The sequence below is a fragment of the Oenanthe melanoleuca genome, chromosome 20, assembly GCF_029582105.1.
Source record: "Oenanthe melanoleuca isolate GR-GAL-2019-014 chromosome 20, OMel1.0, whole genome shotgun sequence".
NCBI classification, from domain to species: Eukaryota; Metazoa; Chordata; class Aves; order Passeriformes; family Muscicapidae; genus Oenanthe; species Oenanthe melanoleuca.
The window spans coordinates 1,088,505-1,231,891 of NC_079353.1; the positions used below are offsets into that span (position 1 = coordinate 1,088,505).

At 47.9% G+C, this 143,387-nt stretch overlaps 2 protein-coding genes across 7 annotated transcripts in view; both read right to left on the reverse strand.

The window, feature by feature from the left end:
• Positions 1-312: 312 nt before the first annotated feature.
• On the reverse strand, positions 313-78,694 carry NFATC2 (nuclear factor of activated T cells 2). 2 transcript variants are annotated; one of them, XM_056507516.1, is made up of 11 exons: positions 78,317-78,694; positions 69,881-70,892; positions 68,467-68,635; positions 56,344-56,546; positions 54,052-54,224; positions 42,847-42,987; positions 32,877-32,932; positions 32,243-32,369; positions 30,106-30,756; positions 10,067-10,154; positions 313-6,086 (listed from the first exon to the last, which is right to left on the reverse strand). In XM_056507516.1, the coding sequence occupies exons 1-10, from the start codon at positions 78,465-78,467 to the stop codon at positions 10,111-10,113; spliced, it is 2,727 nt and encodes a 908-aa protein (XP_056363491.1). In that variant the 5' UTR covers positions 78,468-78,694; the 3' UTR covers positions 313-6,086; positions 10,067-10,110. The 2 variants fall into 2 exon arrangements, with proteins under 2 accessions (XP_056363491.1, XP_056363490.1); XM_056507515.1 differs by lacking the exon at positions 10,067-10,154.
• A 15,923-nt stretch (positions 78,695-94,617) lies between these two features.
• Positions 94,618-143,387, reverse strand: part of ATP9A (ATPase phospholipid transporting 9A (putative)) — a 54,806-nt gene continuing 6,036 nt past the window's right edge. For 2 of the 5 annotated variants that reach the window (XM_056507375.1, XM_056507378.1), the window contains exons 2-28: positions 143,188-143,332; positions 142,731-142,844; positions 140,879-140,987; positions 134,768-134,826; positions 133,841-133,892; positions 133,222-133,316; positions 132,862-132,942; positions 132,599-132,674; positions 130,506-130,582; positions 129,774-129,934; positions 128,963-129,105; positions 128,149-128,261; positions 123,969-124,181; positions 117,985-118,146; positions 114,289-114,381; positions 113,428-113,511; positions 111,202-111,372; positions 108,966-109,064; positions 108,632-108,736; positions 107,110-107,254; positions 105,510-105,574; positions 104,614-104,769; positions 104,222-104,286; positions 103,379-103,487; positions 102,057-102,114; positions 100,043-100,246; positions 94,618-99,017 (exon numbers count right to left, since the gene is read on the reverse strand). In XM_056507375.1, coding sequence (XP_056363350.1) covers positions 98,881-99,017; positions 100,043-100,246; positions 102,057-102,114; positions 103,379-103,487; positions 104,222-104,286; positions 104,614-104,769; positions 105,510-105,574; positions 107,110-107,254; positions 108,632-108,736; positions 108,966-109,064; positions 111,202-111,372; positions 113,428-113,511; positions 114,289-114,381; positions 117,985-118,146; positions 123,969-124,181; positions 128,149-128,261; positions 128,963-129,105; positions 129,774-129,934; positions 130,506-130,582; positions 132,599-132,674; positions 132,862-132,942; positions 133,222-133,316; positions 133,841-133,892; positions 134,768-134,826; positions 140,879-140,987; positions 142,731-142,844; positions 143,188-143,332 — 3,091 coding nt within the window. In that variant the 3' untranslated portion in view covers positions 94,618-98,880. The remainder of the gene's footprint in view (positions 99,018-100,042; positions 100,247-102,056; positions 102,115-103,378; positions 103,488-104,221; positions 104,287-104,613; positions 104,770-105,509; positions 105,575-107,109; positions 107,255-108,631; positions 108,737-108,965; positions 109,065-111,201; positions 111,373-113,427; positions 113,512-114,288; positions 114,382-117,984; positions 118,147-123,968; positions 124,182-128,148; positions 128,262-128,962; positions 129,106-129,773; positions 129,935-130,505; positions 130,583-132,598; positions 132,675-132,861; positions 132,943-133,221; positions 133,317-133,840; positions 133,893-134,767; positions 134,827-140,878; positions 140,988-142,730; positions 142,845-143,187; positions 143,333-143,387) is intronic. The other 3 variants (XR_008841966.1, XM_056507377.1, XM_056507376.1) reach the window with 3 other exon arrangements.

Sequence of the window (143,387 nt, forward strand, 5' to 3'; positions counted from 1 at the left end):
CTGGTGTGGGTTGGTTTGGGTTTTTATTGGGGTGGTGGAACAGAAAATGAAAAGAGGGAAGAGAGGGAAATGAAGGAGTCTCAGTGTGACTCAGTGTCTCCACAGGAGCTGGGTGGGATCCTGACCCAAAGGGGAGCTGGGGAGCTCATTAGTGATGACTGCAGCTCCAAACTCTGCAGCCCTTCTGCACAACCCACTGCTGAGTATTTAGGAGGGTGACAAGGACAAGAAGACAAGTGGGTGACCCAGCCCCCTGATATTCATTTATCAAAGGTAGTAAAGGAATTCAAGAACACACCAAACACTCTTGCAGCAGATGATGCCCTTTCATTTATTGCTAATCTACCATAGTACAGGCAATATATAAAAATACTTTACAGATAGCAAAAAATCATTACATTGGAGGTTAACAACGTTGTTGTAGGAATGTGAATGACATAAATCCCTTTTCAATTGTGAGAGTTGCAATTTGATTCAAAAGACATCTGTTAGGATGATGTGAGTGACACGTGCTCACACGTGGCTTTACCTGAACATCCAGGGCAGGGAGGGCTGGACTTTGGGGGGAATCCCTTCATAATGACTCACTCAGACACAAATGTGAGGCCAGGCAGGCAGCACTGGCCAGGTCTCTGTGCCCAGGTGCCAGCACCACAGCAGAGCAGTCCCTGCTCAGAGCAGGGCCCATCCTGCAGTTCCAGCACTCCTGGGCTCTACAAACATCCTTCACTTCTGACACTCTGCCCTTCTGGAGCTTTCTACCCAATGTTGCTATTTTAGGAGTTATAGGAGGAAACTCAACCCCCCCCAGGTAACTCTTTGCAGTTGAGATCACCTTTTACAGCATCAGCACCTTCAGGAGGAGTTTATTGCAATGTGCATATTTTAATTTCTATTTCTGTGCCCCTGAAACAATGAAAATGGCCAAACAAACCTTAAACAGACCAGAGTGGGCTGACCCTGGCTGGCAGAGAAGCTGCTATCAGCTGTGACCCTGCAGTTCTAACTCAGCAGACATTAAAGACACAGAGGCCAATCTGATGTCAAACGTTCCAAAAGGTGAATGATTCCTTCTGAACTGAGATGAATAAAGAATCACAACCTTCCACATGTGATGGCAGAGTGCTGCCTCACAGGTAAGAAACCACTGCAATGTCAATGATGAGGAAAGGAGTTGATTTCTGGAGAATTTTACAATCCACCCCATCGAGACCAGCAGTGGCATCTCTTCCTATTGCACAGGAATATGGAACATAAATTACAAACACTCAGAATTGAGCTAAGCTGGAACATCAGATGATTGTAAGTGGTGCAAAAATGATGAGGATCTGAATCAGTTTAAGATTTGAAATTAAGACAGTCATTTTCTTGAGTCCCATCTGGCAGATCATTGTTCCCTATTAAGTAGCAATTTGGAAAGAAATGCAGGGGGAAAAGTCAGATTGAAATATTTAGAAATATATTTCTTAAGTGTTTAAAGCTGTCTTTGAAGTCTTTGGGAAATTCATAAAATACATCTTTTTTTAGGACAACAACAATTCAACAACAATTGCATAGGAAAGTAAGGCATTCAGAAAATGAAAACTGATCCTTCATAAATACAAACCTTAATCCAAAAGTTGTTGCATATTTGGTCAGACAAAAAGCACAGCCACTTTGGTTGTAAAGATATGGATTACAAAATACACTTTAGAAAACATGCTAGCTACTTTGAGAACTGGTTTAGATATGTTATGAAGCAGCAGATTTTATACACTAGGGGATAACATAGTGCTGGTCTGGAAATGCTCTGTTCCTACAGGGAGAATGGAGGGATATTTACAGGAATACAAATAAAGCAAGTGCAAAACCCATGACTCTTCTACATTCTTTCTCCCAATAAAAACAACATACATGAGACACTTTCACTCCACTGCTGTTGCTCAGATCTTACATTTTGCTCATTCTCATGGAGAAAAACAAAACCAGGAATTTGGTTGCAAGTATCTTCACAAGCAATTCCTCTCCTGGCAAAATCCACTTCCAACACTCATAACTGACAAAAAAAAAAAGTCTTCCTGATATCTGCCCACTTCCATTCCACTCTCAGACTGTTTACATATCATGAATGATGATTTTTATTCTATGTATATTTGATGCAGGAGTTTATAGAAGCTCATCCTGTATTCGCAGCCAAAGCTCGGATGGAAAAATGGAAGTTAAAAAAAATTACACAGACACACACACACAAGACAAACAAAAAAGAGATGAACTTTTGAGTTCCAACATGCCCCATGAACTTCACATGGTGCAACTTTGATGGAAAATGCATTAGAGTTGTTCACCCTGCAGACAAGATATTTGTAGGCCTTTGGTACAATGGCAGGAAGGCACTGTGGTGAAACATTCAGATAACTGAGGAAAGACAGAATTTCCTCATGTGCAAATATGGCTATCTTCCAGATAAAGTGAGAACAAATTGCTCACAAAATGCTATTAACTCTTCCAAGGTTAAGCTCGTGCTTCTACAGAGAGAAAGTTGTATTAACAGAAATACTAATACTGGAAAAACTCTGCTCAGCAAGAACAGGAAATAATTTAGTACTGTAAATATTGAAATTCTTCAGCCTAGCTATATCATTTTAACATACCAGTTTCCCTTTTAAAGAGACAACAATGCACAACACTATGTCTGAGGATGCTCCTTTTCTCCAGAAATAAATACAAAGTTGGTTGAAGCTGAATTATTTAACTAAAAGCAGATGGGGCAGCACAGCCTGAACCCCTAAAATACAGAATACACGGGGTGGAGCCTCCACACTGAGCTGCTGCAGGGCTGGTGTTCCTGTCTAACCATGGATAAAATAACCCACAGAGAGCAGGGCATGGGCAGGGCTGGGACCCAAACACCACCCTGGGCACTGCCCACTGCTCTGGGAACTCATCCCCACCCTCCCAGCGAGGATTTTTATCCTAATTTCTGATTTTTATCCTAATTTCTCTGTCAGTTTGAAGCCATTCCCCCTTGTGCTGTCACCACCAGCCCTTGGACAGCCCCTCTCTGTGTGGGTGTATTAAAAAAATGACATTGTACAATATGTACACAGATCAATTATTACCTATGCATTAAAGATGAGAAGGAATACAGTCAATGCAAGCCTGGCTAGAGCACCTGTAGCACATTAAAAAAACCCTTCTGCCCCAAAAAAAACCCAAACAAAAAAATCAGCCCCAAAAAAAACCAAAACAAAAAACCCTAAAAACATCCCAACAGAACAAAACAAAATAACCCCCAAAAATAAATCCAGCAAATCAAAACCCAAGCCTCTCTCCCCCTGCAGAGCAAAGTGCCTGAAGAAGAGATGGGCACAGTGGGATCTGGAGTGTTCTGGTGGCAGAGGTGTCCTGGTGTCCCTGCAGGGCTCCTCTGGTCCCTGAGCTCCAGACCCAAACCCAAATTTCAGCTGCTCCTTCCTTTTGGGGTTAATTTATTATTTCAGCATCAATCCAGAAGGCAGAATTTAAACACTGACTTTTTTTTTTTCTTTGCTCAGATCCAGCACTAGTTTTTCCTTTCCTCCCCTCCTTTTTTAAATTGATATTATCTAAAAATAAATATGCAAAAAATTATTCTCCTAAATTGATGAGTAGTTGCTGCAACCAGGGCAGCAGCAGCAGCACATCACAGGTCTGAAAAGACCTTCCTGGGCTTCTTTGAGCTTCAACTTAAAATCCAGCAAGAGAGAAAGTTCTACCAGGAATATGAGGATTTTTTTTTTTCTGTGGATGGTTTTTTGGTCTGTTTTTTAAACTTCTCTTCTGCTTTGCAGGTTGGATCATGGAAAATGTTTGATATATCCAAATGTGAAATTGGGAGATGCATTTGGTCTGTTCTTTTACTCAGCTACCACAAAGAACTTCTGACAGGCAACTTCTGGCCTTTAGAATATGTCAGAATTGTCTGATTCATCAGACTGCACTAAAAACCCTTCACATATGTCAGAGTCTGGCCCACTGACAGTTTATAACAATCCAAAATAGCTTCTTGAGCCAGTCTGAGTCCTGCTGAGTGCTAACAGGAATTCCCCTCTTCAGCAAGGCTGGGCCTCACTTTGCTTCTGTGAAAGTCAGCAATTAAAAACTAAATTAAATTTAATTTTAAAAAGGCCATTTTCACCTCTGCAGGTCCAGGCTGAGGCTTGGCCATGGCACCTGCAGGGCAGAGCTCACAAGGAGAGCACCAGAGGGAGGAATTTTGGGATGCAGGGAACTCATTTTGGGGTTTAAGGTTTGGATCTCCCAAAGCAGAAATAAAGCCAGGCTGTGCCATTAATGCCAGGGGGGATGTGCAGGGCTCTGCTCTGGCTCTGGATCTGAGCTGGGCTGAGTCTGGAGTTCAGAGCTGCTCTTGAGAAATTCAGATTTCTCTTCAGATTTTAGCTGAGCCCAGGTTGGGTGCTCTGAAGAACCCAATGCTTGTTTCCCACTCCAAACCCCAACACCTTGCAGAGTTTAAGTTTTTAGTGGCAGGAAATAAATTCTTCCTGACAGTCCTGAAGAGATTTTTGTTGGACCAAGCACACACTCTGCAGGGACTGTGCAAAATCTTTCTTGAGACATTGGGGAACCAGTTCTGAGGCTGCTCTGCTGCATTCCCATCCCCTAATTCCTGCTGTGAGCAGTGGGCACGCTGGAATCCTGCAAATTTTACTGAGACACAACTGAAAACTGGAATATTTCACTGTGCTTCCTAGAGCAGAGCTCAGGCTCTGCTTTCCTGAAAATATCAGCATTCCTTATTTATAAAACCAGGAAAGATTATGATGTAATTCCTAAAATATTCTGGTTATCTTTTACTGTACACTGACCACCCACTCAGGAAGCCTTTTTATCCCACTGAGGAGGCCCTGACTCCCCTAAATATTCTAAATTGTAGCTCTAAACTGCAGGTGGCAGTGGTTACCTGGAATGTGCAAAGCAGGAGTCAGGACAGGATATTCTAACACACGAAGCAAAACATAACAAAATGCTAACTCCCATGGAAATGTATCCTTTCCAGGAATTGCTGGTAGCTCTGCAAAGCTAAAGAGGCCAGGTGGATATAAATAAATGTATATTTTCTCTGGAATGTATGGCTTCTGTAAAATGTAATTATTTTCCTCTGCAGCTTGGGTGAGTAAATGTTCCAGCTGCTAAATGAGAGAAGTTATGAGCCAAGAGCAGGTTCTACATGAAAAGAAACAGCAACAATTTGTTAGAGAGAAAATATCTAAGATGTGTTCATACACTGCCTAAATACTAATAAGGATCAATCATAAAATCTTTGGATTTACTGTGACTCCTATATATTAATCTCTGTTTTACCTGGGTTTATTTTACCTTGGGACAGGCATTGCAACTGCTGAATTGCTCTTTTCACTGGTTGGTTATGAGAATCCCTCTCCTTCAAACTCCCATCCAGTCTGAGGAGAAAAATGCAGAAAACCCCTGGGTGCAGCTGCCATCTCCTGTTTGAAATGGCAGTGCCAGAGCTCAGGGCAAACTGGCTTTGATGCCAGACTGGGTGAAGGCTGAGCGAGCTGGGGCTGCCTCAGTTTCCTGCAATAAGAATTTCTCAGGAGGGCAAATCCCTGTTGGTGACCTGAGGTGGGTGCTGCTCTCCCATGGAATATATTACTCTTTGTTCCCTCTCCCCACCCCCAGTGCCACCCCCAGCTCTGAGCCCTGCCTCCCATGGATGGATGGATGGATGGATGGATGGATGGATGGATGGATGGACACACAGATGGTTTGCAGCAGGCTTGAAGTGTTTCCTCAGACAGATGCTCTGTTCCAGGAGAACAATGTGGTCTCTGGATGGAAGGAAGGGTGTCCTTCGTGCTGTTTACACACAGAGGTGTCAGCCAAGGCTGCCACTTGCTGCCAATTCATTGTTCCTTGCACTGAGCCTCTGCCTGGAGATGAACTGCAAAGGAAGCCAGAGGTTGCAGGGGCACTGGAGAGGTCACTTGTGGAAGGATTTGGGAAAAGTTGTCTCACAAATCTCTTCTTCTATGTCTGACTTCTGGCAGGGAGTCCAGAAAATTCCTTCCTGATAATTTCGTTAACTGGGAAATAAAAGAAAGAGGAGGAAACATTAAAGCACTTCCAACATCACCACAAGGAAAAAGTAAAAGCAGTCCTTGGGAGTCAAGCTGAAAACATCCTCTCTGCATTCAGAACTTAATTCTATTAAAATCTGAATGGTCCTGCTTGCCCAGATAACACATTTTTGGGAGGTAAAGGGGAAGGAGTGGAGAGAGGAGGATTCATGTATTCCTAACACAGAGAGAGAGGCTGCAGCAGTGCCCAGGACCTGCCACATCCCTCACACATCCTCTGCCACAGACACTGCCCTGACCCAGGGAGAACGAGGAAAAAACATCTCTAGGTATCTAAGCATTTGAGCATTTTCACTAGGCTGAAAGAAAAATATTCTAAAGAGAAAAAGGTCAGGTTTGGAGGAAATTTAGTGGACAGTGATGAAAACACAGAGGCAAACACAATTCAGGTGAAAAAGTCTGCATTTGGGTGGTTTATGTTTGGTATTTTTTAATCCCACTCTAGACTCCACCTGCTTTACATCTTTATTACCATTTATTTGCAGACTGTGGCACAAACACCTTGCATGCAGCACCAGGGTACTGTGAGAGGCTGGGACAGGCTTGTTAATAAAAAGAAAGCTCAAGAGAAGACACTGAGGAACTTTGCTGTCTGTTTAAAACTCAGAACAAGATCACTTTCTTTACAACAGCCAATGTCTCCTGGTGACTTTCCACACTCACTTGCCTAGAGCACCCTTTGGCACCTCCTGAAATTCTCTCTCCAGAATTTAGGTGCTCCCTAGAATTCAAGTGCAGAAATCCCTGCACTTTGATCAGGAGACCTAAACCACGAGCATTTTGATGCAGAACTCCAGAACTGCCTTTTTGGGCTCCTTGGTGCTGAATTCATCATGATGTGGAAACTCTTTAGTCACTCTGACAAATCTGCCTTAAAACCAGAAAACAGAACTTTCTAGGTCTCAGACCCCAGATCTAAATAACTTCTCCCTGTTGATATTTAAGGGCTGAAAAAGGGACTAACTCAAACCAAAGCATCACCCAACACTGATTAATCCTCAGGTTTGCAGCTCTAAGACTCCTCTGCATTCTATCCAATTTCTAATAAATGTTTATGAGAAACATTATGAACATAGCATTAATTAACATAGCATTAATTAACATAGCATTAATTAACATAGTATTAATTACCATAGAATTAATAAACACAGTATTAATTAATAGTATTTCACTACTTGTCCCTATCTATAAAACCTGGTGCCCAGTCTCTGGCAAGTCTCTGCCAAGGGGAACACATGAATTAATTTTTAATGGTTATGATTCATGGTTTGGAATCTCCTTGCTCTCTGCGTGCTGGGATTTGTCTCTGAGAAAGTAGAATCTGTATTTTTTCAAAGCTCCATGTTGCTACTGGATATGGGGGGCTGTACTCCAGGAACTCCACTCTCAAAAAAATCCCACCAGGAACAGCCCATGGCTCAGCCCTTCCTGATTCCAGCTGGGAAATGCCTGGTTTGAACCAGCCTGGGGATGATTTGGGCAAGAAAAGCAGAATTCCTGTCCTCTCCTGCTGCCCAGCATCCTACCTGCCGCTGCCAGCTGCTGAATTTGGGGTGAATTGTGGAAATAAAGAACATCTGGGTGCTGAGTGAGTGCTGCTGTGCAGTGCAGGGCAGCAGCCAGAGGGAGGGGAGGTTGGTCCATGCAGGGCAGAACCTCCTGCTCACTCTCAGCTTCCTGCCTGCTCTGCCCAGGAAATGACAGGAGCAGCTCTTCAATGGAAATTGTTCACAGCCCCAGCTAAAAATAGCAGTGAGGTAAAAGAAGTGGGCACCCACTCTGAGAGGGTCATTTCCTCTCCAGAAACAAGTGGGCAATTTATTTATCAACACTTTTGTTCGGGCTACCAAAAATCCAGAGATGAGTTTTATCTATTCCCTTATCTGATACAATCATGGAAACACCAGAGCCAACAGGAAGGGTGAAATATGAAGTGAAACACGAGCAGATAATGAACTGGAGCTCACTGGAGAGGTCTGAGGGGCCCAGATGTGGCTGCTGCCTGCCTGGGCTGGCTCTGGGCAGGTTGGATGCTGTGGGAAGTGCTGACTCAGCCTGCAAACTTCACTTTCCCTCCCCTGAGGTCAGCAGTGGCTTCTGTGGGCTGAGGTTACAGGGGGCTGCAGCCTGAACAGGGTTCAAAAGCTGCAGGGGACAGTCTGAAGCATTACCCCACAGACAGCACACCCAGGACTGCTCCCTGCCACTGGAAAATTGGGTTTTTGTAAGGACCTGGATGATGAACTAATGTCCCACAGCCACCCTGAATCTCACCCAAATCCCAGTGGTGAGGGCAGTGCTGGTGCAGGTTCAGCTGAGCATCACTGATGTGTGCCAGTGCTCGTCCAGCCCTGAAATCCACAACAGTGCCCCTAAAGCCAATCAGGATGGAAATAACCAGCAGTGGCTCCAAGGCATGGATTGCTCTCCAAGCCTGAAATCACCTCCAAGCCTGGTGAAACCACACATCTGTGGGGATCCAGAACACGTGCACCCAGATCCAGGTGCAATCCAAGGGTCTGGGTTTCAATGTGAAGCTGAACAAGAGCAGCAAACTGAGCCCAGCCTAAAGCTCAGACTATGTGCTGACCCTGCTCTGCTGAACTCCCTGCTATCTCTTTTTGGTGCTGTGGTTAAAATGTATCTCTATATCAGTTCTCGTTGTGTGCTCGTTTCTAGCTGAGAGGAGCTGCAGATGATGTGATTAAGAAATAAAACATTGTTATTTGAGGTGCCTGGCCCTGGTTGCTCCGGAGCACAGAGCTATTGATCCGTTAATGGGAGAGAACTGATTAAATGAGGCCACCAGAACACATGAACAGATAATGAAAAATTAAATCCTAAAATAAAATATGGAAATTACAGCTGCCATCAGCCACCCAGGGCAGGGAAATGCCTGGCTGGGCACCCTGCAGAGTGTCCCCTGTAACATGCTGCTGGGATGTGTCCTGACCCCTGGGGACAGTCCCACAGATCCCATGGATAACAGGGATGAGATCCCATGGGGACAGTCCCACAGATCCCATGGATAACAGGGATGAGATCCCATGGGGACAATCCCACAAATCCCATGGATAACAGGGATGAGATCCCATGGGGACAATCCCACAGATCCCATGGATAACAGGGATGAGATCCCATGGGGACAATCCCACAGATCCCATGGATAACAGGGATGAGATCCCATGGGGAGAATCCCACAAATCCCATGGATAACAGGGATGAGATCCCATGGGGACCATCCCACAGATCCCATGGATAACAGGGATGTGACCCCTAGGGATCATCCCACAGATCCCATGGATAACAGGGATGTATCTCCATGGTTACAATCCCACAGATCCCATGGATAACAGGGATGTGACCCCTGGGGACAGTCCCACAGATCCCATGGATAACAGGGATGAGATCCCATGGGGACAATCCCACAGATCCCATGGATAACAGGGATGAGATCCCATGGGGACAATCCCACAGATCCCATGGATAACAGGGATGAGATCCCATGGGAAGAATCCCACAAATCCCATGGATAACAGGGATGAGATCCCATGGGGACCATCCCACAGATCCCATGGATAACAGGGATGTATCTCCATGGTTACAATCCCACAGATCCCATGGATAACAGGGATGTGACCCCTGGGGACAATCCCACAGATCCCATGGATAACAGGGATGAGACCCCATGGTTACAATCCCACAGATCCCATGGATAACAGGGATGTGACCTCATGGGGACAATCCCACAGGACAGCTCTGTGCTACACAAGAAAAAGAATGAAAAAAAAAAATTAAATAAAATTAAATATTTTAAACCCTCTACGCCAAATAAAAAGGGGCATGACTTTTAAATTGAAAAATATAAATAAATAAAGGTTAAGAGAAACACACAGCTGGAGAAAAGGCAGAAAAATACCAATTACCTTTCTTTTTGATTGCTTGGATCAAAGATCACAGTCATTCTTTTTCATATAATGTTTTGTATCCAGCTAAGGTGTGTATCTATCAGCTCTGAAAAAGATTTGCAAAACCATTTTTGAGAAAAAAAGGTAACCTTTGACCTATGTTGCACGGCCAAGTGTTACAGCTTTCAGCTACTCTTTCATTTTGTTGGTAAAATTTAATAAAAGGACATTTCAGCATATACAACACATAAGGCAGAACTTAACCACTGACCTTTCTGTTTGCTCAGATCCAACACTGGATTTTACTTTTTTCCCCCACTTTTTCTCAACTGATATTATCTAAAAATGAATATTCAAGAAGTGACACTCCAGGTGAGAAGCTGCTAATTTGATCTGAGGCTCCAGAGGCACAGGGGTCTCTGAGATTTATGAGTCAGGTTTTGCCTTTTGCAAAATTCTCTTCTACCTCACCTCAGTGCCCAAGGAAGATCCAACACATTTCTGGCAGATCCTTTTAATTGATTTAATTTAATTTCAATTCCAACCATGGTAGCTGTGAAAATCAGACTTTGTCCCTTAATTGTATATAGCAGGAAAGATCTGGACAAAGAAATTATGAAAGTTACAGTGTTTGCTTCAAACACAAATAAGGTGAATTATTTTCCTCAGGAAAGGGCAGTATTTAAAATTTTCTGCCTTTTTTTTTTTTTTAATTTCTTAATATTTTTAGATTTCTTTTGAATTCACCGTGAAAGCATTTGGCACTCCTGCAAAACCATGTGGAAATAAAATAAAATAAAGAATTGCAATATTAAGGAGCAAAAAGTACTTCTTCAAAAGTAAGTTTGAGTGCAAGACTGAGAAGTGTTTTTTCTGCTACATTTCAGGTGACTATATATAGAAAAGGAGTATTTTACTTGGCTCCCAAGGATGGGGCAGCCACGTATCCTAGCCTGGAACCTCCCTCTCAGTACACAGCCTATTTTATATTCTGCATCCTGGAAAATCAGCTTTTGCACACCAGAGCACAGCAGCTCCTTGACTGGGAAATCCCAGTTTGGGTGCATCAGGCACAGGGAGCCCAAGCCCAGCAAACTGTGCTGGGGAAAAGTCCTGGGGTTGGTTTAGAAATCAAAGCAATTAAGGCTTTTTTTTTTTTTTTTTTTTTTCTGGGAAATGGGGACAAACAATCACTGAGATGTAAAGGTTTAATTACACATCCAAACCAGGGTTATCTCCTCACTGAAATAATTCCAAGAGATGCACTCTGCAGCTTTTCTGTCTTGTCCTGCTTGTGCCCCTGGAGTCTGTGTGAGCTGTGAACCTTTCACACCCTCCAGCCCAGCTGCAATCAGGTCATTCCTTAATTAACAAACCCTTGGAAGAGGCTGCTGACCTCAAACTAAGTGGCAGCTCCAGTCCCAGGATGCATTTTTGCTGTAAGAGAACAGACTCCAAACCCATTGGCACCTTTCCATGAATTTAGCAACATAATGCAGATTTCTGATGGAAAACAGAATCTAAATAAAATGCACATTTTTGGCTAAAGCCCATCCCAACTGAAATCAATATCTGAGCTGCTCTGGATTTACAGGATCTGCATTGCACTCATGGCATTTAAATACCCTTCCCTTATATTTCAGCACAGTGCCAGAGTGAGGTGCAAAAATCAAACAATCTTTGGTACTGTCCTACCCAAAACGTGTAACAGGAAGCTGGGTGTGGCTGCAAGAAAAGAGCAAAAAAATAAAGATAGCACTTCTGCTAAAAAAGATACAATGCCCTGAATGCACTGCAGATCAAAACCAGCAGGAAGGAAGTACTCAAAACTCAAAATCTGTCTGTGCCACCACCTCAGAAACACTGAGGAGTCTCTCAGCACTGTCATTATTGTCACTGCACTTCCAGAAAAAGTCAACAGCCACAACAGCACAGCCTCAGAGCTGGCAGGAAAACGTGACCTGGAGGGGAATGGGGGGACTCCAGGGCTGTGTCACCATCCTGCCACAGGGCCAGGCATCCCTGCAGGACCTGACCTGCTCCAGACCTGCTTGGGCTGTGAGGTCACACTCGTGGAACTCCAAAAATCCGTGCTTGGCTAAGAGAAAACAGCCTGAGAGGATGATGGGCTCCACAGGATGAGCTACACCCTCCAGCAAATCCTCTCTGCTGCTGTGGGTGCACTGAGCATCCCCAAGAGCCCTACAGGCATTTTTAAAGTCATTTTGTGGGATTTTAGATCCTTTTTAGATCCTGAGTGCTGAGCCCACTCAGGCAGGAGGAGAATTGCAGCACAAATGCCAAGTTCTGCAGAAGCAGCTGCAAACTGAGCCCTAAGGCTGATGGGGCCATTTGTGGTGCTCCCAGATATTGAATCCCTTTGACTCCTGTTTGAATCTACAGGCAATCAGTGAGTTCAGTTTTCAAGGCACTTTCCCGTGCCCCGGGAAATGGGCTTTGTGTGACATTTGCACACACATGAGCTGGGTTTCTATCCTGGGCTCTTGGCTGCAACAGCAACACAAAAAGCAGTTTTTGCTCCAGAGTGTGATTTCCTGTTTGCTGATGGATTTCAGTGTTTAGTCATCACTTTTTTCATCAGACAATTCTGAGACAGGTGCAAGGCCACATGGACTGGAGGAAGAAAGGGGCACCTTCAGGAACAATTTCATGTCCTTTTCCTCCTGCCCTCCAGCTGCAGAACTGGGCAGCCCTGGGGCTCTTGTGCAGGCTCAGCCTCCTGAGCTGAGTTTAGAGTTGTGTCAGACACTTGGAGCAGAGCTGGGAGAGGCACCCAGCAAACTGGGCTCTTTCTGTTTCTTTAGATGCCTCTGCAGCCCTTTTGTGCCAGTAGAGCACTGCAGTCACTGAAACCAAACCCAAGGATGGTGCTCAGGGTGGCACCAGGCCAGGCCCTTCCCTTACTGACCAGGGACTGGCTCTGGGTCACTGCCACAGCTACATGAGCATGAAACAAAAGCTCTTGTATTACTGTGTGCTGGGATGGTGATAAATATCCTGAGCTTCATCAGGGTCTGCCCAGCCACCTCTCAGGGGGCTGAGCTGGCTGGGAGCAGCTCCTGCAGCAGCTGCTTTGGGAAGAGCACCTTGAAAGTGGAAAACTAGATCAGCCTGGGTGTGATGAGGAGCTCCAGGCCACCGTGGATTTGGTTTGTAGTAGCTTTCCATAACAAAGTCTTTTTTTAACTGACTTTCTTTCTGCTCACATATATTTAGATATGACTTTCATTCTGCAGCACTCTGATGCCAGAGAGTTTTGGCTGCAGCTGCAAGGGAAGGGACACGTGTTTGAGTCATGGAGTTGGCTCTCTCTGGTTGATAGTTAGTGAGTTACTGAGAAAAGATGAAGTTTGTATTTAGTTTTAGTTTACATGCAACGAGACCAAGTAAAATATTCCAAGTAGAATGAGCACATAATAAATAAATACACAAAAACTTCTACCAGAAGGGGATGGAGTTCATTTTATAAACCACATTACTTGGCTAAACCCATACAGAAATATCAGGCTGATGGACTGAAGCTTAAGGAACACAAGGCAAGAGTAATTTTGTCACTGCTTACTCTTGATTTGACTCTTTGCACAGCACAAGGGTGAAGGGTGCTCGTGCCTGGTTTACTGTGCACACTCTGGACCTGGTGGGTTTGATCAGAACTGCTGAGATAAGCAGTGCCACTGGGTATTAAGATGAATTTGTTTTAGATCAAAACCAGCACAACCAAAGGAGGCTGGTGATGGCTTTTCCCTCCAGCAGCACCTCATGGTTTAAAACTGATGAAATTGGTATTGGATGCCACACCACCTCTAAAACAGCAACTGCAGGGAAAGCACACGAGCAACAACTCCTTATCCACATGTCACTGTGCAGTTTCATCATTCTCCCAGAGTTAACCTATTTACTGGGGCAGGATGAGTCATTCTGCAAAGTGATTCAAAAACAGAGAAAAGAGAATGGATGCGAAAAAGCAATTTTTTACAGGAAATAACTGGGGGGAAGGACAGAGGAACAGTTACAGCACGTTCAGGATTAGCTGAAAGTACAAGACAGGCAATGCTGCTGCTTTTTTTTATTTCTGTCACAAAGGAACAACCAGAGAAATATTTAATTGAGGGGAAACAAACCATTTAACAAATATTTAATTGAGGGAAAACAAGCCATATTAGCCTTCCCTTCAGGCAGTTTTGCAGGGGATGAAGAGTCAATAATGGAATCTGTTTCCCTCCCTGGAGCTCGAGTGCTTATGTCTATTAATCCACAAAACTATTCACTGGCTCTGATTCTCTGGCTTCTCATCTTGTGCTGTGTCTTCAGCCTGCAAGGCCCCCTTGGAAGGGCCTGAGGACTCCCCAGCCTCTCCACACACCAGCTTTCCCTCCTGGCATGTCTGACCTGAATCCTGAGCCTGGTTCTCGGGGGAAAGCAGCAGCAAATCCCTGTAAGGTAACAGGGAAGATGCACAAGTGGCTGTGAGCAATTCTGCCAAGCAAGCCCAGCTCCCCTCTGGCCAGACATGCAAATCTGCCTCTGCCTGAATTCCAGTTTACAAACAGCCCAGCCCAGCCCAGCCTGCACAAGGCATTTGTTCCCATCTGCTGCATTTCCAGAGGACTGTGGGCAGCAAGCACCACAGTGGGCAGGGGAACACACAAAATCACTTTAACACTCTGCTTATTTGTCCATTATCTCCATGTCCTTCCACAAATCAGTATTTGGGGGAAGGTTCTTCCCCTCTTTGGGAACTGCCTCCAAATCCAGGGGCAGAGATGGGAGCAGCTCTGCAGGTCCTGGCAGAGGAGCCCAGCACTTGGGGGCTGCAGGGACTGCTCCCAAGGCAGCTGGAAAGCATCCAGACCATGAAATATTTAACTGGTTACTGACAGAGTGCTACAATTCACATCTCATAATGTCAAGGAGGTGCCACATACAAGATCCTGTGTGTCTGCCCACATCCAGCTGCTTGCTCTTATTTTGCACTTTGACTGGAACTCCTTTGAGGGAGGAGCTGCAATTTTTTTTTTAAACTTTGGAGTCAAAGCAGCATCTGCCACAACAGAGTGCTGGGGTTTCCACCATAAAATAATGTACTAATAAAAATACTATATAATACTGTGGGGCATGTGTATAAATCAGAGACCACAAGACAGACCCAATTATAAGAGACACGAATAACTGGAAAAAGGAGTGCAAAACACCACGGGGAGCAGATCCTGTAACTGCTTCTACATCTTGCCTCAAGAAGTTCAGGAACATCTGACAGCAAACAGCTTGAGAGAACGAGAAAAATGCAATATCTGCATCGTCCAAAGCCTTCAAACTTTCAGTCTGAATCAATGGCATGAACGAGAAAACTTTGATTCTCAATATGAAGATGAAAGAAAAGAAAAGGGATGAAGGGAAAGAGACAAGAAAAGAAGGACTATCAATTCCCAGAAATAGAATCAGCTCCTCCATGTCCTGTGGAGGTTCACCTTTAGCTGAAGTGCAGCCCATACTGCTGAGGTTGGGCAATTCCCAACCTCACCACAACAGCAATAACCTCCATTTGTTCAGAAATTAGCCCTCAATTATTTCCAGATCTCCCTCAATTATTTCAGATATCCCAATTCCAGATCAAGATGCAGGAACCACCACCCAAAGAGACTGCCCCAGGGAATCCTTCCCAGGATTTAATGCTGAGCCATCCCCACTTTTCCAGCTGTGAGGTCTGTGTGCATCCCCACGCAGCCCAGGCAGGAGGTAAATGCTGTGCTAGGCAGTGTCCCAGGGGCACACTGCAGCTCTGGGTTACCTGGCAGGCCCATCTGATCTCTCCCAGGCTCTCACAGCTGTGTAACCACGTTCTTTAAACACAAGCTGCACAGCCAGCTCAGGGCTCCGTGGCTGTGCCTCATATTGAACCCATTACTTTGCATTTAACCATGCACTGCTACACTTCCTGGGAGAATTCCAACCTAGCAGCAGCAGCTTTGGAAGCACAGCATGATAAAACACCCTCCTGCCTCAAATACAGATAAAACTTGCTTAGGTTTGACATGATCTCATCGGAGCACAGCACACACTGAGTGTGTGGGGAGCATGGACTCAATGCGATCCCTGTGGGGAGCCAGCCACAAACGGCAGGGTCACACCTGCAGAAGGGTGAGGGCAGATCCCCACAGAGCTCCTGAGCAGGGCTGGCAGGAGGGTGGCAGCCAGCAGGACAGAACTGCCCTGGCTCACACAGCACACCCTGCACTGCAGCAGGGCCACCATCCCAAAGGGGCTGTGGGGGCTCAGCCCAGCTGAGTCACTGAGACTTTGGGATGGCCTAAGAGAATGACCTTTGGGATGGCCTAAGAGAATGACCTTTGGGATGGCCCAGGGGAATGGAATGGCCTTTGGGATGGCCCAGGGGAATGGAATGACCTTTGGGATGGCCCAGGGGAATGTCCCTTGGGGTGGCCTAAGGGACCAGCCCTTGCTGCAGTTGAGGTGGGTGGTTAAGCCTTGGTAACCTCAGAACAAGTTCATGCTACGGTGGGTGCTGGGAGAGGGCAGGAGGAGCATCTCAGAATGGAAAACTTCCCATTTGGAAGTGACAGCAAGCAGAGGCCTTGGCAGAGCCCCTCAAGCAGGGCTGGCTGTGTCTCATGGCCAACACCCTGCTGCTGGGCTGGTTGCTGTGCCCTGGCTGGGTCACACAGGGCTCTCCTTGGGGCCCCCTCACAGCACTGTAAGCAACCCCTCAGTGTGACTAATCCACACTGAAAATAATCACCCAGTTTATCTTTGGGCTGGAAAGCCCCACGGTGAGTGGAGAGGGTGAGCAGTCTCCGGAGGGTTTGGTCACTGCTGAGCCTGGCTGAGGCTGGGATGACCCCCAGAGAGGCAGGGCTGCAGCTTCTGGCCACAAGGAGAGGCAATTCCTGGGGCTCAGGAGTGACTGTCCCCACTCCCCCTCCTCATTCTAAGTGCCCAGAAACACCCCAGCTCTTTCCTTTTTCTCCCAGTGGTATGAGGTGCCCACTCTGCCCAGCATGGGAAGGAGCCAGAGAGCAACTGCTTTGGGCTTTTCTTTTTCTTAATTCAAGAATGTCATCTGCATCCAGCTGTCAGCCTTTTGGAAATCTGCTGGCTTTTGTTTGCCTCGTGTGGCTGATGCTGCAGCTGCAAACCCCTGGAAGCCAGAGAGGAGGAGCCAGACATGAAATCCTGTCCTGAGAGCACCTGGGGCTCCCCCTGGGCAGCCCCCTCCTCACCTGGTGGGAATGGGTCACACCAGGGAACTGCACAACTCTGTGCTCATCAATAAAACTGCAAACTATCACAGCATTGCTATCCCCTCTCTGGTTTTCTGGGTTTTTTTTGCAGTTGTTTTTTTTTAAATCCCACCTTGTGATGGGAAAAATCAGTGCTGTCTATGATTTAGGAAGAGGACAGGCTGGATCAGAGTGCCCTGAAAGGGCAGGGAAAACTGCAGTGTTACAAGGATTTGGGGGGCTGCTGAGACTTATTTCCAAGGAACACATTTTTAATGGGGTGTGGGTTATATATGTGAAAACTTGGCCATTAGGTAAAGTTAAGCTTTACTACCTGAACAAACCTTCCATTTGACAGCTGAATAACAAATCCCCCATTTTTATCCACAACAACTCCAAGTCCATGCTCAGTTACTCAGGGACATGGATAAAATCATCCACCACTGAACAGCCAGGTAAATACAAACCACCACTAAGTGCAGCCTGATCACAAAATTTGCCTTCACATCTTTCCACCCCTGAGCAACCACGGGAACATTGTGGGGTGATTAATAACCCCTCATCACTGTATTTACTGAGTAAGCTGTGAAAGAAAGTCTGAGTGATAGGAAAGTGTGTTTGGAGCAGTGCTGTGCTGGGGGTGCCTCCCTGGCAGGGGCAGGATGGCCCTGGGGGGAAAAAGGGAGGCAAAATCCTCCCTAGAGAATCCCCAACTCCTTACATGGTACTCAAAATAAAAGCAGAAAAGAAAATACATAGTGTGGGCTGCTTGTAAGGCCACTAAACCAGGGAAAAGGGACTGCTTTAGTTTCCCTTTTACCTGGAAAGAAAAATAAACTGGAGGAAAAAAAAAATAAAAACAACAAAATAACCCCACCACCTCTTCTAAGGGTTGGAAAAAAGCTGTGTGAGAGGGAGATAGCTGCTTTCCATCCCCCACAGGAGGCTCTGCTGGGCTCCCAGCTGGGCTGGACACAGGCAGAGGGCTGGGCAAGGAGCAGCAGGACTGAAGTTGGCTGTGCTGTCCAGAGGATGAAAACACTAGTGCTGTTTATAGAGGGAAACCCAATTCGTCAGCCCAAATGAATTCCTGTGCTAATCCATGCAGGCTTCATGTTTTCCACCAGCCCCAGCCACTGCAGACTATCTTTAGGAGGCACAGTGTGTTTGGAAAGGAGCAGCTGGAAAGAGGGGACGCTCATGCCAGCTTGGAAGCCTTTCTGCTATGGAAAAACAGGAATGCTCTCTTGGGTCTCCCCACAAAATTCAGGCATCTTCATCCAGAGCACAGCAGTGCCAAGCACAACAAACAAAAGAGGCTTTCCCCAACTCTCCTGGGCAGCCCCTCAGGCTCACAATGGTTTCCATAGAACTTGTTTTGCTATCACAACAAATTCCATCCCTCCAGCCCCGATGGCCGCGCTCTTTTCGAAACACAAGGAAATGAATTTCCTCACTGGCTGCTCTGCCAGAGCATTTCTGCCTCTGTGCCACGGCCAGGGGCTCCCCAGGAGTGTCTGGGAGCTGTGGGGTGGTGGGGACAGAGATCCTGAGTGCAGCCAGGGCTGGGGAGCTGCCCCTTGCCAGCCCTTCATCCCTCAGGTCACATCCTGCCAGGCTCAGCCTGGGCACTGCATCCCCGTGGGCAACAAACCCAGCCAGCACCAGGAGCTTCACTCAGGGAAGGGAAGGGCTCCTTCTATTCACACAGACTGCAGGAACCCAGGAATCACTGCCATTAAGGGCTGGGTATAGCAATGTCCCCCTGGCAGAGGCTCCTGCCAGATGTGTTTCTGCATGGCAGACTGGAGGAACATTTAGTGCTGCATCTAAACCAACACTGTTATCTGAACAGCCTGAAATTCTCTGAAGTCATAATCTTGCTCTAAAATTTGCATTGGTTTTGAAGAGCTATGAAGTGTAACCAAGTACAGAACAAAGGGGCCAGGGATACTCATTTCTAAAACAGACATAGCACTAGTTTTGTGTTTTAATAATAGCCTATAAAAATTGTCCTGATGAAAAAATTGTACAGAAATCAATGGCATTTTTTAAAAAAAATGAAACATAACACCACTAAGTTATTTGAGGGTCTGAAGCTGCAGGATGACCTCAGAGGACCCTACCCAGCTGAAAATTTGGGTCTGCATGCTGGAGTCTTAGATGCTGCAATTTTGGACTCCTTTCCAAGGAAGGAGACAGCACCTCACTCAAGCAAATGAACAAGGGTGCAGAAGAAATCAGATAAGAGTAAAAGTAATGCAATTTTAAGGAAGATACACCACCCAAACTACAATTAAAAATGCAGCTGCTGGAAGCTCCCCTCAGTCCTGATTTAAGCCTGGCTCTGCCCAGTGCCTGGTATGTCCAGACTATTCCCAGCCCTTGCAACCACCAGTTTGTGCAGGGTTATAATGACCTCATCTGCAGGGGCTGCACTGGGGCACTTCCCTGGGTTCCTATGCTGGTGGCCAGGGACACCTCAGCAGAACAGCCCTGCAGCCTCCTGGGCTGGGCTGGAGCCCACAAGGGCTGATGCAGACCCAGCCCTGGGAGGTTTCTGGCCACAGAGGGAATGCAGTGGCTGCTCCATCCCCCAGGCTGTGGCTGTGGAGTCTCCTGGAAGGCAACTCATGCCAAAGAACTGACCCTGCATTGCTCATAATGACAGAGCCCAGCGAGCTTTAACTGGCACCACACTTTCACCATTGACCCCCCACACTTATGAAGTGGTTCCCCCTTCTTTTAGTCATTCTCACTCTTTCCAAAGAAACTTAGAAACCACCTAAATAAACCAGCACCCATCGAGACAGTGCAAATGCCACAGGAGTCATTCATGAGTCTCACTGTCCTGCATTTCACTCGGTTCATTCATGGCTGATGAAGTCATTCATCATTAAGAAACCAAATCACCCAAACCACACCACACCACAATTTGGGAATCTCTGACTAGACTTCCCTGGCAGAGCTGATCAGAGGGAATGATTGCAAACTCACACTTTGCTAATTTACTGCTGCCTGTGCTGTGGTGGTCAGCCCTGAGGGAGGAGCTGCTGCTGGCACTGTGCAGGGACATCACCCACAGTCTGTGCAGGGTCTCAGTTCCTGTGGGCATGCAGAGCTCAGTGTTTGTGCACAACTAGCCCTTCCCAATGCCCACAGCCCCTCTGACCTTTCCTTCCACACCTGACCATTATCCAGGTGGAAAAATTCCCCCTCAGGTGGAAGCCTAGCACTCCAGCATCAGAAGTCAATAATCCTTTTCTCACTACATCTAGTCATAATTGCAATCTCACCCTGAAGAAGTGTTGGTTCAGCTGAAGGCAGAGCTTAGTTTATATTTTGGAATGCAAAGTTTCTAAATTGAGGATCCACAAAAGGACATGGGAACTGTGTGGATTAGGAGAACCTGTAAGAAGATGGGGAGTGTCAGCCTTGCTTGTCACTGGGGCAGTAAGAGCTGCTCATGGTGAAGCCCTTTGGTCCTCAGTGGTTTGACTCCAGCTCACAGTAGCTGAAGGTTTAACTCTTTTATACCCAACACTGGTTAAATCCAACTCAAGACCAAGTTTTCAGTCATTTGCAGACCATTAGTCATGCAAATTTCTAGAGATCAGCATTTTAATTCCAAACAGACTGCAGCATCCCCTGGAGATGTGCACACAAACTGGAGGACATGAATGCTTGCAAAACTGGGAATACTTGGATTTCAGGTTTTTGTGCAGACCCCTCTTAGAGCGAGGAGTCATCTGTGAAATTCCCAGCTGGATGCATGCCCAGATTTCTGAGCTTGCAAAACTGAACCAAGGGGACTCGAGTGATGATTCAGACACAACTGCATTGTTTATACACTTTAGGTTTCTTAAACCCAGAAGAAGTTGTACTCCAGAGTGAGAGTGTGAAAGCCCAGACTAGGAGCTAAGCTGCTGAAGGGGTTTTGTGGTCCCCAAGCATTTGCTCTTCCCCATCCCTGACTCTCTGTGCTGCTTGCTGTTCACATCAGAGAAGCTGCAGGGACCTGTTGGGTCACACCTCTCACAGCCGTCCCTGGACTGTCTTCTCCATTTGCTTTAGAAATCCTTCTAAGCACTCACTGCTCCCAAATGTGAGCACAGGAGTCTCCTGGAAGTGGTGAGGAAACAGCAATGCAATGGTTGGGCAGTGCAAGGCCACACCAGCTTCTGCTGGGCAGGAAAGCAGCTCTCACTGCTCCGAGTTCTCAAAAAAAACTAACTCAGATGGGAAATTCTGATAATTCATCCTCATTTTCTTAATTTAAAAATGGCCAGAGATTTATCAATGAATACTGATTATAAATTATTGTTATAATTCTGTAAGTATAGTTAATGATAAATAAATAATTGCATTATTATTTACAACAAACTATGAAAAACAGGTGGAAAAAAATTATTTTGAGCTAATTAATTCTAGGTTTTCATTCTTGTGAGACAAAAAGTCCTCCACCAACCATCCCTGCTCCCTGGCAGGACGTGACCTGAGCTGAGAAAGTTCTTTTTGTGCAAGTAACGCTGAGAATCCAGGCATTTTTCTACAGGAGAAGACTTTATAACTGCCTTTCAGTTTGCACCATAAAAAGATTGTAGATCTTTAAGATGGTTACTCTTGCCAGGCACTTTATTTCACAACAGTTAAAAAAATGTGCAGATGTTTTCCAAGCTTTTCCAAGCAGCAAGGCTCTGTGCAGCTGCTCCCAGCATTTCAAAGTGCAGCTCAAACAGGACTCAAATTGCCTTTTCAATTGCAGGAGGAGCTGAATCCTCCCAATTATTACATTGGGCTTTAAGGGGAGAAAAGACCTTTTCCCCACCTCTGCACATTGCTAACATTAACCCAATTTGCACCCAAGGAAACTGGGGGGAGCAGCAGTGCCAAAGGCAGCACTCAGGCTCATGAGTCAGGCCTCCAGCAATCATGAGACTGGTTTTTAAATCATGCAATCAACCTCCCGCCCCAAAGTTGCATCATTTTTGTCTGCCTGAATTTTGAAAGCCCAAAACATCCAGGTTTGTGGTTTTTTTAACATTTTGGTGGTTTTTTTTAGATTGGACCTGAAAAGAGCAGTAAGAAAAGTCACCTGCACAGGGACTTTTAAATTGCAGTGAAATTGCAAAGAATTAGCAAAAGCCTCGAGCTGCCATGTGGAAGTGAGCTAGTTCACTGATCAGTGTTCAATCCCATCATTCTGAAGGAGAGCTAGAAGGATTTTATCCCCCTCCCTATTTGTGAGGCCAAATTCTCACCTTGCTGCAGGTACAACACCCCTCAGCCTGGTATGGAAATGGATCCAGCTCAGGGCTCAGCTTTGCTGGGAATTACTGGGACTCATTCTGAGGTGCTCAACAGACCTGAGCAATTACTGTCACATACACATCCCTTCTATTTCTCCCTATGCTCATGTCCATATTTATTCTCTCAGCTCCCCCAGCTGAGCAGGACAAACCCCAGCCCGTGCAGCCAGCCCAGAACAAACCCCTGCAGTGACAGAGCTGCTGCTGCTGCCCTGAGCTCTGCTGATTCCAGGGTTTTGCACCACCAGAACTCTCTACAAGGGTTTTGACCATAATGGCTGTGTTAGCAAAATAAAATTTAAAAACCCAACCACCTCAACCAGCAGAGCTCTGTGGTGAGCTGCTGGAGTGTGAAACAAGCCCTGCTCGAGGTTTCCAGAGACACTCCTCTGGTTCAACACAAAATGGAGAATTTAGCACTAGAATTAGTCAATCCCCTTTCCTGCTTTGCATGCTTTTGTTATAAACCATTTCTAGCTGCACATCTCTCATCACCAAAGTCCCATTTTTAAAAACTGTTGCCAAAGCTGTTCTGATTTTGACTGCACTGGAAGGATTTCTTTGTGAGTCACTCCCAGCTTGCAGGAAGATCCCTTTTCCTCACACAACACCTTTGCTCTGTCTCCAGACTCATCCCAAGAAATGGGAATGTTTCTGGCAGGCCTGACCCCAGTGACAGTGACCTGCCAGCCACCAATGTCCACTGCTGGGAAGCACCTACAATTCTTTGATAGATACAGCAGGAAAGGAGTGAGCCTGTGGAAAGGAGAGAAAGGAGAGAGGAGCTGTGCCAGTGCCTCCCTGCAGTGCAGCATGTTTTAACCACCTGCACACCTGGGGGACCTGGGAGTCTGGGATTCCCCAGGAATGTCACATTGACATTTTGCCTCAGCTGGAGCCAAGTCCCTCAAAAGCTGATCCCACTTCACCCATCTGGGAGAGCTGGGGACAAGCCTGTCTGCCTCCTCCTGCAGTGGAATGATTTTAATTCATTGCCATCTCTCTGCACTGGAGTGAAAAATGTTATTGTTATTATCCCTTTAAATTGAAAGTGGATTGAAGGAATAAAAGTAGATGTATGGTCTGTTTTGGCAGATGCCTCCCAACAGATGGGTGTCTATGGTCTCCTTTGTAAGAGCTGTCTGCTGCCTGTGATTCAGACTGTCTAAGGAATGCCATGAGCTTGGAGTAAATGGACAGCAAGTCTGGGAAAGGACTTTATTGTGGTTTAGAAGCTTTCAATTCCCAACTGCACGAACAAGTTCTTTTTTTTTTTTTTTTTTTTTTTTTTCAAGTAACTCTTTGCCAGTATTCCAAAACTCCCATTGAAAAGTGCCTGATGCTTCCCAAAACCTGATAACTGATAACAGCCAGCCCCCAAAGGGGGACCTGCCTTCCACCCCAGATCCCTGGAATTGAGGTTTCTTGGTCCTGCCCCGGAGGAGGCAGCAGTGCCCTGGTGCAGCTCTGGGCTCTAATGGGCTCTGCATGTCCCTGCACAGGAAACTCTTTGTGACACAACTGCCTGTGGGCACTTACTGCACCAATTAAAGATTCCTGAGCTCCAGAACAAAGAGGTGCCAGTGGAACGATGGTTTTAATCACTCAATTCATTCTCTTCCTTCCTCTACTGCTGATTTGGGATGTATGGGTTTTTCTTCTTCTGGCTTTGTTTTGGTTTGCATGCTTGGAGGCTGCTGGGGAAAGGGCAGCCCTCGATGGGGCTGGGTTCCTCTGAACTTTTTAACAGGGAATCGTTTCTAGAGGTGAAGAAGAAGATCAGCTGGAGCCTGCTATAACAACACAAATCCTTAATTCTCATTCACTGTAAGGTTTTTTCTGAGAATCCACGTGTATGTTACTAACACAAATGAATTAATGCTTAACTGTACAAGAGGGAAGGATAAGGTACTTTTAAATAGTGGTAAACTGAAGTACAGGGAAGTTAAATTCTTTGCTGAAAGACTAAGCTCAGGCTCAACCCAGACCTTCCTCCTACTAGACTGATCTCTCCACTTCCTGCCAACAGACTCCAGGGTTCTGGGAGCAGAACCACGTTTTTGTTCTCTTTTTATATTGCCTCCAGAAAAGCAAGACATAGGACAGGGGCATGGAGATCCTAACACAACAAACCCACAAGAGCAGTGATCCAAAAATAAAGCTGCAGAGTACCAAGGGAGAGCTGCAAGGTCCCAGCAGAGAACAGAAAATCTGTAATAATGTGAGTCAGAGCTTCAGGAATGAGCCTGATGAATACATAGACTTGCTAGAGTGTTTGAGCAAAATGTTTTGGAGAACATACAGGCTTCACTCTTAGTCAAACCCTGCCTGAGCAGAAGTGACCACACCTTCTATGAAAAGTAGCTCTAATTAAAAACAGAGCGTGGCTTTTTTTAGATGCAAATTGTTGCTGGAAACTGACCCCCAGCCCATTTGCAGGGTTCAAATTCACCCCTATCTAAAATGCCAGGAAACAAGAACATTTCCCCTCTGCCCTGTCCTGCCACTGAACTCTGTGCATGGACACAAGATGAAAACTACAAACCAGCCTAGAGCCACCATGCCCTGTGCTGTCAGTGCATGGGCTCAGGGCAGTGCTTAGAGAGAAAAGCACTTCTCTCCAGCCAGCAGGACCCTGCCAGTGCAGCCCCAGTGCCCCGAGGGTTTCCCAGAGGAAGCTCAGCCAGCAGGAGCTGCCAGAGCTGGCTCTGCCGCCCCTCCATCCACAGCAGGGCCAGCAGGATGCTCAGGATGGACTCCCCAGCAGCACTGATCTCACTCCTGACAGCCCCAGGAGAGCCAGGGCTTCCTGGAGGAGCTCCCTGCCCAAGGAGAACCGAGCTGGAGATAAAACAAAGCTTTCCCCTGAAGGAAAGAAGGGATCTGAATTTCATTTCATGGTACTGTGGGGACAGGCTGAGGGCTTTCTTGTTGGAGGAAAGAACACAGGAAGGAAATGCAGGGATGTAACACACACACATTCTGAGCAAAGCTGCACAAGTGAGCACACAGGGAGCTGATCTGCAGTCTGGGTGCTGTGCAAGGACCACACTCACATCCTTTCTAAAGAAACTTCTGACGTGGCTGAAGTTTTCTGCGAATTACCTGAGCTCCCATAAAACATCTCTGCTGATCAGCAGCCTGATAAACCACTCCACAGCATCTGCCTCACTCCCCTCCTCCCCAGAGGAGATTACTGGGCACCAAAAATAACCTCGAGCTGCTGGATCCAGCCCAGAGGACCCCTCAGTGTCAGATGTGGTTAGACAGTTACTATTTGAATAATGACAGTCATTTTTCTTTGCAAAGTTCTGCAAAGTGACACAGTGCTGCCAAGAACTACATTTTGAGCTGGGTTTGTGCTTTAAAGAGTTAATCTCAGTGCTCTGAGGGTGCTGGAGGAACTACATTCTATTTGTCAACATATTTATGTGGTTGTTTGGGTAACTTTTACCATCGTGGGCGGTTTGGTAATGATATTCAGATAGGCTGAAATGAGACTATGACTGTCACCCCGTGGCTTTCACTTGCATTTGAGGCTGATCTCTGCTGGCCACACCAGCCTGGACACCTGGTGCATCCTCAGGGGTCTCCTGACACTCAGGGTATGGTCATTCCCAAAGCCATTCCAACAGTAATGCATCTCTGAGCAGAGATTTGTGTGCAACAGAGGTTTCCCTGGCAATTTTTCATGAGCAGTCCCTTCCTCTGGGGATCCTTACAGTGTTTGATAGCAGAGAGTTACAGACAGATCTATTGACAGTGAAATATGCAGGAGTGTGTGCATGGAGGCTGCCATGTGTGGCAATGCTGAACTTGCATCAGCCCCCGGTGGGTGCATATCCAAATCCACCCTCCCTGGCTAGTGGAGCCTCCCTTCCTGGAACCCTGTTTTGTAATTCTGCCTGGGGGGAAGGCTGGGGAGCTGCAGGAGGGCACCACAGGCTCCTCTCTGAGGAGAAAAGGGGCCAAGTCTCCTTGAAGAAAGCAAGTGGCAGCTCTGTCCATCTGCAGCAGGGTCAGAAAGCAGCTACAGATCTGCTGGAATTCTCACCAAGGGGCTGGGGAGGCACAAACCCATGTGAGATGGTGAATCCTTGCCATCAGCTGCCTTGGGGCTGGTTTGGCTGCACTCAGCCTCGAGAGCCACAGAGCTGGAATCCTCCTGCAGAGGGGATCAGCTCTTGTCCCCTCAAGGCAGGGGTGGACAGGGCACCTGTGCTGAGTTCCCAGTACTTTGTGCCCTGTGGAGCACTGCAGGCTCTGAGCAAAACCAAGCCATGCTCTCAGGAAGGACAAATATGAAATTTTTACAGCAGGGAAGAGAAGAAGGCAATGAGGGGCCCTGGCAGCAGTGACATCAGGAGGCTGAGAGGGACAAAGAGGAATAACCACGGTGCCAGCTGGGGGATGCTGGGCTCTGGGCACTCCCAGCACAGCCTGAGCACTCCCAGTGTGCCCAAGCTGAGGGACACCAGCCCCAGCAATGAGGAACCACCAGCCTGGGGCACGAGCAGGTCACTGCAAAGCCCAGAATAGAAACCAAGCCCAGAACAGCCAGGCTGGGTGAGTTAACCATGAAGTGGGCAAGAGCTGATGAGAGGAGGCCACAGCAGCAAAGCTGGAGTGTCAGCAGAGCTCTGGAGAAAGGAGAAGAGGGGGAGGAGGAAGATGGGGGAGGGAGGAAGAGCAGAGGGAAGTGAGAGACACAGCAGTGATTGCCCAAGAGCAGCTCCTGGCTCCAGCCAAGCCTGCCTGGGGAAGCACCAGCTCCCTGTCTGCCCCTGAACATCACTGCAAGACCTCACAGCTCACTTTATCTCACAAGAGCTCTCTGGATAAAAGGGATTTCAGGGCAAAGCCTTCATAATCCTTTGGGTTTGCTTTCTTTTAATACTATAAAGCACAAACCCAAACTTTCTAGTCAGGAAAAACATGGCTTTTGTTATGTTCTGAGTCACTTTTCCCCAGCAGCAAACAATGTGGCTTTTCAATTCCAGTCCTGAACATTTCAGAATGAAATGCTTTGCAAAGCCCTAAAGTAAATCACAATTCTCCAAGTCACACTTCCAGCTGATGTAAACTCACTGAGGTCAGTGAACAGACTGCATGTGCCCCATCCTGCCTGGCCTGATTTGGGTGGCATGACTGATAAACCAATCTCTGGCTGAAATCAGTTCAAGATGATCCAGGCAGCCAAGGAGAAGCCTGGGATTTCATGAGGAGTTGCTGCTGTTGTGCCCAAAGGCTCCCTTAGCAGGGAGCTGAGTGCATTCTTGTGAGCTGTGCTGCAGCTGGGTGTCACTGGCCTGATTCAAAACTCAGGAAAATTCACTTTGCACTCCATCTTGGGAGTTCTTGTAAGTGGACTATAGCTTGACTCTAAAATTACCTTTTACTTCAAGACTATTTCTTTTTTCTTTCTTTTACAAGGTGTGTACCAAATACTTTTAGAAATGTGGAAGAATCTCTCAGCTTCTCATATTGAAATTAACATAAATAACAGTGTTTAGTTATCTTGTCAAAAAGATTTTCTTGCTTTGTTATCATGCCCAAATCCCTGAAAGGAAAGCCAATCTCCCAAGTTAGATTTAGGACTCGTAAATCTCCTGCTTAGAGAAGAGAACCAGTAAAAACTCTCCAGATTTTACTGCCATGGCACCAAAGCTGTATCAACCACTCTGCAAACACAGCTGAGAGAGGAAACCACCCAAACTCTGCCCACAGACCCAGCAGGGAAGGCTGCACACCATGCACCACTCAGGACCCAAGCTGCAGAAAGCAAAACTTTCACAACTCCAGGTAAGTGCAGTAAAATCCCAAACTAGAGCACATCCAGGAGACCAAGCCTGGAGCTGCCTGCACTGAGAGGAGAGCAGAGTCTCCATTTGTGACAATCAGGTCTGGATTTCCTGCACAAGAACATCCTGCATTTGCAGCAATCATTCCAACTCTGCTCCCACTGCAATCAGTGCTGGGTTTGCTGCTCTCTGTGATTGCAGTGTCCAGCTGCACTATTAATTCTGCATTGATTTCCTGATGCCAGGAACATGCTTTAATAAAAGAACCAATCAACCAGACTGCCAATAGCTGCCTACCTAGGAATAAGCAGGATATGTTCAAAGAAAGCTTTACTCAAACTTATGTTCATTCCTAAAAGCTAAATCAGCTGGCTCAAACAAAGGAACAGCATTGTTTTACTTATCAATGTCCCACTGTTCATCTAGAACATCTGCAATGGTTTTGCCTGCAGCACTACCCCATTCATTACAGGCCTTAATACATTGCTCAATGGGCTTTTTTTTTTTGGTGTACAAAATGTACAAGAGCATTTCACAGAGTGGACTTTGCCCTGATATGAAAAAATATAATACAAGAATGAAGATGTGCGTTTCATTTCAGATCTGCCATTTTCAAACTGGCAATGGAGCCTTTGGCAAAGGGAAACAAAATGGGACCAGCTCAGAGGAGCAAGCAGAGGGTTCCTGTGGGCCAGTGGCCAAAGTGCTTTGGCATCTACCAAAAATGCACCTAATGAAAGACCCAAACCCATCCTGAGCACACAGCAAATGCCACACCCCTCCAAGGGGCCACACAGTTTATTATTTATTATATATATAATGCATATACCACCTCAGTGGAGGTGAATTAGCTAGTTACAAGGTCTCTTAAAGCTAAGCAGTCCAATAGAAAAATAACAACAATATTATTTATATTTTTAACCAAACTCCTGTGACCCATAGTGCAGCACTAACTGTCCAACTAGAAACTACTGCCTGAAATCATGAACAAGAAGGAAGAGACAAGAACCTCCATATTTATAGTCTATTACTATATTCTAAAAACCCCAAATTCCAAATTCTTCACCATGTCACACTACACTCTTCCATTCAACTGCACACCAGAGATTTTAACTCTACCACTCTACCAGACTTCTGTAACTCACAGTGCAGCACTAACTGTCCAACCAGAAACTACTGCCTGAAATCATGAACAAGAAGGAAGAGACAATGCCCAAGAACATCCATCTTGTCCCTGTCTATATTATATTATTATATTCTAAAAGCCCCTAATTCCAAACCCTTCACCATGTGACACCACACACTTCTATTCAACTGCACACCAGTGATTTTAACTCTACCACTCTACCAAACTCCTGTAACTCACAGTGCAGCACTAACTGTCCAACCAGAAACTACTGCCTGAAATCATGAAGAAGGAGACAATGCCCAAGAACTTCCATATCTATAGTCTATTACTATATTCTAAAAACCCCAAATTCCAAACCCTTCACCATGTCACACCACACACTTCCATTTAACTGCACACCAGCGATTTTGAATTTTGCAATTTTGCAGCCTCCTCCCAGGCCCCAAATCAATCATTTTGGGGGCCAGGAGTTACATTAGGAGTTACTCAGGGCACTGAGAGCTCAAACCTCACCCCTCCCTCCAACAAAGCAGCAAAAGGAGAGGGGCACAGCACTCACCATCGTCCAGGTAGGCCTGGTCCAGGTTCTGCTCCTGCTTGATGGTGACTCCCGCTGGCAGCACGTCCTTGTGCTCGGCTGGGCCGTTCTTGGCCGCCCGCTGCTGCTGGATGACCGTGGGGTAGGAGCTGGGGCTGAGCCTCTGGGGCTGGCCGCACCTCGAGGCGCCTGGGGGGAAGTTCTCACAGCACATGATGTGCTGGAACTCCTGGTGGCCGCCACACCTCAGCTGCTGGCCCGTTGGGGAGTAGTGGATGACGGGAGAGGGCTGCTGCGGGCCTGGGGAGTGCTGCAGCGCCGGGGCCTGGCCCGGCGAGCCGGCGTGCACCAGCACGGACCTGTGGCCGTCTGCAGGGGCAGCTGGCGTGGCCAGCAGGCCGGGCTGCTGGTAGCCCAGCTGGCTGGGGCTCAGGCTCTTGCTCCGCTGGTAAATGACAGCCGGGCTCTGCTGGTAGCGCGAGTCGGGAGGGGACAGGCCCGAGCGCAGCTGCTGGCACGGAGCCATGGTGGCCACCAGGCACGAGGGCGACTCGGTGGCCAGCGCGTGCTGTGAATAGTAAGGCTGTGTTACTGTCCCCAGGGCACCGTGCACTGGACTGCAGATTAGGGCTGGATCATAGTCATCAATGGGCTCTGTTTTGATGGATGGTACTAGAACAAAGCATGCAAAGGAGGTTATTGGCAGCGAGCTGAGGAGAAACAGAGAGCTTTTCCTTGAATTAATATCAGATTTAAACCTTTTATGAGATTTGTGTGTGTGAATTCATATGTCACAAGCATTGAGTTTAATAAATCACCCACATGCAACCACAGCAAAAATGTTTAAAGCACTCTGTGCTAAGAGGTTCTTGAAAAATCTTTAACATACTAACAAACCACAAATTGCTAAAATTGAAAAATTCAACACTTCAGCTCCTGTTTGAACTCATTCAAGGGCCATTTTGGAACACAGACAAAATAAGAATCATAGATAGGTGCTTGATGCAGTACTTCCATCTCAAAGAGACTGAATCAATAGAAATCCCAGAAAATAAACAACTCCCCATCTTTCTGACAGACATTTAACAAGAGACCAAAGGCAGAACTGAGCCAGTTTAGAGTTTTGTCTCTGCTGCACAAAGTTTCCTCAGTGCTGAGAGCTGGACTTGTCCGACACCCTCATTTAAAAGACCATGATTTAGTAAGAGTTGTGTGAATCCTGGTGGGGTAAATGATGGTCCTCTACATTTCCAATTATGTTTTTGTCAAATCTTCCCCAAAACTCACTACAGAAACACCATACAATGGAAACCATGCAAAATTCCTTTTTGGAAGTAGAGATTCCTTCTCCTACGTGGTCTATTTTAGATTGTTTTGAGATAGAAGTGTGCTTCTCAATACTATTCCACAACAGAACAATTTAGCAACTGTGTAAACCCTTGGTGATACCCTATAGAGTTCATAAATTCAGGGAGAGGAGCAGAAATTTTCAGGCTGGAGGAGACCAAAATAAGAGTCTGAATTAATGTTTGCTCCTCCTTAGAGACAAGTCAAATTAAGACATCATTTGAAGCTTTCATAAAATCTGGTGCTGTTATTTTATGCTTTCTGCTTTCCACAAACACAATACTCTGATTTTCTCACAACATTTTTCCCCCAGCCAAAGCTGAGAAATTCTGGGAATCTCATTAGTAATCCTGTTGCATTTATTGTGACATGGCTCACCAATCCCCCAGGGGAAGAACATCAGAAAAGCATTCAGATTTTTCTCAACTAGCCTCATTCTGAAGAATATATATTGGTTGCCTTCCTCCATCCCAAGATCTGATGTTTTATTAGTGCTGGACACGTCAGAGAAGGCAACACTCATGGTTTTCAGAGGGTCACATCATGTCCCACTCTGAGCCTCTTGGCAAACTTCCACCAAGTGAACAGGGCAGCATTGCCACGGTAACAGATAACTGACACCTCAAACTGATGGAAATTCCTGATCACAGATCACACAGAAACAGGCATCTTTTAAAGCAAGCAGCTGTTCAGTGCTGAGCTGAATTAAATCACATTTAGACCCTCAAAGAACAGCAAGAAAACAACAGAGCAGAAAATCAAATCTTGCTCATGGAATTAGGCAACAAGTGGCTCTGTCCCTGAGAGTTACCTGGGTGGTAGGTGAAGTGCTGGGGTTGGCTCCTTTTTCTCTTGCCGTTGATGACATAGAAATTCACCTTGACGGCTGTGCGGATGTGCTTGTTCCTGTACTCGGGAATTTCCACAAAAAGCATGTTCTGCAATGACACAGCACAGCCAGCATCAGCACCTGGGGCTCAGCAGGGCTGCTGTGTGCAGCTCCCCTTGCCACACCTCCAGGATTCCAAGAGGAATCTCGTGCTCATCCCCATAGAGAAGGGTATGAGGAAAATGGGGCAGATGGAGAAAAAGCAGATTTTTGGTATTGGCATGTTGGTGTCTATGGACTGTATCCCTCCTGAACTTGGAGGGAGAATTCTCAGCTACAAATAAAACACAGGAAATTGTGAGAAATGCAGAAGCTGCTAATCCCACAGTGCTTGATAAAGGATGGGCACTGCAGAATTCCCTTTTCATCAGAATACCTCAGTTATTCCAGAGGCTTTGGATTCACCCACAGGCAGAGCCTGCAGGAATCCATTCCTGCTGCAGCACATGCACTGCTGTATTTGATATCTGCTGCTCTGTCTGTTTCTGAGCTGCCCTTTGGAGCTCCCCCTTGAACACACAGCTGCAGGAGAGGACACCCAGAGTTTCATACTTACAGGCTGGCTCTTGTCTTTGTCCACTGTTGCCTCCATTTCCCAGATCTGCTGCCCATCTAGAGGAATATCACAACATTAACCTCACTGTGGGGTGTTTTTTTAATCATAGAACTTATTTTAAAAATAAAAAAAATATGCAAATCAAGAGCATTAAGTTAGCAAAGCTCTCAAAATGGATTTAATTTCAAGCACCTTCCCAGTCCTGACCAAAAGCAACAGCATTTCATTTAAACACATCACTGAGCACTTCTCTGGCCAGGAAAGAGCTTACATCCATGTTAAAATTAAATGTTTATGTAGAAATTAGCCAAAATGAGGAATGAAATATTTAGCACAGGTGCAACATCTGCTTTTTACCAGGCCTGAGTCCAGCCAGCCTGACTGCTGGAGGGCATCAGAAGGTCACACAACTTGTTCATGGTCACACAACTTGTTCATGGTCACACTGGGTCAGCAGCTCAGCAAACTTTCTGCTGCTTTAAGCCAAGACCACTTGGATTCCCAGAGAATGCCACTGGCAGCCCTAAAGCTGTGCTAAAGCACCAAATATTCACTGTACTCATGCAAAAACATTTCACTGCATGTGGGACAGCTCTACCCTGAACCACTGCAAGCTCTGCTGCCCTTCATTATTACATCCATGCAGCTCATGTCCATCCTGAGTTACACAAAATTCTATTTAGACAGGAAAACAAAATGTGATTCCCCTGCATGGAGCACCACCACAGTAAACCCTGTGTGGGGTATCAGTAGTGACAGAACATTCATTTACAGATTGGCTGCTTCCTCTGCTTACAAACACTCCTTAAATAGAGAAACTTTTTTTTTTTTTTTTGCAGTGCTTTCTTTTCTTCTTCTTCTGTTTTTTTTTTTAAGATTTCCATCTTTACGCCTTTGATTTTCATATTCCATTAAGCCTTTTATCCAAGCAATTTGCAGAAGAAAAGTACTGATGGGAAAAAAAAGATGCCTCACATCTTTGTGAAAACTTGCTTTTAAACTGGCCAGGGGACAGGTATCCCAAGGAGCTGATGGGCTGGGAATGTCTGCTTTGGGGGCTCCCCAGAATGAGAGGGGAAATCTCCTAAACCCAGTTCTTCTCACAGGGCTTTTTATTTTTCCCAACTCTTGGAAGTTCTGCAAGAGCTGCTTTTGTCCTCTGTTATTTAAGCACTTCTGCTTCTGGCAAAAAGGGAAATGAAAGAGTATTTTTAAATGCATTTTGCATTTTTTCTCTGGTTGTACTCTTTGTTCTGTGCTGGGCCCAGACAATGAGCTGACAGATGTGCTGGGCAGGCTCTTCCCCAGCTGGGCTCAGTGGCCAGGACACAGCCCTGGGGTCCCTGTGTGCCCCAGCTCCATGGGACAGAGCCTCACCTGCCCAGCACTGCACACCTGGGACCCCTCTGGGCACACCCTGGGACAGGCTCACAGCCCTCCCTCCCTTGGGATGGGCAATGGAGAACATGGAAATGGAAATTCCAGCCAGGGAATAGCTGGAAGTGTGGCTCCATCAGGAGATCCAGCTGCTCCTGCTGCAAGGAGGGAACACTGAACAACTCTGGGGTTTCTCTCTGTTTTTTAGAGTGTAAAGTTCCCCCTGTGAGTGAGTTGCCTCTCCTGCCATGGGGAAAGCAAAGCTGTGCCACTGAGCAGCACATCCCAAGGGACTGCTGCAAAGGCATGGGAAACATCCCATTATTTAATGCCATTAACATAAGCATCCAGTGCTATAATCAATCTGCACCCCTGTCACTGCAGCCAGCTCCTTGCTGCTGTGGAGACAGAAACAGGGAAGGGGGAAACTAAAACCCTGGGGGGTTAATGCAGCAAATCCTCATCTGATTACAAGGCAGTAAATGCTCAATGGGGAGATTCCACTTTTGAGAAAAGAAACCATCACAGTGTGTTAAGGAAGCTCCCCACACTCCTAAACACCCCAAAGGTTAATTTTTACAGTTCTCAGAGGAAAAGAAACATGGAAATACATCATGAAGTAAGAGCTGTGACAGAGACATCAGAGCTGTCTCAGCAATGCCACATGAAGATGTTCTGACAACAAGGACAGCCAAGCAGCAATATTTGACACTGGTTTTGCTCCAGGCAGAATGTTTTCATCTTCACTTCTGTACTGCTAAATTCAAACAGTCTGTGTAGATACAACAGCACTAACTTCACAAAGAAGGTGAAATCAAAAGGATTTGTTGGTCCAAAATGCATAAACTAAAGTAGAAAGGGGCCTCCAAGTCATGTGCCACGTGTGAGAAGCCTGTGGAGCACATGCAACCACAACCACAGGGGCTTTGATTTAGTAACTGAGCCACTGAAATTGCTCTAAAAGCTAATGAAGCCAACCATAAAAACCAAATGATGCTCAGGCTGAGTCCAAAGTCTGTGTGGGTCAAAAGGAAGAATGAGAAAAGGCAAACAAGGAAGAATTGTATTTGGGGTTATCATTCCAACAATGATAGATGCTTCTGTTTGGATACATTCCATATTTGTGGCAGCTAAACAGGTTTCTAACAAACCTGTCAGCAGCAGCAATCCCTGTTCTTTGAGCACTGAAGCCCTGGTGCATTCAGCACTCTGCAGTTCCCTCCCTGACCTTTATGCTTAAACATGATGATGTGGCTCCATCTGTCTCCCTGCTCCACTTTAGCCCGAGACAATCAATATTTGCTTTTCCTCTAACTGCTCTGGATATGCACATTATGGGGAGCTTTTGGCAGAAGGATGAGGGAGGCTGTGAGGAAAATGAAAATACAACTGCATTCACAAGTGTCTCTCTCTACTCTAAACTATTCTTTTTCCTGGTAATGAAAACTTTTGATTATGCACACTCTGGGAGCTAATGGAGAGCAGGAGGAATAAACTGAGAAATCTCAGCTCATTTCAGGAAATTCTGAATAGAGAAAACCTGCACCAAACTGTCAACACATTTATCACCTTTAGAAGGCACAGAAATGCAGATTTTTTTTTAAGGAGGAAATTAAATTGGATGTTTGGAGAAAGTCCTGAACAAAAATGGGATTCTTATTGTAAGGATGTACTAAATATCCTGAGGCTGATGTGGGAGTGGAGCACAGCCCCCAGTACAAACCTGCCTGGGCACCACAGATGTGCTCAGCCTTGAGCAGGAGGTTGTGCTGGACCCTGAGATCCCTTCTGGCCTTAATTACCCCGTAACTGCCATGCCACAAACAGGACAAACAGCTCCTGCTTGGAAACTGAGAGGGCTAATCCCCAGCTTGATTAAAAATTTAATCTAAAGTCTACAAGTGCAGATAGCTGCTTATTGCCTAGAATTCAACCTGCCTCAACGATGGAGAGCACAGAAAGCTGCAGAAGATCCCTCAGTGCCAGGTCCACGTGTGTGGTGCCTTTCCTCCAGCACAGGGGATTCAAGCCCTGCCCCTGCAAAGGGCAGCACTTGCACTCAGGATGATAAAATATTCTTGGATTGAGACCCTGAGGTCTTACCAGCCATGGCTGCCTCATGCAGTATTTTTGCTGTTGTGGTTCCCTGCTCATTTAATGGTTTGTCTTAGTTGGCAAGTCTTTAACACCACAGGTCAGTGGAGTGTTCAGGAAATAGAGATTTTTGTGCTGCTTCAGGGCTGTGAGACTTAGCATTAAACCCCGATGAGAGATCTGATTGTGTCAGCACTCTGTGGGGGAATGAATGAGTTGTTGGAAGAAAGTAATTCTACCCTTTCTAAGTCAAAATGCCATCATACCAAAAGTCCTGCTCCAAACTGGGGGAAATCAAAATGTCAGTCTGCATTAGGAACATTCTGGGTGATTCTCTGCAGCCCCTTATAGGACTTTTTTTAATTAGCCAATTAAAGGTTTTCTGAAGCAGTTACAGCCTTTACACATTACTCAGGATCCCTTACTCATGACTTTGGGGTCAGTAACTAGCAGAGAAACAAACTCACTGCTTTATTTGAACAAGCATGACTGATGGGCTGAGAGGCTCAGGAAATGTTCTTTGCAGTTCTCTGCAGCTGAAGACTAAATATACTATTGTGCTGATTCTGGATGGGATTCCACTCCTGCCTGCAAATGTACACTGCTTTCCAGTCAAGCACGACACAAATTACTTAATGAACAACCTGTGCTGCTCCCCAAAGAAGCCCAGCCTGGTGAGCAGGGGGGCAGCTCTGGCTACACAAATTTTGCTCATCTCCCCCTGGGCCTGCAGGGAATTGTCCCCATCCACTCTGTTCCTTGGAAGGGCTTCCAGAAAAGCACAGCAATTATCTCTGTCAGCTTTTATCAGCAGATGACAGACATCTCTGGAAAACAAAGAAGGGTTTTTAGAGCCATCCCAAGAACAAAGGGAGAGCAGTGAATGGTTTCCAGTAGGACAAAACCACTCTGGGAAGCAGAAACCTTATGGGGAACCCTCACTCAGAATTCTCTGCTGCTCTGGACAAATTCCAGACAAATTCAGGGAAAAATTCTGATTTCAGCTGGGAAGTTACTCTGCTTCAAGTCAGCACAAGGTTGCTCAGCATCTGGTCCTGAGCAGTTTTCTCCTTCTAAGTTCGTCAAAACAATTTTCAAACTTTTCAGCAGACATGGAATGAATGTATTTAAAACTCATGAAAAGCAAAACTATTAAATTCATTCCTGAGCTTCATTTTCATGGATTTATTTTTCTTTCTGAAGCAAGGCTGCCCAGTGCAGTTAAAGGAGCTCTGTTTGCTATGAGCAGAGGCCAGTGCCTTCATTGCTCTGAGGACAGAAGTTTGACTCACCAAGGCCAAAGATACAAGGCAAGGTCTGGGAGGTAAAAGGGCAATGGATTAGTCATCCAGCAGGCAGCCCAGCCCCAAATCTGACATTTTGCACAGTGAGAACAAGTCTAGAGGCGAATTCTCCCCATCTATTGTTGAGGAATTCAATTCCCATTAAAATAAAACACAAATACAGTAGTTGAAGAGCAAAGCAGAAGGAACAGCATTTCATTCCACAGCTCTTCCAAATGATTCCTTATTCCAATTCATCAGAATAGATTCGTTGTATTTTTAAGATTATAAGTGTGTTTGTGTGTGTGTGTGTATAAATTTTTAAACAAAAGCTTCTCTCAAAATAAAACCACTGGGAACCTCCATGTAATAAAATGAGTCACACCAGGATGCGATGACTAAGTGGGAGAACAGGGAATTCCACTCCCCATGCCAGCTTTCTTCATGATCAATTTTCTGTCAACAGGTGATGGGAGCTTGTCTCTCTGCCTTTTGTTTATGCCAAGAATTATGATTATTTTTTAATATTCTCCCTAAACAATTAAGCTGAATAATCAGGCCCAGGCACACTTCCATCAGGCGCCCCCATAGTAAACAGGGAGCCAGGGAACCCAGGCCAGTAGTGGCTGCCTGTGCTAATAAGGATTTACCAGCTGTAAAATTCCAAAATCTTGTGTCATAGGGGGAAACCTTCCAAAACACTGGATTCCACCCTGTCTCACTGAGTCTCTCACAGCTATGGCAACTCCGTTTCTGCAGCCACACTCTCCTGCACTTCTCTCTGTGTGAGCCTTGGATTTTTTCCTGTTTTGCAGTGTTGTTCTGGAATCCCCGGTGGGGTGATTGCCCTGTAGGATGACAAGAGCACCTGGGGCAGGCAGCACATTCCAGCCAGGGGGAAAGCTTTGGGGAGAAAGGTTTGCTGCCTTTCAGCAGCTACAGCAGCAAGGAAAGGCACAAGTTGCCCCATTACCCTGAAACTTTCTAATTTGCACAGCAGAACCAAGCAAACCAATCCTCCTGATTAATTCTCATTACCCTCACATTCAGTATTTAAAGTTGTTTATTTGTTCAAGTAGCAAACATCTCTTTTGAATGAACCTGGGAGAATGCTAGAGTTTTTAAAAAACCCTTCTATTTTATCTTGAATTTGCCTGAGGAGATTGCATCATTAATGTTGCACTATTAAGTTCACAGAGTTAACTGCTGAAATAATTTGCTATTTTCTGCACTCCCCAGGAGTTTTTGGCTCACTCACAAAATTGTCAGACTACAAAGAGGGATTCAGCTCCCTGTTTGGAGCACGGTGAGGAGCTGATCTAGCAGAGAAGGGGAACACTGCTGTGGACAGTGCTGGAATTTCCTTTACCTCTCCCACAAGGAGCACAATCCCACCATCAACCTTCTCTCCACATTGAACCTGCCCTGCTGCCATCCCACCACGGTGTCCTGCAGTCCTTTATCTTACAGGACTCCTGGAATCCCCTGGCACTTTCCATGGCTCGTTTCCAGCATGTGGGGTGCAGCATTTTGGGCTTTCTGTGCAGAAAAAAAGCCTCAACCCAGCACCCCAGAGGGAACAGCACAGCCTGACCCTGCCCTGGCTGAGCTCTCCTGCTCAGGACACATCAGGGGAGCCCAAGCACCACTGCTGGGCTCCAGACAGGTTGGTTTTGTGCACATCCCCAGCTGGCAGCTGCCCCAGCTCCAGGGGCACAGGCAGCACCTCCTCCCTCACCCTGCTGGCCCGAGCTGCACACTCATGGTGGAGCCACTCCAAGGATGGACGCTGAGTTTGGGCTGTTCCTCCACCACCCACATTGTCCTGGGGATGATTCATGGTGTCCATGTGGCCACCAGAAGAGTTTGGCAGGGGGAAGCACAGTCCATTTGCACTTTTCTCCCCGAGAAACACCAACCTCCTCCATCACTGACAGCAGAGCAGCAGTAACCAGTACACAAATGGGAGTAAACACAATGCAACCAGCATCTGACTTGCAAATTATTACATGGCAATTAAAATAAATAAAAGGGGGAATTCCAAATCCCTTCTTTTTTTAACTGCTCTGTAAGATCTGGGCCCCAACCAAGCACTAACACCCTTGACCTTCACCCTATTCCAAGTCCTTGATAGCTCCAAGACTGCTTTTCAAGCTTTCTCTTCCAGATCCAAATTAAAAGAGCACAGTCCAATCTAGTTGCTTCCCCTGACCTACTTTAATTTAGCTGGGCTCAGTTACATGTCTCCAAGTTCAGATCTTTAAGCTTAGTCAGCCAAACTCTGCTTTGTGTGCTGGGCTTAGGGAATTGGTGATTCCCCTGGCTCACAGCAGCTCCATTTTATCATCTTGCATCCACAAGAGATAACTGTGAAAAGAACTCAGAACTCTGCATGTCGAGAAACTTCAGAGTTCAGAAAATTAATGCTGTTTGTGCATCAGCATTTCACACACAAGTGTTTTATCCTCTCAGAGCACTGAGCTCCAGCCCCTCCACTCTGTTTCCTGCTGCCATTTCCTGCCATGAGCTGGGCTGGGACTGTCCCAGCCTGTCCCAGCTCCTGCAGGACACTCACTGTCACAAGGACATCCCCCCAGCTCAGGGAATTGTCCTTATTTTCCAGGTATTTCTGTGGAAAAACAACCATATCTGCAGATCAGGGAAGAGACAAAACCTGTTCATTCCTGCTCATGGTGACAAGTCTTTTTGTCCCATATGTGAGCAGCTCCAGTTCTCTGCATTGCTGATGGTGGGTGAAGAATTGTCTACAAGATCCAGAGGAAATGCAAAGAGGTTCTGAGTGTTCCCCTGAGGGATGAAGCCTGATTTACAGCTGTGACCCCAAAAAGCAGCTACAAAACCTCAGTTTTGTAGGACTGGTCCCTCCCCAGCACCTGCTTCACCCAGACCCCAAATCCAAGGGGCACCCAGAGCTTGGAGCCTGTGGAACAGCAAACAGGAGAAAACCTGGCTGCACAAAAATACTTGGGGGAAAGAAGAGCCTTGCCACTCTCACCTTAAACCTGGACACCCAAGGCAAGGAGCTCAGCCAAAAGCTGTGGGACGGTTACATGCACTGCTGCTCTCACCTTGTTACCAGCACAGCAAAAAGCAGCAGCAAAAGTGGGAAATCCAGCATCACTTGCTAGCACAGACAAGGCTTGTGAGCTGTTAAAATGAAACTCTGAGCAAACCAAGCTTCCCCTGTGAGCCTGCTGCATCTTCCTGCCTTGACAAAGGTGTGATTGTTTCACAGGCTCGGGGGCAGAGTGGCTTTGGAAGGGACCCAGCCCTCTGCAGCTGGGGTCAGGCAGAGCTGTGCTGCCAGCCACCCCCAGAATGGAGCCTGTGGCTTCCCCTGCCCCTGAGCAGCTCATCAGCACTGTCTGTGCAGGGCAGGGAGCCCTGGCTGAGCTGCTGCCCTCCCAGCCCAGCACTGCTCCATCCACATCTGGGCTGCACAGCTGGGCTCACTGCATGGGGCTCACTGCAGCCCAGGGCAGTGGCAACTATGAACACACAGCCCAGAGATATTTGGCATTGCCCAAAGTGCAGAATGAGGGAGGCTGAAAGGCTCAGGTGCACAAGATCCTCATTTTCAGGTGAGCTGGGGCACTCACCAGGCACAAAGCAATTCTCAGTTTGCTGCACTCAGCCCATGCACATCCAGCTCAGCTGGACTCAGCCCATCTGCATATCCAGCTCAGCTTCTTAACCTTCCTCACCTTAGGATACACCTATTAAATCAAGCAATCTTCATTTAAAAGCACTTTAAAAGCTGCTGCATTATGGAACTCACAGAGAAGCACTCAGCACAGAGACCCCCAGATGACCCACTGCAAACCACACAGACTCCTGATTCAGCCCAAGGGTTTGACTCTGGACCTCCCACCCTCTCAATTGCCCCTCTGCCAATCAATTATTCAGAGTCCTGCAGCTGAGACTGCCTGCAGAGGCCGAGGGCAGGGGAGGCAGGATATGGAACACCAAAAAGCAAATCCCTGCTCCAGACTGGGCACTGCCTCTGGGATAAGTCCTGTCTCTCCCCTACCAGGAGGTAAAAATAGAGGAAAAAAAAACCCTGCAGTTTCCCCAGCAGAGAAGAAAAGCTTTAGATTCAGTGTGGAAAATGTTGTTGCTCTTTTTACTTTCTAACATCTCTTCCAGCCAGAGCCTTCTGTGCTCTCATATGGAAATAGGGGCAGGGCATTTGGGATGTTTCCTCGAAATGGCATCAGGAGCTCGGAGTGGATCCTCTCCTGCAGTGCTGCAGACATTCTTGGGACAGGTAGCACTGCAGGCTGCCAAGATGTTCCCATGCACCTTCCCCAGGCGCTGACATGGTGGAACAGTGGCAGCACAGTGGGAAGGAATTAATCCATGGGCTTGAAAGGAAACAGAGAGTGCCAAAAGAATTCCTCTGGCTGCACAGGCTCCTCTGCACCTCCCCAGAGCCTTTCATACCTGCAAAAACTGCCTGGCTTGCTGCTGGTGTGGGCAGGAGCTGGGACCCACAGAATGCTTTGCTCCCCCATGTCACAGCTGCTGCCCATGCACATTCATGGATGTACATTCATTTTTGGCTCAATTCTCACTTTTTTCCAATGGCATCACCCCATATCCCATGCACATCTCTCAGACTCCTTGCAAGTCACTGGATATATCACTTAAGGTGCCCCTACCTCAGTTCACTGACAGAAAACTTCCAAGCACCAAGTTTTCTTAACAGCACAAAGGGAACACAAAGTTTACAATAAAAATATGGAAGGAGAAGGGATGGATTCTTCTATCTCATTATGCATATAAAAATAATTTTATATAAAAAGACACATTATGTTTCTTTTTTTTCTCTACAGATTTCTAAAGGGAAGAAAACACAACCTTTGCCTGTAGTTCACATCAATAAAAAAAAGTTCATTTCAATGATGATTTCTCCAGCAGCATTCACTAAACATGAGATTAAACAAGCAGAGAGGAGCACATAGTGCTCATCTCCTTTCTTTGATAACAAATCCTGTCCCTGCTGATTCCCAGTGCCTGGATTCTTGTGAAGCAACAACACAAACAGTTGCTCCCAGGACTAACTTTACTCACATGGTTTTATTACATGAACTTTAATGGGACTACTCCCTTGAGTAGAGTTAATCTTATGATGAGGTTTGGCACTACAGACCTGCCCTATCCCATTAGGGAAGGTTAGGAAACACGTGCCTTACCTGATGTTTTCTCTGTGAACACCACCTTGGACTCTGCTGTGAAGTTCTGTCCAGTGAGGATCATCTGCTGTCCTCCATAAACCAGGCAGCTGTCAATGTCTTGTCTTTCAACCATTGGAAGCTCATGAGCAGACCTTTGGGCTGTGGACAAATTGCAAACATGAATGAAACCAACTCTGTTTTACCAGGACTTTCCAAATCTTCCCAGAACTATCCACAGATTGATCTTGTCATCGTTACCATCCACCGACTGCCAAAGCAGCTTCTCCAAGGTGCTAAATTTAGGTCTGAGAGGGAAAAATAAACTTACTCAAGGCATTTTATTTGGAAACATCCAGGAGTTGGCTGCAGTGGTTCAGCTGTGCTGGCCCTGCTCCTTGTCCTTGAGAAAGGACAGCCTGGATGAATGAGCTGAAACTTGCCCATGCCTGTTTCCAAGCCAACAGCCAAATTTTCAAGTGCAGGCACACTGCAGCCCTAGAGCCCAAAAATTCCACCTGCACAGAGGATTCCACTGAATAACACTGAATTCCTTCAGAGGGGAAAAAAAAATGAACTTCTCCAAAATTCCACAGGACAGGCCTGGCACAGGGGTGGCTCCATCTCCATCCCATGTGTGGCACCTGGGCTCGCAGGAGGGGCAGCCACCAAGCCCCAGCTGTGATCAGGAGGGGTCACACCAGGACTGCTGCAGCCCAGGTGTTTCCAAGCAGGGTCTGCAGAACATGCAGAACATCCCTGAGGAGCAGGGCCCTGTGCCACACACTGAGTCTGATTATAGAGGGCAAGGGAGGAAGGGTAGGGTGGGATCCAGATGGACATGGATGTCACCAAGGCTGGCTAAGGTCTTTACTGGTCTTTAACAAGTTATTCTTTCTTTCCCCAGCCAGAAAACCAGTTCTGCACCATCTCCCCACCTCCTTTCCCCTGATCCCATAAAACACCATCTGCATGGTCAGAAAAGCTTTGGGAACCCTGGTACCATCCCTGCAGAGCATCCCAATGTTTGCTATCCAGCAGCAGGAGCTGAAGACAGTGAAGATGTGAGAACTGTTCCCTACAACTCAGACAGCTGGAAAATATCAGGAGCTTCCCTGTGAGCAGCCCAGGTGGGCAGCAGCTCAGGGCTGCTGAGCTGGGTTCATGACCTGCACTCAAACTCCTCCAGATCCATCCAGCCCCACTGGAAAGGCCTCCAGAGGATCCTGCTCATCTCTTTCCCAGCTGCCTTGGCTGGGTTTAGCTCTCCCTGACAGAGACCCTGAGCACTTGTTCTTCACTGAGCAGCTCAGGGCTGAGGCAGAGCTGAGGAAACGTGATCCTGGATCCAGGGCAGTCCTGCCTCACACCAGGCAGGCTGTGACCTGACCTGGCACTGCTCTGCTGCTCTGCTGCCCCACAAGACAAAACTCCTTCGTCACCTCAGAAAATGTTGGAGTATTTGGTGAGAAAACTCAAGCATTCAACCTTTCATTGCAACCTGTCTAGCTCTGCTGAGCCCTTCAGTCATGAGACAGAGATTGTGCTCTTATTGAAAAACAGAGGGAATTCAAGAGTTGGAACTTTCTTATGCCTTTTGAGAGGCAGTTTTGAAATCCATTTAAAACCACCTTAGGACTCATTATTTTTTTCAAGTACATAACATCTGGGCTAATAGTCTGACAGTTAAGAATATATATTCAGATTAATTTCAAAGCAGCTGATTTCTTTCACATGGCTGTAGGATTAATTTCTCTCCCAAAATACTAACATTTTTGATGAGTTCCTAATTAGATTTATCACAAAGACAGATCTGTAGCCTCAAAGGCTTAAGAGGAAATAGCAATCATCAAAAAGCATGTCTACAACAGTCAAGAGAAAACATTTAACTATTTAAGCATTACCCTGAATACTTTCTATCCCTATTCAATCACCAAATTGATTCACTTCCAAAACATCCTAAATCATCAAAATTCCAGATTAACCTGCATCTCTTTCCAGCTGCTCTGTGTTAACAGAGAGCTTGGTACCTGCCATCCCAGATCAGTGGTTCCAAGGCTACTTTGGCACAAGGAGGGACAAATTTCAGCCTGGAAGTTGCTCTGACTCATCTCAATTGCATTTGGATGACTTTGGGCACCCCAGAGCTGTGCTTGCCCTGAGACAAGTGTGCAAACCTCCTGTGCTGCAGGGTGATCCCACTGGACAGTTCCAGCTGAGCTCCCCAGTGCAGACACCACACTCAGGGTTTCCCTGCCCTGCTCCACCTGAATTCTTCTCCTCCCTTTGGGTGGTTTGAAATCCTTTTCTAATAAAAACCCCAGCCACTTTTCATTTTCCAAGGTCTCTTTTTTTTCCAAGCATGTAAGAAGGCTTCACCCCCTTCCCCATTTCCACCAGTACAGAGGTTCAAGGTTCAGTGTGGAGCTGCCTCAATAGGATTATTTTTTTTCCTCTGCAAGAAATATTAATTGCTAATAAATCCCCTTCCTCTAAGGCTCATGATGGGTGCACTGCATGCAATAATTTCACACTATTCCTTCTCTTCCCCCAGGGGTTGGCACTTCATAAAGTGACCTACAGCTACTGCAGTTTATGAGCTTTGAATAAACAAAACACTGTTGATTTAACCAGTTGGGGTGTTTACTTTCAATAGCAACAGTTACTGACATAAGGCAGCAAAGCAAATGCTATAGAAATACTCACACTTGGCCTGAAGCAGTGTGTCAACCTATTAACAGGGGACATTATTTTTCTATTTTATTTGACTGTTTGCAAATCAAGATGTCATGGATTCATGGTGCCAAGAAATACAATGCATGCAGTGACACAGGACAGAAAGGGAGCCACTGTCTGAGAGCCCTGCAGCTCCTCCAGTGAGCTCAGGCTGCCCAGAGCCCACCCAGCCTCCCCTGACCCTCTCTGGTCAGGGTTCCAGCCTTCAGCCCCTCCCTGGAGGGCTGAGGATGCCTGAAATCCCTGGGCTGAGCTGAGCAGCTCACAGGGGATGCAAACAGGATCCACACCTCTCCTTCTGCAGCAGAGAGGAGATTTTGCTTTTAGGAGGAAAAAAAGGGGGTATTTGGAGAAAACTGATTACCTGGAGAAATCTGTTACAGCTCCAGATTTCTCCCATGCTGCTGGGAGGTGACAAGGGACAATCCCAGCTGGAGCAGCCAGGGGTGACACTGGATGAGTGTCCTGGGGACAAGGAGCTTCAAGGTGCCCTCCAAGCCAATCCATTCTGTAATTCTGTGACAAATCCTGCTAGAGTGAAGCCCCTCCACACTCTCTGTGAACTCCAGCTCTGTGACTGAACTCAGGCTCTCTGCTGGCCCCACTGACAATGAGGCATCAGAGAGGTTTCATCCTTCTGATAAGATCCTCCTGATCAGGAGGAGCAGGACTGAGGCTCAGGTGCAGCTCAGTGAGGACAAAGCCACTGCTACCTCTGAGTAGATAAACCAAATAAACCCAAAATGTGGCTGTTTAAGAGGGGTGGGCTCACAACTGGCATCCCAGAACAAATAGTCAGATCCCTCCCTGGACACCTCTGTCCCTACCCTGCCCAGAGCAGCCCCAGTTCACCCCAGCTTGCTGGAAGCCTTCAAACTGGAACTCACCACCCCTGACCTGTCTTTCCAAACCTCCAAAGGCTCTTGATCCAGCCACTGATTCCTGTTGGGTTTGAGCAGAGCAGATAGAGCAGGATGTCTAAAAAAACCCTGACCCCTGGAAGCAATAGCAGAGGTGTAATTTGTTATGGGATTAATTCTTCCACCTCAGTGCAAACCTCAACGAGCCAAAGAAAATATTTCATTCCTGCTGTCACACTGGGTTTATTTACCATGAGCTGCCTGTGGTAGGACTGATAGGAGCAGAGCTGCTGTGCTCAACACTTCTCCAACTCATTCATGTTTGAGAGACTTTGATCCCCTCCAGCAGCCTCTGAAGCATCCTGAGCTCTGCAGTGGGAGGAGAGACAAAGGCTGGGCAGGACCAAGGGCAGGAGACACCTCCAGCTCCAGGGAGACATCAGCAAGACACCCAGAGAGAAGCAAATTTCTGATCAGAGGATGGGGTAATTCACCTCCTGGTAGGAGTATGGAACAGTGGAAGACTTATGAACCAAATAAATAAAGCTAATTTCCAGCCCTCGTGGGGAAACCTTGAAAATGTGGTCTAAACAGTCTGAAAAGAAGAACACAGCGTGACTGACAACAGTTTCTAATTTGCTGCCAGCAAGACTTAATCAGCAGTTTGTGCAGAGCCATCCAAGCAAAAAGCACCAAAAATAGAGAGCTTTTCTGCACCTCCTCCTCTGCAGATAATTTATGGTGTCCTCACAAAGGAGGAGTGACAAGCACTCATGGCAGCAGTGTCAGATAAGTGTGACACTTTCTATGAGCTGCAGCCAGCTCAGCGAGGCAGTGTGAGATGGGTGACAGAAAACCATGGCCTGGGCTCTGTCACTCACCCCTTCAATCCCTGCTGGGGGGATCTGCTCAGCCCAAACCCTGCTCAGCCAAACCCTGCTCAGCCCAAACCCTGCTCAGCCAAACCCTGCTCAGCCCAAACCCTGCTCAGCCCAAACCCTGCTCAGCCCAAACCCTGCTCAGCCCAAACCCTGCTCAGCCCCAACCCTGCTCAGCCAAACCCTGCTCAGCCCAAACCCTGCTCAGCCCAAACCCTGCTCAGCCCAAATCCATCTCAGCCCAAACCCTGCTCAGCCCAAACCCTGCTCAGCCAAACCCTGCTCAGCCCAAACCCTGCTCAGCCCAAACCCTGCTCAGTCAAACCCTGCTCAGCCCAAACCCTGCTCAGCCCAAACCCATCTCAGCCCAAATCCATCTCAGCCCAAACCCTGCCCAGCCCAAACCCTGCTCAGCCCAAACTCTGCTCATCAATCCTCACTCTGTGTGCTGTGCTGGGGTTTTGCTTTCTCCACCAGCAGCACTAAAGACAAGCAGAATCAGGAGTTTAGCCCTGGCAGCTGCAGGAGGGGCAGGCATTCCCTTCGCTCTCACTCCGACTTTAAACACTGAAATATTTTGGTTGCAGGCTCAAAGTGGCAAATGTTGTCAGATTTAGCTTTTACATTCTGTGCTTCAAGGGAGAGAAAATGTTCTTTAGGGAAAGCAGCAGTTTTTCTGTCAGCTGCACTTGCAGCCAACGGCGTGACTGTCTTGAAGTTGAAATGAAAGGGGGAAAAATTCATTTAATTCAAGTGGAAACCATGATACTCCCATAATAATCATGGTTATGGTTAAACTTGCAAATAGGTATCTCCCAAGGGCAAAGAGACCATTTGTTTCTGCTTTTCTGTCTGAATAAAGCAGGGCTCCTTCTTGCCTGCTGCTGTGTTCCAAGCAGCACAACTCCCAGCTGAGGAAAAGCAAGCACTGCCTTGCCAAGACAACATTCTTTTACATGACTAGCTCTTTCCTCTGTAGTTATTAATGTGTCACAAATCATAGGCTCGGATTGTCTAATATTATGGGAAAATCTACTAGAAGGAGAGAAAAATAAAGGAAACTTCCAGGGAAATTGATTAAAGGGAAATAAGAAATTTGACCCAATTTAATGGAACAAAATACAGTCAATAATAGAAACAATTTAAATCCCTCTAGATGGACACATGGTTCTTTAGCAATAAGTTTTGTTTGTTTTGCTTTTTTACCACCTCGGAACATCTATTATAAGAACAAGATTTTAGTCTCCTTCTCTCGTGCCAAATGCAATTTAAGTTTGCATTTTAAGAGATCCAGGGTCAGCAAACGTGGATTCTACAAAGCAAGAACTGTGACAGACTTTGGGAAGGTTTAAGAGGATTCATTAGAATAAAAACTGGGGCAGAGTGGAGGACACTCCTGAGCTCACACCCAGGCATTTGCACAGAGCAGGTTTTGGTTGCTGGCAGCATGGAGCAGAATAAGCTGCCCTACTAGCCTGGATCCCATCCTGCTCCTCCTCTGCTCCAGGATCTTCAGTCCAGGAGTGGGAATACAACTGCAGATGTTGGGGTGCCCACATGAGCCCCCAAACCCATCTCTTGGTGAGGCAGCCCAGTGCCAGCAATTTCTGTGACACTAGAGACCCCCAGCCCTTGGTGAAAGGCAAAGGAACAATCTGATCTTCCAGAAATCGTCCTCATGGCTCAAAAATAACCCATCTGTGAGTGTCAAACCTCTCCAGGGGTGATTTTCCAGGTGGCTGTGCCTGAAGGGACACTTAGCCCTCCCCTGCAATGCCACAGCAGCTCCATCCCAAAGCATCCCTGAAGCAGGATGGACAGCAGGACACACAGAGCCCTGGCAGGGAGGGCACAGGGAGCCAGGCCAAGCATCCCACACATCCCCTGGCAGCTCACTGACCCATGGACCACGAGAAGGGATTTGGGGATTTTCTCCCCTTTCCAGCACACACCTACAACAGAGTGGTTTCCCAGGGATTTTTCTCCCCTTTCCAGCACACACCTACAAGAAGTGATGTCCCATAGCTAACTGAGCAATGGCCTGTTACTGCAGTTATCAGAGGGATTTCAAATGCCTTTGCCTCCTCCGTGGCTTCAGGATGAATCAACAGGCAGCAGGAGAAAAAAAAAAAAAAAATCTGCTGAACTGTGCAGGCTTGTGTGGGTCTGAGGTGCATTTTAAGGCACAAGTGATCATTTAACAACACATCAGCCCCTGGTGCTCCCACGCTGCTGCCCGGGGAGGAACCGGCTCCGGATGATGCTTTGAACCCGTGAAATCCCCTCCGAAAATCTGTCAAGTGCTGAATGTGACACAGATGAGGTGGAACCCTCTGAAAAGCAGCTATTTCACAGCTCCTGCTTCACTGCAGCTGATGAGCTGCTGACACTGGTGGGACTTCCTCGGGATCAGCTCCTGGGCAGGAGAGCACTCTGTTGGTAGCACAGTGCTCAGGGGGAGCCCTGGGGAGGGAAATGGATCCTGGAGCTGCTGCTCCAAGGATTTCCCACAGGGACATCATTCCTGCAGCCACACAGGAGGGACCCTGAGCACAGCCCCTGGGGATAGGGGTGCTCAGGTGGTCAAAAACCACCAAACTAACCAGAAAACAAAGCACAGACAGTGGGACAAGATGAAAACATCCCCCAGCCCCAATCCCTGCTTGGCAGGGCTCTGAGCTTACCTGGGGCTCTGCAGGGTGTGCAGATGTCTGGGACAAGCTGAGGTTACACCTCTGCTGAGATTTAGGCTGCATTGCTAATGCTGCCTGAGCCCACTGATATTTTTTATTATCTTCCCAGAATCGGGCTGAGATCAGGAAGTGCTACTGAAATGCAAAAAAATGCTAAATATGCAACATACAGACTAAATAGCAGAGCAGCTAAATTGTTACTCCAGATCACTTCATGCCCTGCTTCCTTGAGCTCAGAACAGCACACTGCTTATACCTCTCCAAACTGCCTGCATATCCACTATTCCAAAAATAAAACTTTCTTTTTTTATTTCCTTGGGGATCAAATACATTTTTTTCTTGTAGGAGCTTTGCTGTCTTCTATGCAGCCAACATTTTAATACTTAAATTATTTTTAAAACCCCCACTAACAATAAGTTACTTATACTGGTATCTCCACTCTTGGATTTTTTTATGCCCTTAAGACCCATCAATGCAAAGACATCTCAGAATAAAAGCTTCAACATCTTAAGCAGGGCTCTGCCACAGCAGTCACTGCACAGGCAAATTAGGTGTGTGCACACAGTTCAGAAAAATGTGATTTATTCTGCAACCCATGCCTGGATTCCTGCTTGAAGTGCAGTGATGGGCACAAACACAACGTGCCATTGTGGAAGGGCCCTAAAAGTGCCTGCCTGACTCCTGCTTGCTTTTCCTGAGGAGAATTTGAGGAGGTGGGGAGTGATGTGTGGGGCTTTCTGCGGGATCCAGGAGCAGCTCCTCCTGCCCACAGGGTGTAGGAGTCACACCTGGAGTTTCCCCACCCCAGGAGCTCCTCACTGAGAGCTTCCTTTAGCAAATGGATCTTTGTTTCAGCAGGGACACGTTTGGGGTGGAGGCCACTATTGTTTCAGCCATCTGCTCCCACAGGGGACCATTTCCTACAGACAGAGGTGGTGGCTACTCCCACTGCTGTCCCTTCCCCATCACCGTGCCCAGAGACTTCACCCAGCTGCTGAAGTGCTCAAAAACACTGCCAGGAGATCGTTCAGAGCCATCATCCCCTCCCAGCCCTGCCTTGGTTATTCATCTGTACTGCTTTTTAAAAAGCTGCCATCAATAGTTCTCTAGCCAGTTTGATTTCCCGCCCAGAACTGGCTCCTCTCATTCTAAGAAGTTGTATTTAAGCAAAGTCTGCATCTCAGTAAACACAACTCACACATGAGAGACTCAATGGCTTTCTTCACATGATTTATGGCAAGTCAGGTTCTGCTAAAGGGGTGAGTCATTCAGCAAAGGCAGAGGAAAACTGTTCATTACATATTTGTGAAATCCCCAAACCACCAAAAAGACACATCTAACAACAAAAAGCATCACAGGATGCACAGGAAGCAGTAAAGTGGGCAGAGCCCTTCCAGAAATGACTGTGACACGGGGGCCTCACCAGAGGCCTCTCTTTCTCAGGATCCACTCAGCTACAGCGAGTGGGAGGTGCTGAGCTCACGCATTTATGGGATCTGCACTTCAGAAATCAAAACTGCCAGTTTTCTTCTGTCCCTCAGGGGAATACCAGAACCACCTGTGCTTTCCCTGCCTCAGCCTCCTGAGCTCTGCACCCCTTGGCTCTGACAGCTGGAAAAAGCCATGACCAGAGTGCCCTGAGCCTCAGAATGAAAACTGTCCCTCCATTCCTGTCCTCCATTCTGTGCTCCTGCCACAGCTCAGAGCAGAGGACTCTGGTCCCTCCTTTGGCACACAGTGCTCAGAGCTGGCCCAGCCTGAGCCCAAACCTGCCAGTTCATGGGGGACAAGTTCAGATTGTGCCTCCACTTGAAATAAGTCAGGAGTGCAGACAGCTTGCACACTTCACCAACAGGCACAGTACAGGTGTGTCCCTGCACACACCCCCAGGAATCACCTGAGAGCCAGCAGCATCCAGCAGCTACACACTGATAAATAAACTTGTTAGAAGCCCCCAGACTTGCAGATTGCTGTGATGCCTTAAGTTTTATCTTTTCTATTTTCCAGATTCTCTGCTGGTGTGTAACTCAAATTCCACATTGAGTGTTTTAAGTTCTCTTCACAGGGTGGTCAGACACAACAATCCCTTCCCAGCTGGAGAATCAGGGACAGCCATACCCCAAAAGCACAAACAATGGAAAGGAAAAGGGGGCAAGCCAAGGGGCTGAGACTTTGTGACTGGAGCTGTAATTGGATAAATGTATTTGCTGATAAATGAAATCGGATATCGGAAGGTGGAAGAAGCAATGGAGGAAAACCATGAATGGTAAAAGAATTAAAAGTTAAAAGGGAGGGTTATACATTAGAGGGGAATCTCAGGTATCAGGTGTTTGGGAAGTCTGTGCCTCTCAAGTACCTCAGCCAAGGGAGAAAGAGAGAGGGAAATTGGGATAAAAGGAGGCTGCATCCTCCAAAAATTCGAGAGATCGCAGGGGATTGCCCCATGGCCTCTCCCTTTATTCCAATAAAGCAAAAGGACTCCTCTGCCTCCTTTTTGGACATAAACCCCTGGTGTTGGTGGATTAATTTTCCTTATAAAGTGTGGGAATACAGTTAGAGAGCAGGACTGCAAGCACCGCTCAGCTTGTCACAACCAACATGGATGTGTTAGATGTAGTAGGCCGCAAGCCTTGGCAAGAGTAGGCCACAAGCCTTGGCAAGAGTAGGCCGCAAGCCTTGGCAAGAGTAGGCCACAAGCCTTGGCAAGAGTAGGCCGCAAGCCTTGGCAAGAGTAGGCCGCAAGCCTGAGCAAGAGTAGGCCACAAGCCTGAGCAAGAGTAGGCCACAAGCCTGAGCAAGAGTAGGCCGCAAGCCTTGGCAAGAGTACGCCGCAAGCCTTGGCAAGAGTAGGCCACAAGCCTGAGCAAGAGTAGGCCGCAAGCCTGAGCAAGAGTAGGCCGCAAGCCTTGGCAAGAGTAGGCGGGATTTTGAAGAAGGAATGTAAGAGATAAGAAAGTGCTTGGTCCAGGGTATGTACCTGGTTAGCTTAAACAAGGCATAGATTGAGCAATGTTATTGAGTTATGTAACTTAGTAACGCTCATGTGATTGGTGTGCTATTTTTAGCAATAGGTAAAAAGGTATATAAACTTTGCTTTGTGGGTCGATAAACGGCTTCATGGCATATTGTGAAGACCCTGTCTCTGTCAACAAAGCAGGGCAGGGGTACTCACAGCACTGGATGGGGCTGGAGGCGGCCTGCAGGGACACCACCCTGACGCTAGGACCCAGGGATGGGAACATGGAGCACCAGCAGGATCTGGGGATACTCACAGCACTCGATGGGGCTGGAGGGGCCTGCAGGGACACGATCCTGCCCCTGGGCTCAGGGATGGTAACATGGAGCACCAGCAGCACCCAGGGTACTCACAGCACTGGATGGGGTTGGAGGTGGCCTGCAGGGACACGATCCTGCCCCTGGGCTCAGGGATGGGAACATGGAGCACCAGCAGCACTCAGGGATACTCACAGCACTCAATGGGGTTGGAGGTGGCCTGCAGGGACACCACCCAGCCCCTGGGCTCAGGGATGGGAACATGGAGCACCAGCAGCACTCAGGGGTACTCACAGCACTCGATGGGGTTGGAAGCGGCCTGCAGGGACACGATCCTGCCCCTGGGCTCAGGGATGGGAACATGGAGCACCAGCAGCACCCAGGGTACTCACAGCACTCGATGGGGTTGGAGGCGGCCTGCAGGGACACGATCCTGCCCCTGGGCTCAGGGATGGGAACATGGAGCACCAGCAGCACTCAGGGGTACTCACAGCACTCGATGGGGTTGGAGGCGGCCTGCAGGGACACCACCCAGCCCCTGGGCTCAGGGATGGGAACATGGAGCACCAGCAGCACTCAGGGGTACTCACAGCACTCGATGGGGTTGGAGGCGGCCTGCAGGGACACGATCCTGCCCCTGGGCTCAGGGATGGGAACATGGAGCACCAGCAGCACCCAGGGTACTCACAGCACTCGATGGGGTTGGAGGCGGCCTGCAGGGACACGATCCTGCTGCTGGGCTCAGGGATGGGAACATGGAGCACCAGCAGCACCCAGGGTACTCACAGCACTCGATGGGGTTGGAGGCGGCCTGCAGGGACACGATCCTGCCGCTGGGCTCGGGCACGTGCACACGGAACACCAGCCGCACGCGCGTGTTCTTGCGGCCGATGTCGGTCTCGCCCTTGCGCAGCTCGATGTCGGCGTTGCGCAGCTTCAGGATCCCGGCGCAGTCGATGCTGCAACACAGGGCACAGGCAGCCCCCGGTCACTCCTCTGCCTCAGCTGGGCTGCAACTCTGCCTTAGGGCAGCTCTAGGCTCTGGCTGGAGCCAGGTATTCCTGTTCCAGCAGTTCCAGATGTGCAGCACGTGGGATGCTGCTGGACCTCTCCTCACTGGTGACAGCAGCAGCTGCTCCCCAAGTACTATTGCTCCCCATTAAAACCCCAAATCTTGTTTCCCCAGTAGTGCAGAGCCCACCCCAGGGCAGGAGGCTCCATCAGCAGCTCTGCCAGCAGCCCTTCCCACACCTGGGCAGCTCTGGGGAACCACAGCAGCTGAGCTGGTGGCGGAATCCCCACACAGAATTCAGCTCCTATGCAGCAGCCAGACTGCTGCCTCCTCCTTTTGCACAGGGTGGGTGCTGCTGCTGCCTGGCCCAGGTCACTGTGCCATCCTCCAAAGCCCTGGGACAGGGTTCCCAGGCAAGGCAAGAGCCTGGCAGAGCAGATGTTCATTCTCCCATTCACTGTGTCCCTGCACAAAGAGGGGGAGCAGCAATGAAAGGATTAGGATTGCTTAAATCAGCACTGCAATTTAATATTTGGGGTAAGTGCAGGTTGGCTTCTCCAGAGTCCAGTGTAACCTTGCAAACATGCCTGTGTTAGAAAAATGTGACAATAATTTGTCAAGCTCAGCAATAGTTCTGAGAGCAGTGAGCACTGCTATTTAACAGGCACTTCCCATTTTGATATCAGTTCTAAAACCACATCATTTCTCTTCTTTTGATATGAATTAAAATCACATTTGGGGAGGTATAAGCCCCAAGCTGCCTCCTACACCCACACTGTTCCTTGCCCTTGTATATGTGCAGGGGTTTATTATTCCAGGGTTCCTTGTTAGGAATGAGGTATGTTTTCTAAAAAAAGTATGAAGAAAGAATGTGGATTTTGTGATGAAGTAGGGGGGCTTAAAAACATGACTACTCTGCCAATTTTGTCAGGATCCTCTGAAGGCTGGAGATAGAGCTCTTCCCTCTGCAGAGCAATCACTCTCATGCCTGGCACATGTCCAAGCCTGAAGTTTTCAGACTGGTGCCCACTTCATCCCTCTGCCTCCATAAAACTGGAAGGAGTAATGCAGACAAGATGTGCCTGTACTTGCTTTTCTGTTAACCTGTTACAAGAGGAGATTTCACGGCCAGAGCACTTGGCTGAGCTCAGAAGAGATGTTTTGTATTCCATTAAATGCTGTAAAACACATCCCACACCTTTCCTCTCTCTGCCCCCTGTTCCTCGCTGTGTCCCTGCAGCACAAGGACTTGAGATTCGAGTTTTCTTCTCCTGAGTGCCTGCAAACCCTTTGTGACTGTGAAGATGATGGATTATTACTGATAATAATGGATGCCCCATCCCTGGCAGTGCCCAAGGCCAGGACAGGGCTTGGAGCAGCCTGGGACAGGGGAAGGTGTCCCTGCCATGGGAGGGGTGGCACTGGGTGAGCTTTAACCTCCCAACCCAAACCATTGTGGGATTACAGCACAGCCACTGCAGAACCTGGAATACAGAGCAGGAGTGCCTGCATGGCCACCTGATGGATGGGAACAATTCCAGCAGCTTTAAGCCAGGTGTGAACACTGCTGAAGGCCTAGGCAATATTTGCCAGGCCTTTTTCTTAAGTTTTAAGTATCTTTTTTAAACTATAAAACTTTGTTAGCCTCACCTAGATTTTTTTTCAAGCTAAAAGTTCCTTCTTTACTGTAAACATAAGACAAAGAATCATAACAAAAATAAACACCTGCAAAGTCCCTGAAAAAGCCAGGGAGAAAAAGTGTCTCTTTCTCTGACCAATAATCTGTATTTTGTTTTGCACTAACTGCCTTATTTAAGGCAATGGCTTCTTTTAATAAATTGCTCTTCCCTGCACCAAGCAAGAGAGTGTCTTGTTGCTGTGTTTGTTGCTCTGCAATCTTTCTCCACAGCAGCACCCAGGTGCTTGTAGCTGGTTTTTGACAAGGGTCTTGCCCTGATAAACCATCCCAACTCCCAAAGGGGAGTCCCTCCAGAGCATCACTATTCTTTTAAGTGACTCCTTCCCTAACCCACCCCCACTTTGCTGATAGAAAGGAATCTCCTTACGTTGCTTTCATGTTGTTTTTGGGCTCCAGGGGGATCTCCAGCACTTTGGTGTTGCCGATGATCTTCTCGTAGCTGGTGGTGGTGACGGTTTTGCCCGTGATGCGATGCACCTGGTAGAAGGCGTGGGGCTTCAGGATCCTCTCATCTGCAGTGCCAATGAAGATCTGCAGCCCCAGGGGCTTGTTCTCCATGTAGCCATGCAGCTGGAAAGAGATTAAAAACCTGCCATCACACACTGGGCCTGCAAGGCCTCAGGAAAGCAAGATTTGCAGAGATATAAAGATAAATGTGGGTATCTGGCATTGATTTGCTGCTCTTTGGAGCTCATCCCTGCCTCAGCTGTTGGTTCACCTTCAACCATTCCTCCTGCACTGCATTAAAACATCCCCTGTGCAGGTAGAGATGGCATTTTGGGGCTGGGACTGAGCAGCACAAGGATGGCTTAGCTGACATTACAGCTGCAATTTCTAGGCCTCAAGGACATCTTCTGTCTAGTTTTTTGCTTTTTATTTATAAGCACCATTTGCTGCAAGGAAATGCCTCCATAGAGCGGGGAGACAAGGAAATTTCTCCTTCTTTATTAACGTTCAAAATTACAAATCAAACCATTCTAAATCTCTCACATAACCAAAAATGAGAACCAGACATTTATCTACCACACAGCCAGGGACCAAGCTGAAAGGGAACTTTATGGTCTGAGACATGCTAAATTTGTTTTCAATTACTCTGTCCACATACAAAACCTTGATGAAGCCATACAAAGCAAATAGTACTGAAAGATCAGAGAAAAGGAAGATTAAGCTAATGGTATTCATGGCCAAACCAGGGTTTTTTATCTTTTTTTTTTTTTTTTTTTTTTTTTTTTCTTCTTTTCACCAGTCAGCAGGAGGTATCCTTGCACAGAAGGATTAATTCCCCCCTGGAAGGGGACCACATGCAGCATCAATGCAGTGCTGGCAGCCTTCCTCCAGCATGGCAAATTTAAGGAGACACTCCCTCTCCAGAGCTATCACTCCTCATCCAGCACATCTTTTGGAGGCACACAAAGACAGGGGCTGTGCCCCAGAGACCTCCCCCCAAGCCAAGGGCTGAGTGAGCAGCCTCTCCTGGCATCAGCAGCTCTATGAATAGATCCATGAATAGATCCATTAATAGATCCATGAACAGCTCCATGAACAGCTCCATGAATAGATCCATGAGCATCTCCATGAATAGATCCATGAGCAGATCCATGAACAGCTCCATGAACAGCTCCATGAGCATCTCCATGAACAGATCCATGAATAGATCCATGAACAGATCCATGAATGGATCCATGAATAGATCCATGAACAGCTCCATGAACAGCTCCATGAGCATCTCCATGAAGAGATCCATGAACAGATTCATGAATGGATCCATGAATAGATCCATGAACAGCTCCATCAACAGCTCCATGAACAGATCCATGAACAGCTCCATGAATAGATCCATGAACAGCTCCATCAACAGCTCCATCAACAGCTCCATGAGCATCTCCATGAATGGCTCCATGTACAGATCCATAAATGGATCCATGAACAGATCCATAAACAGATCCATCAACAGATCCATCAGCTCCATGAACAGCTCCACTGGAGGCTCCAGGCCCTAGGCAGGGCTTGTGCAAGACAAAACTGCAGAGCCCAGCCCAGGCACAGCCCTGACACCTCCCATTCCTCACTGGCACCAAGGTTCTGGAGATGGGGAGCAGGGCAGTGGGGCAGGAGGCTCTGTGCAAGCCTTCAGCTGGTTCTGGGAGCCAGGGGAGGAGCAGGGAGATGGGCTCAGAACACCAGGGCTGGCACTGGAGACACAGCACGGCCAGGAGTGTGACAAGCACAGCATGGATAGGAGTGTGACAAGCACAGCATGGCCAGGAGTGTGACAAACACAGCGTGGCCAGCAGTGTGACAAACACAGCGTGGCCAGCAGTGTGACAAACACAGCATGGCCAGGAGTGTGACAAACACAGCATGGCCAGCAGTGTGACAAACACAGTGTGGCCAGCAGTGTGACAAACACAGCACAGCCAGCAGTGTGACAGACACAGCGTGGCCAGCAGGGTGACAAACAGAGCATGGATAGGAGTGTGACAGACACAGCGTGGCCAGCAGTGTGACAAACACAGCGTGGCCAGCAGTGTGACAAACACAGCACAGCCAGGAGTGTGACAAACACAGCACAGCCAGGAGTGTGACAAACACAGCATGGCCAGGAGTGTGACAGACACAGCGTGGCCAGCAGTGTGACAAACACAGCACGGCCAGCAGTGTGACAAACACAGCACAGCCAGGAGTGTGACAAACACAGCACAGCCAGCAGTGTGACAAACACAGCGTGGCCAGGAGTGTGACAAACACAGCACAGCCAGGAGTGTGACAAACACAGCATGGCCAGGAGTGTGACAGACACAGCGTGGCCAGCAGTGTGACAGACACAGCACGGCCAGCAGTGTGACAAACACAGCATGGCCAGCAGTGTGACAGACACAGCACGGCCAGCAGTGTGACAAACACAGCATAGCCAGCAGTGTGACAGACACAGTGTGGCCAGCAGTGTGACAAACACAGCGTGGCCAGCAGTGTGACAGACACAGTGTGGCCAGCAGTGTGACAGACACAGCACAGCCAGCAGTGTGACAAACACAGCGTGGCCAGGAGTGTGACAAACAGAGCATGGCCAGGAGTGTGACAAACAGAGCATGGATAGGAGTGTGACAAACACAGCACAGCCAGGAGTGTGACAGACACAGCGTGGCCAGCAGTGTGACAAGCACAGCAGCAGCCAGCAGTGTGACAGACACAGCAGCAGCCATGGGCTGCATCCCACACATCTCCCTAGCAGGTTACACCTATAGGATAACACCTACAGGAGATGGGAGACAATCCCAGATCTGCTGGGAACAGGCACTGATGGAGGAATCAGCCCCTGCTGATCCACTGGGAGCCACACAGAAACTCACCCCAAGTATGGGACTTTCAAAATCCAACATTTCCTGGCCTTCAGTGCAAATTGTATCACCAAAAGCCACCCTGTCCTCACAAGGGGCGAGGGGGAAGAGCAGTTTTGAAGTTCTGAGTGTTTATTTTCGTGCCTGACAGGGCAATTCTTTGTGCACCCAGCTCCAACAAGGAGAGGATCCTTTGGGCAGGAGGGGTTATTGCTGTGACAGCAAAGCAGCTTTTGCTCTCCCTCTGCCCTGGCAGAACAAAATCCCAGAGTTATGGGTGGGAGACTGAAATGGAGGGAAACAGATCATAAATTACAAAAGCAAATCTGCCCCCAGTGAGCACAGTCAGTAGCAGCTGTAACAGAACTGGCTGCATACACAGGTTTAATACTGGCCACCTTTAAAAGTAATTTTAAGTGGTGCTTGCTCATGTACAGAATGAGCTCCCAAGACAAAACTGTTCATGACTGTCCAATAACGTGCAAGTCTGTGGGTGTGTGTTGTATAAATGCAAACAGACTTAAAGCAGAGAAGAATTGATTCCCTGTTCATATGGCAATGTCTGTATTATCTGCTGGCCCAGGGGCATAAAGCACACAGTGAAAAGCCTCCTGATGCTCCACAGAACCAGGGTTTAAATCAGTTGTTTGGTCAGTGGAAGAAAATTACTCTTTTTTTTTTTGGTAATTTATGGTATTATGGCAATGCTGTGGGATGACATCATTGTAAAATCAGAATAGCATAATAAAATGCAAATACAGAGAGAAAAAATATATGTAAAAAAGTGTTCCCATTTAAAGGGTTCATCCTTGATTACATTTTCAGGGCTAATATAGGTGATCATTTACCATAAGCATTTCCATCTACCTTTCACTTGCTACAAACACAGCAGGATGAGTGAAGAACAAAAAAATGGAGATGAACAGCTCACAGAAACGCTCCAGGAGCTCTAAAATCAGAGTTTTACACTCATCTTCACCCCAGCTCTGGTCATGTCCCACAAGCTCTCTCTTTTCCAGGGACCAGAGATGCTCACCCTGCTCAGCAGGGACAGAGGATTTGTGCTGCTTTTTTTATAGAGAAAATTCCCTGTGAGCTGGAATGAGAGAACACATCCAAGCTGTGCTTCAGAGATATGTCTGTTCTTAAAACTGAACTGCTAAAGACTGTCACTGCCATAAACACTCACCTCCACTATGCCAGGCAGCTGCTTTAATATTTAACCACAGCACCAATTTTTGGAGAAGCAAAGGAGGAATAAATTTGACCCTTGAACAAACTTTGAGAAGTGAAGATTTAAAATACCAGCATTGAAATTCATTTTTCCCTCCCTTAGCAGCAACCAAGCTGCACTAAAATCTCGGTTTCAGTGTTGTTCTTCTGCTCACAGAGCTGCTCCCTCCAAGCCCTTCCAGGGGAGCACCAGCCCCACACCAAGGTGTACCTTCACCCTTTCTCACTCTTCTTTCCATGAAGAAAACAAAATCATCTGGATTTCAGTTTCAAGAGAGTAAGGATCAGGGAAGATTTATGAATACAGAACTCTGGGAGGAAATATTTTTGTGTATTATAAGGTGACCTATTCACAATAAAACTCCCCCAAACTGTATACAGGTCGAGCTGGAAAAAACCCAACTCCTTTGAGTCACATTTGCCACAAGGGGAAAGAGAAGCCAGACATGATGTGTACCTTTCCATACTCTATTTTGGGACTTTAAGATCCTACTTCTTTCAGTTGAAATATTTTTCTTAAACTTTGCTTTTGCCTAACTCTTACAATGTTAACACATCCAGACATGGGCTGGTCTGTGACCTGAGGAAATGCAAAGTACTTTGGCAGATAAACAGATAACATCATTCAGAAAACAAGGAGACTTTTCTTGTTTGGTTTGCTGCTATGATTTGGTTTCTAAACAAAATGGAAATGTGTGGCACGATGAGAAGCAACATCCCACCTCTGCAGAAACCAAATTCATTCTGCACTCCAACCATGGGTCAATACCAGTCAAATTTGGGCAAGGGGGGGATTTGAGTGCCACTGGCAGGAAGGCACCTGTGTAATTCTGCATGCAAAAATGGAGCAGATGTGCCCTTAGCTGCTGGGTTTGTGCAGTGACACACCCAACAGCACCCCTGGGATTTTGATCTTTCAATGTGGGATATGCTTCCTTGAATTTAAATATTATTATAATTTACATAGAAGTAGAATTATTAGCAGGAAAAAGGGAGATTCGTAGGAAATAAATAAGGTAACTTTTTTTATTCTTACCCAGAAGCCAGGGCAGAGTGGGGCAGTGATTTCCCAGGTCCTGCAGGGGATGAGCAGCCAAGGCCCAGTGAGAAACCAGTGGTGGCCATGCCCTGCTGGCAGGGAATTCTGCAGGGAATTCTGCAGGGAAAGCTGGCAGGGAATTCTGCAGGGAATGCTGGCAGGGAATGCTGACAGGGAATTCTGCAGGGAATGCTGACAGTGAATTCTGCAGGGAATGCTGACAGGGAAAGCTGGCAGGGAATGCTGACAGGGAATTCTGCAGGGAATTCTGCAGGGAATGCTGACAGGGAATGCTGACCCTGTCCTTCACCCCAAACTGGCACATCAGGCACCACTCAGAGCTGCAGCTCCTCAGTTCCCAGCAGTATTGAGAGCTTTGCCCTTTCACTGCTGAGTTGCAGAGCCAAATTTTCTTGGGGATTTCTAGTTTAGCTGTTGCACATCGAAACCCTCCGTGCAGTGCTGGCTCTGCACGACAAAAACAACAGCACCTGCAAATGTTCCTGGTGTCTCTGGAGAGCCCAGTAAGGTCCTGTGTGAGACTGACTGCTCTAGAGGTACAAGGGAATAATTTACTCCCCATCCATCCCAACAGAGCTCTGCCTGCTGAGCATTTGGGTTTTTCTCCTAGGGATGGACAAAGCTGCATCTTTGAAGCACCTTCCTGTCTAGACAACACAAGCTGTGTCCAGGAGGAGAAATATAAATGTGGGGTATATGTATAAATCTGTATATATATATATACACACACACACACATATTTATACACACACACAGATATATATATACACACACACAGATATATATATATACACACACACACATATATATATATATATATATATACACACACACATATATATGTGTATATATATATACATATACATATACATATATGCGTGTGTATATATATACATATACACATATATACATATATATGTGCGTATATATACATATATACATGTATTTATGTGTATATATATGTATATATATACACACACACATATATATACACATATATATATATATACACATATATACATACACATATATATATATATATATATACATACACATATATATACACACACACACACACACATATATATATATATATATATATATATATATATATATATATATATATATATATATATGTTTAAATCGATTCTCTGGGCTCGGGGGTTTATCTGCTCCTCTCTGAGCCCAGCCTAACACGAGGTTTGGTCCCCGCATCCCTGTGTCCCCTCGGGCTGTGCATGTGTGTGGCCAGGGCGATTCACAGCGAGCATCCCGCTGGGAGAGCGGAGCGGGGCTCGCAGCATTTACCAGAAGGGAGCACGAAGCCGTGAGAAATCGCTTCCTGCTGCCGTGCCCGAGATAAGCGGGGCTGCTGCCCCTTCCCCGCCCGGCACCGCATCCATCCCAGCGCTGCCCTCCGCGGTGATGCTCCGGGCCAGTGCCCCGCTCCTGTCCCCCCTTCCTGCTGCAACCACCTCGCCTTTGATCCTTCACCCCCGCCCTTAATAGCCGCTGACCGCGGCCATGCCGAGGAATTTTTTTTTGGGGAGGTCTTTGCTCAACAATGCTCGTACCGAGATGGAAAATGTCCCTGCATTGTCTCAGGGAGAGTGGCATATCAATAACTGTCAGGGGCTTAACAAAGGCCTCGTCCAGCCACTGTATCATGTAGCAGCTCCTCTGCCTGCTCCAGTTAGAGCTGACATTGAGAAACAAAGCTGAATCTTCTCACATGTTTTTGTTCAATTTAATGTGCTGGGGACACTGCAAAAGAACTCAGACCAGAAGGAAATCTTTGCCTTAGTTCCTTTTGCTCCCTACCAAAGCTGTCTAAAAAGGCTCTGAAGACAATCCTCTGAACATCTGATTCTGCTAAATTATGACTTTTTAAGATACTCAGTTTTAAGTGTTTCTTATTTTGGTGACAGTTTTGTCAAAATTCCAAGGGCTGAATCTCACTTGCTCTGCTGTTCCTTACAGTAAATGACAACCAGACTCCCAGTGCCTTCCTGGGATTTCTGCTTTCAGATGGGGTTAATGCAGGTCTGAGAGACAGGGTTTGCTCCTGCCTGACCTCACAGCACAGAGTAAGCAAGCTGTTTCCTCCCTGGGCTTTGGTTTCCCAGCCCCTGTGAAGAGCTGATCCTGCTTTCAGGGTGCTTTGATTATCCCAGATGCCAGTTTTAAAGAAGAGGCACAATGCATCTGTCCAGTGCAATGTACAGGGAGCAGGATTTGGAGATCTCCTCTTCACAGCTGGCTAAGAAATCCAGCTGTGCCATTAAAGCACTTCCATGCACATCATGACAGGAGAGCTAAACCTCCCCAGCACGACAGAACTCACTGTGCCACGAGGAAACCAGAGGGTGAAAATTTGATGATTTTGACAGAATTACACTGGGGGATCTGGCAGCAGTTAGCACAGCTGGACCCTTGCCAGCTGTCAGAGGCACTGTGGAGCCCCATGCCCAGTCCTGCAGTGAGAACCTACAGGAAAGAGGAACTAAATCCTGCATCTGCCTCATTCAGGAGTATTTCTAACCCACAAAACCTGCACAGCACAGCCATCCCCCTCCAACCAGCTGGTACACACTGTCTCCCCTCAGCTCTGCCAAAAATCCTCTCCATCAAAAGCAATGCATTCTGAATTAGGCTGAAAAGTTTCAGTGAGAGCTTTTCATTCACCTCTACCTCAGAATTACAGCCATGCCTGCAGCACAGCATGAGGGCTGCTGACCTACCCTTGCATTTGATGGCAGATTGGTTCTGAAGAGAATTTCCCAGATGCAGCTAAAATCTCTGGTTTGTCCACTGCACATCAATCCCTGCAGCAGCACACAGAGCAGCAGCAAATAAACCCACAGAGGAGAGCTCAAAGCTCAAGAGGCCCCTACAAGGATCCCACTGTGCAAACAAGCCCTGCAGGTAAATCAGGTGTGAAAGGTGCAGGTGGTTTGTCACAGCGAGCTGGGGACAAAACCCAGCCCAGAGCAGGGAAGTGATGGCCACCAGGGTGGCACAGAGATGTTGTGCAGCACCAGCCAGCTCCATTCCCTGCACAGGGGCATTGGAAGGTGGGAGAAGGACAAACTGAACTTCTGGGATGTGTCCTCAGCAGCAAGCCCCCCGGGCTGGCCCAGGGCTCAGCAGCAGCCCAGCCCCACGTGTGAGAGTGTGAATCACCCCGTGGAGCTGGGGTTTGCTTTTGAGTTCCCATCAAAGGCTCTGGTTTCACCAACACACCAATGAATTAGCTGGATGCTGGAAGTCACATACAGTTAAAAGTCAGAGCCCCATGGGAAGCCCAGGCTGAGGAACAATGTCTCCTTTGACTGCGAAACCACAAGAAAACACAGACGGCAAAATTGAAATATAAAAGGAAAGTGGAACATACGTTTGTTATTGTAAAGCAGCTCCTGTGAGCTCCACTAACAACTCTGCCATTCCAGCTTCTTTTTAATAAGAAAAATAAAAAGAGGCAGTGAAAGTCATCACAGTTTTAAAGTTAAAACCCAGGGTAATGGGATTTTGGGCTGGCTGTGCTGAACAGGAGCCCCTCTCAGTGCAGCTTTCCTGCTCCAGTGAGGAGGAGCCTGGCACACAGGGCTGGAAGGGCTGGGGGTGCCTGAGCCTGCCCCTGCCCTCACCTGAGCACTGGGGTTTTGCAACCCTGCTCTGCATTTGGATGTTGTACCAAGATAAGCATTGGGTTGTGGATTGAACCTTTGCCATTGCACTCCAGGTTTGTGTCTGGGCTGCCACCTCCATCCCAGCCACATCCTCAGGACAGCCACTGCCTTTCCCACTGCACAGGCTCTTCCACAGCCTTGGCTGGAGCTGCTGGGTACAAATCAGCAGCTTTGGGGAAAAAGAGTTGGGAACCAAACGTGCCTCCCCCTCCTCTGTGGTCCCAGTGACCAGGGGACCTGCAGGGTGGCAGGAGCATGGAAACTTCAGCTTTGTCCTTCTGCAGAGCATCTCCTGGCTGTTCTCAGCACCTGAACACCCAGGGGATACTCACACCCAACTCACACCCCTAAAACCTGAGTTTCTCTCCAGGTACCACAAGCTGTAGGTGACTCAAACACCTGAGCACACCCGTGCTCCTCCATTGATGCTGAAATCCGACATGTGAACGTTCCAAGGCTTCTCCCCTGCTCCTGGCACAGCCCATGTCCCACCTGGGCCAGCTCCCCAGGGGCTCTGACCACCCAGACCCCTCTCCAGCCATGCCTGGAGTGCACAGTGCTGCAGAGCCTTGAGCACAACCTCGGGGCTTGACACGTGAGGAAGAGGAAGCAGCATCAGAAAGATAAACCACAAGATAAGGCTTGGAGGATATGAGATCTGCTGGTCTGTAGCTTCAGAGCACCCAAAAGAAGAAATCTGCATGCAAAATGCACTTTCCAAAAAATAAATATTGCAGGTCAACACTGTGCTGCACAAAGCAGCCAAGATCTCTCTGCCAGCAGGTTCAGCTGGTGATTAGTCACGTGGAGAGTTAATTGAAGGCTTTTTAAAAATCAGATTAGTTTCAATGGAGATTGCATTTTAGAAAAATACTCTGTTTGCATCTGACAAGAACACAAAAGTTAAGCTTCACTGAGGGGGAAGAAGGAGAGGGGGGAAAAAGATCCCTTGAAGCCAAATAACTTCTGACATGAAAACTTTGGATCTTCCTAGCCTCCCCCAGTCTGAGATGTCATAAACCATACAGGTGCAACTATCCCATTGCTTGGCATCCAGATGAACCTGGTTATGTTCAAGTGAACACAAATTCAACAAATACTCCCAGCTTTACAATAAACCTTCAGAAAGAATCTGTCCATATTTTCCCCAGATGCAGGCACAGCTGTGCAGAGGCACATCTGCTCGGGGAACTAAAGTGGACATTTGAATTTACAGCCTTAGATCCTGAAGCTTGATGGCAAATTATGATAAAACTAGCAATATTGGTTCCTGTCTTCAACAGAAAATAGAAATGCCTCTTTGATTGATATTGATTGCAGGAAGGAAACAAATTCTATTTCCCCATGTCACAAGAAACTCCTTCAGTGCAATAAGAGGCTGTTGATGGGAATACCCTGGGAAGGTAAGTGATACTGCAGTTGCAAGCAAACTGAGAAAGGAGCAAGTGCTGATTGGTATCATTCCTGCACCTAGGCAGCTTCAAACACACCACAGGAGGCTATGAGCCTGTCAGACCCAACCCAAAATCCTGCATTGCTGAGGAATGGCAAATGTGACTGCTGGTTACCCTGCACCCTTCACTCAAATACCCACTCCATACATGCCAGTCCAGCCCCATCAAAGCAAACAAATTCATTAATTTACCAATCTATGGCTTGATTTTAAAAGGGGGTGAGCCTGCAGGGGAATATTGAACATATGTTTGAAATTAAGCACAAATCAACCCAGTGAAATTAGTGGTATTGATCACATGCTTGAAATTACCCATAAATGTTAATGTTTTCCTGATTCCTGCAAGCCCTGAGTGTGTCAGGAACATCTGTGGGACGCAGCCCAGCTTTGTTCAGTGGGGGCTGAGCTGTGGCTGCCCTGCTCAGCTCCCACCCCTCACTCCAGCACTCTCCCCCTGACACAGCCCAGCCCAGCCTGCCCTTGGCTTCCTTCAGGAAACACGGGCTGAAAACAGGGGAAATGAGGGAATGACTGCTGTGCCCCCCGGGCTGCACTGCAGCTGCTCAGCCAGTATTTCACAGCACCCTCTGAAAGGTGAAGGAAACGCTGCTCACACCCCAAACACAACAAGGGTTCAGCTCATTCACCTCTCAGGTCAAAGGGACCAATTCGTTCTCTCCACCACGGGCAGCCTCAGTTTTGCTCGGTTGTTTCAGCAGTGACTTCCCAGGCACCTTATGACAGTCATGACAGGGGTTCACACAAGGTTTATGGAGCCCAGAAAAGGCAACAAACACAGCACCCACATCTCTGAGCTTTCAAACCCAATCCAAACCAACCTTCCCCAAATCCTGGGCTTCCCCATGGCTCAGCCCATCCAAAAGCTCACGGGGTGCTCCTCTCTCAGGTACAGCTTGCAGCAAGCACTTCAGAGATGAGTTTACCCCTAGGGGATCACACGAGGTTTACAGAGCCCAGAAAAGGCAGCAAACACATCTCTGAGCTTTCAAAGCCAATCCAAACCAACCTTCCCCAAGTCCTGGCCAAAATCACATCCAAAAGCTCATGGGGTGCTCCTTTCTCAGGGACAGCTTGCAGCAAGCAATTCAGAGATGAGTCTGCCCCCAGGGGATCACACGAGGTTTATAGAGCCCAGAAAAGGCAGCAAACACATCTCTGAGCTTTCAAAGCCAATCCAAACCAACCTTCCCCAAATCCTGGGCTTCCCCATGGCTCAGCCCATCCAAAAGCTCAGAGGGTGCTCCTCTTTCAGAAACAACCTACAGCAAGCAATTCAGAGATGAGTTTGTCCCCAGGGTATCCTATGAGGTTTATAGAGCCCAGAAAAGGCAGCAGACACATCTCTGAGCTTTCAAAGCCAATCCAAACCAACCTTCCCCAAGTTCTCATCTTCCCCACCACTCAGCTCATCCAAAAGCACATCCAAAAGCTCACGGGGTGCTTCTCTCTCAGGAACAACCCACAGCAAGCAATTCAGAGATAAGCCTGCCCCCAGGGGATCCCATGAGGTTTATAAAGCCCAGAAAAGGCAGCAAACACATCTCTGAGCTTTCAAAGCCAATCCAAACCAACCTTCCCCAAATCCTGGCCAAAAGCTCATCAAAAGCTCTCGGGGTGCTCCTCTCTCAGGTCCAGCCCACAGCAAGCTCTCCAGAGATGGAGCTGCCCCTGTCCCCAGGGAGGTGCCAGCTCTTACCTGGACCACGGGGTGGCCGCCGGTGGGAGCCTTGACGGCGCCGCGGCTGCCCTCGGTCTCGTAGTGCGCGCGGTGGTGGGGCTTGGGCTGCACCTCGATCCGCAGCTCGTACGAGCCCGACTGGCTGGCCAGGGGCCACTCCAGGGGCGGCAGGGACTGCACGGGCAAGCTGGGACACACAGGGGGACACGTCAGCAGGGACGCTCCTGAGAACGTGGCTTCCCAAAGCTCCCGTCCCTCCTTCCTCCCAAAACCTGGGACGTTTAGGAATTGCCTTGGGGTTGTGGTGGGCTGCTCACGTCTCTGCTGAGATGATCATTTCCGTGGGCTCATCTCCTTGCAGAAAAGATATCTCTGCTTCTTAAACAGAAATATCTGTAGCATTTATATTTTTTCAAAGATCCCCCTTTTTATCTAGTTTATCTAGCTGTGTGTCTCCAGCTTGGATCACAGAATATGTATTGTGAAATACCAGCTCCATTTTATCATTACCTAACAGCTGTGCAAATTAACAACTGTTATGATTTCCATAAATATTAAAATGCACATCAATAAAATGCTAAATATTCTTACCTGGTACTAGTTTTCCTGTTATGAAAATGCATAAGGGTTCAGGGCATGAAATGAATACACTGCAGTGCACAGCTAAAGGATTTTAAACCACTCTTACTCCGTGGCTGCTGCCAGGACCGGTCTGACGAGCCAAGGGAAGTCACAGCCCGTGCTCTGTCACTCACAGTTGGTGTTTGCAGGTCAGGAACACCCTGGGATAACGTCAGTGTGGGGACACTCGGAGGCCAGCGGGATGGCACTGACAGGGTGCCAGCAGGGACTGGCAGCTGAGCCACTCACTTGGCACCCTGGGTCCTGGCAGGTGCCACAGAGCCAGACAGTGGAGGGCTGAGATTTGGGCTAAGGGACAAGTGACAAATTAACAACCAGCACGAAGTCCCTGGAGGTGACCATGCTCAGTCTGACCTGGAGCAATGAGCTCTGTTTTGAATCAGGCATTATTTAAATTTAAATAAAAATAAATTAAAATATTTTAACCCTTGATGGAAATTTGTAAGTGACTTCACAAAAGCAACCTCATCACTTTAAGAGCAGCAGGACAGCACCAGAGCATTCAGCTTTGGTCAATGGCTGCCTGCAATCTGCTGTTTAGAAAAATCATTTGGAAATCTGAATTTGTAGTGCACTGTGCTGCCAATGAACCTCGTTGGTGATGTTTCATCAAAACCCTGATTTTTTCATCTCAGAATCCTAATGGACCAGGCTCTGATTAACCAGTGCAGGCCCTGAGCACTCAGCTCTGCTCTGCCCAATAAAACACTCCCCAAGGATCATCAGCCATGACAGAGCACACCAAACCATGAACAAACACCCAAAACCTCCCGTGAGGGGGATTCCATACCTGCAGATTGGTATGGCAGGCACCAGCTGCTTTGTCCAGGACGGAGGAACCAAGAGGATGGATTCAGGGGCCGAGTTTCTCCTGTCCTCCTGCTCGCAGGGCCCGTGGAAATCCACAGTCTGGAAGACGTGGCAGGGGATGCTGTTTTTGTGGGAAGGCACGGCCGGAGGGTCGGGGCTGGTTTTCCAGATCTTGGTGGGGACGGCGCAGGAGGGGTCGGCGGGGAGGCTGCTGAGGGCGTCCATGGGCAGCTGCGGGTAAGGGGCTGCGCTGGCGTCGTCCCTCGGGGGCAGGCGGGCAGGGGGCTGCGGAGAGGGGCTCCGGGAGGGCTGGGGGGAGCTGGCAGGCAGCTGGCTGCTCTGGAGCCCCGTGCTCGAGTACCTCCTTTTGGCACCTGGCGACGAAGACCTTGAGTTGGGACAGGGAGATGGTGAGTGGCGTCCCAAGCAGGATTCCTCCGTGGTGCTTGTTCGTGGTGACATTATTGGAGAGGTTCTAGGAGAATAATGAGTATGGATGTTTTGAAACTGCGGACAAAGGTCATCACTAGGACCATTATTTGGTGAAACACATGGTGAGGTGCAAGGAGATACATTTGTCTCTGAAATGAAACTTGCAGAGGAGCCGCTACTAGCTGGGCTCAGACACAGTGGTTCTCTGTAGCCCTCAAAGCCAGGGACAGGCAGGGTAACCCTGGGGCTAGTGGTGGCTGAGCTGGCCTGATGTTCCACCAACAGAACATCTGTGTCTCTGCTGCGGAAGGGACCCCCTGCATGAATCAGTTCATGGTATGGAGTTATTTCAATCCTAGGGCTCGGAGCAGAGGCCCCTGCAGCGCTGGCAGGGTGTGGAGGTGTTGGCCCTATGCTATCTGGCTGTCCATATCTGCCCATGGGATCTGCAGAAAGGCTAGGAAAAGGCAGGGGGCATGGCTTGAGGCCACAGTCCAAGACATCATGAGCGTATGTAACTCCAGAGGGTGGGCTGGTGGTTTTATGTGGAGTCGGTTCTTCTGGAAAAAGAAGGGTCTCTTTAAGACTGTAAACATTGTTACAGAAGCTGAGCAATCATGGGTTAAAAAAAAATGCATATTTATAAACTGGTTGTGATCTGATATTAGCTTATGATTTCATTGTTTTTAACTGCAGTCAATGCCTGTGAGAAGTTCTGGGTTAAGAGCCAGGGAAGCTCAAGTGCAGCATGGACAGCAGCACTGCAAACACCTCCAGCCAGGCTCCTGCTGCCTGAGCCTCACCTGAGGGACCCCCTGGCCAGGCCAGCATCCCTCTGCCCACAGCAGGGCTGCCCTCCTGCCAGGGACACCCCTCGGTGACACCTAAGTGACATTTTGCCAACTGGATTGAGACCAGCACATCACAAAATCACTTCCAAACACGTCTACATAAAACCAAATGTTGAGGAGCAGCTTGTGGAGAAGGGAGGAACACCTTCCTTGCACAGCCAAAGCCAGGCAGGGAAGGCTCTGTGGTCAAAGCTGAGCTCAGACTCTTAAACTGAAAAGGCAGTTCTGTGTGCTGGTTTGTTTGGCTCCATGTCACGACAGCAAGTTTGGTGACAGGTTTCATGTGAGTCAGAAAACACATTCACAAATATTTGTTAGAGAAGAGAGAGAGGGAGAAAGAATCCAGCCCTGTGGTTAAAGGGCAATCACATTCCAATTTCAGCCCAAGGAACATTGTCAGACAGGAATTGTAAAATACACAATAACAAGTAAGTTTTCAGTAGAACTCTCTCTCTGCTGGTACCAAAAATCCTCAATTTTCAGGGATTCCAATTTTACAAACTACTCCCAGGCTGCAGAGCACAGGGATGCTCCCAGGGAACACAGAATTCCCACCAGCACTGCTGAGCCCATTCCAGTCTGCTCCCACACCCAAGGGTGTGCAGTGGCATCCCAGAGTCTTGGCAGGTATTCCCAAGGACATCAGCTCCTGGAGCCACCCCAGCCTGGGGGCTGAAGAATATTTCAGTGTGTCATCACACAAAAACATGCAGAACATTACCAGGATTTTTTTTTTTTTTTTTAATATTTCAGTGTATCCAGCAGGAAATACCTGAAACAGCTCCACAATTTGGGATTAATTCACCCTATCTGCTCGCTCTGGGCACAGATCAGTGCACATCACAGGCAGAGGGTTTCATTTAAATATTTAAATTACTGTCCCAGCATTCTCTCTAACTCTTACACAACATGAGACAGCAATTCCCATGAGAAAATATCACACAGAAAACCAGGCAGGGGCTGACTTTGCTTTCTGCAAAAGTAGCAGAAGTTCCTGGTGAAACTTTTACACACAGAGAGATTTGGACTTATTTTCAGGGGGTTTCTGTTCATATTCAGGAACTGCTGAGCCTTGGTGTTCAGTGGGAAACCCCAGGGGCCGAGCAAACAAACCAGCACACAGAATGTCCGGGACAGGAGGGAGCTGCACGGACAGCCCAGCTTGCACAATGCTCAAGGTTCCCTCTGGCTTTTAATCCCAGCACACAGCTGTTCTGGGGATAGGAAAACAGCAACGAGTCACTGAATCCTGAGCCAAACGTATTTTTAGCGCCGTGGATTTCAGAGCTTTGGCACCCAGGAGTGGTGAGTGTGTCATCCCCGTCACTCAGGTCTGACACATCGAGGTTGCTGCTGAGATTCCCTCTGAGCAGAACTCCAGAGTGAGCAGAGGAACACACCCCCACAGGCTCACGGCATCATCCCCCTGCTTTGGGGAAAATCTCTGGGGAGAATCTCCCCAGTTCCAGCACCGAGCAGAGCCAGGCTGGAGCAGGGTTTGTGCTGTTTTGTGAGAAGCACAACAGCCTCTCCAGGCGGAACATCTTCACCCCAAGGAGCAGGTGAGCATTTCATCTCCCCAGGCAGCCGAAATTGCCCATCCACCAACATCAAACTGAATTATCTGTGCCAGACACGGCAGGTACAGAACCAAAACTCAGCACACCGAGCAGCAAAGCCAGCAGGGGAGATTCATGTTGGGTGTAAGGGAAAAGCAAATGTATTTGTATGTGCACGTGTCATTTTAAAAGTCTGTATAACAAACACACCCCTCACTCGCAGTGACAGCACATAAAAAACCGGGCTTCAGACAACCTACATTTCCCTTGCTTACCCCTGAAATCTGCATTTCAGAGAGCGCTTTCCCCGGCGCTGCCCCTCCCGGAGGATGCAATTCCAGCCCGCCCTGCCCTGCCCTGCCCTGCCCAGCAAACCCCCGCAGCCCCGTGCAGCGCCGATATTCGCAAAGTGCCAGCGCTGGGATAAACCGGGTCTGGTCCGAGCAGAAACGGTCGGGGTGAGCTCCAGCCCCGGCTCACGGGCACGGCTGGGCCAGCAGAGCCTGGGGAGCCGCGGGCACAATGAAATCACTGTCCCTGCCCGGTCCGTGCCCACGGCAACCCGGGGATGCTGCGCTGACCTCGGCGGGGAGGGATGCGGGATGCGCGGTGGGTGCTGCCCCCGCTAGTAAACGCCTCTTCCATGGAAATCAGCAGGAATTCGGCTTTTTGGCTTCGGCAGGAGGGCACTGGCTGGGGCAGGCTGGGGTCAGGAATCGGCTGGAGGGAAGGGCAGGGCAGAGCCAGCCCAGGAGCAGCAGTCTGTGCCCTTGCAGCAGAGGATGCTCGGCTGCTTCCCCTCTGCCCTCGCAGACACCAGATACAGCCCCGGGCACAGCAACGGCCCCAGCACCACCCAAAATTCTCCCTGGGCTGCCCAGGCGAGCCTGGGTAGGGCTGCAGGAGCTCAGGGCAGCCAAGCTGGCACTGCTGGCCCTCTGCCACCCTGGGGCTGTGGCACACAGGGGACCAGCCCTGCCACCTCCAGCTGGGCTCCCCAGGAGGGACAGCCCACTGCACCCTGACAGAGAACAGCTACATGGCGGGTCAGCCCAGCAAAGTGTTTTCCAAGGACTGAAGTGACTTGGAAACCTCAGTGCAGACGCCCCAGAGATGCAGCTTTGCTCCCAAGGCTGTGCCACCTGCAGGAGTTCATCCATTTCTGCATATTGCATCCCAAAACATGGACTGGGATGCTCCAGCAAAGCATTGTCCTCTCCACTCTTTTCTGATGGGCGTCTCACAGACAGCTCAGCACTCCCTGCACTCAGGCATTTCCCATCCTGAGGTTTCACTGCTGATTCACCCTCTGATTCAGTACCAAAAGATCCTTCTGCTGTGATGGGGTTAAAACACAGGAGTTTCACACCCAGGCAGCTCTGGCACCTCCTCATGCTCTGTCAGCCTCAGTGTCAGCAAACAGCCTTCCCTGTGCCACTCACCCCCTCCTCCTACAGCAGTCTGACCCCCATTCCTCTGGGATCCCACCCAAACTGCCCACGGGCTGCCAGCTCTCCCTGCCCCTTCTCCACAGGCTTTACCAACGACTGTCTCACCACAGCAGGGCTCTAGGTGCTCCTGCCCTGCAAATAACCACCAGCCCAGCTCCCCTGGGTGCAGGCAGCTCCATCAACCCAAGCCAGGCACCCTCCCCAAGTGGGGACCCTCAAGAGTGCCCCTAAGAACCCAGGGACAGTTGAACCACAGGTGAAAGAAATCAGATTTCAGTTCCAAAGGACTTGACCCTTGATTTGCCAAACTCCTTTTCACACATCTCTGGATGGCAGAAAGGAGAAGGAAGAGGCTCCCCAGGTTCCCCAGGGCCACAGCAGGGTGAGCACACGTGGCTTGGTGAGGGCCACCCTGCTCTGTTTTAAAACAAGGCAGCGACTTCAAAGGCAGCCACTCAGCCAAATGGGGCCGTGCCAATTAGCATGAAATTAGGGAATAAAGGCTCGACCCAGGGGCTGCATTCCGTGCTGGGTTTCTGCAAAGAGCTAAAGATAGCCCTGTGCAGGGCACACGATGGGCTTTGACCTCACATCCTCTGCTCCCGGGATTTAACTGGAGTCCCTCATCTGCATAAGTAAAAGAGTCGATTTTCTCTTTCAATTAACTTGCTTATTGTCATTTGAAGGAGCCAGTCCAGAGCTTCTTTGCATTTTTCAAAAGCTGAGTTGTCTGTTATTTACACTAACTGCCTGGAAGCTCCGAGTGAGAGCTGGTTTCCTGAGTGAAATCTGGAATTCTCTGGTAGATGTTCATATTTGTTTCTTTATGGCAGGGCTGAACACTGCCTCCTGTGTTCCTGAGCCAGCCCCAGGACCCAACTGCATGCATTTTCAGCTTTTTTTTTTTTTTTTTCCTTTTAATAGCTTTGCATCTGGGAGAAGAAAAAAAGGAAGGAGGCAAATTATTCAGGGCTTGACACCTACAAGACATGGCAATGTCCCTGGGAGCCTGTCTACATACAAACAAGCATTGGGAGGAATATTAATATTTATGGATGCCCCTGCTTCCCCTCTCTGCACTGCACACACAGACCTTGTAGATTCATATCAGCTGCAGTTCAAGAGTCTAATGAGCTACAGCAAGGGCCTGAGCCTGCAGAAAATACTCCTTCCCATCTGCATTTCCACCTGTTGTGTCAGGGCAGGATTTCATCTGGACTATTACTGAAACACAGGTTTTGTTTGGATTTGCAGAACACCCCTCAGAGGATCAGCTCCCAGAAGGGCTGACCTCAAACATTAGAAGTGATGTGGCAGCTTTACCTCTCAGCAGATCATCACACAGTGAGGCCAACACACCTGAAGGGAGCAGCTGGAGCAGAGCACGGCCTGGATCTCAGTATTCTGTGCCTCAAGCAGCCAACAGCAGGTGTTGGGGAAGAACACACACAGCACTTATCAGAACTTACTCCTCTGGGAGCCCAGGGGTAGCAGCTCATTTGGAAATGCTCACTGACTCACATGGTGAGTTTGAAATGAGCTAAAATTCGGGATACCACTGCCAGTGCCTGCACAGAACTCTGCAGGGAATGCATCTAACACTTTTTGTGTTATCCTAAATGACCAAATGAAATCACAGCTTCCACCTTTGTGTGCCTTGCCCACACTCCCCCAGTCCTGTTCATCTGGGCAGGCCCCTGAGTCCAGCAGATGTTTCTTGCTTGCAAACCCCAAGAAGATTGCTAATTAAAGTATGGCAAGTAAAGGTAAAAACCTTTTGGACATGGCTGGCTTCAAGAGGAACATCTAACATGGATAATATTGACTGCAGGGTTGTTGTTGACCCTTCTTTTCCCTGTTGCTTTTCTAGCAGGCCATGTTCCTGTTGGCCCAGGCACACACAGCACTACTGAGTGCCAGTCACTCTCAGGAAGGATATTTCTGGCATCCCCATGACAACAAGTTGATATAGGTCCTACTTTTAAAACAACCTTGGTTGGATACTGCCAAAGTCTGACCTTTCAAAAATTTGTTTATCAGGAATAAACATTCACCCCAATCCATTCCTAGAGCTCAAAATTTACATTTTTCCATATTTTTTTTTTTTTTAAATTTAAAAAACTGGTTTTAGTGTGCTTATAGATTTGTTATTTTAGGACTTGTCATGAGCAGTGGGTGGAGCAGACCAGGCTGGGAGGACTCCAAATGCAGGAACCAGACTGAAGTGCTGGGTCCCACTCCCTTGGTTTTGGTTCCACTTTGAATCCTCCTCTGCACAGGACTTGTTTGCTAAGTGCAGTTCAGGAGTGCACAGGAACAATGAGCATCAGTCACCAGCATCAAGCCCTTGCTCAGAATTCCATCATTCTCTGCTCTCATGTAAACACACTTTAATCTTTTGTACATGAAAGGTTGAGGATGTATCCTGGATTGCTTACAGACTGGAGTGGTGCCTTTCCAAAGCCTGGAGAATGTTCTCCAGATTACAATGCTCATATAGATGATTGGGATTTTTTTTTTTTAATTTTTTTTTACGCTAATGATTTCCATCTTTGGAACAAAATTACTACTAATTATGGTTTCCAGTCATTCAAAAGTGAAGAAAGCAGGCTCAAGAAGGAAGTTACTTCTACAACAAGCACACACTGCTCTGCATTTATCTGGTTTGAAGATTAAACTTTCTACCCCTCACCTACATACAATTATATTCTGCAAAACTTCCCACTTAGGGCTTCACAGCAGCACTGTCTACTGCAAAGATGTGAACACACCAGCATCTGAAGCTTTCACTGACATTCCAGGTATTTTCACTAAAACCATTAACCCCTCCCCATCATGGATTTATTGTAGCATCTTTTGATCTACATGAAAGCTTGAATGAAAATTCAGCTTTGTCCATCTGATGGTACAAACCACCCCCAGTCAGCTTTGATGCTGCTGCACTTAAACAAGGCCAGAGAGAATAAAACTCAGCAACAACTCTGCATTTCACTGATGACACCACGGCTGAGGCCTCAGAGGTCTCTTCCCTTAGGGGAACACAACATCTCTGAGGTGCCCCAGGGAAACACCACTCTCCACTGAGCAGAATCAAACCCAAGGTATCTTAGAGACAATATCCCAGCAAATCATTCCTCTGGGTCCTCTCTTCCAGCTTTGCCTGGTTTACACAAATCTGTATTTCATAGGAAGTATCCCTGTTCAATATCAGCAGCCAGGATCACCATTTAGAAAGCCAGGCAACACATGCCACCACACTTTAAAACACCCCAGCATAAGCTCAGAAAAGCAGAACAACGTGCAAATCTTTCTTTTTTTCCTGAAATTCAACTTCAGCTGGCGGTGTTTGTCCCCAGGCTGGATCCAGCTGCGCCCGGCCAGCTGTGCCAGCCCTGCGGGAGCTGGGGCTCGGGGCGGGCACAGCTGCGAGGGCTGCACGCCCCATTGCCCGGAGCTCCCCGAGCCGTGCCAGGATGTGCGGGCAGCCAGTGCCCGCCCGAGCCCCTGCCCTGCCCTGCCACAGCTCCCGGGCCGGCGGCACGGTCTGGGGACAGCAGCGGTGTCCGGTCCCGGGCACTCCGTCCCGGGCTCTCCATCCCGGACACTCCGTCCCTGACACTCCATCCCGGGCACTCCATCCCGGACACTCCGTCCCTGACACTCCATCCCGGGCTCTCCATCCCGGACACTCCATCCCGGGCTCTCCATCCCGGACACTCCGTCCCTGACACTCCATCCCTGACATTCCATCCCGGGCTCTCCATCCCGGACACTCCGTCCCTGACACTCCATCCCGGGCTCTCCATCCCGGACACTCCATCCCGGGCTCTCCATCCCGGACACTCCATCCCTGACATTCCGTCCCGGGCTCTCCATCCCGGACACTCCATCCATGACACTCCATCCCGGACACTCCGTCCCTGACACTCCATCCAGGACACTCCATCCCGGGCTCTCCATCCCGGGCTCTCCATCCCGGGCTCTCCGTCCCGGACACTCCATCCCGGACACTCCATCCCGGACACTCCGTCCCTGACACTCCGTCCCGGCACGGCCACTGTGCGCCAGTGGCCCCGGGCGGTGTCGCCGCGCCCCGAGGAGCCGCCGCGGGCTCCTCACCAACCTTCGATCGGCTTCAGGTAGTCGTAGTCGAAGAGGATGGAGAAGTCGAGCTCCTCCTGCGGGCTGGGGGGCCGGGCCGGCTCGGGGCCGAGCCCGGGGTCCCGGTGCTGCGGGCCGGGGTCGGGGCCGGGCCCGGGGCCCGCGGCGCTCATCGCGGCCCGGGGGGCGTGGGGACCCCGAGAGCCGCGGCCCGGCGGAGCCTCCGGCAGCGAGCCGAGCGCCCGGAGCGCGGGACGGAGCGAGGAAACACCGGGGAAGAAACGCCCGGGCTTGGGGGCTGCGGAGCCCCGACGGCGAGCGCGGGCGGCGAGCCCCGGGCGGCACGGCTGGGCTCAGCAAAGCACGGCTCAGCAAAGCACGGCTCAGCAAAGCTCGGCTCGGCTCGGCACGGGCGGCAGCGGGGCAGCTTCCTGCTCCTCACAGCCACCTGCGCCGGGGCCGCCCCCGGGGAGGAGCCGCCACCGGCCCGGCAGCACCGCGCCCGGGCTGGGAGCGGCGGGATCACCGCCCGAGCCGGCTGGGGAACCCCCAGGAATGATGGCCTTTGGCGAGCATCCGCCTGCCTTTTGGCCGAGCATCCCCCTGCCCTTTGGCCGAGCCCTTTGGCCGAGCATCCCCCTGCCCTGTGGCCGAGCATCCCCCTGTTCTCTGACCGAGCATCCCCCTGCCCTGTGGCCGAGCATCCCCCTGTTCTCTGACCGAGCATCCCCCTGCCCTTTGGCCGAGCATCTCCCTGTTCTCTGACCGAGCATCTCCCTGTTCTCTGACCGAGCATCCCCCTGTTCTCTGACCGAGCATCCCCCTGTTCTCTGACCGAGCATCCCCCTGTTCCTTGGCCGAGCATCTCCCTGTTCTCTGAGCGAGCATCCCCCTGTTCTCTGACCGAGCATCCCCCTGTTCCTTGGCCGAGCATCTCCCTGTTCTCTGACCGAGCATCCCTCTGTTCTTTGGCCGAGCATCCCCCTGTTCTCTGACCGAGCATCCCCCTGCCCTTTCCCGAGTCTCTCTGCCCTGTGCCCCACGTTAGGCATGCCCGATGTCCTGCCCCAGCCCCTCTCTGCGGAGGTTTCGGGGTCCCCGCCGCTCCCGTTGGTGCGGGTGCTGCCCTTGCCTTCTCCAGCTTCGCACATCCCGCACCGTGTGCTGCCATGTCTGTGAGCACAGACAGCCTCTCGTAGCTGGAGCAGCCCTAGAGGCAGCGGGTCCGCGCTGCACAAGGCTCTGCTCCGCTCCTGCCTCGCTCACAGCCGAGTTTCAGAGGATGGGCGCTCGCCGCGGTCCCTGCTGGCCACTGCCGGCTGCTGCCAGCTTGCCCAGGTGCCCCCGGCACATTGACACCATCCATCCACCTTTCCCAGCCCTGCACTTTGGGGTGCAGGTCACTGCCCCCGCAGCCTCCTGCCCCGGGATGGAGAGCAGGGGCTGAGCCCGTGGGTTACTGGGGTCCCTGGTTTGTGAGTTCGGGGCTCTGTGCTCGGGGGCTGCTCCCTCGCTTACCTGATGGTGTGGTGCCTTTATGAGCGTGCAGGTGGCTGTCATCAGCTCTGTCAGTTTGAAAAATGCTCCTAGTCTGTAGGCAGGGCAGGGGGGCAAAGGCAGAGGGACCAAGATCATTAAAAAAGTATTTTGGTGTTTGCTTGAGCTTGTTTTTATTTGCTAAGCCTGTCAGCACCGCAGCATTAACTGCAAGACAAATCCGACCCTGCACTGCTTGTCTAAGGTCACAGAAAGTCTGTTTTAAAGCACACATGAACCAGAATCTCAGCTGGGTTTAAAACCTGCTGCCTTTCTCATTAATGTGCCCAGCCAAGTAATGACAAACTGCCTTCTCATCACACCCTTCTGCTCCATCCTTTGCTGGTCCAGAGGACAAGAATTCAGACTTTCCCTACAGTTTGCAGTCAGGATCCTCACCAGGTTTCTGACCAGGACTGGCTGGACCCCCTGCAGCTCTGGGTGAGCAGAGACAGCACACAGGGCTGGGGCTGAAAGGGAGCAGCCAAACCTGCAGTGAGGTGGGCAGCAGTCACACTGCAACCAGCCCCTGTGGCATTCATTTGTAACTGGAAGGTGCCAGGGAATAGGGAAAAGTGGCTGTCAGAAAGGGCAGGTGAGCCTGCAGACACAATGTTCACTGAGGTATTTACAGGTGCTGCAGCCCCTTGGGGAACCTGTGCTGCTCTCTCTGAGGGTCTGATTTGTTCTGAATTGTTTAAACATCTATTAAATTGGGTTGTTTATGTCTGTGGTCCAGTGATCCTTACCATTTGCTGAGCACTGACCTTTTATCGTTGGCTCTTCTATTTGAAATTCATTAGAAAAACAGAATATCCTTGCTGATCTTGGCTTAGCACTAAAGAGAGCTGTCATCCTCACAGCTAACACCACACTGAGTGTGATGGGAGAGCATCAGTTGTATCAGCCACAGAAAGGAAGGACACAAACAAAAACATTGGGCTTTTCAAGTGAGACACAGGTGATTGGCAGGGGGGCATGGGGAGGCCACCCTGACTTCTGCTAAAGCTCTATCCCATCCTTTACTTCCCAGCTTGCCTGCAATCCATTAGGCATGTGAAGTTTCAGACTTATCCTCAGCTACTCCTAGGATTAGCAGTACTCCACAGATGGAAAATGTACCTTCTGCTTTCCAAGAGGACCGTGTCATGCAGAAGAGTTTCATCAAACACGTAATCATCAATTCTGGCTCTGGCCAGGAACGAGGGTGACAAGACAGCAATGAGAAAAGTGTTAGAGAAAGGCAGGAATTAGCTCAGCTTGTAGGATTCAAAGTTTTTTGCCCAGCAGACAGCTTGACAGATGTCAAGGAGCACGAGGCACCAGGCTCTGATGAAGTGTGTCCCTGCTGCTCCCCCTGCAGCCCTCAGGGCACATGAGGACACAGTCCCATACGATCCCTGCTCAGAACCTGCAGGAACGAGAGTTTGACAGGCTCTGGGTGCACAGAGAGGTGAGTCTGAGCTCTCTGGGGGCTGGGTTTGAACCTACTTGAATGTTGTTTCTAGCAGAAATATTACAAATGCACAAAATACTGACCTGGCATAAATATTAGAGGGGCATGAAGCCACTGTAGGTGCAGGCAGCTGCAGAATTCAGCTCAAGTGACAGCTGTAGTGTTTGGAGCCTTCCAAAGGCTGAGTGGAGTTTAGTTTAGACCCAAAACAGGCTCTTGAGCCCACAATGAAAATAAAACATTATAAATTGTTTAAGTTTTAGCTGTTAATAACTGCATAACTGACAAATACTGCCCACAGTCTGTCATTAATAATTAGTGGTGAAGGAAAGGCAGGGAAGCTCCAGGGAAGCTCTTCAGCCCAGTATATACACTCAGCAACATCATCCAAATCAAAGGAAATAACCCAAACAATGTGACAGAAACTTCTCAAAGCTTGATTTCCATTAGTGCTGGAGTGAAAGGCTGCAATAAAGTGTCCAATGACCAGAAATACTTCTTGGTTTTCCTAAATCTCAGTCTTTCTCCATCAGACCCTACCTTTCTGTGGGGATCCTCCATGCACTCCTGCTGTGTCCAGGGTGATGGAGAATGGTCCCAGCTCTGCTCGGGCTCCCAGCACCCACCCTGAGGCCTGGGAGTCTGCACTGACTGTGGGGTTTTTCTATAAAGCTGTTTTCATGAGCCAAAAAGGTGTTTCAAGGACTGAAGCAAAGCCTGTCCTTGGCAGCACGAACAAAACTTGCAGCCACGTATGCTTGCAGCAGGCTCCCCACAGAACTGGAAATCCACTGTGCTGCCATTTCAGGGAACTGCAGGATGGAAGGAGTCCTTTTCCACATTCTTGGATCCGTGCTGGCCTTTGGCAGGGCTGCACTTTAATAAAACTTCAGAGGAATGTGAGTACTGGACTACCTAGGTACTGAGGGACAGGGAATCCAAAAACAAAGCCATAAAGAGCACTTCTAGTGTAATACAAACTGTGAGCTACACAGTACTTAACATATTGCTCAGTGTTTAAATGCACTGCCAATGCAACTTCTCATTTACTATTTTCAGTTTCTACTTGTACTGCCCCCCTGTATTTCCTGCACCAATAATTTCATTAATGCAAGGGATCAGAGGATGCTCCGAGCTGAAGAAATTTTATTTCAACTCAGAAATATCTGTGCTAATTATTATTTGTCCCACATGATCCATAATTTACTCTGGATCCCTAATACTATCTTCACATTAAACTTTTTAAAATAAAAAGAGGTAGAGAAAAGTGGATTAAGAAAGCTGCATGTCTATTTAGCTGCTAAAACCCAAAGAAAATATGAGTCAATGCTGTCTTAAAAATCTAAGTGTTCTAATGGTGTATGTGGCAGGCATTAGAAATTTAACAGGCAACTAAAACTTGCACATGGACTTAATCCAAGCTCTTTAAAATGAGCTCAGACTGTGAGTGACTGGTTGCTTGGTCTGGAGTGTGGGGAGTGTTATTAGAGAAAAAAAAAAAAGGAGGGAGAGAGAAGGGAGAAATATCTGGTAGTTCCCTTGAGAGGCACAGGCACACACACTGTTCAATTTTGGGGTCAGGTTGAGTCAGAGATATTACCCCCCAATTTCGAGCTTAAAGTGGTTTGGCAAGAAAGGACAATGGAAAAATTGCTCATATCTCCACGTTCCCATTAAGTTCTGAAGTCTGCTGGGCAAACCAAAGGAATGCACATATCATAGTTTTTTAAAAAATAGATTAGGCCAGTAGTGGAAAAGAAGTTCTAGGATATTATTATCCTTGGCTATTTTTTAAAAAATGAGTGATGAAATTTCACTTAGAATATCTCTTGGAATATTATAAAAGAGTGCTCCAATTCTCTCAGTGTCCCATCTGTGAATGTGATTCCTGCCCTGCACGAAAGAATCTGGAATCATTTGCTGACTGGAGCTGGTGTCCCACAGGACACAAAGGCCGAGGGACAGAGAATTACCAGCAGTGGGACCCCAGGGTGACACAGGGACCCACGTGGGGCAGATCTCTGCCGTGGCTGAGACTTGCTGAAGCCCAGACTGGGGAGCAAAAGCACCAAAGCAGCTTTTTGCTGGCAGGGTGTATGTGCAGAGCCCTCATTCCTCATCCTGAGCCTGCTCCAATCACAAAAGGGAATAAGGGCTTAAAATTATTAACACATCATCATTTACACACCCTGCATTAGTAAGACTCTAACACTTTGTTGTGGGTGCAGGAATCCTCCTGAAGGCAGAGACTGATCCCAAAAGTGCCATGTGTTGTTAACCCCTTGCAGTTTTTGCTGCTTTTTCCTTGTGGAAATGCTGGGAGCAGCCTTGAGAAAGACAAGTCTGGGGCAGAGACTGCTCTGATCGCCCCTGCAGCACTGACAGGAGCAGGAATCTGCACAAGGCAAAAACACATTCTGGGACCCAGGAGCATTTTCTTTCTGGAGCAGCTCAAGGCTCTGTCAATGATTGCACTGCTCCACTGGCTACTGAGGTCTCAAATATTCCATCTGGAATTAAAGATATAAATTAATGCTTTTCATTGTGGGCTGGGAAAGCAGAGCTGCCCAGCACCGGGAGGGGCTGTGGTGCTGCCCTGTGCTCTGGTGCACTGCTGTCCCTGTCCTGCAGCAGGTGAGAGCACTGACAGCAGCACAAAACCTCCTCATCCCCTTCCTGCTCTGCAGCAAAATAACTTCCACGGGCTGTTGTGAGAGTGACTAAGAGCAGCTGGAGCGCTCAGAGAGAGGGAGTTGTGTCTGGAGAAAGCCGAGGAGACACGAGGCAGGGCAATGGCCTGATCCTGAGGCGGTATAAAGCCGCTCAAGCGCCTTTCCATTGGCTTGTCCGAGACTCGGAGCGCTCGGATGATCCCCTCTGGGTGTAAGTGTTAACGAGTGTGTCTTGGCAGGTGCCCGGGGAGCTCTCCCCGGCAGGAGAAAACAAACAGCGGCTCCCACGGCCCCTCAAAGGCAGCGGTGCCGCGTCCCCCGGAGCCGCTCAGCCTCCGGCTCTGACTCAGCGGCCGAGCGGCGCTGCCAGGCGGGCGGGAGCCGGGATGGAGCGGCCGGATGGAAGAGCGCTTCCCTCCTGTCCCTCCTGCCCCTCCTGCACCTTCTGCCCCTCCTGCCCCTTCTCCCCGCTCTCCCCGCTCCGGCAGCGCTGTCACAGCCCAGCTCGCCGCTCCTCGGGCGCGGTGCAGGAGCGGGGCTGCGGGCGGAGAGCGCTTCCCCCGCACCGAGAATCCTCTGCCCGGCCCAGCAGAACCTCCAGCAGCCCAGCATCGCCCGCAGACGCGCTCTGTGCCCCGCTCCGTGCGAGCCCGAGCCCCTCCGCCTCCCCACGCCCTGCCCTGCCCTGCCCTCGGAGGATGCCCGAGGGAGCCGCAGCATCCCCGGACAGCTGCCCCTGTCCGCGGGCGGCAGCGGAGGGGACGGTGGCACGGGGCTGACAGCGGGGCTGGCTCCTCCTCTGGCTGCGCTTTAACTCTTGCCTCCTCCCGCAGCCCCGACCCCCGCCCGCAGCACGGCCCGGACCGCACCGCGGTACCCCCGGTACCCCCGGTACCCCCGGGCATCCCCGGTACCCCCGGTACCCCCGGTACCCCGGCACCGAGCTCCGGCCGGGCCGCGCCGCCGCAGCCCCCGCCGGGCCGGGGCAGCCCGCGGAGCCCCGAGCCCCCAGCCGGGCAGGCGGAGCAAGGGTTAAACGGCCGGGTTAGTCAGCGAGACTCCTGGGGTGATGGCTTGGAAGAGGAGAGTCCCCCTGGCTGGAGTTTAAAGGAGGCAGCTCCAGACAGATTTGTATCGCCGTGGCGGATCGCTTCAAACCAAACCGAACCAAACCGAGCCTGAACCAGCCCTGTCCCCTCCGCAGGCCCCTCGGGTGAGCCCCTCCTGCCCACTCTCCTGCCCACCCTCCTGCCCTGCCCGGCCCGGCCCGGGGGGACCTGCGAGCCCCCGGCGGGGAGGACACACGGACACGCACACAGCACCCAGACAGGCAGCGCTCACACCCTACCTGGATCCATCGACCTCATGATGTGGTGGTAGTGTACCAGCCTGCAGGCAGTTTCTCGCTGCATCAGGAATTAAAAAAAAAAAAAAAAAAAAAAAAAAAAATCTATAGCAGAAAAAAAAATATTAAAAAAAAAGGAAAAAAAAAAAAATCTCCGTTAAACCATCTTCAAGCAGTGCTGCCCGGACAGAGGGAACCCCTCTTGCTCGCCTCCTCAGTGAGTGTTTGGAGGTGCACAGAGGGATCCGAGCTGGGCTGAGCGTGTTCCTGAAGTGAAGTCAGTTCTCTGCTCTGAGATGAGGGTTACTAGAGAGGGAAAGGCCACTTCCTTCCCTGCTCCGAGTGTTTATAGTCTTTGAATGCTGTAAAATAACGGGATTCCCTCACTGTTTCCTCCTGTTTATCCCAGTGCCATGGAAACCCCTGGATCGCCTCCATCTCCCAAACTGAGGGCTTTCCTGCAACTTCACACTCAGGAATCCATGACGTCTCCCAGCTCCGGGCCAAGGCAGCTCTGCGGCTTTCTCAGTCTGCAGCACAAGCACTTAATTGTTGAGCAGAAAGTTAGAGAGCGAGTAAGAAAGAAATATGGATGATGTTAAAAATCCCAGTGTGTGCTTTTTAAACAAAACTTGCAGGAACTGCAAAGCCTTTCAAAGCAACGGGGCTTCTGTGCAGAAGTTTTCCTTCTTCCCAGCAGAGACAAGCTCAGGCTGCTGCTGCTTTTACCTTTGAATAAATCATTCAGAAAAGCGAAGTCCCCAGCTTATATTTATGTCTTTTAAATTCAGCAGCACTCTATTAATACCCATCTTGTTACTGGCACAGGTTTTGGCTTCTAATTACCACTGGCTCAATTCTTCATACAAAGACGAAAAGAAAAATTAAGAATCGGTGAGTTTGTTTAGTGGCATTTCACAGACCTCTCTCTGTTCCTAATTTTAGATTAATTTAGGAGAGGAGCAACCCCATGGATTTCCACTGATACACGTGGAGCTTAGCAAGAATAAAATAGCCAAGGAAGCCTCCGAAACCAAGACAACCCGCGTGTGTTTACATGTCCGATGTATAAACAGGAAAATAAAGCAAAAGAAAACAGGAAAATAAAGCCGGGGATGTCATGAACTGCGGCTGTCCCAAAATGTATGGGTTTCACTGGGGGTAAGAAGAGGAGCATCTCTCGCTGCGGCGCTGGGCTGTGTCTCCGTGCCATGCACTTGCACAGAGCTCTGCCCTGCAGGGATGCAGAGGTCACGTCCGTGAGCGATTCTCGGGGGGGCGGCAGCTCTGCGCCCCTCGGGGTCAGCGGAGCCCCGGTGAGTCACGGCAGCGCTGCCTGGCGCCCGCCCCGCATTTCCATTTTTCACTCCCTCGCTCCCCAAATCGACTCGAAGGAGGCATCGCAATCAAACTTTCTGCTGCTCGCGTTTGTTGTCCTGCAGGCTAGCAACTGCAGGCAGCCCGGGGAAACTCAGCGCACCTCACTTTCCTACCCTTTGTCATCTTTGGACACGTCGGGGCGGAAATCCCTTCCGTTGTGTAACCGGGGAGCGGGGCAGCCCCGGCCGGGACCCCGCTGGCCACAGCTGCCCCCGACCCCCGCAGCGAGACCCCCTCTCACCCCTCGGCTCTCGGGAGCCTTTTCCTCCCCGGCCCGCAGGGCTGAGCCGCTCTCCCCGAGGATGCTCCTGCCTGAGCCAGGGGATGGAGGGGAAGGGCCGAAAGGTTGCACCTGACCCTCGGGCTCGTACCTGGAGGCTTTTCCCGTTCACAGCCCGCCCCACGAGCGGCTTTAAAGCCGTGGGAAAAGTCCCGCAAAACCGCGGCACTGCCCGGCAGGCGGACCCGGCATTCCCGGTACGGGTGTCACACCTGAGAAACCCGCAATCCCCGGTACAGGTGTCACACCTGAGACACTCCCCCTACATCCCCCGGTACAGGTGTCACACCCGAGCTCCCCGCATCCCCCGGTACGGGTGTCACACCTGAGAAACCCGCAATCCCCAGTACAGGTGTCACACCTGAGCTCCGTGCAATGCCCGGTACAGGTGTCACACCTGAGCTCCCCGCATCCCCCGGTACGGGTGTCACACCTGAGAAACCCGCAATCCCCAGTACACGTGTCACACCTGAGCTCCGTGCAATGCCCGGTGCAGGTGTCACACCTGAGCTCCCCACTTCCCCCGGTGCAGGTATCACACCTGAGCTCCCCACTTCCCCCGGTGCAGGTGTTACACCTGAGCTCCCCACTTCCCCCGGTGCAGGTGTCACACCTGAGCTCCCCATCCCCCGGTACAGGTGTCACACCTGAGCTCCCCACTTCCCCCGGTGCAGGTGTCACACCTGAGCTCCCCATCCCCCGGTACAGGTGTCACACCTGAGCTCCCCATCCCCCGGTACAGGTGTCACACCTGAGCTCCCCGCCGGCTCCGAGCGCACCCACCGCCGGCAGCAGCAGAATCGGAATCACCAGATTCCTGCTTGGGAACAGTTAAGAGAAACCGAGGTTTCTCAGAGCTGCAGCTTTGCTTGGAGAGCAAAACGATTTTAATTAATTTCTAGTCGGGAGAAATAAGTAATTAAGGCACCTTCCACCCCCGCCGCCCCAGCTCCTCACCGCAGCTCTGCCCAGCGCCCCCAGCACCCTGCCAGGGTTGCACTGGGAGCGCTGGGGACGGGGCTGCAGGCGAGGATGCGGAGCTGGGAAGGGGCAAACTGGGGGCGAGCGGGGAACCCTGGAGGCGGGGGGGCCGAGGGCAGCCGGCCGTGCCAAGGGGATCCCGGGGCGAGCGGAGAATGGGCCACCCCGACGGAAAGCTCGGCCTCCTCCCACGCGGAGCTGCCGCGGGTTCTGGGCGCTCAGGTTGGCTGCCCTAGGCTGCACCGTTTAAAAATACAATGTCTTTCTTTTAATAGCTCGGTTTGATCGGCTCCCGCTAGTTCACATGACAGGCTTTGCCTAAAATATCTTCTTCCACCAAGTTTTTTCCAACTTAAAACTGCTGAATCCTGCTACCCAAATTAAACTCAGTGCAACGCGAAAAAAAAAAAAAAAAAAAAAAAAAAGGAGAAAATAAATAAATAAAGAAGTGAAAGAGGGCTGGCGGCTGCCTCCGGACTAGCATTCCCCAAACCAGCATATGACACAACTGTAAGATTTCCAAGGCTTTTGGAGAGTTCAGCGAGAGAATCGTGTCCTCCGCTGGCTGCAGCTTCCCCGCTGAGTTAAACTTTCCTGACGGAACCTTTCTCCTTCTGGCCGCGGCTCCAGCGCGTTGTGAGCGGCCGCGGAGGAGAGGGGGATGCAGTTCAAGTCTTATATAACAGTGCAAGCTGGATGCGGGGGCAGAGACTTTCCCTAGAAACGAGGGATTTTTATATATATAGTTATTTTTAGCTTCCCTTTTCAAAGGAAGGCCAAATACCTCCGACTTTCCTTTGCTTTCTTATTTTGGTATCACTAAGGGATTTTATTTTTGGAGCTAAGGAGCTATTAATAGCTAATATTTTTAGCTATTTATTCCCTCTTTAGGAGAATACTTCCTCTTCCTTTTAGGGGCACATCCTGGACTGCATCCCTACCCCCCAAAAACCGACCCCATGCCCATGGCGATCTCTGGGATGTACCCAGCGCATCCCTGGCTTGGGGGCCAGGGCAGAGATGCATCTGCTGGCCCGACCCCGAGCAGCTCCCTGGCTCGGGGATGGGTTTGGAGGCTGAGTTCGTCCCGGGAGCAGCCGGGCTCGCAGCCCGAGCAGGGAGCTCCGTGCCCGGCGGGGCTCGGGGGGCCCTGACTTCCCCTGGCAGCCGCCCACAGCATCGCCCTGCCGGAGGATGAGCCTCCCTGCCCGGCTCCACGCAGGCATTTGGCAATAAAAACGATTATTTTTTTAAATTATTATTATTTCTCATGCTCTTTAGGAGATAAGGCATCAAGGCTTCCTGAGGATGTGCTCTCAGGCCATCGGGGCAGCTGCCTGGATTTTATCATCAGAGACTTCATGGAGACATCTCTGTTTTCCACTCGCAGAAGGTATTTCAGTCTCACGGCAACAATAAGGATTTCTGACAAAAGCTGCTGGCCCTTCCAAAGTAAATACTGCTCTCCGTGGCACACGAGGCTCCCGGCTCAGCCTCCCCACGGCCGTGCCGTGCTCAGGGGGGGCTCAGCAGGATTCCCACCCTCGGGCTGCCCCCTCCCTCCCTTCCCGCAGCATCCCCAGAGCGCGGCACCGCCTCGGGCTCCTTCCCGACCGTGCCCTTGTCCAGATAACAATGTCTGAGTGGTCTTCACTCACCTGAGCCACACAGGGGCTGGTCTGAGCTCCACGGGCCCGGGGGTCCCACCCACACAGAGCTCTCCGGCTCTGGAACCAGAACTGCTCGAGTTTCCTCCAAATCAGAACTCGCTTTTCATCTGCAATTGAAAATTCTGCTTGGGGAGGAGATCTCCAGCCAACAGCCACAAGTGAGAGATGCCAATTCTTCTACTCAGCCCTGGATTTTCAGGCCCAGCTACCTGGAAATTTCCCATTATTGGTTATATCAGGATTAGAACTGGCTTGAGAACCTCCTTCCCTTTGGATAGTGCAGGAGGGAAAAGGAGAGGAAGAAACACCAAGGCCAGGCTGTGCAGGTCCAGAGGCACCAGCTGGATCCACCCACAGCATCCCTGGAGCTGCTCTGGCCAGCGGGGCACAGAACACCTGGATTTGTGTCCTGCCTGCTGTGGCCAGTGGGGCACAGAACATCTGGATTTGTGTCCTACCTCTGGCCAGTGCCCATCCCTGGGCATAGAACACCTGGATTTGTGTCCTGCCTGCTGTGGCCAGTGGGGCACAGAACACCTGGATTTGTGTCCTGCCTGCTGTGGCCAGTGCCCATCCCTGGGGCACAGAACATCTGGATTTGTGTCCTGCCTGCTGTGGCCAGTGCCCATCCCTGGGCATAGAACATCTGGATTTGGGTCCTGCCTCTGGCCAGTGCCCATCCCTGGGCACAGAACACCTGGATTTGTGTCCTGCCTGCTGTGGCCAGTGGGGCACAGAACACCTGGATTTGTGTCCTACCTCTGGCCAGTGCCCATCCCTGGGCACAGAACATCTGGATTTGTGTCCTACCTGCTGTGGCCAGTGGAGCTGGACACCACTGAGATCTGTCCCCAAATGTCACTGCATGTCCAGCACAAGGAAAGATCTATTCCCTTTGGTACTTTGCTCCCAGCTCATGGAAGGGTTTATGGAATGAGAACAGCATCATTAATTAATCTATTTTTTTCACACACAAATTCAGAGGGAATTGTAGTTTAGAGTGATATTGAACCTAAAGCCAGTCAATCGCCCCCTATCAAGGCACTGGCAAAAATGTGTATAAATTGATAGCATTAATTTCAGTAACATTGAGACATAAGTTGGTTTAATAATAATAAACCCACAAATTAATGAAGTCAAACACCTGTGCATTAGGTTCAGGATGGAAACACTGATGCAGTCATTCATTATATCATATGATGGCTAAACTAAATAAAGATAATAAAGAAAGGTTGTGACTGTTTTGAAAAGGTGGCTTTAGTCCTTTCATATCAGGGCCAGGGCAAGGGAATCTGATATTATATCCTGAACAGAATTTACAATTCATTACTGGGGCTCTGGCCACACCCGGCAGCTAATCTAGAATTTCACACATTTAATGAACTTCATACTTGAAATATGTGGTCTGTAAAATCTGATTTACACTGTTGTTAAAATAGCTGGCGTTTGAAAGAGAATATATTTCAAACTATGTATTTGTGCACAAAGTTTGTTGTGTTTTTTTTCCCTTTCCAAAAAACCCCAAACCCGTTCATTAATCCACCCCAACACGTATAAAACCTTGCCCACAGTGTAATTCCTGCTGCAGTATTTCTTTCAGCACCTCAGATTTACTCCCCACGCTCCTTTGGGAGCACACTGCCCAGGACTGCAGCCCCTGGGCTGAGCTGACAGCCCAGCCCATGATGGAGTGCAGGGTCTGTAATTAGTCCTTACCTGCCACCTCCATAAACCCTGCTCTAGGTCAGGCCTAAAGGGCCGTCCCAGCTCAGCCAAGCGTGGCAGCTTTTTATTGCATGTTAACACCTGAGCCTTGCTCCAGGCTCTGCTCTCAGCCAGGTCTCTGATCCTCGGGGCTGCAGGAGGATGGGCTGGGCTGTGTGAAATAAATCAGCTCCTGCTGGGGAGATCACGAGCTTGTCACTCAGGTGTGAAACACAAGAGGTTTCTTTCTTTTGAAGGCAATTTATGGAGAGCAGGGCACTTGTAAGAATTAGTTCCACACTTCAGTAATGAGCACTGGCAAGATTTCAGCTGGGGCTGGAGCAAACCCCGAGGGTTTGAGAGGGGTGGGTGAGTGTGACCTGCTCCCTTACACCAACCTGTGCTCACGCCCCACCTGCTTTGGGAAGCTCCTCTCCCCATGTCAGAGCTGCAAACAGAGATTTCACTCTGAGCATTTGTCTTCTGGAGCATCTCTAGGGAAGATCAGGTATTAAAATCTGACAGAGGGAATGCTGATCCTTATAAATGTGCCTTTTACTCCAAACTCTAATCTCAGATTTACACAGGGGCAGAGGAGTTCTGCCTCTCTGGGCACCATCCCTTGCTTTCCCAGAGCTTTTTTGAGCATTGTTTCTCCCCATGGCAGTGACACCACGGCTGCTGGAGCAGGGAAATGCTTCAGTGAGACCATTACAGGGCATTTATTTAATGCCTGGTCAACAGCAATCTCCATCACTGTCTGTCACAGGCTGGTGGCCTCTGTACAAAAGGAATCTGAGGTGATTTCAGAGCCAGCAGAGGCAGCCCAGGACAGGCACAGAAAGCCAGCACAGCTCTTTGGAGCAGATGTGAAGCACATGGGTCAGTCTGGAGCTGCCAAGAGCACAGGGCAGGACATGCCCTGTCCCAGGGCCACCAAGGTGTGCTCAGGTGAGCTGACTGAGCACAACCACTCACCCCCACTCCTGCTCTCCACTTATCCCTGGGCAGCTCTGTTTCACCCTGGTAAACAACTCTCTGGATGTGCTTAAGCTACTCAGAGTGTACATTTAAAATAAAATCTGTTTCACATAAAAGGACAAATGAGAATGACTATTACCCCCATCTTTACTGAGTTAAATTCTTTTGCACAGATTGTTCTTGTTACTCCTTTCTGAGAGAATCTGAGGAGCAGACAGAATTCTGCCTTACGTGGACAATTCCAGCAAGCCAAGAGCAGGAGGCTTTCAAGAGGGATTGCAGGGATTTCAAAGCCCTTTTTTGTGACCCACTCAGGGCTTGGGAGGGAGAGCAGCAGAGGGAAGGACATTCTTCTCACAGCCTGCTCCTGCAAGATGCTCATCATCTCTAACTGTAATTACAGCAGCATTTCAGAGATGCACCACGTAACCCAGAGAGCCCCAGAGCTCCCAGGGAGTTTTAGATGGCCCAAGGCAGCCCCAGTGTCAGCTCTGGAACTGCCCTGGAGCAGCACAGAGTGCCCCTCACACTCCAGCTTGTCCTGGATGTCCTGTGCAGGTGCACAGGTGCCTTCCCTGCTGCTCCCCTCATGCCCTGACATTTAACATTCAGCACAGCTGTGATTTGGATCTGCAGCTCCAGGAGACAGAAGAGAATCCACTGAAATGTTTGGGTTGGGGCTTATCAACACTCCCAATTTTTAAAGCCTGCAATCACATTTCTCATTTTAAACCAGACATCTGAATACTCTGTGGAAGAAGGAACTTTTCTCTGAGATTGACTCCCATGTTTAAGGTGCTGAGAAAGTCTAATCATAAAATCTGAAGTATTTTTGTGTTTTCTGCCTGTGGGGCCAGCCCAGAGCACTGGTTCTGTCTGGCCCCATCTCCTGGCTGGGGAAGGAGCAGGGGCAGCTCCCCCTCTCTGCTGAAGATGTGAGACAATGTTTAATGCCACAGCAATGCAGGGAGAGGGGCAGTGGCAGTGTCGTGCCTTGAGCCCTCAGAAGGTGCAAACAGAGCAGGGCAATGAGGTTTCCCCTCTCCAAATGGTTCCTGGTGCAGGGAAGCCTCTCCAGCCCCATCAGGCTCAGGGCCAGAGTGAGACACCCAATTCCAGCCAGCACCTATCCTTTCTTCTCAGAAAAAAGGGAAGAACAGAGACACACCAGTGTACAGCACAACCACAATCTGAAAAACAAGGCCACTGGCATTCTTTGGTAAAGCCCAGGCTGAAAACCAGCCCAGGATGTGTGATCTTCCAAAAATCTGCCAGCCCCTGCAGTGTTCAAACCTCTGCATGACCACAGCCAGATGAAGAATGAAATGAAACCCCATGGAAATCTTTGACATTTCTACTATTATGCAATGTTTGGGTGAAAAAAAAAAAATTGCTGAAATTCTCCTTCCCTTCCAGAGTGAGTTTAGAAAAACTATTTCTAGCTTTTTTTAATTACACATTTCACCATTAAAAAGAAACCATCCAAAAATTAAAGGAACCACTAACCAGGGCTTATGTAACCCATTTAGAGTGGGAAATTGGTAACACTTGGGAGCAAAGTCTGTTCCTGTGATTTCTGGAGTCTCCACCATCCATTTGATGTGTGCAAACATCACAAAAATGGCTTATTTAATATTTGCATTAACTACTTTATACCAAAAAACAAGGTTAGTCATTAAAAAGGACATCTGTGTCCTATAGAATCTAAAAGAAACACTTCCATAGATGGTCAGTGATCTGAGGATAGTTTGTCACTGCTTTCAATAAACAGTCTCCCAAGTCAGAGATTTACTTTATCCAACGGCACTCTTAATTTTCCTTTTTTTTTTTTTTTTTTTTTTTACGAGTGTTTATAGATCTATTACATTTTTGGTAGAAAATTGCTGTACTGTGTTTGTACTCAGCATTATTGACATTTCCCCTGTGGAGAATACTCAGTGTTAAATCCTGCCTCTCCCCCTGCTCCTGACCCTGGGACTGAATCAAATGTCCAAGGGATGAGAGCATTCCCAAAATAGCTGTTCCTGATGCTCTTGCATCACTGCTCTTCCCAGGGCAGGATATATCTGTGTTCCAATGAAAATTCCCTCCTCATTCCCAGCAGTGGCTGCCAGCAGCAGTGACCACCCCTGTAAAAACCAAAACTGGCTCTAGAAAGATCTGAATGAAGCAGCTCTGACCATTTCTTGCACTTTCCTTCTCCTTGTGCATTCCCCACACACAGGTTAAGGCCCACAGCACAACTCCTCCACATCCTGACAATTCCCACACATCTGGGACTGATCCCGCCAGGACTAACCAGCTGCATCACACAGGAGTGAAATAAAGGAGTTGCATAAAATTTATTTTTTCCACCTTGTTTTACAACATTCCCTTTAAAGTTCTTACACATCTGCCACATGTAACTCCACAGAACAATAAATAATTGCCATTCTCTTGACTCAGGAGTATTTACAGGTTGTTTAGCTGGATGACAGGTACAAAACATCAGCATCACAGTAAATACCATTTTGACACCAGAATCAATTTCCCCATTAAAAATTAAATTAACTCAACATTGATTTTTAAAACAATTTTAACAATTAAAAATGTTCCCAAAGGCATAGAAGTACACGAGTTGTAGGCAGTAGTAATGGACCATATTGGCAAAGCTGTGAACCACAGGATTTCATGCAAATCATAGTTTCACACTTATGGAATAACTAATAATAATAAATCAAGGGCCTGCCCAGCTCCTGCTGAATGGGCACTGTGGGATGAGCCCAACCCCACAGCAGCAGCTTGGGACTGACCAGGCAGGGCTCACACCCCGGGGCAGAGCACATCAGGGATGGTGCAGCAGAAGGTTCTGGCACAGAAACCCCAGAGAGCAGCTTTAGGGATCCCCCTCTGACCTGGGGCTCCCTGACAAACCCAGCTCAGCTCCAGAGGGAGAGGCTGTCCTGGGCTTTGAATGGGACAGAAAACATCTCTGGTGCAGCTCCCAGCACAGCCCTGAGCTCCAGGGACACAGGGATGGTCCTGACCACCCCCAGCCAGTCCTGAGCTTGAGGGGACACCAGGGATGGTCCTGACCACCCTCAGCCAGTCCTGAGCTCAAGGGACACAGGGATGGTCCTGACCACCCCCAGCCAGTCCTGAGCTTGAGGGGACACAGGGATGGTCCTGACCACCCTCAGCCAGTCCTGAGCTCAAAGGGACACCAGGGATGGTCCTGACCACCCCCAGCCAGTCCTGAGCTCAAAGGGACACCAGGGATGGTCCTGACCACCCCCAGCCAGCTCTGAGCTCAAAGGGACACAGGAATGGTCCTGACCACTCTCAGCCAGTCCTGAGCTCAAAGGGACACAGGGATGGTCCTGACCACCCTCAGCCAGCTCTGACCTCGAGGACACACCAGGGATGGTCCTGACCACCCCCAGCCAGCTCTGAGCACACCCTGCACAGGCTGAAGCTGCTGCTGCTGAACACACAACGTTGGGTTTCCACTGCACCATGAGCTGAGCTAAGCAAATGTTTGCACAGAAGCTCTGTGGAGGAGAGAGATGCAGAGTTAGGGGATGGAGAGGGCTGTGACACACCTGAATTACTGCACAGGTGCAGGAAGAGAACAGTGTGTGCCACAAAACCCCACCCTGCAGCAGCTCAGCACGGGGTGTTCACAGCCAGGGGCAGCAGGAGCACAGAGACTCACACTGGCACCCAGGGAAAGCACCTGGAGCAGCCCCAAAGCACACAGGTCACCATGAACTGCTGCAGCACATAACCCACACAGATAAAGCTGCAGGAAGGACACTAAGCCACAAACAAGATACTACACAGGAGAAGAAAACAATGCCTCACTCCCCAGAAGCACAAATTATGAGCATACTAGAGGAAAAGATGAAATTTCCAGCAGAGAATCCATTTATTTTAATGTACATTAAATAGGAACATGTGTATTAAATTTTGCTTTTAAAAACATTTTTAAACAACTTAAGAGAAATGGGTTGCAAACATAAAGTGCTAAACTTGAAAAACAGAAGGGTTCCTCTTTCCTGCTGTTTGTTAGATGGCAGTTTTAGTCTCTGACTGCTTTGAAAAAATGTAGTGTACATCCAGGCAGAAATGGCTTCCTGGATTTACTACCTTGTGGAAAAGCTGCAAAGAACACAATCCACACCCCAACACACAGCTATAGATCACTGTAACTCTACTAAATATTCTACTAAACCTATGATTCAATAAATACAGATGAAATCACAGTTCACTCCCTTTCTTGGTGTAAGCTAATAGTTTGCAAATATGGTCCACTCAGTGTAAACTGTATTGACTTGAGGAAACAGTGAATTCTACCATTTATATGTCTCAAATATTTACACACAGTAGCTTGGCACTGTTGTAGGACATGGAGCTACCAGCACACAGGAGAGGGACAGAGCTGCTCAGTCACCACCTGGGGCCAAAAGGAACTCTTGGTTCTTGTACTTAAACTAGTGAAAGCAAATTGGATGGGATATTGAGAAGAAATTCTGCCCTTTGAGGGTGGGCAGCCCTGGCTGCCCCTGGATCCCTGGCAGTGCCCAAGGCCAGACTGGACACTGGGACAGTGGGAGGTGTCCCTGCCATGGCAGGGGGGCACTGGGTGGGATTTAAGGTCCCTTCCAACCCAAACCATTCCATGATTCTGTGAAATGCTGTCTGGGGACTCCAGAACAGTGGCACAGCCAAAGTTATCCAGTCAGGATGAAGACAACATTAAGGATTTTTCTGGCAAAATGGCATTAATGCACAGAAAGCTGTGAGCCCAGCTCCCAGAAGGGAGCTCAGGGTCTGGGCTCTGATTTAGGACAGGAGTCAGGCTCTAGGCTCTGATTTGGGACAGGATTCAGGCTCTGGGCTCTGATTTGGGACAGGAGTCAGGCTCTGATTTAGGACAGGAGCTCTAGGCTCTGATTTGGGACAGGAGTCAGGCTCTGGGCTCTGATTTAGGACAGGAGTCAGGCTCTGGGCTCTGATTTGAGACAGGAGTCAGGCTCTGGGCTCTGATTTAGGACAGGAGTCAGGCTCTGATTTGGGACAGGATTCAGGCTCTGGGCTCTGATTTGGGACAGGAGTCGGGCTCTGATTTGGGACAGGAGTCAGGCTCTGGGCTCTGATTTGGGACAGGAGTCAGGCTCTGGGCTCTTTCCCTCCTGTGCAGCCAAGGAACACCAGCACCAGGCAGTGCCAGCTCTGCCCGTGCTGTCTCTGGTGTGGAAGGAAACAGCAAACAACTGATTTATCTCAGCCTGAAGAGCCTCACACAAGGATGGCTGCCAGGAAGAGCTCAGGGTGTCTGATGCACCAACCCAGCTCTAGAAGTCCCTGCAAGTCTCTGTCCTTCTGCTGAGAAGTCCAAGCACGTGTTGCTCTCCTCATGATATTATAATGTGGACCAAAATTTATAATAATGACAGAACTCACTGAGTTTGATTTCTGAAAATTAAAAATGCACAAATTTGCTCTGCACATACCCAATGCCTTTGTATGACCCCACTCCTGTGATTCAGGTCTGGTTTTTAGAGCCAAGCAAGTGCAAGGTTCCAAAAACTGCCTCTCTGCAGGGAGCATGTCATTAAAGCACCTAGCAGTGCCTCTGCTTATTTGCAGCTCATCCTCAAAGTTTCACACTAACAGGAAACAGATTTCATGGAGCTGTGAGGAGCAGCAGCTCTGTGACCTCTCCTCTCAGTCTCCAAGGATTCAAGACACGTCTGCCACATTGTCTGCACAACAGCACGAGTCTCTTCTCACGTTGTCGACACATTTCAAGGATGATCAACTGCAAAGTTCTGTTCCAAAGAGGATTTGCTTTAGTTTAGATAATTTTCTGCTACACAAATAAATACAGAGTAAAACTATTATGTCACCGGCTCCTTTTAACAGGAAGCACAAAAGCCAAACAAAACTGAATTCTCTGGTTTTGAGCTACCACTTCTCTGTCTTTATCAATGGCTGGATACCTCCAGAATCACTGGGGTGACCACATTTCAAGGGAAGGGAAATCTCAGCCACGCTCAGATTCTCTCTCCAGCGTGTGTAGATCCGACAGGCTGGAGCCCCATTATGGAAACAACGTGCCATAAATCAGGAATCAGCTGTCAGCACTGCAGTGCATCACCTACATTAAGGGATTTCCAAGATGTACAAAGAATGTAACTACTTGAACCAAAAAGACAAATAACATAAAAAAAAAAAAAAAAAAAAAAACCAACATAACACAATGCAAAGAACAGCGCAGACACTTAAAAAAAATTCACTGTAAATTGTCAAATGTAAATCCCAAGGTCAGGTAGCAGCTTCCACAGACTTTGAACCATGCAAGAGAAACCCATTGCCATGGCAGCTCCATGCATCTGACCCCAGTCAAGCAGAACAAAAGTGCCAAGAACTGGATGAACTCAGAGCCTCCACCCTCCAAACACACTCTGGCGTTAGTTCCTGTCCAGGGCAGGCTGAGTCTCTCACTGGAGCAGCAGGTAACAGAGATTTTACCACTGTTCTGAGCTGGGCTTTGTCTCTGGGCCCTGGGCAAGGTCTGTCTGGTGCCTGGAGCAGCCCTAGGACGTGAGCTTCGAGTAGCTGGGGGGAGAAAACCTCCGTCTCAGGTACTTGAGGACGTAGAGGGGCAGGCAGCTCACCAGGGTGATGACAGTGACCTTCCACAGGAACGACAGGGTGGCAATGAAGTAAACATCTGTGGGGAGAAACCAGCACCGGGTCACAAACACAGGGAGGAAATTCTGAGGAGCAGAAAAGCAGCTCCATCTCCTACTGCCCCCTTCTGCCCATGGCACGGGGCTGGAACTAGCTCAGATTTAAGTTCCCTTCCAACTCAGGCCACTCTGTGATTTTACACCTCCAAGTTCAGAGCTCAGGATAGCTGGCTCCTCACTCCTCCTCCCCAGAGCGTGCAGAGGTGTGCTGAGCAGTGGGTGTAGGGAATGTGGCTCTCACAGGTAACCCCCCTGGACAGGGAAATCCCCCTGGCTCTGCCAAGCACTGCCCTCCCACCCTGGGAGCTGCCTCTGCTGCTGGCTCAAAACACCTCAGAATCTTCACCAAGAGAGTTAAAGCATCGTTCCAAGTGGAACTGAGATAACCACATGCAAGGGACAGATCCAGCCAGTGATCCCTGCTGTCTGCAGCTAGGAAAGAGCTTTGTGGAAGAAGCAGTGACATCTTGTGGCTCCTGAATGAACACTGGAACAAGCCCATGGGTCTGACACTTGCAACTCAACAGTTACTGGGGGAATCTGGAGCTGCTCACCCTTTTTGCTCTAGCCAAGGAATAGGATTAGTTCTGCTTCAGGCAACTTAAACACCACCACCAACCAAACCCATAAGAGAATGGTTGCAATGAACAGATGAAATAAGGGAAGTTTTAGGAGGCAGCTCCTTCACCCCGTTTAAAAGACCAAAACTTTCAATCCAACAGCAGAAATTTCAATCTTCCAAAATTCCCATATGGAAATAAAGGTCACTGCTACATGAGACTCCAGCTGACACGTGCTGGAGCTCAAAAGATGGATGAGATTCAGTGGGTAGCACACTCTGCTGACCACCTTTGCCTTCTCTCTAGCATTTTGCTGTGGGAAGAAACCACAAAATATCTTCCAAGTGCCTTAAACCACACAGAGCTCACTGTGGTACCACTGTCACTGAGCCTTCAGCTCAGCTCATGCTGTTTCCACCCAGCTGGAGGAAAACATTAAACCTCACCAATGAACTCGTGCAGGAAGACCAGGGAAGCAATGTAGCAGGAGAGGCTGAGCAGCTCAGCCACGATCATCAGCCAGTGCCACGTCTGGATCGTCAGGGCCACCATCAGCAGCTCGGTGAGAATCAGGGAGGTGAAGGAGATGGCAACAATGTGCACAAATTCGGATTCAAACAGCAGGAGTGCTCCATACATGATGATGCTACCTGCAAGGGAATGGAACTGTTTCAGTCCAACACCAGGCTCAGCTCTAAAAGCCACAGTTAGGTCTTGGAAAGGCTGAAACAATCCCATCTTGAGGCTGTTCCTCATGAAACCTGATGAATGTAATGACAACAGATCAGTTACTATTTAGGAGACAGACGTGATGAGAAGACAGGGAAAAGTTACAGCAGAGGTACCCAAAGTTTTCTAGCAGTCTATCACACTCATAGACACATGGAGATAGGAAACTAATACATGCTGTTTTGGCAACTGGAGATCTCTAACATCATGAAACTCTATCCTCCCACAAAAGCACTTGGTCACTACTCAGAAGCTAAAAGATATGGAGCTCTTCTCCATCCTACCACACAGCCTTGGTGCCAAGAGTGCTGAAAGGCTCGGGGGACACAAGTGAGCCTCAGTCTGCACTGCAAGGTCTCTCCCTCCCCACCTCCCCCAGACCCCCACTAAAGCCCTGCTAGCGAGGCACTGTCTGTGCTCCTCTCCCTCCTGGCTGCCCAGGGCTCCAGGCCACCTGCACAAATAACTCATGAGAGGGAGCAGCATGAGTAATCCACACCAACATCCATCACTCAGGAAGGGAAAACCTGCGAGGAGCCCAGCTCCAGCCACAGGGTTCAAACCCAGCTGTGACCTTTCCAAACTTCTGCTCTGCTCAAGTTTAGCTCAGGCTGATCTCTGCTAGCAACTGGCCCCGTTGTTTGGCTGCTGTTTGCTGGTCATTGAGCACAGCTCTGCTGGAGTCACTTGAACCAAACCTGGAACCACAGAGTGCTTTCAGCCCAGGCAGGAATCTTTCCCCCTGACATCTCCCTCTGGCTGCAGCCTCCCACCTCTTGGGAGTGTTCTCTCCATGCCCTGGCTCTGCCAGGGTGTTATCCAGCATCCCTGCTGCAGGATTTCAGGACATAAAGCTAACCCTAGAGATCTTACACTCCTAGATTCACTCCCTGCTGGGGATGGCAACATCAATTAAATCCATAACAATTACCTGTTTATTTTGACCCCTTATTCTGACTCTTGTTGACAAAGAGTTTTGGAAGACAAGGAATTTTGCTATTTGAGCTTTTAGCTCCACATTATTGACCTGTTTTCTACAACTCCCTGGTTAATATTTACAGAGAGCATTGGAGTTTGAGGGTAGTTGATTAAAAAAAAGACAAAATGAAAGAAAATATATTCTTAGATATATACCCAAAACATTACATCCACTGTTGAAAATGCATTGTAATTAAGGCATTTACTTAATTACTTTAGCAGCCTAATTAGAGTGTATGAGATATGACAAGAACAAGAGCTTGACTCTGACCCTGAGCTACAGATGCTTGTGAAGCAACCAGAACTATCCAGAACTACTAATGCCACCTCCATTTCTGGATAAAATACAGATGCTGCATTTTCCATGTTGACAAAAACCTGCGAAATCATAGATTGGAGAACTTCTCCCAAAAGAAGGGGCAGGAGAACCATGAGCTCTGCTTTACACAGGGGGCAACTACAGCAGTGCAAGGAACTTGCAGAGAATCCCAGTGGATGGTTCTGATGGGAAGAGGCACAATGGTTTGAATTCTACATCACAGGGGTGGTCAATCACTGCCAATATTTGGCTTTAGATCACTTTTTTCCTTTGGTAACACTACTGACATTTTCCGAGAAAAAAAAAAATAAATATAGATTCACCAGCACAAGGATACTTTGGGAAATTCATTTAACTTAACTTCTGCAATACCAAAACTTAGATAGCCACACACACTGCAACATCTAAAGCACAAGCAGGAGTTGATTTCTTACCTTGATAAATGCTTATCAAGACCCAGATTAAAAATGTTTTGTATGACAATGGTCGTCCCTGGGTGGGGAGAAAAAAAGACAAAACTCCATTGGGGTTTTCTTTTATGCAAATTCACTTATTGATCAACTTAGAAATTAATAAGAGAATTGGAAGATGATTTGGGAAAAATAAACAAAAAATAAACAAAACAAACAAAAAAAATAAAAAAAAAAATAAACAAAACAAGCAACCCTGAGGCAGTGCCCCTTTATTCTCATTTTTCTGGGTGCATGAAGGGGCTGTGGGAGCTCAGGGCTCCCCAACCTGGCCCTCTCTGCACACACAATTAATTCAGTGCAAAGATGCCTCAGGAGTTCAGTCCTGTACTGTGAAACAGAAGATGTGTGTGCACACATCCATGTGAATACATGAATATTGTATTTTAGACACACACAAATCACCCTCATATTGAAGGCAGATAGATTTTAAAAACCATCTCCAGCCAACACAGCTATACCAGCACAAAACCCCCTATGTTTAGACCAGGCCTAAGGATGGTTGAAGAATTAGTGGTTTATGACATAAGAGACAACATCCAAGTGAAACCAGATGGAGACTTATTGAGGCTCTGGAAAAACAGGCTGTGCTTCCCAGAGTATCTGTTTAACAGGAACCCTTGAGGGAAAGGAGCTGGGCAAGACTCAGTCCACCCTTTCTCCAACCAAGAAAGATGTTCCCAGGCTGCATACCCCAGTTATTCCAAACATTTTCCAGGGAGGAAGAAAAAAAAATTAAAAATGAACCTAAGACAGGATTTACCTTCCTGATATTTCTATGGCAAACATAAAATAAAGTTTTCTTTGTCTAAGGAGAAGGACCTGACTTAGATGCTAAAGCTACAAAAATGGCACAGCAAACAAACCTTTAGCTCATGCTCCAGTCCAATTTCTGTTGAAGAATCTCTGGGATAACCCCCTGCCTCCATCAAATGAGCACATCCCTTCCCCTCTTCCCTTTGCTGCCTTCAGGACAGTGCCAAACCCCCAACAATTTCTGTTTTCCCTTTATTATGGAACAAATTGGTAATATTAAATCCCTAGAATTTCCCACAGGATGGAACTTCTACTTGCCCAGCCATTTTTAATAAATTGCATTTCATGCAGCATTCAATAAGCAACTGCCAGGAACTCTGGTTCTATCTGTTGATTCAAATTTGACTTGAAGAGAATTTTGCCTGGAAATGCCTGATAAAGGCATATATTTGACTTTACACATTTAGAGTTTCAAATCAAGATGAGGATCTGGCCTTGAAGCAAAACACACAAACAAGAGTCTCCCACACCTTAAGAAGATCTTTGTAGAGCTCTGGGTACAACATTGCAACTTCAGATTTCACATCCTTGTCCAGGACAAGAGAAAACACAGGAAACATGGTGTAAATTGTGGAGTACCTGGGAAGAAGGCAGGAGAGCAGTAAATTATCTCAGCTGGATGTGAGCAAATAAATGCCAGGCTCCAGAAAGAAAATACAATATTCTTTAAGTGCCCAATAATGTACACATAAAAACTGGCAAATGGAGCACACCAGAGTTTTGCAGGTAGGAAAAAACCACCAGGATTGATGTGATTGTTGATTGCTTTTTTGTGACTTTTGATTGTTTACTTTTTCAGTGATTTTTGCTCAGGAACACTCACACACAAGTGACTGGTTCAAATATTGCAGTGCAGCCAAGGAGTGACCTGTGCCCATCCCAAAGTCTGCTCTACAGCTCAGGGTTGAGTCTGTTTGCACCAGAAGGGAATGGAGATGAATTTGCTGGGTGTTATTAATTATGTACTCACAAGTATAAAAGCTCATAGTGGGATCACAGCTGCAGTGCCCTGTTTTAGACAGTTTTTGGAGAGGAACTAAGGTTGGGCTGGCACTGCCTCTCACTCACCAGCCCAGAACAACTGTCCCTCTGCTTTCAAAGGGATCAAAGGAACCTTCCTGCAGGATGGGCTGTTCACAAACATGACAAACCATCACAAACTACCCTCTGGAAAGGTTTCTGGAAGTGTCTGCTCTGGGAGGGGACAAGGCTCACATCCAGCTCCTGAAGCAGAGTGGAGATGTGCATGGCTTGCATGTTAATCAGCCCAGAAGTGTTAATTGAGGTTTTCCTCATTAAAAGGGAGCTCTTACCCAATGATGAGGAAGCCTTGGTAGAGAGGAACTGAAGCAAAGTAAAACACTGATGAGAAAACAGCCTAGAAAAGAAAGGAGCTCTTTAGGCACTGAGATGATACTGCAGTAAAAGTAACAGCTTAAAAACACACTCTGGTCAAACTGCAGCATTCCTGAAATGAAGACAGACTAATGGAATATCAACCCTTTCTAGTCCTTTGGAGCTGTTGCTGGTATTTATCCAATACCAGGAATTTTCTCAGGTGTTTTCATATCAAAGTAACAACCTCCAGCCCTAACCCATGAAAATCTTCAGGAGAAGAAACAGCAGAATTTCAAATGAGACACAGCACCTTTCCTTTATCACTTGGCTTCACCTGCCTTTGGAAAGCCCCTCCTGGCCCATTTACCTGCATGGTGCTGATGCAGAGGCTCCTGTGGATCACAAACTGGCTGAGGGCTGCAGACCTCTTGTAGCTGTTCCTTCCATGGACCATCAGCAAGCGACCCAGGTGCTTGAACTGGGTGATGGAGAAATCAGCTGCCAGCGATGCCTGCTTCCCTTCCTGGGAACAAGAGCAAGTGAGACCACTTCAGCACTGGAAACAAGGAATATCATGGTATTATTGAGTTATCTCTGACAGAATTTCCAGGAATGTTTGCAGTATGTTAGGAGAGGGAGAGCATTGCCTCAGTGTTTCTCCTTCCACTGAGGGTTTTAAACAAAGAGCAAAAATATGAGGAGAATTCCCATTTGAACCTTGGCCTCCAATTGCAGCAACCTCTGGATTCTGATCCACAGCACACATGTTAATGTGACACCCCTATCAGGTCAGTGCTGAACACAAATTTTGTCTCAAAAGTTCACACAATTTTGGCTGACTGTGAGCAGAGTCTGGCTGCTGCTGCCAATCCAATCCTGCAGCTCCACACGGCTCCAGGGGCAGGAACCAGAGCTCTAACCCAGAGTTTGGTTTGCAAACTGATATGAGCAGCTTTTAATTGTGCATGTAGGGTACATCTGATCAGTGTAATTACAACTCCAGCACCTGAGGCATCCAACCCCTCCAAAACTAACCATGAGGGCACAAATTCAGGGATTCTGCCAAGACCCAAATAATGAATTTGAGCTCCCTTTAACAGTAGTCTCCTTTGTAGCCAAATTATTTCTCATGACAGGGCTACTGGTCTGATGATGATTCTTGTGGGAGCTGGTTCCCTTTCTTGCACAAATGTCTGAGAATTCATTTAAGAGTTGCTTGAAAACTGGCCACAGAAATTCTCATTAACCATGAGGTAATCTCACCTTTCCTTCAACTCCAACACCACAGTCAGCCTCCTGAATCATGCTAACATCATTCCCTCCATCACCTGCAGGGCAGAGCACAAACAAAACTGGGAGTTAAGCAACAAGGGCAACCTCCAACCCCACCAAAGTCATCTGCACCACACTGGAGTATTATAGGAAATGACCCAATCAACAAAAGCAAGATTTTAAACATAAATCATTAATTCAAGTTCTTAAGTTTTGTTTTAATAGAGCCCAGGTCAGTGATGGATGTATTTCACTTGTAGATAGTACAATGCTAAAACAAAGCTCACAGGTGAACAGTGGCACTTCACCTGACCAGGTTCAAGCTCTGTTTTGCAAAGATACCACCTGAAAGGCTGACCAGGAGTTTGGCACTGAACTTCCACGTGCAAAATTCCAACCATCTTCTCCATCATCCCACAAAACCACCGCTCCCCAAAAATTTACAATTTACTTTTGGAGTATCAGCTGCTTAAGGGAAGCTTGACCTGAGGCAACAAGGAGAGTTCCAGTTCTGCAGCCACTAAAGCATCTGAACTCTGCTTAGGATCCTCGTGTGCCTTTCCCCTTTGAAACTGGTGTAAGATGTTCCTCTCTAAGTTCATCTCTTTTGTGCTCATAAAATAACAGGAAAGATGACATTTGACACACACACTCTGCACCAGAAGGCAGGCATTGAAGCAAAGTAAAAACCTAGATCCTTCTGCTCAGGGACCTCATTTCAAGGTAGCAGCAATGACATAATGGGATTCACTAAAAAATAAATCTACTTTAGGTTGTTTTTTGTTTTATTTAATCCAAGACAAGGCTGTGAACATTTTCCCCCCACAGCTGAAACCTTCTCACAGGTTCACTGTCCAAGAGTGGAGAGAATCCAAAAAACACTGGCTCATGTCACCACTCCTGGGTGGCACGGTGTGGGAATCCAGGATATTCCCCTGGCTTCCCTGGATGCCTCCAGACCCAGGCAGGGGGCTCAGAGGCCTTGGCACAGTGCCCAAGACCCCTGTAGGTTTGATTTCAGTCCTTGGAAAAAATTACCATCATTAGGGGAAGAATTACAAGCCACAAAAAATAAGTAGAGGATAAATTAGATTGTTAAAAGGTAAAATAGCAAATTTATAAAATTGTTTGTAGTAAGGAACCCAGAGCCAAGATGGAGGAATTTAAGCCTAGTATATCTTTCTTTCATCCATCTTTTGGGTTAGGATGGCACTTCTGGACTGGTTTGGGAGAAAGCTGGACAGGGCAATGTAAGGGCCATGGATTGGAAAGTAACTGTAAACATCATGTAGGTAATTTATGGTATAAAGGATAATACCTGCCCAGAGGGCTGGCAGTGTGCCTCTGACTGACCTCTGTAAGTCAGGGAAAGAATCCCTTAGATAAAAAATAAACAAACTGGAAACCTCAGACCACGGCCTCTGCCTTCCTTCGGTGCCCGAGCTGGGAAAACACGAACTCCAACCCAAAACCCAAAACCCACCCAACGCCGCGCGGTAAATGATCCCAAACCCAAAAAACCACCCCCAGCCTCCCGGGAGGGAGGTCAGAGGGGGTGCCAGGCGTGGTGGGCGCTCCTGGGGTGACTCACCCACGGCACAGGTGAGCCTGCCCGTCCTCTCCTGCAGCAGCCGCACGATCTGCGCCTTCTGCGTGGGCGCGCAGCGGCAGCACACCACGGCGGGGCACTGGCACGCCAGCTCCATGAACTCGCACTCGTAGTACTTGAGGCACACCTGGCACACACACACACGGCTCTGGGCGCCTGCTGGGGCTCCAGAGCCAGAGGAATAAAGGATTGCAGACGACACAGCCCGGCCCTTTCGTGAGAGATGCCGCCCCTCCCTGACAAATCCCCTGTCATCATTTAGGATTTCTGTTGGTGATGATTGGTCTTTTTCTTACCTAGAATCTTAAAGTAATTGGGTAGTTTCTCAACTCATAATTTTACTGGTGAGAATTTCAATCCCTTTGAAATCTATAAAGACCCCTTGCTGTGCTATGTAACCGGATTTTGCTAGTGGAAACCCTTTGGAGAAATAAACTGCCTTTGGAACCTCTAGAGAGCATTTATTAAAAACCCTCTGTGTTGGGTTGACGTGGCCAGAAATGTGAATTCTGTCCCCATCTGTTAACCCAGCTGGGCAGTGACCCTGATCTCCTGGCACATATTATCTGCTAATGGGCATCTTTAAACCAGCTGGGCAATCATCTTTATCTTCCCACAGCCCATCCTCCCTCCAGGAGATATCTCCTGTTCATGGCCAGTGAGTCCCAGTGCAAGACTGATACTATTTTCCTAGTAAAGAACTGTTATTCCTAATTGCCATATCTTTGCCTCAGAGCCCCTTAATTTCAAATTTATAATAATTTGGAGGGAGGGGGTTTACATTCTCCATTTCAAAGTGAAGCTCCTGCCTTTACTGTCCCTAAAACCAGCACACCCTTCAAAGGATTCACTTTGGGCAGTGCAAGAGCCCAGCCATGGCTGCACCCAAGATGGACCCCAAGCCACAAGTGTGGCCACTATAGGCCCAGGGAGAATCTTAAAGGATTTTTCCAGTCTGGCTGTCTCAAGCTCAACTAGGATTTTTCCCAAGTTAGAGCCTCTTTCTCTACTGCAAACATAAGAGAAAAAATCACAACAAAAGATAAACACCTGCTGGATCTGTGAGAAAGCTGGGACAAGAGGTGTCTCCTCCTCTGACCAATGAACTGTCTGTATTTTGTTATCACAAAGTGTCTTATTTAAAGCCATGGCTTCCTTCAATAAATTGTTCTTTCTTACACAGGAAAGTGCCCTGTTACTGTGTCCTTTCACTGCTCCATAACCCTTTTACACTAACAACAAGTTTTCACACTTTTGTAGGTTTTGCCCCATTTCCATGTTGGGGTTAACTGTCCAATTCCAGATTCTCTCCTCAGTTTGCTGCTGTTTGCACTTTTTGGGGCTGAAGCTGCAGCGTGTCCTTGGTTCTCAGGCTAGACAAGGATTCCTTTGTCCAACTACACTGTGAGGAGAACTTGCTGACACTTTATATAAGCTCAGAGCTACATGCTAATGGAGTACAGAATCTGGGAAATGTGCAGGCTCAGATTGAAGGCATCAGTACCTCCAGTGAGTCCCCCGAGATGACCAGGGCACAGTCGTGCTTGCGGCGGAAGGCGTTCAGCTCCAGGTGAGCTTCTCCTCGGTTTGTCACCTGGGGAGGATGGAACTGAGCCAGGTGTGCTTCACTGGGGTGAGAAAACAGCAAAGAACCCCAGGGGGAACACAAGGGACGCAGCCAGCACAGGCAGCACGCTGAGTTAGTCACAGAAATAAAAACTGGGGGTAGAAAGTTGGGTCAAAGGAATAAAACTGTCCTGCTGGGAGCAGCTGTGACCTCAGAGCCCTCCTGCCCCAGGGTCTGGGCCCCTGAGAGGGGCTCTGTGGCTGCTACTCACTAGTCTGAACACATGGATGTCCTGTGTCCGTGTCACCAGATGAGCGTTCTTGGCTGTACACGTGGCTGTCTCCAGCTTGTCCCCTGTCAGCATCCACACCTAAAACCCAAACATTTTGTGTTTAAATAAAGCTTAACAACCACCTCTGCAAGTACCACCTGCCCCTTCAGCCTTATAAACTACACAAACAAATTATTCTGCTAAAAAACATCTATTTTAAAACACGCAAGAAAATTCCCACAAGTGAAAGAAAGCAAAGCTCTCAGAGAGGCTGAGACACAAAGGAAGTTACAAACCCTGTGTAATATTTTTCCCACCTGCAGTATTTCAAGATTCTGCTGATAAACCCACAAAATGCAAGCTAAAAAATGTGTATTTGTGTGTTAATGTGTCCCTCCCCAGCCATTTCTCAACCAAGCCCTGCTGCAGAAAAATCCCTCCTGGCCCAGCCTGAAATGTGGATGATGCAACTGGGGTTAGCTCAGTGCTGATGTGTAAGTCTGGAACACACTCACTTGGTTGAGGTTTTTTTTTTAGATTTTGCTTTTTTTTTAAATCTACACTGCTCCTTTTATTTTGTGCTGCTGAGGGGAGGGAGTTAGAAAGCAATGTCAGCAGCAATGGCTGGGAATTCCTTCTCCAGTGTAAATATATCACAGTGCCTTTGGTTTTTTCCACTGGTGGTTTTATTCTTGCAAGACACTGCTGAAGAATATTCAATGAAAAATACAAAAACCTTAAAAAAATCCCACAACATCAACAAAAAAAACCCACACAAAGACTTGACTATTTGTTCCTGAACTGCAAGACCCCCTCCGCTCAGGATTTATCCTCACATGCAATGCCCTGATGAACACTGCAGTGCAAGGAGTGCTCAGCCCTTCCCACACCTCCAGCCAAGCTGAGGACAAAGGGAAGAAGGAAAACATTTGGGGTGCTGGGCCAGGACTGCAACATCACTGGGGAGCTCTGATACCCCTGGTGTCACCTCTCTGCTGTTTACAGGGATGGCCCCAAACAAAAAGCACTTTTGGAGCCTGTCCCAAGCACTGAGTTCCCTTCCTACCTCACCCCAAACACACAGCCCTGCTTTGTACTCACAGCACAATTCAGATTTCTGCTCACTTTGCAACTCAAAGCAGAGAAACCACAGCCAGGACCTTTCACCTACTTTTCTTACCCAAACTGAATATTTAATCCATTTTTTTGCCCCTTTTGCAAAGCTGACAGAGTTTCAGAGAGGGAACCTATGCAGACACCAGAGCAGCTCCCTCACTGCTGAGCACAGCTCAGGCTGTAGGTGTGGAGTCACAGAGCCCAGAAAGCTGGAAAAAAAAAATAAAATCCACTCCCTGATTCTCCTGGCTCAGACTCCCCTCTAGTGGCTACTGAAAATGTGGATTTCCACAGCTCCAAGCCCAGCACAAGCAGCACAAACCAAACACAGCCAAACCTGCCCCGTTTCCTGCAACTCCCTGAAAGAAGAATCACCCAAAAATCTCCTGCTGGACCCCACCTTGTGCCCACATGGTTCATGTCTCTGCAGGAGGAGCCAGAGCACGAGAGGGCATGAAAAGCACAGGAGGTGAGACACTTGTGCTAGGATTTACTGCCTCATTTCATTTCATCCTTCATGTGGCTGTGGTCATGCAGAAGTTTGAACACTGCAGGGGCTGGCAGAGTTTTGGAAGATCACACATCCTGGGCTGGTTTTCAGCCTGGGCTTTACCAAAGAATGCCAGTGGCCTTGTTTTTCAGATTGTGGTTGTGCTGTACACTGGTGTGTCTCTGTTCTTCCCTTTTTTCTGAGAAGAAAGAATAGGTGCTGGCTGGAATTGGGTGTCTCACTCTGGCCCTGAGCCTGATGGGGCTGGAGAGGCTTCCCTGCACCAGGAACCATTTGGGGAGGGGAAACCTCATTGCCCTGCTCTGTTTGCACCTTCTGAGGGCTCAAGGCACGACACTGCCACTGCCCCTCTCCCTGCATTGCTGTGGCATTAAACATTGTCTCCCATCTTCAGCAGAGAGGGGGAACTGCCCCTGCTCCTTCCCCAGCCAGGAGATGGGGCCAGACAGAACCAGTGCTCTGGGCTGGCCCCACAGGCAGAAAACACAAAAATACTTCAGTTTTTATGAGCACATTCTGTTCCCACAGTGATGTTTAAAACCCTCCCAGGGCCCCCCAGCTTTTAACCACACACTGCAGAGGGTCTGAGCAGCCCTGGCTGGGGCACACCTTGATGCCAGCGTTCCTCAGGGTCTCCAGAGTGGGCCTGACATCTGTCTGCAGCTGGTCCTCCACCCCAGTGAGGCACAGCAGCTCCATCTCCATCTCCAGGCTCTCGATCACCGTGGCCACCTTGAGCGAGCGGTCGTGAACACTCAGCTTGGCCTGGACGTAGCGGGCCTGGGGACAGGGCAGGGGACACAGGGGGACAGGGGACAGGGCAGGGGACACAGGGGACAGGGCAGGGGGACACAGGGGGATGGGACACAGAGTGACAGGGGACACAGGGGGACGGGGACACAGGGCAGGGGGACACAGGGGGATGGGACACAGAGTGACAGGGGACACAGGGGGACAGGGGACACAGGGCAGGGGACAGGGGACAGGGGACACAGGGCAGGGGACAGGGGACACAGGGTCACAGGGGGACAGGGGATAGGGGGACAGGGCAGGGGGACAGGGATAGGGGACACAGGGCCGGGGACAGAGGACACAGGGTCACAGGGGGACAGGGGATAGGGGGACAGGGCAGGGGGACAGGGCAGGGGGACACAGAGGGACAGGGGACAGGGCAGGGGGACACAGGGTGACAGGGCACACAGGGGACACAAAGCAGGGGGACAGGGGACACAGGGGACACAGGGTCACAGGGGACACAGAGCAGGGGGACAGGGGACACAGGGGACATAGGGGACACAGGGCAGGGTCACAGGGTGACACAGGGTGGCAGAGCACACAGGGGACACAGGGTGACACAGGGCAGGGTCACAGGGTGACACAGGGTGGCAGAGCACACAGGGTGACACAGGGGGACAGGGCAGGGTCACAGGGTGACAGGGGACACAGGGTGACAAGGGACACAGGGGACACAGGGCAGGTATTGGGAAGGATGAATCAGGAAAACTTCATAAATATGACTGCTTAGCAAAAGGAGCCACAAGCCAGATAGAAACGAAAGCCATCTGTGAGATACCAAAGCTCAGTTCCTAAATAACGAGAAGACAATAGGATGGCTGGCCAAAAGCAATCCCCTCTGGATAGAGCAATGCCTTCTGCTGCACAGCAGGGCCAAAGGTCAGAGAAGACCCTGCTAGCTTGGCACAAGGGGTCCAAAGAGCAGTTTTTAAAGTATAACACATTATAGTAATGTAATGATTCTTATAGGCTGTATGTAAATGCTATAAAATTTGTATCGTGTATTAGGTTAGTAGAAATTAGAATATTCAACATAGAAAAAGATTTATTGCATTGTAAATGAGAAAAATCACTCTCTCACTTCACTCTCTGCTCTCACACCCTCGGACACCCTCTCACTCCCTTGCTCTTGTCCCTGCACCCCTCACCCTTGCTTTACCCCCTTTGTTATCTCACTGCTCTGGGCCTGTTTGAGCTGCTCTGGCAGCTCCCAGCTCAGCCCTGCTCACCCACACCCGATGGAATAAACTGCAAACTTCAAAACCAAAATACAGAAAATGTCTAAGTTTGTCCTGACCACTGTCCACCACCAGCTCCTGCAGGCAGGGTCACAGTGTCACAGGGTCACAGGGGACACAGGGACACTTTGGAACCACATCCTCTTCAGGCTTCCAGCCCAGTTCTGGGTCTGTGATGGAACCTGAAGGGCTGGTGGTGCCTGGTACAGACTGAGGTGGGAAATGCTCCAGGGAGCTGCTGCTGCTTTGTCCTGGGCAGCTGCAGGAGGGAACAAAGGCACAGCAGCTGCTGGAGAGCCTGCAAGCTGCTCCTTCCCACCATGGGCACTTCCAGAAACAGCAGCATCAGAGAATCACAAGCAGTTCCACCTCATCCCTGCATTAACTGAGCAGCTCCCCTCCCCACTCTGCCTGCCTGGATCAGCCAGGGCAGAGACACAAACCCCACACTTGGAGCCTGGATTTATTCTGGTTATGTGCAGCTTCCCTGGATGGCAGAATGCAACAATGGGAATTAAAAGCCAACACATTTCCCAAACTTGTCCAACAAATGATGAGAATTTGCAGAATTTATAACCACAAGGCAGGATTCAGGAACTGCTTGGAGGATCCTTACTGTAAACACTTCATGCCTATCACTTGGAAAGCAACTTTGATTAAAGAATATCAAGACACTTCAGAACAAAAATTCTAGCATAGAGCTGGGGGTGAGAGGCAGCATTATCACAAGAGCTTTGTGAGAATCACTTCAGTGATTCACTGTTTAAAAACAAAGGGAAGAAAAAACAAATAAAAAACTTACTTCAAAGTCCTGATACTGCTCCTCTGTCAGAGACTTCTTGGCCACGACCAGAACCCTCAGGCCCTCCCGAGCCATGTTACCACACTGCAAGGAAGGAGCACATTGCAAACCATCAGCTGCAGCTCCACTGAAATGATTTCTGCACAGCAGTGTGGAGATGGCAGGTTAAGAAAATAACCATCCCATCTGAGCAACCCAGTGAGTCTATAAAATCTTATAAAAATGTCCTCTGCTACACCAGGGTGGCAAATACAATCCCACTGATCACATTTTCTCTAAGTAAAAGGGCACAAGCCTGGGATTTGTAGACCTCACATCTTTGACAATTAACTCTTTAAAATAAGACCAAGTTATTATTGGTCACCTGAACACCACAGAATCAGCAACTGAAGCTGCTGCTGAAGTGTCCCAGGCCAGGCTGGACAGGGCTTGGAGCACCCTGGGACAGTGGAAGGGTCCCTGCCCATGGCAGGGGGTGCAGTGGGATGGGATTCAAGGTCCCTCCCAGCCCAAACCATCCTGGGATTCCATGAACTCTGTGCCACCATCACTGTTAACCTGACAAACACACCCCAGCACAAAGCTGCCAAATGTAGTTTTGAAATTAGACCCTTCAGGCTAAAACAGATCCAAACACAGAGCCAAGCTCAGGACAAATTTTGTGAGTGTCAGTCAGTGCCAGTTTTGAGCAAAACCCATTTTATTTACAGGGCTTATCCTACATTAAATATGCTGAACTGGCACTGACACCCTTGTTCCTGTGGATGTATCTGGCTGAGGACTAATCCAAGGAATTTCCAGGATCAGGCATGTCAGCAGTAAGCCCCAGCTGTGGCCAGCTGTGGCAGCAGCAGCCCCTACCTCCTCCTCCAGCCAGTCGTTGTACTGCACGATGCCAGCCATCACCACATCTGCCCCCTTCATGTAGAAGGTGATCTCTCCCGAGGATTCATCCTGCAGAGACAGCACACACAGCACAGCCTCAGCTGGGCAGGTCTGGGGCTCAGCACACTGAGGGGGCACTCCCAGCACAGCAGGATTGCTCTGGGCAGGTGAAGGGCCAGCAGGAGATGCAGCAGCTCCTCACAGCAGGAATGAGTGCTCGGGACAAGGAGGAGCAGCTCCTTGCTCAGCATCTCCACACAGACAGCCCTGCCTGCCCAGCCCTCACCTTCAAACCTGATTCCCTCAAACAACAAAAGCTCAGCAGAGTAAAAGCCACTCTGATTTACCTGGTACACCATATGGAATAAGCATAATTAAAGCTCATGCTTGCCACAGCTTAGATTGCTGCCTGCCTTATCTGATACAAGCAGTTTATGGGCTGCAAGCAAAGCATATTTACATCACCACAAATCAAAAAGTCCCTCCTAAGCAGGCAGATGTGCAAGGAAGCCACAGCTCTGAGTATTACCAGCTAATGGGAACCCTGGCAATTTCCTCAAAAGACACAAAACAATGAGTAAGGAACAAACTGCTCTGTAAACTGAGACAGCCACCAGGGATGGGATGAAAACAAACTTAAAATGCAAAACAAAAAAAGCACAGGAAGGTCTGAAATAAACAGCTGTGAATGAACGGGCCAAAATACTTTAGGAATAAGAGAAATCAAATAAAAGCAGAGTGGACACTTCTTCATTCTCTCAGCTAATATTTGGGTCAGTCTGTTCCACTGATACAGAAATTAATGGTGGACGTTCTTGCACATAAACAGGTTAAAAGTCCCAGGTCTTGTGGCACCGGCAAAACAGAGTTTAAATCCATAGAGAAAAAAAAAAAAATATATATATATAAATTGGCATAATGCAGCACCTGATGTGGACACTAAAAGTGCGAAGGAAAGAAGTGTCTTTGCTGAGGAAATTAAAAAGTAGCCAAGGACAATGAAGCTCCTTTGCTGAATATATTTGCCAAGCTCACAGAGAGATTCACAAGGAAGATGCTCATAATTAACCCAAGGGTGGTTTTCAATGTCCTGGAACATCCAGCCCTCACACAGTGATCCAAAATGAGTGTCAGTGTTCCAAAACAACCAGAATCTGCTTAAATAAAACACACCACTTCTGGCAGCAGCCAAAGGTAAAGGTTTATCTATGAAATTATTTGATTAAAGAGTGTCTCACAACATCTCAGTAGGAAACTGAATAAAGAGAGCACTTCCCTTGCTGCAGAGCTGGCTTAAGAGAGTTTAGTTTTTGTCCAATATAAATACTGTATCAGCTATCTCCCTGCATTAGTCATTTCCTCTGCCCGAGTTCAGGGGGAGGTTAGTGCGTTCTCAGCTCACGGCAACATCACTCCATAAATCTGCACACAGATTTGCCAGTTATTTTGTTTTGGGGGAGCATCTTTTTCCACCATGGGCTGCCCCTGGCCAGGGTTCAAAGGCTCCTTTCAGTTCCAGATATGACAATAGCACTATCTCTGCTCCACAACAAAGATCATTCCACAGGGGTAAGGGGAAAAAAAAAAAAAGCAAAGAAAACGAAGAATGGAAAATATTGTGGTCAAACAAACAGGCCTCCTTCAAAGAGCAAGATAAGGCAGTGCACACCATGGTGAGAGGCTGTTGGGTAGAACAGGATTTCTTAGAACTGAAATATTCAGGTACAGAAATGACAGTTGAGTGCAAGGAAACACTCAGATATTGCAAAACTATCCCAAAGCAGGCAACATCTGTGACTTGTTTTCACTATTAACTGTTGCTTTATTTCCTAGCAGTTGTGTTGAAGGACATCTTTTCCCTTTGCTTCTGCTCTCTGCAGTGATGTGCAGCTTCATCTCCCTCCCTGTGCTTTCCTCTCCCTCCCCCTATTTCTGTTTTTAAACAAGCAGCACAATTTAGGAGATAAACTCAAAAGGTGAACACCCTCCAAGCTAAAGGGAATGCCTACACATACACACATAGATGTTAATTAAAGAAAATTTTACTTGCTAACTACCTATTTATGAGTGCTTTTTTTTTTTTTTTAATTGAAATTAAAACTCTACTTGAAGATATTATTTTGGAGTATACAGAAATGTGGCAGCCAACATCTGCCACTCAATCCTAATTCTGCACAGGACACACAGAGCTGATTTTAGTGGCTGAATGGTCACAAAATAAAGACAATTCACAGAGAGGGACCAATACTTCTTTAAAGGTATTTACAGTCAGGATCTAGGCCTGATGTTGCTCCCACTGACCACAAGTGGGAGTTTGGCTGGTTTTGCCTAAAATGCAAACTGCAAAATCTAAACAGAGAATTACAAACTAGAAACCTTTCTCCTCCTAGTGAGGGAAGAAATAATTTAAAAGAAATGAACTTCAAATAAAAGAAGGGAAAAGAAAAAGGAGCACTCTTACACTCATGGCAAGAAAATTCCAGATCATTCACTTCTGCTGAGCATAAAAACACAATTTAATGAAGCTCACCCTGGCCTTGATGGTTTGTCCACCTCTTAAAACTTTGATAAAAAAGCATTTCATCAAAAGTTTCCACTTGCAATAAAAGCAACGGGGAGGGTCTTTAGCCCTCCCTCTTCTGTGGATAATATTTTTATTCTAGGTCATGAAAAGATTGCCCAGAGCCTCCAGATAATTTTCCTTATGGGAGTAATGAATCTGAAGCCTGACCTGGGTACACACTGCCCTTGCTGCAGGTATCCTGTTTGTGGGAGCCCTCAGTGTCTGCTCAGTGCACCCCTGGATCTGGGATTCCCACATTTCCAGGGATGTCTGTGTGTGTGTCTGAGTGCTGACTCAGCTCAGCCTCCCAGCTCCCTCCCCTGCCATCCCTCTCCTGTTCACACTCCAAACTCCTCCCATGCTTCACCCCGTGTGCTGGCCTGGCTGTGGGCAGCCCAGCCCTGCCTGGCTCCCTCTGGGTGAGCCCTGGGAGCAGGGGGCAGCCCAGGTGTGCAGGGAGCCCCAGGTGAGCCCTGAGTGCCCTCAGGTGTGCAGAGAGCCCCCAGGTGTGCAGGGAGCCCCCCAGGTGAGCTCTGAGTGCCCCCAGGTGTGCAGGGAGCCCCCAGGTGAGCCCTGAGTGCCCCCAGGTGAGCCCTGGGTGCCCCCCAGGTGTGCAGGGAGCCCCCAGGTGAGCCCTGAGTGCCCTCAGGTGTGCAGAGAGCCCCCAGGTGTGCAGGGAGCCCCCAGGTGAGCCCTGAGTGCCCCCAGGTGAGCCCTGGGTGCCCCCAGGTGTGCAGGGAGCCCCCCAGGTGAGCTCTGGGAGCCCCCAGGTGTGCAGGGAGCCCCCAGGTGAGCCCTGGGTGCCCCCAGGTGTGCAGGGAGCACCCCAGGTGTGCAGGGAGCCCCAGGTGAGCTCTGGGTGCCCCCAGGTGAGCCCTGGGTGCCCCCAGGTGTGCAGGGAGCCCCCAGGTGAGCCCTGAGTGCCCCCAGGTGAGCCCTGGGTGCCCCCCAGGTGTGCAGGGAGCCCCCAGGTGAGCCCTGAGTGCCCCCAGGTGAGCCCTGGGTGCCCCCCAGGTGTGCAGGGAGCCCCCAGGTGAGCTCTGGGAGCCCCCAGGTGTGCAGGGAGCCCCAGGTGTGCTGTCCCCTCCCCTCCCTGGCACAGCCCTTACCCGCACGATGATTCCCATGCGCTTGCTCTCGTAGGTGAAGGGGAAGATCTGCAGGATGGTGAAGTTGAGGATGTGCCCCCCTGGGCTCCTCAGCTGCACTGAGGACTGGTCTCTGCCCACCAGAGTCAGACCCACACTCTCTGTCCACTGCACCAGGGCCACCTGGGAGGAGAAGGCACGGTCAGGGTTACTGCCACACTCCTGGGAGGGACAGCAGGGCTGCAGAGAACTCAGCAGTCATTAACTCAGCAGTCATTAACTCAGCAGTCATTAACTCAGCAGCCATTAATTCAGCAGTCATTAATTCAGCAGTCATTAATTCAGCAGTCATCAATGGTGCTATCAAACACAATTCCAGATTTACAGATCCACTGACAAACACAGGAGCTCCCCCACAGCTCTCCCCAGATCCAGACCCTTCCTGCCAGTCTTGGCAGGGCTTGGGCAGCCCAGCTCATGTCTGGTGGCACTGCCCATGGTCACCTCCCTGCCTTCCTGCACACCAGGGATTTCCCCATGGAAAGGGGCTCAGGGATTGGGACTGCCCAGGGAGGGCTGGATCCCCATCCCTGGAGGTGTCCCAGGAATTCCTGGAGGTGGCACTCGGTGCCCTGGGCTGGGGACAAGGTGGGCACGGGGCACAGCTTGGATTCGATGTTCTGGGAGGGCTTTTCCAAGCTAAATGATTCCCAGATTTCATTCCCAAGGGCAGCCCTCAGCAAGGAGCAGGCACTGGAATCCTGCACCCATCCCCAGAGTGCCCAAACCTCCATGGGCACATCAGGGAAACCCCTTTACAAACTTTTGGAAAGAGTGACTTCCCAGCTTGCTGTCTACACAATTAAGAATTCAAAAGGATGCATTCACCCTGGATTTACAATTTTAAAGCCAGAAACACTAATGCAGCACATTTCACATTAAAAAACCCCAAACAAAACAAACCCAGTTATTTTCTAGATGTTCATTAGTAACAGCTCATCAACAGATTTCAACAATTTTGCAGTGATCAGCAAGACAGCTGAAGGCTGGCTCAGACAATTCTCAGCAGAAAACCCTTCTGCCTAAACATTAAAAAACAAATTAAGCTCTCCAACAAAACCCAAAGCAACCCCCAGATTGTTCAAGGTTTAACTGAACTGACATGGGCATCATTTTGATTTCAGGACCTACAAAACTGAGTTTTCTACAAGTTTTGACTCAATTCAACCAGAGCCATGCCATTAGACCAAAGCCTTTATTTGGCTTCCCTGGGAAGGCTCCAGAGTGCCCAGCTCAGCTGACACATCCATCTCAGCCTGAGCTTAACTCCAGAAGCTGCCTGGGCAGGAACAGCTGGAGCAGCTGCTGACACCAGCCCATCCATCACTGGCCCCAGAAAGGATCAAGGGATCCTTTCCCTAAACACACATGGAATACTGGAAATGTGTCACAGTGACATTTTCAAAGGCACAAGAGTGCTGGGCACATGGCTGCTGTCGACTTGAAGGTTAATTATCCCTTCTGCCTTTCAGCTTCTGCCTCAAGTGAGCACAAATATCTCAGTTCAAAATGAAACTGATTTTGGAAAATCACATACAAGAGATACAAATAAAATCAGAACCTGTAAATACTTGCACTGAGTTGAGATTTCATTAATGAATTGATACAATTGGGACTAACTGAAGAAGCTTTTTGAACTCAGCTCCTTTTCATCCAAAAGCTCAAAAGAGAACTTAAACCAAACTTTTCCTTTTATAAAGTAGTCTTAAATTGTCAGATTAAAAAAAAAAAAAAAAAAAGAAGTAATTGAGTTGGCTTTGCCTTGAAAGACCTTTAAGTCAATTTGAATCAATATTTGGCTTAATATTAACAAGTTTGTGCAGGCTTACTCACAAAGATTACAACAAATCAAAGGCTCTTTCAAGCTTATCTTTCTCCAAAGTTTCTTCAAGCCATCCCCAGTGCATTAAAGTGTGCAGTTAGATAATCCTCCCAGCAGCCTCCCAGAGCAGGGATGGAGCTTGGCTTTCTAACACTCTGGTTAATAAATAATTATTGGGAATTATTTCCAGCCCGATGCTGTGAGATGTTCAGTGTGTGCCTGTGAGCTCCAAGGGCATGGAGGTACAAACCTCTGCTCCCAGCTCAGCTGTCAGAGATCTCTGCATCCCTCCTTCCCTGCCAGCATCTCACTGCAATCCAAAAATCCCATAAAGCTCTGGAAAGCAAAGCCTTGTGCAGAGGGACAAAGGGATGAGCAGAGGTGGCACCAGGGGACAGCTCCTCCCATGGCACTGCCAGCTCTGCTGGCACTGTCTGGGATGGGATAATGGGATGGGGTAATGGGGTGGGGTAATGGGATGGGATAATGGGATGGGATAATGGGATGGGATGGGGTAATGGGATGGGATAACGGGATGGGATAACGGGATGGGATAATGGGATGGGGTAATGGGGTGGGATGGGGTAATGGGGTGGGATAACGGGATGGGATCATGGGATGGGATAACAGGATGGGATCATGGGATGGGATCATGGGATGGGGTAATGGGATGGGGTAATGGGGTGGGATCATGGGATGGGATCATGGGATGGGGTAATGGGATGGGATAATGGGATGGGGTAATGGGATGGGATGGGGTAATGGGATGGGATAATGGGATGGGGTAATGGGATGGGATGGGGTAATGGGATGGGATCATGGGATGGGATCATGGGATGGGATAATGGGATGGGAAGCACATCCCAGCTCCACACCAGGCAGGACAGCTTTGCTCTGCCCCCTGCAAACACCTAACTCAAAGTGTTCTCAGCCACAGCAGGAAGATGAGAAATACTCAAGATGCAAAAGTATATTTCCAACTTAGAGGAGGAAGAATTAAAAGCAGGCTCGAAATCCCTCAAGCCCCTTAAAGGGAGCCCATGCTCACTGATGAGGGAAGCCAGTGAAGTCTCTGCCAGCATTCTGCAGCTCCAACCCAGGCAGGCCTGATACAATCTGAGCATTTCAAAGCCCAGCACAGGATCCTCCAGCTCTGCTCTCTCCGACAATTAAATTACCCAAGCCACCACTGAAGTGGATATCGACTAATAAATTTCATTCCAGAGAGACAAATTGATCCTTCTGTGCCATGAGCTCTCTGCAGGGTCCCCTCCAGGTTGCCCAGGCAGGCAGAGACCAATTGATCCTGCACCCTTTCATGTCCTGGCAGCTTGTCAGGGTTAAAGACTGTTTGCCCAGGAATCCCAGCACTCTTATCTCTGATCAGATTATATCTATTTCATTTCCCCTGTTAGTTACTGTATGGCTACAACTGACAACTGGCCCACACAGCCCCAAGGCTGTAACTGATATCTGAATAAAGATACTTCAAGACTTCTAAATGGCAGCGTGCACAGGAAACAAATTTAGGAAATCCTGCTTTCTGTTACAGGAAATGAATCCTGTGCCAACTGGTAGAAATTACCCTTGCTGTTAAAGTAAAGAGAATACAAGTTTTTGTGCTCATTTCATAAAGTGACCTTCCCTGCCATGGCAATATTTTATTGATATAGGATTTCAAAGGCTGGTTTTAACAGGAGTCCAAAGCCATTCCCCTACAGGGAATGTTATTTCACAGCATTACTCCCTTCTCAAGGACTCCACTTGTGTAGCTCCTGCATTTTGTTCCATCTAGGATGACATTCTGAGCACAGCTAAATAATATTTGTATATCTAAGACCTACAGACAAGATTTCCTCAGTGCAGCAAAGCATATCTGATTTCTGAACCTGCTATAATTCTCTACTTAAGATATCACAAGAAAGGAAAAAAGAATTTAAACAATAATCTTGGAAGGATTAGTTATCATGCTATAGTAAAACAAATAAACAATATCCCCTGGGTATTTCAGACAAATTGCTGTGTAAATATTTTAAGGGCAGAACAGTATAAAGAGTAAAAGTAAAGGAAAAATCACTGACTTCACTATACACCACAGTATATATGTAAATAAATCTGTGCAAAAATATCCTGTAAGCTTTAGGAAAAAAAAAAAAAAAAAAACTTAGATGCAGATCACAAAAATAACCATCTGGAAATCATTCAGAGCTCATTTCTGTGCAAAGGGAGACACTTTCTGCCTTTCCAGGGGAGAGCAACACATTCTAGAGGAGAGGAGCAGGGAAACAACCCCTGCCCCAGCCCAGGGTGGGACAGGACACCACACCCTGCCAGGGAGGGGCTGCTGGCACTTCCCTGCAGCCACAGCCATGCAGAAATGCTATAAATATCTATGAAATGAATCTAGAAATAGCTATGAAATTAATGAATTGCCTACTTTGGCAGAAAAACACTACAGGGATTATTTTGAATGCATGTAAATGTGCAAACCAGCTCTGTGCCAGTCCTTCAGTAGCTCTGCAGCCCCAGAACCCTCACTCAGCTGGGATTCCATTTAACTCCATGCAAAGCATTTCTCAAACAAGGAGGCAGGCCAGCTTCTCTGCTGATGGCAAAGGTGGGAAGGTTATTAACAGAGGCAAAGCTGGTTGAGGCAATACATGGGAGAAGCTTTGAATGCAGTCAAAAGGGTGATTTGCTCTCACAATGGCAGTGGGATTCTCAGGGCAAGTCTCAAATTTTAGTGTCTCTCCAGAACAGATCATTGTACAAATTAATAGAGAATAAATGTGCTACTTCTGTTGCACTAAAAGGTGTATCCACAAAGCATAACCTATACATGAAACCACATTTTATTCCTTCTTTCATAGGCAAACAAAAAAAAAAACAAGACTATAATTGCATTTCCCAAGTTTTGCAGGGGGTGGCAAACAGCACTTAAACTGTGAGTCCTGTATTGAACCTGATGTGTCAAATGCTCAGTAAAAGTCTCCAGTGTGTGTCTGCAGATCTCTAGAGCTTCTCCCCACTGTGCCACCTGCTCAGCCCTGGCTTTGCTCTCAAACCAACCTTCACTCCCCCAGAACTAACCTGGCACTGCTCTGTCCACCTGCCCGTGGGATGTGCCGTGCTCACAGTGATCTCTACAGCTCTTCACTGTGCTGGAAGGTCACACACCTCACAGAGATGAAGTGTGGGAGCATTCCAACCCTCTTCCACAAGCTGTCCTCCCCCAGACAAGATTAGATTGCTCATAATTTACCAAACGTGCTCAGAGGGATTCACGGTGTTGAAATGAAAAACACACCCTGGACAAAAGGTGCAGAAACAGAGGCAAAATTCTGTGATGTAGAGGCAGAGATAGCAGTCTGGAGCTTCAGGTAGAGAGGCAGAACAGCTGAGAGGGCATTCATGGCCTATTCACAGCTCAGCAGAGCAATAAACACATTAAAATATCACCAGAGTGCTCCCCCAGGGAACTGTGGGGTTTTTCGGCAGCCAGCATGGGAGTAACTTTATAATGCTTGTATCCCCAAATCATCTGTTCTGTGATGTTAAATATTAAGTTCTGCAACTTGAAGAGTGAAAAGGGGGAGAGAAAAAGTGCAAAGTTTGCTATCAGAGATGGAACTTGCTCCCCCACATTTTTCACACATTTGTTGTGTGAAAGCAAGAGAAAACACTTTTGCTTTTTAGTTATTCTGGCTAGCTAAGGCAAAAAAGTTCCCTGGACTGCTCTTTTCTCTTTTTTTTAAAGTTATTCAAACCTGCTGTGGACTAGAAATCCTGAAGAGCACAGGGACCTCACACCTGTGGCCCAGCAGGCCTGGGCTGTGACACTTCCCAAGCCAGAGGGACTGAGAGCAGCCTGTGACCCACGGAGGGGACTCTGAGTCCATCATCTCTTCAAAACAGAGTTCATCATCTCTCCAAAACATCCCGAAGTTTTGCTATTTAGCACTGTTCAATTTTGCTAAAACATATTTTGTTAAGCAAACCGTTTCCCTCCAAAAACAATATTTTCTCCCTGAACCAGCAGCGGGAAGAACCAAAATCCACACCCTACAAAAACCACCCCATTGAAAAGCTTCCCCAGCTCCCCCCAGACCCCAGCAGGGCTGACCTCGTCGGGGCTGGAGGCCTGGTACACCCTGCAGGAGTCCTCGTAGTGGCGCTCGGCCTCGGCCTGGTCGGTGACGCCGTTGGACTCGTAGACGGGGGTGACGTTGTGGCACAGGGCGATGGCCCTGACGGCCTCGTGCACGCGGCTGCTCATGCTGCGCCGCACCTTGGTGGCCACCGACAGCCCCTTGGCGGCCGGCGGCTCCTGCGGCTGCTGGGGGACAAGGGACAACACAGCGGGCGCTTACTTCATGGCAATATGAGTACGGGACAAGGGACAACACAATGGGATCTAATGGGTGATCCACCAAAATAAAGAGTACTGGGCAAGGGACAACACAATGTGTGTTCATTTCTCCAAAATATGAGTATTGGACAAGGGACAACACAATAGGATCTTATCATGGGTGATCCACCAAAATACAAGTATTGGACAAGGGACAACACAGCGGGCGCTTACTTCATGGCAATATGAGTACTGGATAAGGGACAACACAATGGGCTCTAATGGGTGATCCACCAAAATAAAGAGTACTGGGCAAGGGACAACACAATGGGATCTTATCATGGGTGATCCACCAAAATAAAGAGTATTGGACAAAGGACAACACAGCAGGCGCTTACCATGGGTGATCCACCAAAATAAAGAGTATTGGGCAAGGGACAACACAATGTGTGTTCATTTCTCCAAAATATGAGTATTGGACAAGGGACAACACAATAGGATCTTATCATGGGTGATCCACCAAAATAAAGAGTATTGGACAAGGGACAACACAATGGGATCTTATCATGGGTGATCCACCAAAATACAAGTACTGGACAACGGACAACACAATGTGTGTTCATTTCTCCAAAATATGAGTATTGGACAAGGGACAACACAATGGGCTCTAATGGGTGATCCACCAAAATAAAGAGTATTGGGCAAGGGACAACACAATGGGATCTTATCATGGGTGATCCACCAAAATAAAGAGTATTGGGCAAGGGACAACACAATGTGTGTTCATTTCTCCAAAATATGAGTATTGGACAAGGGGCAACACATTGGGCGCTTACCATGGGTGATCCACCAAAATAAAGAGTATTGGGCAAGGGACAACACAATGGGATCTTATCATGGGTGATCCACCAAAATAAAGAGTACTAGACAAGGGACAACACAATGTGTGTTCATTTCACCAAAATAAAGAGTATTAGACAAGGGACAACACAATAGGATCTTATCATGGGTGATCCACCAAAATAAAGAATATTGGACAAGGGACAACACAACGTGTGTTTATTTCAGCAAGGTAAGAGTATTGGGCAAGGGACAACACATTGGGCTCTTATCATGGGTGATTCACCAAAATAAAGAGTATTGGACAAGGGACAGCACAACGTGTGTTTATTTCACCAAAATATGAGTATTGGACAAGGGACAACACAATGGGCTCTAATGGGTGATCCACCAAAATAAAGAGTATTGGGCAAGGGACAACACAATGGGATCTTATCATGGGTGATCCACCAAAATAAAGAGTATTGGGCAAGGGACAACACAATGTGTGTTCATTTCTCCAAAATATGAGTATTGGACAAGGGGCAACACATTGGGCGCTTACCATGGGTGATCCACCAAAATAAAGAGTATTGGGCAAGGGACAACACAATGGGATCTTATCATGGGTGATCCACCAAAATAAAGAGTACTAGACAAGGGACAACACAATGTGTGTTCATTTCACCAAAATAAAGAGTATTAGACAAGGGACAACACAATAGGATCTTATCATGGGTGATCCACCAAAATAAAGAATATTGGACAAGGGACAACACAACGTGTGTTTATTTCAGCAAGGTAAGAGTATTGGGCAAGGGACAACACATTGGGCTCTTATCATGGGTGATTCACCAAAATAAAGAGTATTGGACAAGGGACAGCACAACGTGTGTTTATTTCACCAAAATAAAGAGTATTGGGCAAGGGACAACACAACGTGTGTTTATTGTGGGTGATTCACCAAAATATGAGTATGGGACAAGGGACAACACAACAGGCGTTTATTTCACCAAAATAAAGAGTATTGGAAAAGGGACAACACATTGGGCGTTTACTTCAGTGAAATAGGAGTATTGGACAAGGGACAACACAACAGGCTCTTACCACGGGTGATTCACCAAAATAAAGAGTATTGGACAAGAGGCAACACAACACATGTTTACTGCAGGTGATTCACCAAAATATGAGTATGGGACAAGGGACAACACAACAGGCGCTTACTTCACCAAAATAAGAATATTGGACAAGGGACACCACAACGTGCTCTTATCACAGGCGAATCACCAAAATAAAGAGTATTGGACAAGGGACAAAACAATGGGCGTTTACTTCAGCAAAGCAAGAATATTGGACAAGAGACAACACAACACACTCTTACTGCAAGTGGTTTACCAAAATAAAGAGTATTGGACAAGGGACAACACAATGTGCTCTCACCGTGGGTGATTCACCAAAACAAGAGTATTAGTCTAACACCGATACTCAGCTGTGGTTAAAACAGGATTTCTGGACAGTAAATTAACATGGTTATGTAGAAGTTGATTTCTTAGTTTTAATTATACATTTTAAAACTGTTGCTTACCGGGTTATTGTTATAAATGAATTAACATTGGGCATGAAGTTAAGAGATTAGTTATGTTTGAATTGATAATGAATTGTTGATGATTGTGTTCATGTGTGTAACAAAATTGCTGATGTCTATTTTTTTTGTGTAACTAAATTGTTTATGACTATTTGTAGTTAATGTTTTATGTCTTTGTAAATTGTCAATATTCCCAGCTGTTTGTCCCTCACCCCATCCCATGCACACTTCTCACTTCTCCTGTTTTTATGGGGGTTCTCCTTAGCTTTGTTGTTTTTTTATTTTGAGTTTTTAAATTTTGGGATTTTGTGTTTTAGTTGTTGTTTTTTTTAACTTAGTATAGTTTATGTTTTAGTGGTTTTGAAGGGTTTTATTAAGTTTTTGAAAAACATTTGTTGTATATGATTGCTGATTGAGAGCACATCCAATCTGATACTGTCCAAAGGAGATAAAATGTCTCACTGCCTCTTGGTCACTCTCAAGAAAAAAACAGGGTGACACACCAACCTCAAAAGACTCAGAGAAACTACTTTTTTACTCCCCAAAAATCCACTTTTTTTACTCCACAAAAGACCAGTGGTTTGGGAAGTTTAGAGTCATCTGGATTTCATGTGCAAGAAAATAAAATTGGTGAAAACACAAAACAGATGACTCGTATGGAGCTAGAAAATCTTAATTACATTCATTTATTTTTTAATACTATTTTTAGTATCAGAATGGGAGTCTTCAGATAATTGCACAATTACTAAATTATCCCAGTTGAAGAAGGGACACACAGTGATCCAGTTTCCTGCTCTGTTAACCTTTAGTGTCAAGAGGACAAAAGCTTCACTTCCAGGTCAAAGGGCCACAACATGGTAAAAATAAGAGCAAAGAATAAGAACTACAGTTTGAAATGAATCATGGCCAGCAAATGCTTCTCATTATAAGGAATCTCACTAGAAAGTTTTATAGGACATATCCATTTCCAGGGTAATTCCACATGTTATTTTCCACACTGGTGATTAGGAACCATTAGATCTTCAAATTTTCTAGCACTGCTCATCAGCAAACCCTGAGCTGATGTGCACTCAGTCACTGCTCACACACTGGAGTAGTCAGTCACCCAAAAGTTCCTGACAAATACTGGACACTTTGGCAAATAATTAATCAGGAGTCAAACTTTCTCTAAGGATTTAGTATAAAATGAAGGTAAATAAAGCTGAAGTCCGAGGGGTTGTGATTTGGGGCAGGGGGATTTGTTTTTTTGGTTTTTTTTTAAATATAGTTCTGTCATTTAAGGGTCTCAACACCAAGAGAAGAACCAAATGCTAGGAAGGAGAAAGAGCTGGATATCTAAATAAAAGTTATTTTAGAGTTCAGCAACAGGACACAGGCACACACTTACACTTGTATGTGATGTGAACCAGCTCAGAGAATATAATGAGCAATCACCACATTATTTATGCATTAAGCACCCGATGACCTTCACACTTCCCAAAAGCAGCACATAAGCAGATCCCCACCTCATTAACTCACCATTAGCCCAGAGAGGTGGAACTTTAACTGTACCTGTGTGTAGATGCTGAATATGTGGCTCTGCACCTCGTCCATGGAGTCCAGCCCGTAGGCCACCGTGCCCAGGTGCAGCCTCTTGAAAACCATCTCGTTCTGGGTGAGAGTCCCTGGGAAGAGCAGCACCATGGAGTGGGAGCAGCACCCCAGAGCCCAGCACAGCCTGTCCTGGCTGTGCCTCAGCACTGAGAGACCTGAACTGCCCCAGCAGCTGGACTGGTCACTGCACACTGCCAGCACAGCCCAGGCTGCCAAAACCCAACACTGACAAACATCAGGGCTCGCTCTCCTGGCAAGTGGGGGTGCAAAAGTAAGAATGAGATTCACCCCACAGCAGGAGCTGCAGCATAGTTCTAGTCCCACTGGAACCAAAAATAAAAATGGAAATGACTCCAGTGGGACCAGGATTTCATGTCAGACCAAGCTTTTCATTCCAGCTCAGCTTCAAAAGTGTGAGGACAGCAGTAGACAGCTTCTGCTTATATATCTAAGTCATCTTAACCTGGCTTTGAAAACCAGCTCCAAATAGTTGATTTTAATTTTATCTTAACCTCAGCTTTTGTTTTAATAGCATGCTTTAAGTATTCCTTCAAGTAGTATAATATTCCTGTCCTACCTTACTCACAGCACACTGAGAACAAAAAAAGCAGAACTGTTTTTCAAAAACTGATTAAATCATATTGTCAAAGTGACAGGAAATGCGTATTTCTCCCAGTCCAAAGAAATCTCACATTATTCTCTTTTCCTGGCCAAAACCACAACAAAATCCAAGCAACATGCCATGACTCAAGCTGTATTTTCTGCACCATACCTGTTTTGTCTGTCAGCAGATAGGAAATCCTCCCCAGCTGCTCAGGGATGGTGCTGGAGCGAACCACAGTGCCAGGGATTTTGGAATCTCTGCGGATCACCCAGCTGTACACAATCTTCCCCATGTCCAGATTGACACGTAAACTGCACAGGAGGAAAGAGAAAAAGGAAAATAAAAAGTGTCACCAGGTAAACTTGGGGGAAAAAAATCCTTGTAACTGCCACAGTGCAATGAAAGGACAATGAGTTCATGGTGAATGTGAGGTGCCAAAGGAGAATTTCAGGAGAAGTTTATTCAAAGTCAGTGCTCTGGTGGCAAATGTAATTGCACTGTGATTCAGACAGAGGATAAATTACAGTGAGAAGAGCTGGTATGGGGAATGTGGACACAGAGTAAGGACAGTGATGGATACCAGAGAGCAGGTTAAAAATGGAGCTGAAATGAATCCCAGTCCTGCACCCAAAGTTACTGATCTACTTACTAATACAGCATAATTTAATATTAAAGTTTCATTGCTCTCTAAATACATAATACATGACATTCTGTATAAAACACCCTCTTTTTCCATTTTCTGCTCTGTTCTTATCACAGTAACCAGGTAGTCCAAACACAGAGAAGGGAATTTAAATGCCTAACCCACAGCCTGAGCCAGTGAATGGGTTAACAAATTCAGCAGAAACAACAAAACAATAACTTCATTTCTACTTCTGGCCTTGCTTAGCAGTGGGATGAGGAACAGGTAAGAGCTCAGGTGTCTGAGCTGAAGGAAGGAGGAAGAGCCCAGCAGGCAGCAGTGCCACTGTCCCCTCACCTGATGGGAATGATGTTGGAGAACAGCAGCAGGAATCTGATGATCTGCAGGTACCAACGGCCTGCAAAGTGCTGGAGGGCCACCATGACCAGGGACACCACCACCAGAGCCCCAAACAGGATCTTGGTGAGGCAGTTCACCTCCAAATCAAAGAGGCCAATCTGCAGCAGCAGGAGAGAGATGTGAGGACACAGGTGGAGAGGTCAGCTCTGCAATATTCCCAAAGTGAGCTGCCACTCCATCCAAAGAGCCATTCCCAGTCAGCTTCTCTTCTTCAAAACACATTTAAATTTATAATCAATACTCTTGCCAAGTTATTTAATGAGAGTTCCATCCCTCAGAAGCTGAGCAGAGGATGCAGAGGTGTGAGAGGACTCACACTGCCAAAAGCTCTGTAACCATCCCTGCACTGTCTTAGCTTTGCTCCAATGGAAGAAATGCAGCAAAAGAAGCTTTTCTATTCTAACTGGGACTGTCTCATTATAAACAGATAAAACAATGGTTTTGACAACCTTAAAAAAGTGAGAAGACACATGTATAATAGGATTTTAAAAAATTGGGAGAAATAGGTTCTTTATGGTAACTATCTTAAATCACAGGATGGAAAATAGGAATTATTCCTATGAGGTTGACCCTATGGTGTGTGCACAGAGCATTTGGAAGGGTTTTCTTTTAAAAAATGATAAATTTCTGACCCTTGTTATTTATCATAAACCTGTTTTTCCACCATACCTTACTTCTTGGGTTGGAAGTGTTCATCACACTGCGCAGCTCCCTCCCCGTGTAGAGCACAACTCCCACCACAGTACCTGCACACACAAAGGTTTCCTCCATAAAACCCTTGGCAGGGGGAAGGGATTTTCAGCAGGCTAATTTCAGAAATTCAAGAAGCTGGTATCTGCAACACAGCACCCATGAAAACACAGACTGAACAGGAAACATCCTCCCAGGCTGTAATGCAGTCTCAGGGTTGGATCTGATGCAGCATCAAGGCTCCATCAGCTCATGGGAAGAGCAGCCAGCTCTGCTCTACTTCCCCTGACCCATCCACTTGTCTCTCTACTCTATAAATAATGTTGGTAGGGATGGAGGAATTCTTGGATTTCCTCCCCACTCTTGGAATCCCGTTCTGGTGCTGCCTCCCAGCAGATCTTCACTGTGTGTCAAAATTAAACAGCTCTGGGCTATGGTTGTTTATTGGTAAAGTTTGGTACAATCAGAGCAAATCCAATGAATTCTAGAGCTCAAAGACAAGATTGCCTTATTTTAAAATTTGCTTTAAGTGTTCATCTAAATACTGTTCCTACCACAAAGTGAATCACAGCAACTCCTACCTTCCTGGAACAGATGGAGCTGCTGGGAGCCCATCAGGGAATGTGAATTCTCTGTCCCACAGTTGCTAAAGAGCTGAGAGCAAGTTCTCCATTTTCTTCTTGCAGAAATGTAATTTGGTTTAGCACCATAAATTACAGGGTTTCTACGGATTTTCTCTTTCTAGAGGCTTTGCAAAGATCCATGAAGAAAAAGCTATAACCAACAACAGTTTAAAGCTGCTATTGCCCACTGTTAGGAGTCTAAAAAAGGAGAAAACCAACTCTAAAAAAGCACTACTGCCAGTACATTGCTACTTTATACTCTACTATTCCCCTGCTCTCACTAATGATCAAAGTTTGAACAAACTGCAAGTGACTTATTTTTAAATAAGGCTGATTCAAGAGAGGTGGTTTCTAAAAATACGCTGAGAAACATTCCTTTAAAAAAAAACACCCCAAAAAACAACAACAAATGTCTGGAGCCAGATGGCAGGTGCTGGTAAGATCATCACAATTCAGATCAGCAGATGGCACAGCTACTCCAAATCCACTGCAAACAGAGTCAGACCCAGCCCTCCTGCAGCAGATGCAGAAAGACACATTGCTCTGTTCATCTTACAGGGGCTGCCCCAGTCAGATGGCACCACAGCCCCACTGCTTCCACTCACTGCAGAAGAAAAATAATGCCCATGTTTTCTCCTGGCAGAAATAACCTACAACATGCTGTTTGCTATTGCCACAGGAGAAACAAAATTGAGTATTGTAATTAATAAGTCAGTCAAAATGAGAGGAACTGCCAGGACTAGAAAAAGCTTGAAGATATTGATCTGTAAAAAAGGAATGTTCCTAGTTGGTTTGTGGCCATTTCAAACACTCAGTTCAATAAATCCCTTGAAAATGTATTTGCAAATGCACTGTCAAGTCTCTCCATTTGATGAGTTTAATTCCAGAGCTGGACTCCAGAATTCCACTGTCCTCCAGCTACTGCCCAGCAAGCTCTGCAAACACTGGGCAGGAGAGGAATGAGGCTTTTACTTTGACAAGCAGCTACAAGGGGCATTGATTAATCTCAGGCCTCGGGAGTTTATTGTATCTATGAGTCAAAATCTGCCAAAGACTTGAGTTTTTTTCCTTTTTTTAAAGAGTATATAGGACAAACTCAATGGAAGCACTTACCTGGAAATCTTTCATCTCAGCTTCTGTTCCCAGAATCCATCTGACACCATTTCTGTTACAGATTAGGATGTCAATGTGCACAGCAATTAAGTGCTATTCTGCTCCTAGATGCTAAAGAAGGGCCCCAAAGGCCACTCCACTTCTTTCTCATCTAGCAATGTCCAAGAGGCAATTAGATGTCAGCTCAGCTCCCCAGAGGTGTCAGGACAAGGGGGGAAACCTCATTCCAACTGCTAATTTCTCCAACTGACAGAATTATTATTCCATCACAAAAATACCTTTAAAAATTGTTAACATATTCCCTTAAAAACAATTTTACATGGGTCTCCACCTCACCTGATGCAATCACTGTGCTGGCCCACAGGGTGTTTTCTATGCTTAAGCTCTCATTTACTGGAGGGTCACTGTCCTCCTACAAGAGGAAAAAGAGAAAAATAAACAAACTTGTCAGTAATGCAAAGGAGCAGAGGATGAGAGGAGTCCCACGGAGGTGTTTGGAGAGGGATGCTGGGTGAGCTGGCAGAGGGGTTTCTGCTAGGATGGAGAATTTTCCTAAGCCCTGGTGGAGCTGTGGTTGATTCCTGTGCCAGCAGACTCACCCTGGTGAAGGTCCCCACAAAGTTGTGGATGTCAATGTTGGGCTCCTCTGCGTAGACGTAGGAGCGGGTTTGCAGCAGGTCCTGTCAAACAGACACACCTGTCAGTCCTGCCAGCCACAGCTCAATAACCCACAGAGGTCTCACCAGAACACCCCACCAGGAGTCAGCATGGCTTAGGGCTGGTTTATCTGGATACCTACAGCAGCCCAAGAGTCCCACAGAAAGCAGCAGAGCGCCGCGGGATTTCCTGCAGGGCCGCCCACCAGGTGTGTGTGCCCCAGGAATGAAGTGCAGGCTGCAGGCAGGGCTGCAGCAGCCACAGCTGTGCAGGAGGGGCCCGGGGCTGCAGCAGGAGCTTACAGAGGCCGTGGGCAGGCGCTGGGTGCAGCTGACAGGCAGGCGCAGCTTCCAGTCCGTCTCCCCGTCCAGCTGGTCCGTGCGGAGGAAGCAGGAGCCTGGGGATGGAGCAGCACTCAGGGACCCTCCACCTGCCCCAGCACACCCACAGCCACTCAGGGGGTGCTTCCCCCTCCAGGATAATCATCTCCTTTCTCTGGAAACAGTGCCTGGTTTACATTTGTTAATAATGGAGGGGTGATGTTCCTGCACCACATTCCTTCCCTTCCACTAGGCCAGAATTCTCTGTGCTGTACTTTTAAATGTTCCCATTAATCTGTTTTCTAATCCTGATCAAACATTTCCTTATCCCACACTTAGCAAAACAAGCCTGAACAGCAAGTAAATACATCTGAAATGGAACCAGATTCATTTACCCTGAACTCAATCCCTACATTCCCTGATCAGCAAACAAAACTGGACTGTAACATCCTAAGAAGTGGTGGGCCATAAAGCTACTTGAGCTCCCTCTCCCTAAAAATTTTACCATTATCTATTTCTTCCCCATTTCCAAGAGATAATTTTCTCCAAACAAGCAGTGAAAGGTTAATGGCTATTTTGACAATTGGTTCCAGATGTTTACCATTCTTCTCCGACGTCCTCAGGAAGATCATGTCAGCAGGGACCCTCTGGTTCTGGGGGAGAAGAAAGGCCATTATTGTGCAGGCAGCCCTGCACTCGTGTGCAGTGCCTTCCCAGAGCAGCAGAGCACAAAGAGGATTCCTTTGTCAGCCTGCAGCTTGGGACTCAGCTTGCTTTGAATCCTCAGCTCGCTTCCCTGCAGAACTCCAAGTGCAGGATAATAACTGGTGCCAGCTCCCACTGACCAGACCCAAGGGTTAGGTTTACAAAAGGGCTGGAGAGTAATTCTAGAAGTCAGAAGAAATCTTAAACTTGTGCTGGTTTCCTTTCAAGGAGTCCCATGTTAGCAGAAAGGCTGTATCTGGAATCTGCAGCTACCCAGTTTCTTTTTGTACTGAGTTTTTTAATACTAATGGTTTTAGAGGTCACAGCTGCTTGCAGAGAGTGGGTGGGAAAAACATAAAATCAGTGGGTTCAAAAAACCACATTAAAAGTTGTACAAAGGGGGAAATATACCTGTATGTACCATATCCATTTGATACCTTCAAATGGATCACTGGGACTCCCAAAACTGCAGTGCTTATACCCAAAGAAACATCTGGATGCTGAATTTGCTCCAGGTATTTAACCTGTGTCCAACAGTCAAAGAAAGGATAGGGAATCTTTTTATCTTGCTACAGTATAAGTAAAAAATGAGGTTACAGGTACATGCCTATGGATTTTCCCTCATTTGTAAAGATTATGATGTTATTGTTGAGGTGGGGGAACCCTACCAAGTGATTAAATATTTTAACTTGTGTTCAGCACCTGATATTCTAAGCCTATTGTAAAGTAAGTAGGAGCTCAAAAGATCTCATTTTCTATCATCTTGCAAAAAAAAAACACCAAAAAAAGTGCTTCACACAGAAAGATGACTATAAAGACAAACCTTTTCCACAATGATGAGGTCACCCACTTGAATGTTAGAGCTCTTCACCTTGACAGTCCCTGCAAAGGAGAGGTGTTGGTGTTAGAGCAGGGCAGGCTTTGGGGTCTGTGTGCTGTGCTCCCCTCCCTTCCTTCCACTGCACTGTGGGGCAAAAATGGGAAATGTTCCCACCCCAGGAGCTGGGCAATGCTGCTCTGTAAAGTGTTCCCACTGAGGGCTGGGTGTCCCAAAAAGGGCTGAAACTCCCTCATGTAACAGCTCCAGACCTCAGCCCTGGCTGCAGAAAGCCCCAGCCATAACTCTGAAACAGCTCCCCAAACTCCTTTGTGTACTGCTTAATTCAAAAATACTTCCAGCATCAGGCAGATGGCAGAGCAAGGACAGAAAGTTACAGCAGGGAACCATCACTCCTTTTCCTCAGGTGCCTGAAAATGTAAAGCCTGACCCCAAAGCCAGGCTGAAAGCACAATGGCTCACCCAAAATCCAGGCTCATTTCCTGGCTCAGCTCTGCCACCTCTCCTGTGCTCTTGCAGGACCAGCCAAACAAGCAGAGAACAGGTCCTACAGAAATCATGTAAATATTTATTCCTCTGCAGCTGTCAAACATTTCCCAATTGCTTTAAACCAGGGGATTAATTTAACAATTGGCTAGCGATTTCAAATCATTAGCCAGCCCTAGATTTGGCTTCTCAGACTAACTAGTGATTTATAATCAGTTAATTTGAACCCTGCCTCTATGTGTCTGCTATATTTCAACAAAAGCCTCTTTAATCTGCTGTGATTTGAGTGGAAGTGGGGGAGGCACGTGGAGCTCACCCTGGCACGGACAACACTCCTACTGTACCTCAAAATTCAGGGGCTAACTGGCCAGATAGCAGCTCAGGGGGAAAGCAGGAGGGGGAAGGGAGGGGGAACAGAAATTAGCACAAAGCACAAAGGTCACTGGGATTTTACTACTGGCAGTCCCTTCATTAGCATCCTTCTCAGGATATGCTTCAGTGTTTCTGCTCCAAATTAACAATGGAAGCCATTCTGGGCTGGGGGCAGCCTGCTGCTCTGGTGACACACTGTGTGCTTAACAACATGCTTCATCACTGCTGCTAATAAATGCAGACTTCCTTGCATGCTGTAATTATTCCTACAAATTATAAGCAGTCATGGCCCATTTCACAAATATCTTGGTGGGTTCTGGAGTTTGCCTTCAGAGGGTTTTTTAGGGTTTTTTTTTTTGGTTGAAAAAAAATTTAAAATTTTTGAAAAAAAAAAAAAAAAAAAAAAAAAAGGTAAACAAAATGAATGCTGGGCTGAAGACATCTCTGCCAGGGCAGGAAGCAAACTGGGGATTAAGAGTCCATTACGCTGGGGCTTGAAAAGAAAAGCTGCACTCCAAGAGGATCAAAAAAAGCATCCCTGGCAGACTTGTGTATGGGCTATACAAAGTTAGGTACTATGACACTAAAAGGGTCTGACAGATAACATCTCTTCCTCCCCTTTCATTCACAAAACAACAAAAAGTGCTTTTGAATATTCTCCTGTGCAAAGGAAAGGGGGGGAAAAAATCTATGTGCTCCCCCCACACAGGCACAGCCATTCCTGACCCAATGTGCAAAAAAACTGAGCATTTGTTTAACCATATTTTCTGTACTCTCTCAAGGATCACAAGGATTTATCTGGTGACTGGCAGCAGAAGCAGTGCTACCTGCAGGGCTCAGGCAAACTTACTTTTGTGAGGTTTTCCTTAATGAGGCAAAAAAATCATTCTGCAAAAGAAAAATTAATGCCTGGGCAAAGCTGTAAGGTGATGATTTCCTATCATTACACACATAAAAGGCTTTGGGGATCATTATTCTGAAAACAGGATCATCTGCTTTAAAATTCTTCCAATATGAGAAAACCCAAAGCAGCTGGAGCAGATTTGTCTTGCTCACAACCCTCCCAAGCTCAGCTGTTGGGGGGTAAAACAAAGAGGGGACCTTGCTAAGCAGCACAGGTTTTTATAACTCCTGGATAAATGAGATGCCCTTTTCAGGGAGCTAATTCTGCCTTTGCAGCCCCCTGGCCCCGTGGGTGACATCTCTGCACCACGTCCTGCTAAGAGGGCCCAGCACCAGATGTTTCCTTTGACTCAGGACTCCCATAAAGCAACTTACTTGAATTAGTTTTTATTTTGATCTTGGGAATTCTGTAATTCCCTTTTCTTTCTGTGGGGGAAACTGCCACCTAAACATTGGATGTTTGCTCATGCATGTTTAAAAGCAGCTAATAGCACAACTGTTCCATTTCCCAGTAGTGCTCTGCTATTTAAGTTTTTTTGTAATTATTAAAACTAGAAATGCTTCCTCTAAATACACACAGGTTTATGTAGCATTTATATAACTTTCAGTTTGTACTTCCTTAAGTTAATTAGAACAGAAGTTGGTGTTTATCACTTTTTAAAAGAAACTAGTCTTGATCTCTCATCCAAAAAAAATCTACTGTTAAAATTTGTCTGGTGTTTGCTTCAATCTCTGCTGTATCCTGATTTATCCTTCTTAAAGACAACAAAGCAAACATAATCAAAGGCAAACAGTTTGTTCCAATTTAATCTATGGTCTTTGAAATTATCACCAAATCTGCAGCATGAAGGATACACCAGAGAGCAGAACATTTCAATAATAAATATATTAGCCAGAAAAGATGCCCTTTATTGTCCTGTGAGCACTTAAATCAAAATTGCACAAAAATCTGCAAAGCTGCACTGAAGTACAGCTCCAAACACTTAATTTGGAATTAAAGATGAAGCTAGAGGTTTACTAAAATAAGTTAAATGCACTTAAAAAATTAAAAAAAAAAAAAAAAAAAAAAAAAAAGAAGGAGGGGGTGGGTTTGTTTGATGTGCTGCACCAAACTTTTGGCTTTTGTAGCCTTATGCTGAGGAGCAGGACTTGCAGAGTTTGGGAAAATATTGTTTTTTTTATGGCTGGTAAATGCCAATGATCTGTATCTTAAGTAGCACCCCTCAGTAGGAGGTCCCTTCCCACTTTTCTGTGGAGTTTCTCTCCATTATGCAGCGTTACCCAGGGAGGGGGGCTGCAGCAGAAGGAAAACAAGGCAGGAATTTGCAAGCACAGTTCCAGCTTTCCATCAAGCAGAGCAGAACACAGAGCCCTGAACACAGGGAGGCTTGTGGCTTCATGAATAGGGGACTGAAATTTGATTATTTTTTATAACAATCCAAACAACTGTCCTTTAAATGCAGAGCTTGCCACTAAAAAAAAAAAAAAAATTACTTTCCAGAAGTCTGTGGGTTTCATCATTTTGGAGCATAAAAAAAAAAAAAAAAAGATAAAAAAGGTTTAGGTTTTTTAGGAGGTTTTTTTGTCATTAGGTCTCAGTACATGGCTGTGCCAAAACCCTGCAGCATGACCTGTGCTGCTCAACAGCAGCAAGAAAAGAAACAGCCTGTAAACAGTCCTACTGTCAGCTACACTGAAAATTAATTGTTCAGATCAGCTGGTGCAAATTTATCTTGATGTTTTTGCTGCTTCTGCTTCTGAGCTGCTGACACTCTCCCTTCCTCTGGCTGTACAAAGGGGTGACAAATCAAACCCCAAATTTCCATCCCCAGCCTCACCAGGCCCTTCCCTGCTCCCAGGTAATTCCCAGAGGTGCTGAATTTTTAATCAGAGGAAAAGGAGATGATCAGCTCTCCCCAAAAATTCACTACTGAGATTCAGTGAGGGACAGAAAATCACTTTTCTCCCCAAACCATGTGACAATCATAAATAATTTTCTACATTTTTTTCTACTCTAAACTATAGTACAGAGTCTCATTCCTGTTTCTGAACAAAATTCATGTTAAATACAGTGGCCTGAGATTTTCAGCTAGTGCCCAGCTGCCAATGGTTTCTTTCACAAAATTAGCAAAGTTAAAGGACTGGGGGGAGGGAAATCATTCATGGGAAACGTAATAGCAATATGAAAAGAACTAAAGGAGAGGTCAGGCCCCTTATAGATCATTGAATAGAATCCAGAAGGCAACTCTTTTATATCTTTAAATAGATGTAGTACTCCCCTCTTGGATGAGGCTTTTGTTGGTTGCCAAGCATTTTAAGTGTTGTAGTAAGAACACGTTATTAAAAGGGGATTTAATATTCAGAAACTCAAACTCCCAGTTTGGAGTTGCCTCATAACTCCTGGCATGTGAAATATACCCAGCCTTAGGCAATTACATTTGAAAAGCAAACTTATTCCTACAAATGCACCATATTTTTGCTACACCTACATCACAGCATCTTAATTCAGAGGCATAAACTTTGATAACTGAGAAACTGGAAATGGAAAAGAACCAAAACTTGCTCAAATTCAGTTCATTCCCTTTTTTAAAACAAAACCCTGGCCTCAGCATCTTCGTCGTGGTATTAGGAGTAACTCCATAGTGAGGCAGCACTAGGTTGTTGAAATGAGAATTTAAATGTCTTTGTTAGGTACAGCACAGCTGGAAACAATGGGCAGAGCAGGGTCAGGCTCAGCTGAGCCCCAGGCTGGGCTCACCCCCAAAGCAGGGCTGAGGGGATGGACACAGGCAATGCAGGAGCTGATCCTGAGGAACCCATCAGTCCTGCTGACAAACACACACCCTGTGGGATTTTCAGGGGTTTGTTAGGGAACCCCATCAGTCCTGCTGACAAACACACACCCTGTGGGATTTTTAGGAGTTTTTTAGGGAACCCCATCAGTCCTGCTGACAAACACACACCCTGTGGGATTTTCAGGGGTGTGTTTTAGGGAACCCCATCAGTCCTGCTGACAAACACACACCCTGTGGGATTTTTAGGGATGTTTTAGGGAACCCCATCAGTCCTGCTGACAAACACACACCCCGTGGGATTTTCAGGGGTGTTTTAGGGAACCCCATCAGTCCTGCTGACAAACACACACCCTGTGGGATTTTCAGGGGTGTTTTAGGGAACCCCATCAGTCCTGCTGACAAACACACACCCCGTGGGATTTTTAGGGATGTTTTAGGGAACCCATCAGTCCTGCTGACAAACACACACCCCGTGGGATTTTCAGGGGTTTGTTAGGGAACCCCATCAGTCCTGCTGACAAACACACACCCTGTGGGATTTTTAGGAGTTTTTTAGGGAACCCCATCAGTCCTGCTGACAAACACATACCCCGTGGGATTTTCAGGGGTTTGTTAGGGAACCCCATCAGTCCTGCTGACAAACACACACCCTGTGGGATTTTTAGGGTTTTTTTAGGGAACCTCATCAGTCCTGCTGACAAACACACACCCCGTGGGATTTTCAGGGGTGTTTTAGGGAACCCCATCAGTCCTGCTGACAAACACACACCCTATGGGATTTTCAGGGGTTTGTTTTAGGGAACCCATCAGTCCTGCTGACAAACACACACCCCGTGGGATTTTCAGGGGTGTTTTAGGGAACCCCATCAGTCCTGCTGACAAACACACACCCCGTGGGATTTTCAGGGGTGTTTTAGGGAACCCCATCAGTCCTGCTGACAAACACACACCCCGTGGGATTTTCAGGGATGTTTTAGGGAACCCCATCAGTCCTGCTGACAAACACACACCCCGTGGGATTTTCAGGGGTGTTTTAGGGAACCCCATCAGTCCTGCTGACAAACACACACCCTGTGGGATTTTCAGGGGTGTTTTAGGGAACCCCATCAGTCCTGCTGATAAACACACACCCCGTGGGATTTTCAGGGGTGTTTTAGGGAACCCATCAGTCCTGCTGACAAACACACACCCTGTGGGATTTTTAGGAGTTTTTTAGGGAACCCCATCAGTCCTGCTGACAAACACACACCCCGTGGGATTTTCAGGGGTGTTTTAGGGTGAGGAGGGGCTGGGGTGGAACTCCCAGAGCAGCTGTGGCAGTGTCAGGGGTTGGAGCAGCTGGGACAGTGAAAGGTGTCCCTGGGGGACACTGGTGACCTTTAGGCTCCCTTCCCACCCAGGAACCCCCCAGCAAACCCCCGGGAGCAGGAGCCGGCGCCAGCAGCAGCGTGGCCACCAAGCCACGTGCCTGGGAGCCCCCAGCCCCTGAACTCTGCCTCTGGCTGTCAGCAGGGCTGGATTCCCGAGCCTTGGAGCCGACCTCTGGCTGTGAGCTTGCTGTAGATCTGCGAGTTCACCTCCTTGTCCCGCGTGTAGCAGCGCAGCTCCTCGGCCGCCTCGCGGATCACGGTGACAGCCAGCACAAAGCCCTGCACAGCACGGGGACAGCGGGGACAGGGCTCAGCCAGGGGAGTCACAGTGCCCACGGCAGCATTTACCAACCTGCAATTCCTCACTCTGCCTGGTCTGCCTGAATCTGTACGCTGAGATGTGCTGCCGTGCAGGACCAAACACGCACCGGCTGCCTAAACACAGACCTGGTGCTCAGGAAACTTCCCACTTTTATCACAGTGCTCTCCCCAAGCACATCTTTGTGAATGTAAACCTCCCAAGTACATCTTTATAAAGGTAACCCACCCCAAGCACATCTCTGCAAAGGTAACCCCCCTAAGCACATCTCTGCAAAGGTAACCCCCCCCAAACACATCTTTATAAAAGTAACCCCCCCAAGCACATCTCTGCAAAGGTAAACACCCCCCAAGCACATCTTTATAAAGTTTATCCCCATGAAAATATTTGTGAAAATATTCCCCTGAGGACTGTCAGGACCATTTCTCATGTCACCTCCCAGCTGAGACTGAGAAGTGCAGGGTAAGGCAGGACCCCTCAAACCTCAGTGCTCACCACCCCAGGGCCACTGAAGGCACAGCTCATCTGGGAGATTTCTTTATAGAAATTGATACAGAAATCTGTATAAACCCCTTTTATACACAGATAAACAGGGCATGCATGTGCCCTCATGAGTGTGTACACAGACTGCACCTACAAACAACACTCTGAAGATATTTGTGTGCACTACTCATGGTGTAATTACATGTTTGCCTGACTGGGGATTCAGTCCCACTTTTCTGTGCACATGAGCAGTCATGTCATTTCCTCCTGCCATGAGGAAATGCCCACATCACATCCTGCACTAGATAAAAAAGAATTAATTAATGCAAACCAACCCTTTATGGGGTTGGTATCACAAAGTTGTGTTTCTACCACAGACTATTAGCTCAGACTCACTAAAGTTGAAACACTCCTCATGCATCACAGAAAATGAACTTTTTGTGACTTGTGTTCAAAGTTGCAACCAGGTACTGATTATCTCTTTCAATAATGAACTTGAGAAGGGAGCAAGGTGATGTCAGAAACTGCAGGTTTCCAGCATGTACATATATATCTAAATGTGTGACCTGATTAATTAATATAGTAATGAAATGCATTTGTTCATTTACCGAGAAATTCCCACCTGCTTTCCAAAATAAAACTAAAAAAGCAGCAGCTTTTTGCAGCTTAGGTTTCAGCTGCTTGAAGAGCCTTCAAATAATCACCCCAAAATATTCCCACAACTGACTGTGTCATTCCAGCCTCAACACCTGTATTAGCAGCAGGGTATTTTCTCATCCTGCTTTCTGGCAGCTCATATGCAAATTCTGATTGCTCACCTGGCACAGACAAGTCACAACTGCCTGTACAACAGACAGAGAGATCCTCTGTGGTCATGTGTTTTTAATTTATTTCATTTACAGGACAGGATCCTGCAAAACCAGCAGCAGATTCACACAGCAAATGCAATGCAGCATTTGAGAGAGAGTTCATGGAGGTCTGGGCTTTAAAACAAATCAAATTTGAACAGCAGTGTGCCAAAGCTGCCCCTTTATTTCTTTCTGGATTTCAGCAGGGATCTCACTGCACTGAAATCTAAACCCTACATGCACAGCAGAGGTCTCAGGAAACAAATTAAAAATAGGATTTAAGGTGCAAACTTACACCCCACAGAAAAGCAGCACAAGAAATTCTGTCAAACACCAAAACTATCTTGGATAAATAAAGCTTGAATGACCTACCAGAGGAACCCAGTATGTGTAAAGGGCACCAAGCCTCATCTCAACCACGAACTGAGAGCAGGCCAAGAGCAAGAAGTAAAGGTTGAAGAAGTATTTGAACTGGTTAAACAACACCTAAAAAAAACAACAACAACAACAAAAATTTAAAAAAAATAAAAAATAAAAAGGCAGACAAAAAGATGCATGTTGAAATAACCACCAGAAACATTTCTGCCTGCTCTCCTAGTGACTAAATGCTGACTTGGGGCAGCTCTAAAGCTGTTTGTGTTTGTGTCCTGCACACTCAGGACAGTTCTGGGTCTGGTTTGCTGCTGCCCTGAGGCAGTTTTTGCAAGAAACCAACCAAACACAACCCCATCATTTTCTCCAGGTTCTGCACTTACCTACCCTAAAACCACTGAAAAATGAGGGAGAGCATTGGGGTGGGATGGTGAAAAGCAACTTTTCTCCTGCTTACCCCAGGGAGGAAGGTGAAGAAGTTGTATTTCTGGTTGTTGATGACATTTCGAGGGTATCTCTGCTCCCTCTTCTCAGGGTGGCCAAGCCAGACAGTTCGAGGCCTGGGGTCCCTCCTGCCACAGCATCTCAAGCACTCACAGCACCTGCAAAGGACAGGAATTCATTATTAGTGAATTATTAACTCATTTCTAACACACC

What these genes read in the sequence shown, in the direction of transcription:
- NFATC2 (XM_056507515.1), bottom strand. Translation starts at nt 78,467, where the DNA reads ATGAGCGCCGCGGGCCCCGGGCCCGGCCCCGACCCCGGCCCGCAGCAC. An exon ending in CCTGCCATACCAATCTGCAG is followed by an intron (nt 68,636 to 69,880) that starts GTATGGAATCCC and finishes TGTGTGTCCCAG; the next exon opens with CTTGCCCGTGCAGTCCCTGC. An exon ending in GCGGCCACCCCGTGGTCCAG is followed by an intron (nt 56,547 to 68,466) that starts GTAAGAGCTGGC and finishes ATCTCTTTCCAG; the next exon opens with CTGCATGGCTACATGGAGAA.